Below are 144,179 nucleotides of genomic sequence, written 5' to 3'. Positions count from 1 at the left end.
TTTGCGCATTAAATGCAAGATGGTAGTCAGCGATTGCGCAGACCAACTGGCTGGGGCTGAACGATTGGGCGCACATACAATCACACATACCCATGTACGCATGTATGCATTTGGCACACTGGGCGTCGCGACGTGAGTCACTTGTGCGCGTCGAAGGCAATGCGACGCTATCACAGCCGAGTGGCGGTGGGTGATATTTAAAAGTAAAATCATGTTTGCCAAAGTGTCATCAAAATGGCTGTTTGAATGGCGGCAAGAACAATTGCAGCGAGTATGCGCGTGAGAAGAGCGCGGCGCTTGGGTAGTGGCAGCAGTGCGGCGTTAGCAGTGTTGAACGCTTGTGACAGACATTACTCACACTGCTGCAGGCAATCGTTGTTGACAATGGCAGCGATAGCGATAATGAAGCTACACAACGAGAAAAAAGCAATAACAAAAAACAACAGCCCATAATTACGGTGACAATAGCGACAGAAAAATGGCTGCGGAAAATCATTGCTAAAGCATACGTGCGCACATACGACTGGTGTGTGGTGTATGCGCGTGTGTGGGTGTGGGTCTAGTAGATACATATGTATGTGTGACTGGCGAAAAAAGATTTACATAAAAACTGTCATTTCAGTGGGAACACAATTACTGCAGCGAAAATGTGGAAATTAAAAGCCTCTACTATTAACGGTAATGACATGTTTTGCTGACCAGTTTTTTCATATGCTTGTTATTGCTGTTGTTGTTGCTTTAATTTGCCTGCAGTTATATTTTTGCTTTAATTTGCAGTGGGTGTTGCCTGCGCTTGCAATTTTTGTTAATTTTCCTTTTTTAATGATTTTTTTTGGAAAAATAAAATAGCGGCGTTTTTTGTTTGCGTTATTGTTTTTCATTCGTAATTTAAGCTATTTAGGTGCTAATGCAAATATTTGTACCTAATGTTGCATGTCACAAACTGTGATCATTTTCGAGCAATTAAAATATGAAACAAACGTAATTTTTAATGTTTTCGCCGATAATATGCTTGCATACATATTTACATCTATCGTATATATTTATAGACATATATACATACATATGTATATAACGGTTTTTATGTAAAATACATAGGATATATTTCTGTTCACATTAGTCCTCTGTAATAAAAGAAAGGTTACTAATTCTTGATCTTGATAACGGAGCAAACATCTGTCATATACTATGCTTTAGCTGTCATACAAACTGAACGATCAAATACCATCCCTTTTTTAGAAAACTATTTTACACGGCAGGATATCTTCACGAAACTTGACACTGATAGTTGTTCAAGACAAGGATTGTTCAGATCAGATTAAGCCATGGACATCAAATGGAAAAAAAAATGGGAAAGCTTCATTCCGATGTTCAGCTAAAGTAGTTCGAGAGGTTAGGTCGTACGATTGATCCAAAACTGATGGATCTCTCTTCGAGAGATATTTGTTCTTTGTGTTACTCATAAACTCTTGAAAGTGAATCAACACATCCTCATAGTACGACGAGCTTAGCACAAATTTATTACAGCGGTTAATATCAAACATGGCCTCTTCGCTCGGTGCGTCAGAGGTGTGCCTACCGAGATATTTTAATCATAGTCTGGCAAAAGCCGGGCAATAGAGAAGGAAGTGACAAGATGAGTGCACCTCGTCTTCCTCCTTACTTCCTTCAAAGCCAGAACGCCAGACGACATCGGAAAATCAATTCGCCTCCAATCGGATGGAATTGGAGAAATGGTGCCTTCCTTAGCAAGCTCACAGGCTTTGTAGTTTCGGGCGATTCCGCTGTGTCCGGATGCTTCTAATATGGAAGGAGCTCATGCACTCCTGGACTAGGTTTGAGCGCACAGGCAGTGGGCGCGTGTGCACACCTCTCTGAAGAAAACTGCGCTGGGGAGCAGTACATCTACTGCTACTTTCGCTTGAATGACGCTACAGTGGTCTGTTGAAATGAGAGTTGATGGAGAGCTCCCGATAGAAGATTCCATCACCTGCTCTCCCTTTTAACTTCGATCCATTCGTGAAAAAGCTCTCCACCCTTAAGTCCCATAAGGTGTGTGAGCTGAGAAAGAACCGCCAGGAGAAGATTGTGCGATGAAGTGATCTATACTGTAAGGTATGCAATCGAAGCAGTGAAGAATGTCAGTGTATCCCTACCTGCGGCCTCTCATATACCCAGCTTCCCTAAGTCTAATAGCAGCTTTCGTTACCAAACACCTTCCAGCTATTATCTGCAGGTGCAGGAACAAGTAAAATGGCAAAGAGTGCCATTGTTGGAGTTGGCTTTAGTGAACCACAGATATCGATGACGCAGCGCCTTCTACCAGGCAACGACCCCATAAAAGATTATTGGCTTAACTATGGTTTTCAACAGCAACTATATAGACCTTAATATTGCAGTCGATGGCGTCAGTATTCCGACTGTCATTAATACTAAAATTTTAGGTGTGTCGTTTGACAGTCTGTGTTCGTTCATTCCTCATTCGACCGCAATTATCGTCAAAGTACAGTGCTGCAACAAAATCCTCAAGTCGCTAGCCGGCCGTACATCGGGAAAGGACAAAGAAATGTGGTTGACAACTTACGAGGCAATCGGCCGGCTGGTCCTTAACTACGCCGTACTAATATGGTCGCTTGGATCCAGTGAAACGCAGATAAGGAAACTCCAGACTTGTCAAAACACTGCAATTCGAACTACGATAGGATGCCTCCTGATGTCCCCTATCGAACACCTGCAGAGTGAGGCCCGTATGCTCCCAGTTAAGGAGTGTAATGACCTCCCCTCCTTCTTGCTGGGGTGCTTGCGCAGATATCATCGCGGCTGTCACCTGCATGGAGCGGAACCGCCTACTAGGAGCTTCAAGAGGTCATTAGGTCATTAGACTCCGACATATCTACTTTATGTCTTGCGTGCAATGAGTCTCCGCATGTTACTGGCCACCTCTTTGCATGCCCCACTAACCCAACTCATCTGACACCCCTTTCTTTTTGGTCCGACTCCGTCGAAACAGCCCTTTTCTTGGGGCTACCGTTGCATGACGTCAACGACAACTTATCTAATCCTTACCATTCTAACGGAGTTTAGGTACTCGTTGCAACAACAACAGAGGCGACCGATGCTTTCTTCAGTCTCTCTTCGATGTTGAGAAATCTTGAGGAAGTTTGCCAACTGTTCTACAATTGGGATTCAGAAAATTAAATTGTTTTTTATATTTCACTTAACCTCCACCTACTTTTACTTGTTATTCTATTTATTTCTTCGAAATTATTTAATTTTAATAGTCTTAAGTAATTCTGAGCTTGAGTATGTAGAAATGGAAAGCAAAATTAAGAAATTGTCGCATCAACTAATTTATATTCAAATATTAAAAATTTGAAATACATTTTTTGCACATCTCTTTTTGCATTCAATTCCCGCTTTATATCTTATTTTCCGCATTATTTTATTTTCGCTGACCTGCTGTGAAATTTGTCAGACAGCGTGTAGCTGGTGCGTTGCTGCGCATGAATTATGTACAGCAGACAGCAGCGTTCCTGTCGCGCCAACTGCGCCTCAGCCGCAGCCACAGCTCCTCTTTACGCCAAAGCAGACGAGTGTAAGCTTTAGGATGTAGTTCCCTACTACGAAAATGAAATTCTTTGTACGCGAACATGACACTAAATAAGCCGTAGGATACAAGCTCACAATCTTATATATGTATGTATGTATGTATGTCGTTCATGTTTGCTGTCTCCAGCGTTGTCCTGTAAATTAAATGACAACAACAAGCGGTACAAAAAAAAAACATTTACTTGAATAAAAAATATAAAAATTATAAAAAATTTAACGAGAAAAAAATAAAAAAAATTTTGAAACAACTTCTTTGGCGCCACTTGCAACAAGTCTAAAAGCGCTGAGTTCTGTATAAGTATATACTATACATACATACATATATACATACACGAAATTTTGATATTTATTCGAATCATTGATAAGAGAGCAATTGGAGGCACTATTCTTAATCGTTACTTACATTTTTTGTGGCTAATTTGTTTTTCAGATCCAATGCCTTAGAAGTATTTGTTTGTTTTTTTTTTACTGAAAACATAATAAGAATGATTATCTAATATTTTGATCTTCTTAACAGATTGCTCAAATTGCTCTCTTATGCAAAATCTTAATTAAACTATACAAGAATGGTGGCTGCTGAAACTAAGAAATTTAATCAAAAAGTAGAGAAAGCATTTCTTAAGCCAGTTTCGATTACAATGGCTGTCCTTCAAAGAGAAATACGGGGTTTTCCATACAAATTAGCTCATCTTGAAGCCCACAAGTTCTTTGGTGAATGATGATAGAACTGCTGATGTAGCAACTTGAATTTATTATAAGTTAGGCTTATAGCTAAAGACTTAATTGTCTAGAAAATAGAAAGAAATAGAAAAGTATAGTTTAGGTGGTTTATGATTGTAGATCATGAGGTTGTTGGAACAAATTTTTCATGTTTGATGCTGGTAGGAACAAATGCGGAACCCTGCTTAATTGTAGTGATTGGAACCGCCTTCAATCTCTACATTTCGGAGCAGTGGGGAATCCAGAATTTCTTTCTAGCGGGGGTGTTTCTTTCGAACATATTTTATCCCCGAAGGATTCGTCAATACTTCAGAGACTTTTCGGCGGATGGGAGTGCGTACCAGTCTGTTCAAAAGAAACCCTTAATTGAGGAAGACCCAAATCTGTCTCTCACACGTCGTTCTCAAGCATTGGGCATCTCTGTGACGTCGTTGTGACGAATTTTGCGAAAAGATCTTTGCCTACATCCTTATAAGATCAAATTAATGCAAGAACTGAAGCCGCTTGACCACCAGAATCGTCGTATATTCGTGAATTGGGCTGAGCAACAACTTGAAAATGATTCAGATTTTCATCGAAAAATCATCTTCAGCGATGAGGGTCATTTCTCACTGAATGGCTTCGTCAATAAGCAAAATCTGCGTTATTGGGCAGGCAGCAATCCACACTCCATGGCCCACATGTACAATTGGCCCGAATTGAATGATATGTACTCCGACAATAAGTTTTTCCAACAGGACGGCGCCACAAGTCATTCAGCGAATGTCACAATCGATTTATTGTAAGCCAAGTTTGGTGAACGTGTTATCTCACGAAATGGCCCAGTCAATTGGCTGCCTCGGTCGTACAATTTGACGTTGTTGGACTATTTACTGTGGGGCCTCATCAAGTCTATGGTCTATGCCAAAAAGCCAGCGAAGATTGATGAACTTCGTACGAATATCGAACGTGAAATTGCGGCAGTATCGGCCGATTTATGGTTGAAAACCGTCGAAAATTGGATGCAGCGTCCGTACTTCTGCATGCGTGCCCGTGGTGGGCATGCAAAAAAATCGCTCTTATTGAAAAACCCGTTATAACCTAAATTAAATCTTTGGGAGAAAATTCTTTTTTGAGATTTTTTATTCAACAAAAATGCTTCGCCAATATGAATGGTAACTGATTACAATGGTTGATGCTCCAAATTCCCTTATAATTATTCTCAATACGTTGCAACTTCAAAAGTGCGGAAAAGAACAAACAACTGGCATAAATTAAGCAGACTGGCATAATCAGCTAGATACATATGTATATAAAAGAAGGACAGATAGTATGCTATAGATTTTCACATACTCGCTTGAATTGGATTCAAGTGTATAGCTTTGTTGTTGGCTTCGTATGCACATTTTTATACCCTGAACAGGGTATATTAAGTTGGTAACGAAGTTTGTAACACCCAGAAGGAAGCGTCGGAGACTCTATAAAGTATATATATAAATGATCAGTATGTTGAGCTGAGTCGATTTAGCCATGTCCGTCTGTCTGTCTGTCCGTCCGTCCGTCTGTCTGTATATATACAAACTAGTCCCTCAGTTTTTAAGATATCGCTTTGAAATTTTGTAGACCTCATTTTCTCTTCACGAAGCTGCTCATTTGTCGAAACTGCCGATATCGGACCACTATAACACATAGCTGCCATACAAACATAACGATCGGAATCAAGTTCTTGTATGGAAAACTTTCACATTTCACAATGTATTTTCACAAAAGTTGCCTCAGGTTATTTTCTAAGATAATAATATAATCTCCGACAAAATCGGTTAGATCGGATTACTATAACATATAGCTTCCATACAAACTGAACACATAATTACTAAAAGAAATGCATCTGTGAAGGGTATATTAGCTTCGGTGCAGCCGAAGTTAACGTTTTTTTTTTGTTTGACAACATTTTTACGAGGCGAAACGAAGAGGCGCTGCCGAATTGTGCTGCATGATAGTAGTTATTTATAAACTTTGACTAGATTCGCCTATACACTAGCAGGCAAAAATAGTATCTTTATACATATGTATGTATGTATGTGTGCCCATATGCCCATACATGTATATGTATGTGCATGTGTACTCACTTATGCATATATGTATTTCTTCGGCTAACTTTTCCATTCAGAAATACATACGTACCTACCATGTATACATATGTATGTATATAAATATATTTATGCATATAGCATACACATGTGATTGTAGTAATTTCTGTTTTTCTTAATAAATAAACATTTTCGCTGTGAGGGAAACCGATGGCGGCTTTTAAGATAATCATGCAATTAAATTGCTTATTAATTATAATTGCCAATGGTTGTTGAATGGCTGCAACGCCGTCGTGTCCATGGCTAGGACGGTCTAATGCCATTTGCGGCGCTGCTGTTGCTGTTGCTATTGTTGTTGCGGTTGTGGCTGCCGCTGCTGATGGCCGCCTACAGCCTGCGGTCGATCGGCTACCGACTTTTCGGTGTGGCATGTGGCGTGACGCGGTGTGTTGTGGTCCGGGGCCGCGACGCAGTCAGTTGGTGTTAATGCTGCTGCCGCCTTCGCCGCCAACCACTGCCGGATATATGGTATTTCATTTGGGCGGCTTTGTATGCTGCTTGTTGTTGTTATTGGTTACTATATTTGTTGGTTTCTTAATGTTGTTGCTAATGCTCGCCCAAGTCGCTGCACAAAGCTTTGATTAGCTATAATGGTGTTGTTATTGCTTGTTTTGTTTACCGCATTTCTTCATTTTTTTTTGCTTTTTGAGTTTGTTGCTGTGCCAGTTTGCTGTTGTTCATTTTAATGCGATTTCCCATTATAGTTGCAGGTGAAAATAATACAAAATATCCAAGCGAAAACAACAGCAACAACGTGCATGTATGTATATGCAATGCAGGCAGTTCTTGCAACTCCCCATATTTCAGCGAAATATTTAACTGCAAATTGGCCAAGTAAAAAGTAAGAAGGTGCAGGAAAACATGTTTCATTTGCATTTTACATTGTTCTATGCATTTACTCAGATTGCATTTGCTGCTTTGTTATTGTATGATTATTGCTTTTGCTGCTGTAGTTGTTGTTGTTTATTGCAATTACAGTTGCAGTTCTTGCATTATTGCGAAGGGATAAAATATTATGAATTATCGTTGGTGCAGCCCATCGGCGAGCTTTGTTGCTTAGTTGGGGTTTGTCATGACAAATGAGCGAAATTTACAACGCTGTCTACTAAAGCCATACTCACCATCCATAAAGAATAAGAAAAATTGTAATGGTGGGCATGTTTTGAAGGTCATGGATATTATTTTTTATAATAGTGTTACATTTTTATTATTTACAAGAAAAGAAGAACTGCTGTGTTCCTAAAACTAGGAATAGACTAGCCTTACTGAGAGCAAAGGGCGCTGGCAAAGCTCCCGCGGCGCCCAGCTATGACAAAAGGATACGGGAGCACTGTCTCGCTCCCATTCTACTGATAGCGGTTCTAGGGTGCCTTTCCTTGCTGGCTTATCCGCTCTACAATTTCAAAGAGTTTGAGGAGTTCCGAGTTTTCAGAAACGTGTTATTTTAGGAACCCAGATTCTCTGAGTCTGATAGAAACTTTCGCAGCCATATATGCAAGATGGTGTTAAGTGCCATGGCTAGAGTGGATCTTAGTGCACCTCACATGCTGATGAACGCCGCTTGTTGAACGCTCTTGAGTTTCTTTGCAAGTGTAGTCTTTTCTAGAGCCCTCCTACGCACTAAGACCCCATAGAACATAATTGGCTTGATCATGGTGTCTTAGAGCCACCACTTCTGGTGAGAGACCCCACATTTTGCCAATGGCTCTTCTACAGCAGTATAAGGCGATCGATCCCTTTATTGCTCTCTCTTCGATATTCGGATTCCATGAACGCTTTCCATACAGTATGAGCCTTAGATATTTCACTGTATCCACCGGTTGCAGACGGATGTCTCACATTTGTGGCAGCGGTGCCAACCAGGGTAGCTTTGATCAATTTATATCTCTGATGTCTATATATATTTTTTCTCATTTCAATTTCAGTCACCAAGTTATTTTTTACCACCGGCACAATCAACAGTTAATTTGAAAAAATCAAAAAAAAAACCTTTAACTTCGTCAACACCAGTTATACTATATGTTGTTTGCGTTCTCTAAAAGAATCTTTGTATAATATGTTTCGTTATAAAAACAATTAGGCTCCCAGGATTACAAGTTTGTTCTCTATTAATTATAACAAAGCTTCAACTTCGGTTGCATCGAAGCTATACTACTCTCTACAAATGAAATTTTTTACCAGGAACTTGTTTTAGATCAGTCAGCTTGGCAGCCTTTGGAGGGGAAAATTGTGCAAAATTTGAGATTGATATCGCAAAAATTGATGGACTAGTTCGCGAATATACAAGCGAACATGGATAAATCGACTCAGCTTGTCACGCTCAGAACGACATGCCTTTATACTACATATAGTATAGTATATTATATAGAGTCTCTGACGTTGGCTTCCGAGTGTCACAAATTTCGTGGCAAACTTAAGGTGGTATTCTGGTTTAGAAATTCGAAAAAATCGATTTTTTTTTGCATAGTTTCATAGTATAACCCTTCAAGAAAATGTCCCTAAGAGGATTTTCGAAATTCAAATTATTTGCCGAGTTACAGCTCATTTTGTGACTCCGATTCCGACTGCGCGCGACTAGTTCTCAAACTTTAGCCCGTTTTTCTCATAACTACTTTTCTAGAAACGGTGTGCATGATATCTCAAGTTCTACTCAACATGAAATTTTACACAGAGCTTTCTTATACATTATAGTATCGCACTACGAAGAGCTTTCGAAAGAATTTGTTTTTTTTTATTTTTAAAAAATTCCGAACCACAAAAAAACAGGAAAAATACGAAACTTTTTTTCAAACCTCCACCATTTTGTAAAAATTTTTTTTTTCAAAAACGTTTCGTAGTGCGATAACTACACTTTTACTCTTCATGGATTTCGCATAAATTTTTATTTTAGGTCCCGGAAAGGATTTATATCCTGCACACCAGGATAAGCTATTGTTTCATCAGTCTCTATTTCGCCGACCTGCAGTTCTTTAAATTAATTTTTTTTTATATTATTTATGTTTTGTATTCTTAGAATATCAATAAAAAGCATGTAAAAAAATGGATAGTCAAAATAATTTTTGATTTTTTTTTTGTCGGGTCAAAAAAAATACCTATAATTCGGGCTTCTAAACCAGAATACCCCCTTAATATACAATTTTTGTTTTGGGGTTTCGTTGTATTCGCTTGAAGCCTGATATCTTTACCCAGTAAAAGGCGGAGAGAAATAGATAAAATCTTGGTATTATCACTTTTCCTCAGCTGTGAGACTTTAAGTGTTTTCGATTACTTTTTTTGATGAAGTCCAAGGTTCATGTCCTGTACTATGTTTGCCGCACTTTTTTCCTGTTTGAGAAGAAGCGTTGCTGTAAGCACGTTGAGGCCTTTTGTGGTGTAACTTGGGGATTTTAGCGATTTTGGTAAGGTATAATACCGTTATTAGCTTTGATCCTAATGAAAATTTAGCTGAATAAGTGCCGTTTTCCAATGTCTGGTTAGCAGCCATCTGTCAGTTAAGTTTTGGTTAACTTAGCCAAGACTTCTTCTTTCGGCAAAGAACCTAATAAGTGCAAATTAAAGATCAAATTAATATAAACATGGCAATATGCTTTTAAAAGGTTAGCATATATGTATGTTGTCGTTTAGGTTTTAGTATTTTCAGAATTCCATAATTGACAAAATCAACTTTTAGGTTAAGTCGATTCACGTGGACTTTTTTAACATGTTTTAAATATTATCTTAATGTTGCCTTCAAAACTTCAGAAATTCTTAAAGTGTCATTCAATAATTACAATTTCTTCTTAACAACACGAACTATAAAAGTTTCCCGTTAAAAGCACATCAATCGCACAAAACCACCATCAACTTTTCAAAGCCTTCGGGTCGCGGGCAACACGAAAGATAAAATAATAGTATTTTATTGCATATCATACAATATTTGTTATTTTTATTATTATTATTTTTATCATTATTATTATTATTATTATTATTATGTCTAATACTAAATTATATGCAATTAAAATTTTATGTTTTATTTGTTTTCAAATTCTTCTAAAATTTTTCAAATATTTCCCAACCCCCGTTATTGTCGCGCGTGTTCTACGGCGTATTCCATGGGCAAAAGCGCTTAATTTCTGCACTTCACACTGCCCGAGTGTGCGTGCACTGATATGCTAATCGCTGTGTCGCTCTCCTCCACCAACACCTCTTCGTCATTATGCGAGCGTCTGGTGTAAAGTGCTCTTTGAGATTTGCCAACCAGTTGAGTTGTTAAGAAAAATCATATTAAAGTAAATAAACATGTAGGGAAGCACTTAAGATCGTTTGCTGCCAAATTTGCGGTACGAGAAGTCAACGATTGCAAAATCGACTTTTTATTATCTTATTAAATTTTACAGCACCTCTAGAACTTTGTCCTAAATTTTCAAGTTGATCCGAGTAATAGTTTCGGCGATACAGCGTTGAGAACTTGTGCGCTCTAGGCTAGAGCCGTCTTAAAGCATGTTTTTCTCGAAATTGTGTTTTTGAAGTCAGTTGGCAAGATTTCTCGAGAACTACTCAACCGATCTTCATGAAATTTTACACAGTTCTATTAGGTACAATTCTTAAAGACTTGGACAAGGAATTTTTTTCGATTATTTGAAAAAGAAAATGTCGCCAAGTTTTCATTGAAATTTTAATTTTTCTGTCTTTTACCCGAGGAAACTCAAATAACCCCTTAATATAAAATGCAACTTTGGGTCCAAACTATGATGTTCGAAATAATGAAAGTTCTCTTCTTAAGCTAAGTAGACGTTTCCCTCCTTTGAAGCATCCTTATAAAATATATAGTACATTAAGGCACAAGGCTTTTTTACCTTAGTGCTTAGTGCTTGGTGCTTGCGTTAGGTTCCAGATATATAAAAACTTGCAGTCGACTTACAAAAGTAAAACATTCTAACTGCATTTATTAAGGTAAAATGCAACAATAACAACGTGGATTAAGGCACAACAACAACAAACAAAACACAACACCCAATGTGTTGCAAAAATTTGACCGGGTGGCAAATAAACAAACGAAGCGATAACCTGACGCAGTCTGTCTGCATGCCACTACCAATACACACACAAACACACACATACATTCATACATATATATATATAGGTATGTAAGCCTGTGTGCTTACGGTTTGTTGTTGTTTGCGCTTGCCTGTAGGTTTTCGCGGAACTTGGAACTTTTCTCCCATTCAATAAATCATTTATGAAATATGACTTTATTCATTATTTGATTTAATTTCTTCCCTTTTTCATAAGTTTTTGTACTCTTAATTGTTGTTGCTTCTTTTATGCATTTAGAAATGGAAAAAAATATACTTGTTGCCTTGCATATTTTTAAGCTGCATGTAGCTTGTGCTGCATGCATCAACTAGACCGCTGTGCGCGCCACTTTGTGCAGCGACTGTTTGGCGGCTTGGCTCGCTCCAGTTGCTGTGAACGCTCATTACATTTGATTTCTTTCGCTTTTAAGTAATGCGAACAGTTGCTGTTGTTGTTGTATTACTTATATTTTGTATGAAATACACTTGGTTGTTGCTGCTTTTTGCGCCTACTTAAAGCTTAGTTTAATTAACTAAGCCAGAAATTAATGGAAGCGCTTGTGTAGCGAAGATGCATGCAACAACAACAATGAACAATTTTTTTGTCAAACATGTATAGAACACTTTGCGTTGAAAGTATGCGCCGCTTTGCTAGTCCAGTATTTTAGGTAGCCCCCTGCATTCTTACATAAGTCCCGCGGTACCGTACATGTGTCTCCAATTTAGTTATGGAAGCTGGACGGTCAAAGTTGTCAAATGTAACTAATAATAAGGATCCCTTACTAGAGTTTCCTTTTATATTTCGGAATTTTGCAAGCCTATTGCAACTCACAACTTTATCGTAAACTTTCGAAGTGGCTTAACTCAGCAACAGTGCATCGATGAACTTAATTAAATTTTTGGCGATGAAGCGTCATTAAGGACCAGTGTTTAGCGATGGTATGACAAATCAATAAGAGGTCGTGGATTACGCCAAGCTGAATGTATTGAAAATCGTCCAAATCAGTTGATGTTCTGGAAACTATTGATGCTGTGCCCATTATGATATGGCAAGATCGTCATGTGATCTATCGTGAGATTGCAACAACTATAGGCATTAGTGGAACCAGCATATAGACAATATTGCATGTCATTTGATCGTAGAAAAGTTCTTTTCACCTTGGATCCCACCAATATTTAGATCGTAAAAACAGGCACGTGTTGATGAGTTACATGAAACCCGTCATTGTAACGGGTGATGAATCCTAAATTTACGCGGATCAGCCCGAAAGTCAACAACAGTCGATTGTATGGGTGTCAAGATGAGCCGAAACTAACAAATGATGTTCGCGTACGAAACACTGCCAACAAAATGGGAGTCTGTTTTCTTGGAAAAAGTGAACATGTCGCAACCATACCACTAAAAGAAAGAATATTCTGAGTGGTACAAAACCAAACTGAGGTTTTGAGCACTCAAAACATTGATTTAATGAGTCATGTTCCTCATAGTCCTGACTTGGCTCCGAATGACTTCTTTTTATTGCCGTACGCAAAAAATAAACTGAGAGATTAACGTTTTTCGACATCTGAGGAGGCGATTGATGGGGTCAGAATATATGCTTCGGAGAAATCTCAATCAGAGTGCCAAAAGTGCTTCGACAATTGGTTCAAAAGCAAGCAAAAGTGTATAAATCTTAATGGAGAATATTTTGAAAAGCCATAAAGCGATTTTCGATGGTTAAAACTTGTTCTCGAATCCCGAAGTATGTTACAAAAGGCAACCTATGTATTGAAGTTGAACCAAATACTGATATGAGCAACGCTTGTGGTTTCTGCCGTTTCAAAAAGATTTAGACTGAAGTCTTCCAACTATTTTCTAATATGCATCGCAAAAGACCTCAAGAGAGGAAAAGGTGCGGTCAATGATTTTTTTCGTGAGTATTTTATACTCATTTACGAGCGCTGCCTCTAATTACCTGACAACTTTTACGTCAGCGGGTACCGAGCTTCACAAATTGTTATCTTTAGACTTCTTCATTCTAGGATTCATCAAGCCAGCAAGCTAGGCTCCCTCTCCGAGGACAATGTTCAGCAAATCTATATAAATAGTCTTCCAACAAGATTCCTACATGGAAGGGAGCAGAGTGCATTCCAACATGTGGCACAAAAATGGTGAAAGCGAGAAAGAGAGAGAGAAAGAGATGAAGAAGGAGCTTCTCCGTAGGAATTATGGCTATATGACCTATGAAGAAGATAGTAATTTTATATAACCTTTTGCAAACCCAAAAATTTTCAGTTCTCTCAAAATCACAAAATTACTGTAATATATTAAAAATAAGAAATTTTTCAAAGCACTTTGTGTTTGATAATTTAAAAATAAATGCCACATAATTAAGTAGACGAATACTTTTGCTCTCGAGTGTATACATTTCCTGACTTAAACAGAAATGCATGCTCAAGCACTTAAGTTTAGTCTCTTAGACACTTACAATTGGCATAAATTTGCCGTAAATTAAACTGTTAAATTCTAAATGTTTGCGCACTTTCAGCATTTTATGATTACAGTGATAAGTGAACCGATCGTTGCAAAGAAGCTATTTTGGCAGATTTATTGTTTGCTCTACACAAATGCTACTCTTCCTACTTATGAGAAATCCAAACGACTCAAATGGCTCAGATTATAGGTTATATCGTTCTCAAATGAAATGCTTTAGTTAATGGAAAAGAAGAATTAGAAAACTGCGCAATGTGAAAGCTCAAAAAAGTGACATGAAAGTTCGTGCAGCTTTATGAAATCTTTGTGGAAAGTTGTTGAAAGAGTTCGAACTATTTAAGTTCACGGGAAAAGACTGATTTAGATGTAGCTGCATTACCATGCTAACGAAATCAGGAATAAAATGGAAATATTAGACTGTTTTTGTGGAGGTATGGTACGTCTAGTTATTTGAAGTCTTCAATTTAGGCATAACTGCTTGTTAGATCGACTGATCGCATTTTTTAAGTGGTGAACTTACGTTGTCATAGCTCCAATATCTTGAAGAGAAAATACAGAGGTGAAGGTAAGGTGAATAAATGTTTGTGTTAATTTTAATTAAGAGTCAAACTATACATATTTACACTAAAGTAACTGTTAAATTGTAATATTGGGTAGTCGAAAAAGTATTTTCGTATTTTGTCAATAGATGTCGCTGCAGTCGTATATCTCCAGTGCTACCAATCACACTGTATCATACTTAATAGTGTTGGAAAGGTGGGATTTTAAACTTCATGTAACCAAAAATTATATTCGGGGAAGTTGAAAAAAAGTTACAACTGTTAGAAAATGAATGCAAATAATAGAAATTCGCTATATTTTGAAATTTTTGAAAAAAGGGAAGAATGCCATGCGAGCCACCAATGAAATTTGTGAAGTTTACGAAGACGACGCTGTATTAGTTCGTGTAGCACAACAATGGTTCGCTCGCTTCCGTTCTGGAAATTTCGAAATTTCGATTTACACTGATGGAATAATGTCTCTAGCGAAAAAATGACAAAAAGTGGTCGACCAAAATGGTACATACTTTTATTTGCTTATTTATTTATTATTATACATATAAAAAAATAAGTTAAAGTTTGATTAGAAATACGAAAATACTTTTTCGACTACCCAACATAACATAAAGACAAACAAATTTGTTTAGACTTGAGAAAAATTCACGTCCAGTGACTGGCTAAGTAGCTACACCCACAAACAAACCTAACCGCATTGCTTCATGACGCGCTAAGATCACCCGATCACTGGCTAAACTACAGCCCATAAGTGCCAACTATGAGCGCAGCGTGAATATTGCCATTACATGGTCATTACAGAAATGTTATTACGATTATTGGCATTATTATTATTACTATTTGTTTTAGCCTGCGGCAGGTTGACTACGCGATCACTTGATCGCTGCGATCGTTCACAGTCATAACTTCAAATGCGCTTCAAGCTCAAACAGCAACTGCACAACGAATTGTTGTTATATGTTGTTGGTTTTCGAGCGTTAGCGGGAAATGCGGAAATATGTTGCTGCTACAATTGTAGGCATAGAGAATAACACAAACTAAAATGTATATTAAAGACACAGTCTGACATTAAATGCGGCTAAGCGCCAAGTACGTGAGACCGACATACGGACCGATAGACGCAGCCAAACACTATTGTGGCGATCACCGATCGTGGCTAAGAGATCGCAACGCATTCTGAACGCTCTTCTATACAAGTAAACGGCTCTTACTGTGGCGGAGTGGTACAACTGCTCTGGTTGTCCAGCAAAGGGTGCGATGGTAGGCTGTGAATGGATTGAATTCTTCGCCACAAATTCATCAATATATCGCGTGGCGGCTGTGGAAGTGCTGTGGCGTTGGAGGTGTTGTTGGCTGCGGTGGTTGTAGCGCCTAGACAACTACCTCAAAAGCGTCTCTACCATATTCCAATTCAAATATGTAGATACTTCATCTCCGCCTACATTGTGGCGCAAAAAGAAACGAATGAGAAACGAAAAAGAGCAAATACATCCTGCAAGCATTTTTTCTTCGCTTCGTTGCTTGCCGTAGACTACATTGTCTAGCCGCAGCGACTGGTTGCTGGAGCGCAGCATACATCATCATAACCATACTGATCGACAGACAGACAGTGTACAGCTACATATTGCATTGTTTCTTACCGGAGCAGCGTTTTCTCGTTGCGATTAGCCAACTGCTTTCATTGTTTGTTATTGTTTGCTCAAATATTGAGGTTATGCTTTGATTTTTCTTGTTCAATGTTGTTTTCTAGCTGTTGCTGTTGTAATTGTAATGTTAAGTATTTGCTAGTTATTGCAATACTTTTTTGTTTTATTTATTTTATGCTTTCTTTCGTTGTGTTTTTGTTGTGCTCTTTTGGTTTCCACCCACTAAATACAGTTCATAAATCATCGCGATAACAAATTACCGCTTCCAATGGCGCGTTCGCGGTATTGAGGTGCTGGTAACTAACTACCCGATATCCAGTGGTTAAACTCTTCCAGTTAGTGCGCAAAATAGGCGCTATGTCGATTAGCTGCACGACGCGACGCCATGGCGGCTACGGTGGGTCTTACGTGTATATTTGAGTGAGTATAATTAAGAAATCCGAGGCTTGTTGTTTCCTTTTCATTGGTAGGATTTCTTACGTGGCGTGGCGGATCCCAAGAATGTTTCGCCTTCTCACTTTAGCTCGTCTTCAAACGGATGTTTTTTGGCTACCCAGAGGATACTTGGTCTAAGACCGAAAGTGGTGACCTACTTGGGTCATATTTAAAAGAATCGTTTGTGGCCACTTCCAAGTGAATAGCGGTCAGAGAACTTTCCTCACGTGCGTGAACTCCTACACATGGCTCCATCCTCTGGTGTTTGGTAACGAACGAGGGTCATCAAACTGTCATCAAACGAAAAGTCGTCGCACTCGCGTCCTGGCTCTGACGTCACTATTGACAGTCATAACTTCGATGCCGTAGATAATTTCGTCTTTCTTGGAACCAGTCTTAACACCAACAACAATGTCAGCCTTGAAATCCAACGTAGAATAACTCTTGCTAATAGGTGCTACTGCGGACTGAGTAGGCAATTGAGAAGTAAAGTCATCTCTCAACGAACAAAGGCCAAACTCTATAAGTCACTTATAGGTATTGTCGTCCGTATGGATGAAAACACCTCAGCGCTGAAAGTATTCGACACAGTACCCGCCGGGGGAAGCAGAGGAAGAAGAAAACCTCCACTCCGTTAAAGAGATAAGGTGCAGAAGGACCTGGCTGCACTTGGTATCTCGAACTGGTTAGTTCGCTACACTTCCGGTATGTGTCATGTATGCCGTGACCTGTCACTAGCCCTACAACCTTTCGAGAACGAGTGGGCAAAAAGCGTGCGTAGTTTCTTCGGTGTCGTTGCACATGATCTTGACGATCCTGCATGTCTTTAAGGCATTCCATCTCTTCCTCATAAGTCTGTCACTCTTTTCGGGAATTTCATTTATAGCGATTAAGTATTTGTTATATATATTTGTACTAGTGCGACAGCCAGAAGTATGGTACATTGGAATGTCATCAGCTATTTCGTCTACCGGAATGCACTTGTGGCCTGGAACCCACTAACTCAGAAGAATATTCTGTGACTCAATACGATGTGACAATAATGCCTTAATTGCCGTTTGGCTATCGAAGCTTGCTGTCTTGTTAGCTATCGCAGTAATTAACCTAACCTCAAAAACTTCCACCTGGATGATACTGAAGTATTCCGGAAGCTTGAAGGGTCCATCTTGAAGGGCTCCATCAGCCTGTTTTAACCGTCTGTTGTTTGCTCCGCTTGTGCCCAATCCAACCTTTTCTTTCCCAGATGAAGAAAATTTATCTCACGTCGCTAGTCTCGAATCTGATCTAGCTGGTGAGTTTTCCACTGCAATGTTAGAGATTCCTTTTCTTTATTCCAACGGTTTTCTGTATAAGATTTTGCTGACTACGGTTCAGCATACCAAAGCACTGCCTTAACTACCACCCCAACTAGCCTTTCACTTCATCATCCTTTCTTCCACATTGAGTTTCCACTTGAGGTTTTCATTCAAAATTATTCTCAGGTACAGAGTTTGATTATTAATTGTGAACTTAACTCCGTTGATCCTGGGGGTTTCCATGGTTGGGATCATGTACCTCTTTGAAAAGAGTACAATATCCGTCTTACCGCCATTTACCTCTAGGTTAGCCAATGTCGCTCAAAAACGTATTTTAGAACACATTACTAATTGTGTTACATGACCATTCCGGATAAATCTTCCGGTAGCTCAGTGGAGCTTTTATCCATGCTAAGTAGGCGGATACAATCCGGACTGCTTCCAGTCAATTAAAGATTGCGTCTTTGAAGACATTATTGAAAGAAGTGATTTATGCAAGAACTATTCTTAAATGGGCCACTGTGTCTCGCTGCTCTTCTTCGTATAGACTAAAGTTAAATATTTAGAATTGGAAGTTGTGATAGATCAATCTCATTTGTGCCAAACAGACACACAAGCTGAGTGAAAACAATGTTTTAGGAGGCAGTTAGAAGCAAAAGAGGTTACAGAGAAAGCAACGCAAAGTATGACGAAGCAAATTGGGCTATGCAGCTCCAAATATAATATAAACTACTAAGCCTAGAATATATCAATACAAATTGCAGCGAAGTATGGGGAAACTCGATACTCTTTAAGTTTCGACTGGCGCGCGATTGACGTCTATCGCTTGACCGCTTGGCTTCGGACGCACGATCAGTTCCTCTATTAAATTCGCAGTCAGTTGGTCAAAGAGTGTATCCGCTTATAGAATCTACACTGCGTACGCGGCAGACATACTCAGCCTCAGACTGGCCGGGCAACACGGCGAGGCGTGAGCCTCTAATGCCAGCAATGCCAATTCGTAGCCAGTTAGACGACTGGTCCGCGATTAATTTACTGATCAGCTAACGCTTAGAAGGCACCAGCTGAGATGCGGCGATGTCCGCACAACTTTTGGGTAGAAGTGAGCGCCAGCGCTAAGACAACACCGCAATATCATACATACACACCTTGCAGTTGAAGTAAGTGTGCCTGCTGTCCGGTAAACAAACTCACAATTTGGATTGAATTTATTTGTGCACAAACAAGACTGGCCCCCGCTAACGCATGTAGGACCCCAAAGCTAACGGCTGCACATTGATGCATTGTTGTTGTGTGCGGCGTGTCGGTGCACGCTTCTACATTGAGATCTTCATTTCGCGATCTCTATGAGAACATCTTCCCGGTGTCGGCTTGTAAGTAGGGAGCGCGCCGAGGCGGTCAATCGATTGTTTGACCCCGAAGGCCATATTGTGCGGTGTAGACGATGCTGCTGCTGCCGTTGCTTCGTCCGATATGCGCTCATTTGGACCAGGCTTAAATGCAGAGTCAATGCGCTTAAGAACTGATTGATTTTACATTGGTTATTTTGTTATTGTTTTGTTGCTTTTGTGTATATGCACTTTGTGTTTATCGCTTGATTATATTTGTGAACTTTTCGCTGGTTCAAGTTTCTCATACCACTTCTGCTTTTAGTTTTTGTGCATCATTTCTTTCTATTCCGCTATTCTAAAGCTAACGTTATTAATTCCATTTGTGATGATCCAGTCAAACGGTGAGGGCATCGGCAGCGACATCAATCCTCGTTGCAGGGGAATCCACAAAATCCTATGGCATTCCTTTCTCCCGAGTTCGCATCTCTCATTAGCTGCTGCATTTATCTTTTAATAAAGTTCAAAGTCAATAAATTTTGGCTAAATCAATATTTGATTTATAATTTGGTGTAGTCAAAGGTCCACGGTGTCAAGTTACCATTTGTTTGGATGTGTAGAAATTGGGAAGATATTTGATATTATTTTTGTGTATGAAAAGCGTACAAAAATCTTCAAGAGAGTTAAATTCGGGAGAAGCAAAATAAAAATCTCAGACGTTAATAGAACCGGGAAAGTACAGTTCGAATAGCTTCTGGAAGCTAGCATACTTTGAAAACACAACCGATATTACTTCTTTAAGCTTTTGAAAACACAGCCGATATTACTTCTTTAAGCTTTTGAAACTCTTCCCGAGGTAATTATGGCCTAGTTTTTCGAAAAGAGTTTAGCTTTCTTTGTATTTATATTACATCAATCAATAGTTTTGATTCCTTTTTATTCGTGAAGTATTGAGTTGATAATGCCGCTTCCAAATACTTCAATACTTTTCAGCTGGGATCCTTCACTGCTTCTGGGACTATTCCTTGCAATTCCGGTATTATTTCAGTCATGGGCCTGCAAAAATAATAAAACTATTTTACCCGTATTCTTTCGATGACATAACTCTCATCCCCGAGGTTTCAAAATTGGTTTCCAAACTAGGAAATTATGTGGAATGTAATACTGTGCTTTTAGTTTCGAAGCCATTTTGTTTGACCTGGGATTCTTAATAGTCGCTTCGAATTCCATTATTAATGCAACGTTTTCAGTAATTATTAAGTAATTAATTCTATTAAAGCCCTTATTTTTCGGCATTCGTGGCTACTGTTCATCCTCATTCTATTTTCCTTCTATACAGAAGCCACAACTTCGTGGCCTTGCATTAGAAACTATGTAGAACTGTTTAGTCAACTACAATACAATCTTTAACCATCGGTATCTAGATAGGAGCTCCCTGACGTCTCTCACAAAACGGTTTTGATTAGCGAGTGGTGGGTTAAGCAATGGATTTTCTCTAGAGAAAAAGGGAGCATGTAGGTTTGGTTAGATGGCTGATAAAAGATCGTAGGATGCCTTTTCCTGCTGGCTCATCAGCTTTACAGTTTCCTTCGATTCCGCTGTGGCCTGGCATCCATACCAGTCTTATAACAAAGACACTCGATGCTATTTATAGTGACCAGCCCTCAAGACAGTATTAATGAGTTCAAGGCTAGTTTCGCCGCTCTGCTATCTGAGTGGATGGTGACTTCTCTGAAGGAGGCTGCACTCCGGAGCAGTAAATCTGCTACCTTAATGACTGCAACACATGTGAAGTACACTTAAAAAAGGTAGTCACTTTTTACACGAGATAGGGGATCTAAATTCATAGTCCAAACATTTCGAAAAGTATTTGAGAAGAATACTCTTTAAGTATCTTTACATATTTCCTATAAAACGTTTGAAATGAGTGAATGCAGCAGAACTGAGTTCAGCTCTTGAACAAGTTATCAGTGGATTACTGGCACTTTAAATTAAGTCACTTGTCCACACTGCGTAATGAAGAATTGTAAAGCAACAATTCCTTTTTTACTGTTTACCTTCTCCAATAAACTTGTTTCTCTTATGGCGATGCATTAAAAATTTGCATAATAACAGATTTTTAAATTTATCAACGGCTTTTAAGTGTACAAGAAGACAAACATATATGAATGCATATAAACAGCTTGAATATATGAAGCTCAAAGCAACAGCTGCCGCGGTGACTCCAGTTATTGCCTGTGAGTGTTCGCTTTCAAGCTGTTGGATCCATAATAAAAAGAGGTAAACGCGGAAGCTGCGAGACTAATGACCGCAAATAACGATTATTAAACTGACGGCTGCATAAAGGGCGACATTGAGAAGAACGTGAAAGTGCCAATGATGCATAAAAAAGAGACACTATTTTTTGGTAGATTATATGAAATGGCAGAAGATGAAAAAGTACCAAGATAAGCATTAACAAGGTCGTAAGATGTGACAAATGAGAAAGCTTTCTCCTAAAACGGACTGCTGGAGTTTAGAACTAAGACATTACATCAAATTTCTACTTTTGCACAGAAAAATGCCAAGAGTTGTGATAACAGAATCTTCGAATCTTCAATTAACATAAAACAAATAGAACAGCCTAAACTAATAGAGATATAACGGAAGCGATTATAATACTCTAAGGAGGGATAATATTTACATACTCTCTCACTCTATCTCTATATCTATATCGCTAATATTCAAGTCGTAAAATGGTAAAAGGGGGGATAACCAGAATCAAATTTTGCATGTTGCGGAAGAGTTCTCAGAAGAGCCGAGAAAGCATGCTCGTCGCATTTTTTTCGGAACTTTAATAGCTAATACTATTTATGGAAGAATGAGCAGGGCGCGATACCGGATCAGAGAACATGTTGTTGTTGTCGTAGCGAGTACCTAATCCCGGTTAGGATGGTAAGGATTTGATAAGTTGTCATTGAGGTCATCCAACGGTAGGTCCAGGAAACGTGCTATTTCGACGGGGTCGGACTAAAGGGAGAAGAGTCTCAGATGAGTAGGGTTAGCAGGGCATGCAAAGAGGTGGCTAGTGTCATGCGGGGGCTCAATGCACGCTGGACATCTATTTGATATGTCAGGGTTTATACTTGATAAGTAGGAGCTTAACCTGCTACAGTATCCAGAACGAAGCTGCGCGAGGGTCACTCTTGTTTCTCGCGGCAACTCGATCTGTAAACCTCGTATTCAGTCGTTCGAGTGTAGTGGTAGGGTGAACTTCTCAGATGTTCCCTCTGTTAAGAATATAACGGTATAAAGATTTTAGATATCGATAGGATTAGAAACGGATTGGAGTTTTAAAATCTCCTTCGAACGCCTTATTCTATTTCGATACTCAGTTATTTTAGGTACGTTTGTAAGGTTGCACTCGGAACAACCTGCTACAAATATTCTCTAGTAAAGCTTTCACTAAGTTATTACTTGAACACTGGGTGTTGAAAAACGGTACGAAGGTTATGTTAATTAGAATTGGGTAAGATTACAAGGTCTTTCTCGTCAATGATCATAAGAAAAGAGCGTCAAGGCAGCTTTTAAGGCTTATGCGTCCGTAGATATGTATCTACATTTCTGAAGTAAACTCACAGCAATTTCTTTATTGGAACTCTTCATGTAGGCTTTTGAAGCAGTGTGGAAGCCAACTATACTAGTATTTGCGAGCACTATGCGATAGATTTTTGGAACTATCGCCTTTTCTGCATGTAAAATATCTACGAATTCGAGTTGAGTTCAGGGGTCATGGTCTCACCGAAAATACCTTTGAATTTTTTGAATGTAAAATTTATCAAATAAACATTATATACATATACATATGTGTAAGTTCAGTTATTCCTCACTATTCCTAAAAGTCTGCAAGTCTGCTGAAGAAAAGTAGTATAATGAGATAATGAGCGAACCTTCATGAAACTGATACGTGAAATGATTTCGCAAAAAAAAAAAATCAATTCAAGTCACATTTAAAGACAATCCACTTTCAAAACATTGTACGAATAACCTGTTGACATTGATCCTCTTCTGCATGGCACACGTTTAACTTGCCGCCAGTTTATATGTCACTCAGCATTAATGTCAGCAACAAGCAGCGGAGTTGCACCCACACAAGAAGCGCCTGCGTTGCGAGGGAGTTGCGGTTTTCATATACTGTTGTTGTGAAATATGATCTGGATATGGTTGAGGTGCCTGTTGTTTTGTCATTTGACGCACCGCACACGCGCCGCCGACAAACAGACAAGTGGCGAGGCTATAAAAAAGCGACGTAGTGAGGGAATGATGCGCGTGCACGGAGCTTTGGGTTTTATACGTATGCTTACGCTTAATTTAACCGATTAAAGGAGCAAAAAATGCAAGCAGAAGAACAAGAAGAAGAAGAAGAGCATGTGATCTTCACATATGAATATTAATGCAATGATAAAACCAACAACAGCACATTGCAAAGCGCTTATAAGCGGCAAATGCTTTTGGTTTCATATAGTCGCATGCAGTTTTCTGCTTCTTCTTGTTCTACTCCTTCTATTACCATCAGGCTGCGGTTAGCGCTTCGCCCTATCTGCAAGTGCCAACATTCACTTTGCGCGCCGATGCGTGTGTGGGCGATAATAGCGCCTGGCGCTCAGTTAACTGCCGCTGCCTTCAGAGTTAAGGATTTCTTCGAATTCCTCGTGCGGTTTTCCACGCCGCTGCAAGTGGCGCGCGAAATTGATATTCATGGCTTCCATTTGTCGGCCGCCCACACACGTCGCTGCTGAGAGCATTATTCCTATGTTGTTGTTGTCGCTGGTGTGGTTTGGCATGCCGGGCAAGTAGCCATTGTCTGCTGTTGCTGTTGACAAGCTTTTGCGCCTTCCATTTGATCGGCTGTCAATCATTGCGTGCCATGTGATTGACCTGATTACTGGTCGATACTTGAATTATTTAAAGTGACTTTTACGGCGTTTCAAGGTTGGCGAAGCAACAGTTTCTTGTGTGTGATCGAATTTCGTGGTCATTGTAAATTGTTGATTGAAACGGAAGCGGAAGTGGAACTGTGTGGTTTGTGGTGGCGTTTTTGGTGAATGTGTGAGGTAATCACATCAAAAGAAAAGTAGTTTTTTTAGAGAAAAATATAAGTAGTATTTCTTAGTGAATGGGCGCAAAATTAATAAAATATTGAGGTAGCATTATCTATATGTGAGATGGTATCTCGGTTTAGCGGGCAAAATGCTAAAGAAATAGAAGACAAAAATTTATATTGACATCATGTACCAGAGTCTATTAGGAAAATTCGCTTGCTTTTTACTCACACGTTCTCGAAAGGACTGCCGTACGGCTGTAGGCCTCTTGACACATCACAACCTACTAGCAACACATACGAGCCGGATGGGCATAAGTGATTACGAGACATGTTGAAAGTGCAGTGAAGTTGGCATGAGAGAGACGCTGGTAAACCAACATTTGCCTGTGTTCAGCATTTTCTAAATCTCGTCTTAGGTATCCAGGAGCTTCGGAGTTCAAGGGACTAGATGAATTATCAAACGTTGATATCAAGTCTCTCTTAAACTTCGCAAAACGCGTTGATAACCTGTATTACGAATACTTAAACTCAAACTAAATTGAACCTCCATATGGCATTACTAAGGGCCAGTATGGTATTAGTGTCCGGTCATTGGAACGTGCAGAATATGTAACTATATACATATGTACATATATCACGTCATATCTCATTTTGTTTAGTTTGGCTCCCAACAACGTTAAGTGACTTCGTTTGGCTCCGATTAAGAAGTCTAGAACTTGCTATTTCTAGAGTCTTTAATTAACTAAAATTTTCCTGAAATCATATTTTTTGGCTTTTATATAAAGAATTACTAGACTGGCCAGTATAGTCTTGAATCCCTGCACCGAAAAGTGCGGGTTATGGTCTCAATAACCTCACGAAGTATTTTTCGAAGCAAGTTTTTTTAGGAGCAAAAGAGTTGAGATCGGAAATCTGACAATTTATGACGTTGATTGTTATAATGATTCTATGCTAAAATTATGTTACAAGTAGGGTATAAGTGGTAACGTAATATTATGGTACAAAAACACAAATTTTAGACTTCGTTTGAAGTAGATCGCTCTCCCACGGAAACGATACAAATTATTTTTGTTATTGGGCTAAAATTAAAAAAGAAATTTTTAAACAAATAGAAATAAATAGGTAAGCCTCGTAAATATTTTACGTTCATATACATACACATGTACATATATAGGACTTATATTTGCTTATACAACGCGCTAGTAACGAAAACCTGTACAGCGAACCTTCTTATTGCCAATGCCCGAGCGCTTGGACGGTAAGAAATAACCATATGTACTTATGTATAATCCTTGCTGCAAGTATTAAATGTAAATAGCTCAATGCCGCAAGCAGTATATGTTGCACTTACACACACATACACACACACACGAAGGCAATGCATCAGCAGCAGCGGCAATTGTTGCAACGCCATAAGTGTTGCGTGCAAAAATGTATTGACAAACACCACAACCGACAACAACAACAAGCAATATTATGAAAAACAAGTAGTAAAAACGTTTATCTGGCAATGCAACAAGGGCACAAAGAAAATTACGATAATGCCGGAAAGTGGAAGGAGGAGTGAATAACAAAAAAATAATAATAAAAATAAACAAAAAACTAGGCTCAAATGAATATTTAAGGGAAAATCGAAAAAACGTTCTGTTCAATACCTAAGTCATATGTTGATGCCACATCGATGTGGCAACAATTTTGAAAGCACTTTAGCATTGCAGCTGCATACATGTGTATGTATATAAGGTGCATACATATAAACACAGGCTTCATGAATCTAATATATATATGTACATATGTATGTACATTGTGCCACAACTGCCAGCAGGAGTAACAACAACGGATGCGCCATGCTGTTGACGCTGTTTCTGAGCGCATAATTCAAAAATAACTCGGACATTTAATGTTTAGTGTCGAATACGATTGGCGGAGAGAAGCTGTGCACAGCCATATAGTACATAATTCACTTGGAAGCAAGAAATGGTGGAGCATTTTATTAACATACATACATATATACACATATAATCATACAAATATGTATATGCGATTTGTTGTTGTTGTTAAAATAGTGGGAAGGGTCTTTATACCCTGTCGATGGAACGAAGAGCTGTATGAGATGTACAATGGCATTGCCATAGTTCAGCGAGTTAAGGGACAACGGCTTCTACTGGTCATGTTGTCCGAATGGATGAAAACACTCCAGTTCTGAGAGTATTGGACGCAGTACCCAGCGGGGAGGCATAGGAAGAGGAAGACCACCACTACTTTGCAAAGACCAGGTGTAGAAGAACCTGGTTACACGTGGAAACTCCTATTCTGTTAAACTCGGTTATAACAGCGTAAGGGTTGTCTTCGGCAATAAAGAAAAAGAAGTCTGTATACTCTGAAGAGGGTGTACCTATTAAGTTTACCTGGAAATTTGTAACTCCTAGCAGGAATCTCAGAGACCTTCTAAAACATATACATATGTATATCCATATATTTAATTTATCAGCATGCCGAGTCGAGTCATGTCCGTCCGTCTGTCTGCATATCGGACAGTCTCTCTGTATATACGTGTATTAGTCGCTCAGGTTTTGATAATTTAGATATCAATCTTTAAATTTTCGTACGCCTTTTTCTCTCTAAGGTGCCGCTCATGGAAAACTTTGTCTAATTAAATTTGCTTATATTATTTAAAAAAAATCTTTTTTTTTTTTCTCTCTATATTAACATGTATCCGTATAATGTAATCTCTTTATGTTACTTACAATTAATTGGAACGTTGTTGCCGCAAACAGAAATCTACTTAATTATGCATAATATAAGCGTCAGCGGCATATCATCAGCGCTGGATCAGTTTCAAATTAAGCAAATAGCTTCCTTTATACTTATGTAATCAGATGCATTAATGTTTATCGTTAATAGAAATCTTGGTGTGAACAAGACAAATCGACACTTTCAGTTAATGTAAAACAACAACAACAATTGCACACACGCATTTTGATCCAGAATACCGTTTACAAGAACAGGCAACATGGCATGGTTAAATGTTTCATTATAATTTCTGCCAACACCCTAGCAGCTACATACTCCAAGCCGAATGTTGCCCACAAAACGCTTTCAAGCGAAAAATCAGATGATAAAACGCTTAGACTGGGGGGAAAGGATTGGAACCACATAAAAATGGACCTACCTAAGGTATGCAGGTGTAGTGAAGTGAAGTGAAGTGAATACACTAAAATGCACTGAATGGAAAACATAATAATTATGCTTAAGAAGCTTGAGGTAAAGAATACAATTTTTAAAGCAAAGAAAGAACAGTGCAGATCGTAGCAGAAAAGGCTTAAACAGAGCTACATCAAATGATATCGTTAGAGGTAAATATTTAGATATAATTCTCCTAAAATGACAAAGAAAATCTAGTAACAAACTTTCAGAGCATACTTAATTTAATGGGGGCAGTAGGCTTTTCTCTAAAGTGATTCACAGAGATAACTGTGAAATATATGTAATTAATACTATACTACTCAATTATAAAAAAATTTTGAATAAACATAACGGTGCATAAAATTTTTTTAGGAGAGAACACTTCAAGCACTAAATAGTATTATTGAATGGAACCGATGGAAATGGAAGTATAATCCAGCCAATCCATATGAATGAGAGTCTCCTGAACATCGCCTATTTTTGCACTGTTTTTTTGAAATGTTTCGATATTTGTGCAGAGGTTAGATCTAAAGGTATAAAACTCATTGCAATGCTCGGTTGGAGGTCACGCTTGAAGCAATGAAAGTATTTCTGTAATAGATTACATAATAATCTAATTTATTCCACTATTAACTCAATCCGGAGACTGTCATGCGGTTTGTGTTATCTTCCTACGTTGAAAATTTCAGATTTATGCATTTCAGGCCTCCATTCGTTGTCAAAAAATATGACGTAGCTTCTTAATTTTCCGATATTTGGACCAAAGTAAGCCTCCTCGTCGGCCGCGGACGTTAAAATAACTGATTTTGATTCGGATAGCGCTCAAAGATGCTTTCCAAGTAGATGTTCTTCGTCTTTATTGGCGAAGGCACCGCTCACGCTTCCTATTTGGTGTTTGGCACCTGTCTCTTCCTCTCCTTCCCCCGCGAGTACTGCGTCAAATACTCTCAGTGTGTGTTTTCATCTATACGGACGACATGACCTAGTCAGCGCAACCGCTGTCTCTTAATTTTCTGAGTAGCTACTCACAGCAATAATCTTGGATATATTTGTATTCTCTTCATACCTTAACCGTCCATTATATTGCTTGAATCTATGATACGCCTCAGTTTGCTTGCGAAGGTGGTTCTAAAAAATATGCGATTTTTGGTTGCCAAACCCAGCACTACACCGCAAGAACTCAAATTTTATGGAGAACCGTTTGCTTCAAGAAATATATGCGCTTACAACCGCCGACTTCAGCAGCACTTCAATGAGATCCCTGAACCCTAATTGAAGATTTTCACTTGGATTAGTTAGCGGGCCTCGCATAAGAACATCACGACCTGCGCAAACTTGGAAGTGAAATGAAAGTTTCATAATCGCTCTTCTCTTTTGCAAAACATTTAAGCGGCTTGTAAATGGTTCTATCTGAACTTTGCTACATGTAAAACCAGCAAATGGTTGACGAGGTGAGGCATGTCGCAGGAGCTGAGTTACATTAAATGTGCTATAAATCGCATACTTTATCAAAGGGAAACATGGAAAAAGTGAAAAACATCAAAACAAATGCACATACATATGTATAAACATGAAGTCATGTCAAAACGGCAAGACAGACGAAAAAATAACACGAAAATCCAATATTTACTTTTCAACCGTTGGTTGTCGTCAGCGCGTCGCTGTCTCCGGCCGTGGTGCATGCCGCCATTACCACCACCACCACCACCATGAACACCAATACCATTAACACTAACAACAATTGCAGCCGAACTACTGAAGCGTGATTTATTGCGAGCGAGATGCAAATGCCGAGATAAACTAATAAAAGTTAAGCTTGAAAAATTTTTAATTACACCGTAATTAATTAGTAGACCGGCGGGGGCATAAGCTGGCGGTGCGGCAAATGCATAAAAAACTAGCGAAAGAAACAAAAATATTGCAAGTAGCGGCCATACATGAAAAACAGATTACAACAATATGAACAAACCGATTTTTGTTGTTGTCAAAGTTTTTGCTGTTACTTCCGCAGCCTTTCATTACAGCCAGCAGCAAAGCGGAAGCCACGCCCACGCTCCGTTTGTGGCGAACGTGTCAGAGTACCTTGAAAAATAGTTAGTGCGACAGAGATAGCTGCATAGCGGTGCTGTTTTCAAAAACCACATGCTGAGCGCGTTTTGTAACCTGCTGAGCGCGAGCGTAAACTTGCAAGAGAATACACTTGTGTATGCGTCGCTAGAATAGCATCCATAATTGGTGGAATGCTTCAGCGCGGCTACAATGCTCCGCGCGGAACGGAATGAGCAACGGAACAGTGTTGTATTTGCCATTGACGCCTCCTCCAATACGCTGCAACGCATTGCCATCTCACTTGCGCACACGTTGGTTGCTATTCGCCAGTCAGTTGCACTCTAGCAGCCATTTGCACTCAAACGCTTCCAAGGCGTTCCAACGCAGTGAGAATGCCGCTCGTGGCAGATCCATTGCAAATGCAGCAAAGTGACTCAGCCAGGCTGTGGAGTCCTGTCTGTAGCAGCGCATTGCCTTGCAGACGCGCTCGCGCACACCCACTCAAGCCGCGCTGCCACTGGAACTTCCAATGCTTCCAATACTCAATTGTGTTAGTGTTGTTGTTATTGTTAGCCACTAGTTTTGACTCGCGGTTTTTCGGTTACGTTGGTGTTTTTTTTTTGGCCAACACACAGGACTGGTTTTTCCAATTTCTCAGTTCTTGTTGGATTCTTGAAGAGTTCGTATTGTGCGCCTGTTTAGCCAGCACACCAGGTCGTTTGTTTGTTTGCTGGCGTCACGCCAACGAGTCCGTGTGTTGTTTATGCGGTGAGTGCGCGCATCGAAACGGCAGCCAGCACACATTTGTGCCGCTTTACAGTTTGTAGAAATCGTGCGTCTCAATGCCAGCGGCTCATCGGCCGTCGATTAGCCGTAGTTTGTTGCAAATTGAAAAAATAAAAACACAAAAAGGAAGCTTGCCGGTTGCATATGTCGCTGCCGCTGCAGTCACTGAGGCCGCTGCCGTTCAGTGGTCGCTTTCTTGTTTTGTTCGAGGCGGCGGTTGTCGTTCGCGTTCAGCAACGCGTTGTTGCGTGTTGTTACATATTATTGCATTGTCATATGTTTCGACGGTTTTCGTGCCTTTTTTTGTAATTTTTTCCACTTGCGGTCAATGCTATGGCACGCAATGTGTTAGACGGCAAATAGTAATGCAAAAAACGTGTGATAAGGATAAATTAAAAAAATAAATATAAAGTAATTTAATTGAGTACAAAATGATAACACGTAAACACGGAGTGCAATCAAGTGAAAATATAAACAAATCTAATAATTAAAGATAACAATGCGTAAATGTGCATAAAAAGCTTCAATAAATACGACAATGAATTATGCAAAAAGAAAAACACGCAACATTTTGATTGCATTGGTGACCAGACATATAATTCAACAGATAAATATGTAACAAGTGCAATCAAATAACCCATGCAATTGCATAAAATTAATTTAATTAAGAAAATATGCAAAATATAATGTAGATTTCCATCGAGAACACATAAAATAAATTTGGGAATCTAATTAAATTATAAACTGAAATAATTAAGTAAATTATGTAAATTCATACATCGATTGTAAGAGCGAGGCAAGCGAGTTACAAATTGAAAAATATAATAATAATAATTTGTTTGGAAAACATACTTTTTTTTTATAAAAAATACGAAAAAATTCAACATATTTCTCAGCGGAAAGCTGAGAAAAAATCCTAAACTTTAGGCTTGCAATTCATTCTTATAATGAGATACAAACTTTAACAAATGTTTAAAGGTATTTCCTTCGAGCGTTGAAGTTTAACTCCAAAATTTTTGCATATTTAGCCGATATAAAAAATACCTGACCAACATTTTGCCTCAAAGGATTAAAAAAGATAAATATTTTGCAGGAACAAAAATCTTTTCAATATCTTGCATCAGAGAATTAAAAAAAAGATAAATATTTTGCAGGAACAACATTTTTGAATGTAAGTTTTGAATGGATTGACCCATATACAGTGAAATTTCTCATACACACACGGATACACACTGTCGCAGCTTGTGTGTTTTTAAGGGAACTGCCCATATATGAGGGCGTAGCAAAAATGAGCTTTGCTTTAAAAGTATTCTTATAGTCAGAACCTATAACTCAGAACTACTTATATTTCTGCTGAACTAATAACTGCTAGCCAATGTCAGCTAGGAATGAATGAATGATAATTAACATACTATATCACTAGTTTCCCTTGAGCCACCGCGAGCCAAACGGCGCTGGCGCAATTTGTTTGCTGCGATAATTTTGCGTATTGTTCTTAAAAACAACTATCTCAAAACACCACAAATTAATAAGAATTAAAAAGGAAAAAGGGAACTATAAATTGCTCTTAATTATAACGAAAAATTTTATGAAATCTTGTCCGTTTATCAAAGAAGATTATGAAGAAATATTATGAAAATAGTATCCGTGTCCGGTCACTGGAACGTTCTCACCTCCGGTTGGTTATACGGTTTGGTTTGTATGAAAATATTAATGAAAACGTTGTGTTCGTGAAATTTGTACTATCCTGGGCGCTGTCCGGTTATGAGAACTGTCCGTATTGGGGAATCTCACTGTAAAATGTATGAATGTATGTATATATAGGATTTTCGATTACGTTAACGCGCAATGTTCTTCACATTTATATCTAAATAAAAAAATAACTCATAAATAACACTTTACAAATAAAAAACGGACTTTAAATTGATCATACACTTTATACGGCAACTACTATATGCTATAATAGTCGGGTCTATACAATTTGTTTCCAGATTGTACCTTTGCCTTACAGTATACTATTGTAGTCCGATCTGAGCGATTTATTTCCACGTTGTACCTTTATCGTCGGCAATAATTCTCGCCAAATTTCTTGAAGATAGTTCGTCAAATGGAAAAGCTTTCCATACAAGCACTTGATTCCGATTGTTCAGTTTGTATGACAGCTTTATGCTATAGCGTTACGATATCGGCAGTTTTGACTAATAAGCAACTTCTTGTGCAAAGTTTTAGATCGACATCTCAGAAACTGAGGGACTCGTTTGCTTATACAGGCAAGCAGACCTGGCTAAATCGACTCAGATCTGATTATTCATATGTATACGTACATATATTATTTAAAGCGTTTTTCTTCTTATCATTCCTTGAGTTGCTACGAACTTCGTATCAAACTTTATATATCCTGTTCAGACTATAAAAATCTAACTCAGATATGACAAAGCTTTGACAAAAGTTTGATTCCATTTTCGTTTCTACAAAAAACTATATTCAATTTAGACAGCAGAAGATATTAACAATAAAAAATCAAATGTTGCAAATAATAAAAAATAATAAAAAAATGCAATAAAGAAAATAAAATAAAAATAAAAAAATTAAATAAAGAAAAAAAGTATATACATAAAAATATATAAAAAAATAATATAAAATATTAAGAAAAATAAAATAAAATAAAGAATAAAAATCTACACTTAAACTGAGCAATGATAAGTGCAAAACTTTTTGCAAAGGCGAGTGTCAAAACCTGATAAGTGTACATGATTATAATACTAATAGATTGAGGCTTTCATGGCATAACTTGAATTTATGAAAATCGAAAAGGTCACTTCTATCATCATAAAACTTCTCTAGCATTTAGGGACAAGGATTTTGTTGTTAAAAAAATTTCCCAAAATTACTTATGCATGACATCTGTTTGCAATTGATAAAACAAAAAACATTAAAGCGTTATTGTAAAGCTTATTTATCCAATAATTCAATTTACGAACAGAAAGTCCACATATACATTTGTATATACATTTATATTTTTAAATAAATATGTAATATAAGTTTGTAGATATATTAAAAGATTAGAAAAAAGCTGTGCTGTTTCTTGATATTTGATAGGTTTTAAGCGTAAGTTCTTCCGCTTTAATTGTAATTAGCCGTCGGCAGCCTTGGCTACGGCTGCTTGAATCGGATATAATAATTTGTTGTTAGTATGATAAAATTTTAGTTCTCTTATTCCTTTTATATGCATATATCTATTAAACTGTATCTTAGTGTAGAAATGAGATATGTATGTATGTGGGTCATACTTCGTATTAAGGGACGACTGACGCCATTTGTCTCTAAAAAAGTCAATTAGCGATTTATTAAGTTTAAATTTAAAATAAAGTATACTAACGACAAAAGAGTAACACCTTATAAATTTTCAAAATCAATTTTTTATTTACATACTTACATATCTACTTACCAAAGAAATTTCAACAATATCTTGCTTAACAGGAAAATCATGTTTGGTGTTAATTGCGTTCTCTCTTTTCTTAAGGAAACCCATATGTGTCCTCGGATAAAATTCTTCAAAAGAATGTTTTAAACTCGGCCATTGCTACGCCATTTCCGGTGACCCCTCGCTAAAAAAATGCGCTCGCGTTGACATGATAACTTCTTACAGCATAATCTAGAGTGAAAAAATACGTGTTTTAGTTAAAACTTTTACTTAGAACTTGACAGGTATATAAACATTTATTTTAATTCAATTTTACAGTTGTTAAACAATTAACAACTTCCTCTTTTATAAATAGATATTATGAATAGAAAATATTAATAAACAATAATAAATGAAATTAGACGAGCGAAAATTACAAAAATATGTACGATTCAAGGATGTACAAGGTGTGTTCCAAAGTAAACAGGACTTAAAAAAAAAACAGAACAAATGTTTTTTTCGGCAAAATCAATTTATTTTATTCAAAATAGTCTCCTTCTGCTTCAATATAGCTTTTTGCACGGTCCAAAAGCATGTCGAACGAGTGTTTTAGCTCGTTGGCCGGTATGGCCGCCAGTATGACGGTGCAAGGTCTATGCACGTCTGCAGAACCCTTTCCTTTCATGGGTAAATGCATTTTTCTGAAAAGGAAGAAGTCGCAAGGTGCCATATCAAGTGAATACGGGAGTGGTTAATAGTTGAAATGTGATTTTTGGTCAAATAATCGGTCATAAGCGTCGATCGATGAGAGCAATTTTCGGTCGTCAGTCAAAATGTGCGGAACAAATCGTGCACACATCTTTCGTAAGCCCAAAATTTCGGTCAAAATGCGATAAATCGATGTTTTGGAGATGTTCAATTCCATTTCCATGAATTTCAATGATGATTTCGGCTGAATTTTGATGAATTCACGCACAGTTTCGATGAAATTGCCGGTGATCACGGATTTTGATTGGCCCACATGTTGAACATCATTTATGTCCTCACGACCACTTTGAAAACGTTGAAGCCACTCATGCACTCTGCTACGGGATAGGCAATCATCGCCATAAACTTGTTTCATCAATTGAAACGTTTCGGTAAAAGTTCTACCAATTTTTATATAAATTTAATGTTGGCTCTTTGTTCGAAGCTCATTTTCGCACCGAAAACACAGACTTTACTTCCAATGAATGACTTGTCATGGAGATTATAACGCACCAGTCGACATATAGATGGCACCACCATGGGGCGCTAGATTCAAAAATATTCCTGTTTACTTTGGAACGCACTTTGTAAATGTTTCCTTCTTTGTCACACAAATTTTTAAATTAAATATGTACATACATATGTACATAAAAAATTTAGTATTTAAAAAAAGTATCTCTGAATTTCACCTTAATTCGCGCCGTCGGCGTTGCTAATTGCAGTTAAAGTGAAGTAAAATAGATTTTCAATTGTACTAGCTATCAAAACCACCCACATACACAGTTATAGCAGCGGTAGTGGCATAAGTAAGAGTTGTTATCGTGCGCTTTAATCACCCCCCTCACCAAGCACCCTCGCTAGAATTTAAACAAAAACGACGAGAATGTATTCCAATGGCGTAGGCGAATTCACTCGTTTCATTCACTCAAATCTGCGCGGCGCTTAGTCACTCAATTTTTGCTTTTACTGCTGTTTATTGGTGGCGCGCATGCCACCTACCAGCTAACGGTTTGCAACACACGCACACAGCAGCGAAACAATCAAACACACTGGCAATCGTGCAAATCGCGCATTTTTCGCGTTTCTTTCTCGTTTCAATTGTGTTTGTTGTTGTTGCGCGCTGGAGTCGCGAAACGATTTCGATTCGATTCGATTCGACGACTGCTGTGTGCAGCCGCGGCCGCGGCCGCTGCCGCACGGTCGGGCCAGACCGCTTTTGTGTATTCGTTTCACACGCGTCAGACAGACCGCAAGTGCTGCGTGTCACGGCTGCCACACGCAAGAAAAATCAAAAGGAATTGCTACCAAACAAAAGCAACAATAACAAAAAAGTAAATAAGCGAAAATGAGAAAAACGAAAAAAACTGAATGGAAATGAAAAATAAAATTGGAAAATACAACACCACAATCAATGGCTACAATAACAATTCGTACAAAAACAACAACTGCTCCAGTTGTAAAGTTAGAAAATAAAATGAAAACGCGAGCGCACAAAAATATAACTGCAAATTTGTCGTGAAAAGAAATTGGTGCGAAAAAGTGCGAGCACGCAATAGCAACAACAACAACAGCCACAACAACAATATTGACAATAAATTTGTATCTAAATGTGCAGCAAAAACGCAATCGCTAATTGTGGCGCTCCATGTGCGCTTGCAAGAGCCTGTGTGCGTGCGTGTGTGTGCGTCTGTGATTTATTTACAATTTCGGAGCGAGAAAACGCGCAAAACAATAAGAAATAAATTAAAATGCTGCAATATAGTTTATGAATATTTATTAGCGCAGCGCAAAAACGCGCTAAATTTTGAAATTATTTGTGTGACAGCGAAATCAAAATATTTTTATGGCATTTTAAATTAAATGTATTTATTTCAACAATTTATTTTTGCTCACTTGTCGCTTTAGCCGTCGGTTGGTTAGTGTTAAAAAATGTTTTTTCTTTAAAGACAGCGAGTTCTTCTAATGTTGAAGCCATGTTTTGTCTAGTTATGGAGCTAGACTCTGTAAATTTAGCAAATGTACTGATTTTCTCTTATTTGTTTGTCCTGCTTTTTTGAGTAATTTTTAAACGAGAATAATGTTACCACTTAGCGGTGTCTACGCCACTGAAGAAAAGAAGAATGTGTGCTTCACTTGCAGTTCGAGAAATTTGCGCTCCTTTACTGTCAAACATTAGGCGAAAACGAGAAAGAGTTTACGTCGACTCCACCAAAGCTTTAATAACATTCATAGGTGTCTTTTTTGTAGCTTGAAAGGGTATAAATCGGCCGATTTGTATGGCTGCTTTATCTTAAAGTTGTCCGATTTGAGCAATATATTTGGAGATTGTAGCGTTGCCTTGAACAACAGTCTGTCAATATTATTTGTCAAGATAATTTGTTAAATAAAAAAGTTTTCCATACTTGGACTTGATTTTGATCGGTCAGTTTGTATGGCAGCTATATGCTGCAGTGGTCCGATCTAAACGAATTCTTCGGAGAATGTAACGTTGCCTTGGACAATATTTCATACTAAATTTCGTGCAGATATCTGGTAAAGTAATACATTTTTCAATAGAAAGAAAACACTGCTCGGGGTATAAATGTAATTAGTATCTTAGAAATATTTTTTATACAGTCAAAAATTCATATTTTAATATCAGAAATGCATTTTTTTATATTTAATATTTTCTTTCATTACTTAAATCATTTGTTGTAAATTAAACTGGAATTAAAAATAATTTTGAGGACAGTGTCTCTGTTCCATGAAAGTTGTGATGAAAAATTGTCAGAATGCCTTGATTATTGCTTTCAAAGCGGCAGTGCGCTGTCAGCCAGCCTTTACGAGGAAGTTTCTTTATTGAATTCTGCTTGTCACTTAATTTTTTAGTAACTTAATAAAATTTAGACCGATGGAGTTATGTTTTCTTATTATTAACCCAAGAAGTTGCCAAAAAATAATAATATTGAAACCACAAAAAAAATAAAGTAACAAAAAAACATTTTTTTTTTTGCGAAAAATTACAAATTTAAAGTTTTTACTTTATTTGCAATTAAATTTTTTTTTACTGAAAATTAAAAAAAAATTGGAAATAATAATAATTTCGAGCTAATTTTTATACAGAAAAACTAAAAATGCCAGTAAATTCAAACAATTCATAATGACTAAGTAATTAAACGCGCAGCAACAACAAGTCGAAAATCTAAAATCGACAGCATATAAAAAAGACTGCAAACAAAGTACATAAAATCAATGAATACCAATCAATAAATCGTAGCCAATAAATAAAAGTGCAAAGCAGCAAAATAAATACTGCTACATACTAAAATAACAACAACAACAACGACGAATGAAATATGCTTGTATCGATGCCCAAAAAGTAGTGAAAAATCACTTGCTAAGCGAATGTAGCTAAAAGCAGATTGCAACTGTAGATATATCAATAAAAAGGCGTCGCAGCAATAACAACAATAAGCGCTAACAATACTAAGGCAACTGCTGAAAAAAGGCAGCCTTAGAAGCTGCAAAGTGTATTGGGTCGCGAGCTTATCTCTCAATAAGCAAAATAAAGTGCAAAAAACAAAGAAAACACGCACATAAATTGCCCAAAGACATAAGAAACAACAAAACAGTGAATTTGACGTGTGTGGAAGCAGAGCTTGCGGGAAGGTGCCACTTTGCAATTGCACCTTTGGCCGCCGTTGAAGCACCAACAGCAGCAGTGGTAGCAGACGCCGCCGCGCCCTTTTAAGAGGCGCTTGGGATCAGCAGCTACGCAGCGCGAACGCAGTCAAAACGGCGACCATAACGAATTCCTCGGCGTTAGCGATGAGCCAACTGGGCACCGTCTACGCGACAAAGCGTAGGCGACGCAATGGCAAAAGGTGAGTGGAGGAGCAGAACTGCTTACATATGTACATTTACGTACTTGTGTGTGAATGACACTTAGAAAGAATGAAAATGTTAGAGAAAAAATTCATTCAGATTTTCGTAAGGACTTTAATGTCTTAAAACTGAAATATCTGCAGCAGTTTTGAAATGCGTAATATATCAAAATTAATTTTTTTTTTTCAAATGTGTTTTTTCTTTAAATTTTTTCCTTCATATATTTTTTATCGTATTTATAACTTATTATTTTTTGAAATACTTAACGCATTTTCAAAATAAATTTAAAAATTACAAAAAATTAATATGCAGTTCACAACTATTTTTTTAAACGTTATATGAAACAAAAAAAAAATATTTAAAATTATGAAAAATAAAATTTTAGTTCACAATTTTTTCAATAGTTTTCTATTAGTTTACTTCAAATTTAAAAAATAAAATAAAAATAAAAATTGTTACATTACCAAAATTATGAACTGAAATTTAAATTTTGTAAGTTTTATTTTTATTTTATTTTTTAAATTTTGAAGAAAACTATTAGAAAACTATTGAAAAAATTGTGAGCTAAAAATTTATATTTTATAATATTAAATATTTTTTTTGTTTTAATTTGAAGGAAACTATTAGAAAACTATTGAGCAAAACAAAAAAAAAATGAACATTTCAAATATTAATTTGCAGTTTTAAATTTTTTTGAAAACTTTAAATTGAGAAAATAAAAGTTTAAATTACAAAACTAAAATATCAGTTCACAATTTTTTTTTAACATTAAATAAAACAAAAAAAAAAATTAAAAATTATAAAAAATTAATTTTTAGTTAACAATATTTTTAAAATCATTAAATAAAAAAACTAAAATAAAAGATATAAAAAACTAATTTAAATATTTTTAAACCTTCTTTTATTTTTTTTTTTTTATTTCTTGGTTTTCCTTAATTTTCATTTAGACATTTATCTATAGTTATTTTCATAAAATTACATGAAATATTTTTAAAAAGTTTTCATTAAATATATATAATTTTTTCAATTTTGTATGAATAGAATAACAAAATGTGAGCAGTAGAGTATATTTTTTTCGAACGTTTTATTTATTTTTCATACTTTGAAATTTTTTCTCAAAATTATTTATTATAAAAATTTGCAACAAAATTTATAATTTTTCATTGTTATTTTACATGAATGCTAGAAGTGTTTTTATTCATTATTATTTTTTGTTGATTTTTAAATATTTCTTTTTAATTAAAAACGATCAAGTGTGAAAGTTATTCAGAATATTGAAAATAAAAAATAAAAAAAAATTTTTTTTTTGTAATATGAGTTGTTTTTATGGTAAATTGGATTTTCCCGATAAATAAAATTTAATTTTGAAATTTGCTGATTTAATAATTGTCATAAACACTTTATAAAAACTGTCTTAGTTTCACATTTTGTTATCATTTCAAAGACATTTCATTAAAAAAATTCTATTTTTATATAAAAATATTTTTTATATGTAGATTATTATTTTAATATAAAAATATTTTATATATTATTATTTTAATAAAAAATATTTTTATATATTTTTATATTTTAATAAAAATAATAATTAAAAACAAAATTATGTGTCATTTAAAAAACTTAATGTACTTCAATAATCGTTCGTCGACTTAATCGTTTCCTTGAAAAAATTTGGATTCCCTTGATTTTGAAATCGAACCACCAAAAAAATGTGTCTGGCGATGAGGCAGATTTTACTACTTAAAATTATCTCAAATCGAAAAAAACAAAAAAATGTTATTATAATAAATGCATATAGATATAATGATCGAAAGTCTTGACAAAAATGCGACTTCCCCAAAAAAGTAGTTTTTTGTGCAAAAATTTACACCTCAAAGTGACTTAAAATATCGAATTTATTTTCAAAAGTCAATTCGTGTGAAATTTGTTCTTAAATAAAAAGAAAAATTTAAATTTTGAGAAAATTTCAAGCTGATTGGTCCAGCTATTTGGCGAACAATTTTCTTCTGCGGCTCTAAAAGTAATGTTTCGAGAAAAAACGCATTTTAAGTTTTGGCTGTCTATTACAGTAAGTTACAAGATTCTTACATGCTATATTCTCATATCGCCGAAACTACATGTTTGTCGCAACAACTTCAAATTCTTGGAGAATATTTTCATATACATACATATGTATATGCACGTACAATATAGAAACCAAATAAACTTTTTTTTTAATTTTTATTTTTTTTTTTAATTCACAAGTGTTTGTAATCGCTTAAGCCTCCCTTAGTGTAAGCTGCAATATCATAAATCCGATCAGCTTCGCATACAAGCTCCTTAAAATCAGCAACAGTCAAGCAACAGATCGCAAACATTCAATCAAGATCAATTCTGCACTACGAGTACAAGCACTTGCTTGATTTCACGCCTCTGATTGCTGCGAAGTGCGTGTGCGATGCTGCCGCTGGTGCTGGTGCTGTAGATAGACTCCGCCTTTATCTTACATTGATTACGAACCGCGAGCAATTTTCATTTGTGGTCTTTCCCGTTGCTGCTGCGTGCTTCCGGCGCTAAGTGGCATGCCACCCGCTGCTTGCAACACCAACTATCAATCTACAACGCCTTCGTAATTGCAAGCGATTGCAAAAAATCAAAAAACAAAAAAAACGCAAATGCATGAAAGTGTTGTTGCTTGCAGCGAGGCACAGCAGCCGTTGCTGCCAGCAAATTCTCACGTGGCGTGGCGACGCTTTGACTGATTGCTGTATTTATTGGCAAACGTTTTGCGCGCTGTTATTGCTATTGTTGTTGCATGGATTGTATGGTGTTTGTTTTTTTGTTGTTGGCGCTCTGTCATTATTGGCGCGTAATGAGCGTTTAATAAATGGTGGCCATTTTCACGCTGCCCACACACTCGCTGGCGCTGCGCAGGAGCTGTTTTTTGTAAAAGCCCGCAATGTCAGTGTGTGTGTGTGTATGGGTTCGCGCGTGTGTGTGATTCAATCAACCTTCTCCACTTGCTGACAACGGCATTTGCACCCGCTTAAGCGTATGCAAGGCAAAAAACAGTAAGCGTAAAAGCCTCTTGGCGTTGCTGTTAGCGCAACAACAAGCACAACAAAAAAGCATCAACGAAAACAATAACAGCGCTTATTTTATCGTTTTTTTTATAAAAAACAGAAACTTTATTCCATTTGTTGCTTTTCTCATTGTTGTTGTTGTCATTGCCCATATGTTTAATGATGCACGATTGTTTTTGTGACAGTATTCATTTGTTTGATTTGCTGACTGCCTGACGGATGGCTCGCTCGCCAAATTGCCTGACAAATAGCCGCTACTGTGCGCGCTGCGTTGTTCATACTCTCTTGTCTTGGTTGTTGTTGTGCCATATACCGTCGGCGGTGCCCAATGGGAGATTTTGTTCCCTGTCACTTGACGCCGCTTGAGATTTGTTTTGACTTTGCTGTTTGATAGCTCATAAGTACTGATTATTTAATATATAAAGGCTTTATTCATATTTTCGTAGAATTGAGTTACGAATTGAAATTAATTATTTTTCGTGTTTTGTGTTGACTGCAGCTTGGTTGGCAGCAAATGTGGTTCATTTGCCCCCTTAATAATTTCATCAGTAGTCTGACCGCTCTCAGTGCGACCCGCTGACTTTTTCCGTTGTTAATATTTGCGGAATAATAGAAATAACTCCATTTCTTGCAATTCTGGGAAACATTTTTTATTAATGCTACTTTTTTTACAATCCGTATGATTATTTAATGGAAAAAAATTTCAGTTCAAGTGTATAATCAAAAATTAAAAAAAAATAATATTTTTAAATTCCATATTTTCTCGTATTTCGTGTGCTGCCACTTTGAGATAGAGTTCGCAAAACTAGAACTCGAAGTTAGCATAAAACTTACTATGAGCCTTGAACGTATGGGTAGAATTTTTTCTAGTTTGTCGGAAAATATTTGCCTTTCGTTTTGAAAGCGGACACTTTCCACCACTACGTGATCTGCCGTTTCGATACAATATTCACAGTGCATGCAGAAAGGAGATTCAACATGGTTGAATTCATACTGATAGCTTCTGAAGCAGCCGTGGCCAGATAAAATTGGAGTAAGGTAGTAGGTTGGGCATTAGAGAGTGGGTCCACTTTCCCTTCGTTGAGGAATTCCATTTTCCTTGCCATTGCTAGTGGCACTTTTCATAAATTTTTGCCAGTTCTTGTCTGTATGAGCTACGTGTTTAGTTAGTCCTCATATCGCGGATTGATGAGCAAAGCTCTGCTGCTATGTCTATGGGGAGTCTTCTGATTTAACATTGATTGTATCATCCGATACTCTTCTGAGTGCGCAACAGGTTCGTAATGACGCCAGTCTGTGTACTGAAGCAACTCCTCTCATGTACGAGCTATGTCTAGTAGCAGATAACCAAATTGGCGCCGCGTATAGAATAATCGAGCTACTGATACTTGTCAGCAACTTTCTCACTAGTTGTCTGGAGCCCAGCATTGGGCATTATTCTAGGAATTGCTGACACAGACAGCTGTATAGCAACTTTGGTACTTATGTGTGGTTATTAGGTGCTGCTTGAATGAAAGTCTGTGATCCAGGATTACGACCAGATATTAGAGATATGAGCTCTGTTTTATGGTATTCCTATCAATGCAAATCTCAATTGTTTCAACTTTTTTGCGACCACTCAATAATACCGTTCCATGAGTCAGCAGTCTTGAGCCATTTTTTAGCATTGTTAATGCTTTCATTAAACTTGTTCCTCGCCTCGTCATGTGTTGATACTACCACTAAGACCGCAATGTCGTTCGCATATCCTACTATCTTTACCACATCCGGCATCGCGACTCTCAGAATACCATTGTACACTACGTTCCAGAGTACTGGGCCGAGAACTGACCGATGCGGAACGCCGCCTGTAAGTTTGTATTTTTGAGGTCCAAATTTTGTTGCGTCTAGTACTCTGCTTTCAAACTAGCTTGCCACAATTCGAATAAGGTAGTCAAGAAGCTTTAACTCTGTCAGAGCTCTAATATATAGAGTCCAGTTCGCTGAGTTGAAGGCGTTTTTAATATCCAGGGTAATGACTACACAGTATTGTTTGTCACCCCATCACCACCAATGCTTTTACAGCTATTTTAGTAACAGTATTTATAGCATCCACTATGCTTCGTACTTTCCAAAAACCGAATTTCGTTGGATGTGAATCTGAATCTCCTTCCGTATATTTTTCAAGCCGCTTACAAATAATTGTTTCGAATATTTTTCCTGCCGTATCATGCATGCTTAAGGGCCGATATGACGAGGGTTCTTCCAAAGGTTTATCACCTTTGGGGAGAAGAACGAGGCGTTGACGTTTCCATCGCTTGGGAAATATCCCTTCCTTCAGGTTGTGTATGCGTTTTGAAATAAAGATGGCTTTCCTTGAATGATGCGCTTAGTAACGAAATTGTGTATTCCGTGCAGACCGTCTGCTTTACCAATCTTAATTCTTTTCATCACATATTGTATTTTTTCATGAGATTATTCAGTGATTTCATCCAAGTTAGTTTGAGGAATTGAAACTTGCATAGTTCGCATCTTGGAAACAAACTATGAACTATCTTGCGTAAAATGGTGAGAGATATAGGTGTTACCATTCGGTAGGCTTTTCCCCTCGGTTTATTTTTTACCTCTGTAATAAGCAGCTGTTGACTATGTTCTCTTCTTTCTTCCGAAAGTTTAAAAGGAGTTCCGCGAAGTCAGCTCTTCCTCCAGCTCGTTGTTATCTACGTGGAAACTTGAGACATTTAATTCTCAGTTGAGCGATTTTTTCAGACCATGAGGATAGCGGAGATTTGTTTTCTCCGTCTATTCTTCGTGGTATCGCGGTATCGGCTATCGGTGCTAGTGATTTTGTGATATGTTTTATTTGAGCGCGTGTTTTACTCATAGCAGTGTATCCTTATGCCAAAAATAAATAAAATTGGGCGAAAACTTGACCTACCCCCTATATAAGTATTATCAGAATTTTCGAACATTCGGCTGACTGTACCTCCATATGGTTGGTAATTGTATGTGAGGTACCTCAATGAAACCTCGGGAAAAATTTTTTAGTATGTGTACTGGCAAAAATAGATAAAATCGGGACAATAGTCCCATATTTTCCTGAATGAATTTCTCGGTCTTTGATTCTTGCAAGTTGCAAGTATATAAAATGTTCGGTTAAGCCCGAAAATGTTCGGTTAAACCCGAACTTTGTCCTTTTTTACTTGTGTTCTTAAGACACATCTTCGGAGAAGGTCTCCTCTGCAGCAGCCGAGCACTTTTCAGCACCGTATCAGATCGCATGCAACTCGAGAATTTTTTTATTTATAAACAAAAGTTATAAGAATATAAAAAATTATGAAATTTATAAAAAAATAATGCTCAAATTGCCTTTGTTCAAGTTATCAATTAAAATTTACTTTGTCAATGACTTCAACTACCGACAAAGTCACAAAGTAAGCCTAAAATTATGAAATAATTGATTGCTCTGCATTTAAGTTCGAGCTTGCATATCTAAATAACCTCAAATATGCAACTAAACTGAAGCTTAAAAATATTCATCGCATTCCTTACACGTCCCAAAGCATTAAATATTATAATTTTACAATATATTAGCTCTCTTCTGTACGCTTCTGTAAGTTATACACACGTGAGTGTTTTTGTATAATTTACCAGACAATTTAGACTTATCAGCAGCTTGGCATCTGCCTTAAAGAACCCTCTCCTTTCAATTGTATGTATGTATTGACTCAATGTATCAAGCAGTCGAGCAGCCAACTTCTTCAGTTAACCAGTAACCCTACTTTTGCTACTTGAGAGGCGACGATTTATGACTAAAATATGATATTAACGTTACAGCGCCTCTAAATATGCAATGCACTCGCATTTAATCGATGTTCTTTCTTCCTCTTCGCGCTCCTGCTTAACTATGCAACTGAAGCGCGTAATTGCGCGGCGAACAATCAACAAAAAAATTGTTGTAACAACAACTACAGTCCGAGAGATTAAAATAAACAAATAACAGCAACAACAACAATAAGTTACAACAAAAATAAAAAACGAAGAGTTGCATATTTAATTAGCGCAAATGCACAGCAACACAGTGTCTTTCTGCGACAGCAGCAGGTGCGCGGATTGGCGGAAAACTCCGCGGCATATATACAAACGGTTGGCAAAAACAATGCCACGATGCACTTGCCTGCCGCCGCTCGCCACTCAACTTGCAATTATGTCAATAATCATTCTGGAGTGATCTACAAGCGTCTGAAATGCAGCGGTGGGTAAAAAAGCTAATTTCTCGTAGCTCTTGTTGTTGCATACTTTGTTGCATACAACGCGCGCGACAAGCGTAGCGGTGCAGCGGCGCGTATTTGTGTTTGTGCGCATGCATCATTTGCCCCAACAACCAGAACAAGCTTTGTGGTGCCACCTAAACGCTGCATTTTAATAAAGCGCATTTGTTGTTTTTGCTTTTGATCGCAACGCATGCGCAATTAGCTGCCACTGCGGCGGTGTGGGGACGCGTCCCGCCGATGTGTGTGTGCTTTTTTTTGTGCGCAGAAATGCGCGCGCACACATTTTCGCGAAAATTATGGTCATTGAGCCCCGCTGTCTTCTTAATATTGCGACGCTGCATAATTTTTATGGACAATTTTTCACCTTTGTGTCTGCAGTGCGTTTGCTGTTTTCAGCGGGAGGGTGGAGGTATAAAAGTATTACAAGGGATAAACATATTTTTAAGGTTCTAACTAAAAATTATATTTTTTTAATTTTCTTCAAAATAATTAATTTTTTAAAATTTGTTATTATTTTTAATTTTATTTTAAAAAGTTTTCTTAAAATTATTAAAATATATTTTTTTTATAGAACTTAAAAAAAAAATAGATATTTTGCGGCAGTCGCTAAAAAATACCTAAAAGAGAATCTATTTCACCTTTCTGTTTATAAATAGCTTCACTAATAATGTTAATTTATGAGATTTTGGAATTTCTTCACCCGAACAAGGCAATTAGCGGATATAATCAGATTCGTAAGGGTCCACTGTTGGATCAAAGGGTAAAACAGTAACAGGAGCGGGTAGAAATTACCAGAGAAATCTACAGAAATTCATACATACATAGAAGGCAGCTTCAAATTTGGGCTAACAGAAGATGCCAAGTGAGCTTCTGCTCTAACCAGCGTGACCACAAACAGTCTAGTAAATAGTCAAGCAGCAATTAAGGCTATCCGTAGCGCCAATGCTAAGACTCGTTGTGTTAGTTTATGTAATCAGGCAATAACTAGACTTTTAGTAGGTAACTTGGTTAATATCATCTGTGTATGAATGAGAATAGAAGGAAATGAAAATGAAGCTGGATCGAAGGCAGCTGGAGACATACTTAGTCAAAGGCCATACAGCACCTTCATGGGTTATTTGAAGCAATGGAGGAACATCTCAGATCTTGGAACTCAAGGAAAACAGGGATATTGATGATATACGGACCAAAAAGCTCTTACTTCTAGGCAAAAAGGAGTTTAGTCACACAGTCATCATCGGGCACCTACCCTTAAGAAAGATCCAACTTCAGAAAAATGGGAAAAATGGATACAGCGGAATGCAGAGCATGTGCGGAAGATGATGAGACGCTGCACCATTATCTATTCAACTATTCAGCCTACAGCCGGAGAAGAGGGACATATCTTACGGCTTTTAGTATCCCAACTTGAGGAGACTTTAGGCAGCCCGGGTGGAAAAGAACCAATTTTTTTACCGAATCCACTAAGTTTCTGGATGAGGCTTATATTGGTTACCACCCGGGAGCACGATGGGCCTAAAGATGGTCTAAGTATGGACGCCTGCGGTTCGGCGCACATGCGTCTCCTTTTCAAACTGTCTATACCAACCATCTATCTTCATATTTTTAATTGAAAGTCATTGAAATATACATATTTTTATTTTCTTTTATAGAAAGCTATATACATTCACGGACAAAACTTCAATATTTATATTAAAGGCCTTGATGAGGTTCCACGTACGCAATTATCTACATGATCTTCATACATGTACTTGCCTTGCGTCTGTGTGTTAGTCATTTGCAAGTTCGCCATGCTTGAGTGACGCAAAATTAGCCCAAACATAACGTACATATACATACATACATGCATACAACAGCGCACAGCACACGACACACATACAGCGCACGAGCGAACTTGCAGTGTCACCAACACCGGCTGCCTGCAACACTACACCATAATTAAATGTTGCACACACCAGCCGGGCAGCGCATTCCCTTGCAATGCCATACATTTATATATACACACATACATATGTATATGTGGGACTATACGTGCATACTACCTATTTTCTGCCTAACCTCCAGCTGTTGGGTATCACTCTTCATATCAATATCATTCAGCTGACCGCCAGCGCTTTTGTTCGCTGCTTGTTCCTATTGTTGTTGTGTGTGGTTTTTGCCACCATTAGCGTCAGCATTGATGTGTGGCATTCACAATGACAATTCTATTCAAAATTTATGATAACAACAAAAAAAATCGAAACAACAACGAATAATACAGAAATAAATTGCAAAGCGAAAACACAAACAAAAAATCGTTGAGCTTCGTGTTCGCCTTTGAAGTGCGTCCATTTGATAAGATCGTTTGTTGTTGCGCCTGGTTATTGAAGGGGTCGAGAGTGCGCTGTACTGTTGTGAATATGCAAACATTTGTAGGTGCTTTTAATAAATGCAAGATGACAGATATTTTCAATTTGGCTGCATTTGATTGTGTTTATCGCACAAAAACCACAGAGTGATTGGCGCTGGGTCACAAACCTTTTGGCGACTTGACATACATATACATATGCCATTATTATTATATTTTTTCGTAATTATAAGTAAGCGCAGCCGATTAATATGCGCCTTTTTATTTTTGAGTTATATAATTTTTAAATTTAAGTGAGCGGCTTTAAAATATTTTTTATGATATAAAAGTTACAGTCAAAGCTTCAAAAATATTTTTACATTAAAAATAGTTTCGAATCGGTAAAATTTGGAAATTGGTGAATCGAACAAACAACTTGCATAACTCTCATAAACTCGCATAATGCATTGAAGGTGTCTGAAACAGTTGTTTATAGCTTGATAATTTTGTTGTTGCTTTTATATGAATTTTTTTTGGCGAGAAAGCAGATACAAGTGCAGAATCCGAGACTGTCATTGAGTAATTGAAATTAACTTTAAGGGACTACATAGGTTTCCATGGGTAAAAAACAGCCTTTTTACAACAATTTTTTTTCATATAAAAAATGAAATATTTTATTGGAATTTTTTATTGTTACAAACATACACTATTAACAAAGAAACTCGGAAATTTTCGGAAAAAAATATTTTAAGCTCGACCATTGCGACGCCATTTCCGGTGGCCCCTCGGAAAAAAGATGCACTCCCCTTGGCAGGATAACTCCTTACAGGATCATCTCAAGTGAAAAAATACTTGTTTTAGTTAAAACCTCAACTTAGAACTTGAATGAAGGAAAAAAACTGAAAATTGGATTTTTGGCAGACATTTTTACAAAAAAAAACAATGAAAATTTCAGTGAAAATTTTGCATCATTTTTGTTCTTCAAATAGTTGTAATCCTTCGTCCAAATCTTTAAGAATTATATCTCAAACATCTGTGTAAAATTTCATGAAGATTGGTTGAGCTGTTCTCGAGAAATCTTGCCAACCGACTTTAGATTTAGTTTCAAGAAAAACGCGTTTAAAAACGGTGCACTTAGCCTAGCTAGCCTCGACGGCACAAGTTTTCGAGGCTGTATCTCCGAAACCATTACTCAGATCAACTTGAAAATTTAAGACAATATTCTAAAGGTGTTGTAGAATTGAATAAGATAAATAAAGTTAAAAAGATAAAAATCGATTTTTTTAAACCCATAAAATGTCCTTTATTCATGGCGAAGTCAAATTTCACGTCTTTAAACTTTTCTTTACTTTTCTTCATCCAATCATAACTGAAAGTAGTTCGATATTATTGAGTTTTCATGTCTGAAACTGTCGTTTAGTGTTAACTGGATTGAAGAAGTACTTCCAATCCTCTCAATAAACCTGCAGCTATGCGTTTTCTTTGGTTCCGTGAATAGGTGGGGATCTCAAAGTCTTTTCTAAATGTTCAGCAGTTTTCAAATGTTTTCAAAATCCATATTGCATATACTAATTTTTAATACCTACATATGTATGTATATTGTGCCGGTAATAGATATTTTTTTAAACACTTAACTTTCTGCTAAAGTTTTCTAACGCTTTTCACATCGGTCTGTCTCTCAAAAATTCTGACTTCACGTATTTCGGTCTCCAACTTATTTTTCGTTGTTCTTTCTGTTGTATTGAACGGCATTCCACGTCGTCCAAATATTGCTTCGCACCTATCGAAATCTAAGAAGGAAGTAGGACATTTGATTTCTAGCTGCTGTGTTTTGTACATCGGGTTATTGTACATTCTCAGAGAGCAGTTGGGAAAGCCCATATTGCTTATGGTTGATACATGATTTCGGTACGTTTCTAACCGTAAATTGTGAGAACTTCGGTTAAAGTCCATACACATACTTTTTAATTCTTAAAAAATAATAGATACTTAGTCTTGTTTCACCTTTCTGAAATTTAGAGAATCTGTTCTGTGCAACATAGCTTTGAAATTATCCAGCTATGTTCGATTATTAATAGAAAATTTTTTTACCAATTATCCATAAAAATATCTTAATTAACCATGTTTCATCTCTATGAAATCTAGAAAATCTGTTCTATGCAACATAAATTTGAAATTATCCGCCTGGGTTCGATTATCGATAGAAAAAATCATTACCTATTATTGATAGAAAAAATTAATATCGATTATCGATAAAAAAATATCTGCAAATAATCAAACTATTTCATTAAAAATAAATCATTCTAAAAATCTAGTTTCCATTTGCTATTTTTAACATTTAATATTACATGTCTATAATTTCGTAATAATTTCCCGCTCACATACATATTCTACATACATAGGACCATATGGGCATACATATGTATGTGTCTGCTGAGAAACACTTATGCTCACCGAGAGTGTACGCTTCTGAAATTGAAATTTCAACAACTTAAAAAAAAAATTCAAGTTCTAATAAAATATTTGCACGCAAACGCATCGTGCGAGGTGTTCAGCGGGGGAGAGCTGTGAGGACGGCAGCGCATTAAGCGGCAGGTACTATTTAAAATAGTTTGTAGCAATAAAACTGAACGCTGTTAAGCTGACAAGCAAAGCAGTAAGAAACGACAACAAGAAAAACAGCAAAATTGTGGGAGGAATAAGCTACACTAACAGTATCTCACCTTGCCTTGGCCGCAAAGGTTACGCGCAACCACTTTCCAAGGAGCTGAAGCACACATCTATTCGAGAGAGTGTGCGTGTTGCGCTGAAACATTAAGAAATTTAAGCGCATTTGTATGTATGCGTATATAGATGAGTCTTTAGCGCTTTGTTGCATGTGCGTGCTGCTTCCCGGTGGTGTGCAACACTTGCTTGCAACAATTTCCATTCGATTTTATTGCTTTCCTCCGCTGTGCGACTGAGGCGAAAGACAGTGTCTAAACATACATACCAAGTTATTATAACTCGTACATATAAGTACATATGTGCAGTTTTGTATATGGAATATGTGTATATGGTATAGCGGATTTTTCGCCCTCTTTCAACAAGTAGACACTTAATTTGGCTTTATTTTTGTTCTTGTTTTTGCTTTTTCCAGCGTCACTCTCTGCCGTTTCGCTCTGCTGTCTTTAATGCTTTTCGCCGTTTAGCAAATTTGTTCGCAATTTTCATTGGTTTTTATTGCCAGCGCACTTTTTGAAGTGGGGTACCTTATTTTCGGGAATTTATGGTGCTTTAAAAGTAAAATTATTACGACCATGCAAGCTATAAAGTTCTGCTCGACTATGTATTTAATTGTGGGAAGTATTTTTTTGCAAGAAAATCACATTTTTTCTCGGTCTGGGAAAATTTCCAGCGCAGCTGTTTGAGAAAATGATGAAGACTTGAAGAAAAGCAAGTAGATTCAGTGAGATTTTGGGATTTTAGTGCATAATAAATAATTGAAATCGCATTAGTATTAGTGACCTCGAACAATCACATAGTCCATAAGGACTGACAAGCTATAATCGATGTTTATTCTAGTCAAAGTTAACGATATTTTTCTACATTGAGCTTCATTTAAGTGTTATTAAGAATTTAAGTATTTGGAGCTGTTTTGAAATCTTTATTTGGAGTAATATCGATTTTTTATGATATAAGTAATCGGTAATTAATCGATATATATGTAATTGATGTTTTTCTCGCATTTCATTTATTTATGAAAAAAACCTAATTAACCCCAGGCTATCATTGTTTCCAATAAAAAAAATTTTTTTGAACTAGTTTTCTAAGAAAAATTGTCGATAATTATGAACAGTGTTCAAAAGAATTTATACAACATACATACATACATACATATGTCAATGTAGGACTGTGAAAGGTATTAATTCTTTCTATATTATCGATATTTTTACTATCGATATTTTCATTTAATATTCCCATTTATGTCTATCGAAAAACATTTTTAAATCTATATTTTGAAATAGAATTCCAAATTATTTCCTGACTATATGTAGATCGAAAAATAGTTTTTTAAACTGTAGTGGATCGCAAGTTTTCTAAATTTAATCGACATATTTTATATGTCTTCAAAACATGTTTTCATAGAGAAATAATAAATTTTTGCAGCGTTTTATATTATTGATTTTTTTTTATATATTAGAATTGAATATTCTAAGGGAGAAAGAGAGAAAAATTTTTTGAAGAAAATATCTACCAAATCTTCTTCTAGAGCACTGGGCTCCGTAGAACCGTATTTTTGACCAATTTTCTCAGAGAGAAAGAGAGAAAACCTATCACTGATTTCCTTTCCTCTCTTCTTCACTTAATATTCTATTTACTTGACAGCACAATTCTAAATTTTTTTTACTTCTTTTTGACTTACAGAAAACAAACCATTTTATTATTCGAGCAATGCCTTAAAGATTAGGAGAAAAATCGATACATTTTCGAAAATTGTTTCTTTAAAAAATAATTAAAAGGCCTTTAAAAGTGAGAAAGTTCGTCTTTATAGAATAATATTACGGTTATCCCACTATTTTTGAAAAGAAACTCAACCAAAAGCTTAACAACGCTAGAGTTTCTGTATTAAATATTTGCCTGGGTATGTGGTGTTCTAATCCGTTACGTTACGCGAGGTCACCCAGTCAACTTTGGAATACTAAACCAAGTAAACTAAGCAAAATAAATCGTAAATCGCTCATTTGCTAAACGGAAAATAAAGAAAGCTGAGAAGCATTAACACAAAACGGAGATAAATACAGAAAATAGACGTAAAGTTCCCCAACCTAACTAAAGCACAAACAATAGCATTGATAGCTTACGGTTAGGCACACATACAGTTAAGCATACTCCACCCACCGAAAGCTGCCCGAATGGAATGCAGTTTGCATGAATGCATTGCAGTTTTGTGGCAAATTGTTGGTGGTGCGGAAGTGGCGCCTCAACGGCATTGGAAGTTTATATAGCAGACCACCATATATGGGTTGCAGTGGCTGGTGGCGAGGCAGTTGGTGGGAAGGCGACTGGTGCAGGCATCAGACACTAGACAGGCTTCGATACGCCGCATTACGCAACGGTGTTAATTACCAACCGAACTAACTAACAACTGCCACTAAGCTGAAATAGCCAACTTAAAGTGAAGGCAAACAACAAAAGCAAACACAAAAAAAAAGATAATAAAAAAGTAATGAAATCAGAAAAATTGTAGGAAAGCATAAGTAGATAGCGGTTGAAGGCGGCAGCAACGGACCGACAGTTGCTATTAAACGCTGGCGCATTTTCATAGCAAACAAGCTTACAAAGGCATATATTGATATGTATAGAAGGTATATGGCTTACAAGCTCAGGCGAAATCTACTCTTTAGCTAAAACAAAAATTACATATTTACATGCTAATATACTTAGGTATGTCTACAAGTGTGTACGAACCCTCCGCCTTCAAGCCGGCGCTGTCGTCATTGTTTGTGCGCTCCCGCTCTCCTGCATTTAACACCTGTTTATTGTGGGTGGCTTAGTTGCTATTGTTGTCAGCCATTGTGAAAGCAGGACAGCCCGTCAAGCCGTCAAGCTGGCAGACCTTCGTTGGGGTCTAAACGCTGTGTGCCGTCAGTCAAATGTAGTGAAGTGACTTTGGATTAATGAACCATTTTGTTTACAACGGATTAGCGCCAGGTGTGGTTTGACGGTTCGGTGGTGTGAGGTGAATCGTTTTGGGTCGATCCGCGGGTGGGTCAGTGATTGAGACAAACCGTGCCACACAATAGGGGTGAAAGTGAAAGGATATGCAACTCATAAAAAAGTGCTGAGTGCTGGAGTGGTGTCTTATACGAGTAGTGTATTCAGGGCTTAGGTGAGAGTGGTGAAAAACCCTTTAAAGAAATTGAAAAGTTTGGAAATTGTAGCATTAAAATTTACTGCCCGAAGTTTTCAATGTTTCATTTAGTTCGTTGTAGAAAATAAAATTACTAACGACGCACCGAAACACGAAGGCGGTCGGATAAAAAAAAACGAAACTTTTTATTTTAATTTCGTTATAATGCTTAATACAGTCTTCACTTAGTTCGAATAAAAACAGATCGTGAGGAGGGTTACAGAGCAGGTCTCGTTACTCGACTCAAATTTATGCCTGAGAATGATTTTTTTAAGCATCAAATAACCTGTGCGAGCATGAAACGAGAGAATACGACGAATGGGATAGGAATGCGTGGCGTGGTGGTGGCGAAGGTGTGGGAAGGTTCGTTGCCATGGCGGAATAATACCCATAAGAACTAAGGCCCAGTTGAGCCAGTTTTTTTCCCAATTCGACATCAAACCGATTGAGTTATTCGGAGTAGCAGAATCATCTTACCGTTTTTTGGCTGAAGTCCACTGTTTTGACTGTTAATTGGCGGTTGTTCTTACTTTTGTTGTTGTTGTAGTGGCAGAAACAATTCCTGAAGTAATTTCGAGGCATGGTGCCGGGTTCTCAATCCTTGGCCGGATAAAAATCCGGGTCTGTTCCGGTTACTTAAACCCCACTGCAGTGGGAACGGGCTAATTCGCGGCTGTTATGTAACAGTGGATCTCATTTCGCCAAAGTTATGAACCGTTGAAGAAACTCCTTCAGTGTGCGCTTTAAAAGCGTCAGCACTATGGGTTGTGGTTGCAGTTGTGCTTGTTGAGCAAACACAGAACTCTTCACCCCGACAGTTTTCTCAAGCCCATATTTTTTGCATAATATGACCTACAAATATGACCCACTTTTAAAACGTCCACTGTCTCAGCTAACTTCTCTCGCACTATCTGTACTCTTGAGTCACATTATCTTCTGTGGTTGCATTGGTTTCAGTGCTACTTTCATCGAAGGGAAAGAGTCATTGTTCATCAGTAAAACTGTAAAGTAAGTAAACGCTCTTTGATTTCGCTGAAAAGTTTAACATTTTCCTAGAAGGTGGGAAAAATCTAGGATTAAAGCACTCAAATTCAATATTCGAAAAACTGTTTCTACCTATATTTCAGTTCAAAGTTTGCAATATTGTTAAATATATGTATGTGTCTGAATCTATTCTTTATATACTGAGCATTCAATTCCAAGTTTATGAAGGTTTTAATACAAGTCAATGCTCTTTATATCAAAAAAAAAGGTTTTAAAAATATAAAAAGTGAACATAAACACTTTACAAAAATAAAATTTATGACTAAAAGAGAACACTGGTAGAACATAGGAGAATCAGAACTGGTTTATTGCTACCAAAATGTCATAAAATAAGTCGAACTTCACTTGAAAAACAATAAAAAATAATAATAACTAAAATAAGTAGAAAGGTACCTTATCATAAAATACTTAAGATAAAAGATATTTTTATTGCGCATATAAAACAGCTGACGTTTGACGTTTGATTGTCACTTAATTAACGGCAGAAAGCACAAATGCGCTATAATAGCTGAGAATGAGATAGAAAGTGAGTGCTTTGTTGGCTCTAGGGTAGGCACAACTGACGCGCAGACCATAAAGCACACACACATACATATGTATACATATATAAGGCTATTAAACTGTATTTATAACTAAATGGTCAGTATCATTAGTCAAATATCTCACGAGCCACTATAATTAACTAAAATTCCATATGACCCCAGTCAATGGGTGCAAATTTTTAATAAACCATTTTTAACCCTCCAGCACTAAAATGCAGCGGTGAAGGCTTTTGTGGAAAATTAAAATTGAATTGCTTGTATAATGGACTCAAGAATATGACAGAGTATCCTGCGCGTTGTTGGGAAAATAAATTGCAGCGCAACTAATGAACTTAGGCTTGTACTTACATATGTATGTATGTATGTATGTGTTATGTATGTGTACTCACGTTTAACTGCAGCCGAAAGGACTTGACGAAAATTCCACCACCAAGCAGCCTCACCCGCCCTCTGCCGAAGGGGTATTGCCTACGCTCGATTACTCGTACTTCAAATTGTTTTTAGGTGTGTTGCAAGTAACGTTGGCCCTTTTCTCATTGTTGCTGGTCATTTTTTTGGTTAGCAATAAAGAAACGTAACAAAACGAAAAGTGAAATTCATGGCACAAATATAACAGCTTTAGCACATACATACATACAAGTACATACATATTTCTTTTTTCTTATTTCGTTATTTTTCTTTTTTCTCCGCACTGACCTTACTGGCATTGTTTTGCTGTTGGGAAAATTTATTACAACACTTCGAGTGCAATATGACATCTGGCAGCCCGACAGCACTTAGTCGCATGCAGCAATCTGCAGCACACCTATCCATATATGCACCCATACATACATATACACCTATCTACATAAGTATATGTATGTACACATACTGAGCACCTAATTAGCCATCGCGTCCAGCTCACTCTTACATACCCAACCATCCATCTGTTGTCCTGCAGTTTGCGGTTTATCGACCACTGATCCTTTCCTGCCTACCAATCGACTGTCGGTCGGTCTGTTTTTCACTGTGCCGTTATTTGCCGTTAGGCATACATACATACGTATATATGTATGTACATACTTCCACAATCTGTTATTTTGCTGATGAATTGATTAGGCAAATTATTTACGTTCGCCAAGTGAGACTAATTATTTTTTCATATGCTTGTATGCGTGTGAGTGATGTAGTTGAATTTTAATTATGGGTATTTCTAATGAAATCGACTGTCTAATTTACTTATATTATATTTATTATAATTGCTATTAAAAATCGTTGAAATTCAACTGCAATAAAATAATTTTTTTTATCGAAGATTGATATATTATCAATTATTTCATAACAAAAAAAATCGATTATTTCCTATCGAAAAATATCGATTATTTCATATCGAAAAATATCGATTTTAATTTTTTTAACGCGTAACTATATTTACTTATTAATATAATATGATTTTTATTTCGAACATATTTATTTTAACTTAGCTATCATTAGTTAACGATTTATACCGAAAAACTTGATAAAATTATACCACAAAACAACCCTAAAATAATTTAATACCAACACAGTTATTTTTACTCTTCAAAATCTACTTCATACCTCTCTAATATTTTCGAAAAATGCTTACGTATTATAAAAAAATAACACGATTTTTATTTTTAAAACATTTTTGTTTAAAAATAAGTTACTAAAAACTTTTTTTGACCTTATTTTGTAGTTATTTAACAAATTATTTCAAAAAAAATTTTCTTTTTCTTTATTGGCGTAGACAAAGTACTCGTATGAGAAAAATTCCAAAAAATTTTCAACTGAAAAATCGCTGAAATTTTACTGCAATAAAGAACGCTTTTGATCGAGAAATTATTGAATATTTATCAATTATTTCATATCGAAAAAATATCGTTTTTCACCTCTAAAAATTCAACTATGTCATACTTCACTAATAGTGCCAAAAAATGTTTACGTAATAAATTTAACATAATTTTTATATCGAAAATGTTTATTTTAAAATAATTTTCTATTTTTTTATAATATTTCGTCGTTATGTAGCAAATTATAGCAAAAAAGGGCAATTAAACTATCGATACAATTTTATCGCAATAAAAACAATTTTTATCGATAAATTTAAAAATACATTTTCAATTATTTTATATCGAAAAATAACGATTTTAACAAAAGTGTATCATGCCGCTTTTACGACCAATGTTTAGTTATATACATATTTAGCACGATATTTATTTCGATAATATTCATTTCTAATTTCAAATAAGTTGACTATATTTATTTTTTAGTCATGTTTTGTTGTTATTTAATGAGTTATACTGAAAAAATTGCAACCTAATGAAAAATTTCGCCACATTAAAAACAAATTTTATCAATAAATTTACTTGATATAAGTATTATCGATTATTTTATATCGAAAAAAATTACATAATTTTTAAAAACAAAAATTTAAAATCAACCATCTGATTTAATGGGAAAGTTACAATTAATTTAATTATACCAAATAAATCGTCAGAATTTTTTATGCAAATTATAACCGTCAGGTACGCTATAAAACCCAATCCACAATAATTCTCTTGGAAAATAAATGAAATTTTCGGAAAAAATCGTGAGGAGATCAGAATATTTGCAAAAAACTGCCTTCCTGCTACAAAGTAGTTATTAAAAAAGCATTGCTGCCAATTAAACTTTTTACTAATACATACATATGTACTTACATACATACATTTATTTGTACTTTGTTTATTTGTATGGCGAATGAGAAAAGTTGGGCCTTAATGAACTCCCGACAAAGAAAGCCCTTATTTTTTGGCAATAAAAACTTGGCAAATTTCACAAATATTTCAGTGACAATTTTGCCAAATGCGCCGTTAAATAAGACAGTTAAAAAGAGAATAAAAAGTAAATGATTGGCTTTGGTAATAAATCATGGCGAAATACTAAAATGTCAAATTCAAGTTTCAATGGAATTTTAGTATTTAATTGCCTACAAAGTAAGTTACGCTGTAAATAAGGCAAGTATATGGATAAGGCATATATGTATGTAATACCGTTAAATCTACTGCCTTCAGAATAGGAACTTACATATGTATATTGATATTTTGGCGTTGGCGCTGATGGGCAGCAGTTCATAATTTTTGATACTGTCATTGAGGGCAGTACCTCAAGTTCGTCTGTTTGTCAACAAGTACGACTAGTATGCTCATACATAAGTTTGTATACATATATATATTTGTATATATGTATGTATATACACACAACTAAATAGTTATTTCTTTAACATTCTTGGCATAATTTACCATCTAAATTGTTGTTGTTGCTGTTGCTGTTGTTAATATTGTGTTCATTACAGTTTATTATGAGTTATATATAAGCATTTGTTGTTGTTGTTTTTGTATTTATAGGCCGCTGCTTTTGAAAAGTTACCGCCAACAATATTTTTTTGCTGTTGTCATTGTTATTGTAGTATTTGATTTGTCATTGTCTAGCAAAACTTTATGAAAAGTGAAGGCAAACGCACACACACACACATACACAAGCAGACATATAAAAGTTATGAAATAACTACGTCAACTATGCCAAACTCTAGTACATAAATATGTAAATATATATATCTGTTATAAATAACAAAAACAAAAAACACAATAAAAAATATCGTCGTAACGACTCGCTGCTTTGCCCAAATACGAAGCAAACATATGTATGTATATACATTTACCATATTTATTTACTTATATACATACATATGTACATATGCTAATAAGTTGTATATATGTATGTCAGTTATGAGCGATAACAACAACCAATAACCACGTGTGTATTGTCAACAACAATAATTCAAACATACATACCTACACACATAGATACATACATAAGAACACTGCTGAGAGTAGTAAATGCCAGCGCGACTCATTTATTTTATCGATTAAACATTCGCGGATTTTGCGTTGTATCCGTCGTCATTGCTGACTTTTTCGTCGCTGGCGACACACACACCCACACACGCTCACAAACACATATCCGAGCACTAACATGCAGATAGTCGTCACCCACCAATGGTTTGGCGCGCCGCCTGCTCTCTGCTCTATTCGATTCCTGCTGGCATTCGCCATAGCACGCTCTCAGTCGGGCGGGGCGTTAACGGTATATTAGCTGAACGTACATTTTTTGTCGTTTATATCTCGGTTATAAATCGAAAAAATATGAAAACAAAAACAACCGTTAATTTCGGTTGGTCCAATGCTATAATACCCTTCACAAATACAAAAGGTTCTTTGCAAGAACTTCTAATCGTTCAGCCTGCATGTTGTTAAAGTGATCCCATCTGAAAAATTTCTTCGGATATAACATTATTGCCATAGGCAACAATTCACGCCAAATTTCTTGAAGATATCACGTCAATCGAAAAGGTTTTCCATGAAAGCACTTTTTACCATTCGTCCAGTTTGTTTGGCAGCTACATACTAAAGTATGCCGATATAGGTCGTTTCGACAAATACGCAGCTTCTTGGCGAGAAAAGGATAGGTGCAAAATTTCAGATCGATATCTCAAAAATGTATGCCCGTCAGGGGGCATAGCTAAATCGACTAAGCTCATAATGCTGATCATATAGTGTATGTACATATATACTATATGTATATATTTTATTGGGTCTCCGACGTTTCCTTCGAGGTGTTACAAATTTCGTTGCAAACTTAGGGTATAAATATAGTAGTAGGGTATGGCGAAAATAACATCTATTCTTTAGATACATGAAAATGAGTAATGCATGTATTTAGCATAAAAATATCAAAAACTCGAGATTTTTTGCAAGGTTTCTGAAAGTTCGAGATCTATTGCTACATATCGAACTAGATTGTTTTAAGCCTTCCAAAACGTTATTTGACCCGACAACCAGAAGTGCGACTTCTAGTCCAGAGTAAAGCGTGAGAGGTACTCCGAACCATTGGCTCTTAGCAAAGCAATCTCATCAGAGTTCGCACGCGCTGCGGCTAAACAATTTGGCGAGCGCTTTTGCTAAACCAGTATGGAGGAGGCCAGATGTATTTATCCTGTCACTTCCACTTCTATTGCCCGGCTATTGTCAGCCTGAGCTTGAAAACTAGGGCTTGAGATATGCAAGATAGCTCCGGATTGCGAGAAAATTTATGTATGTATATGAAAAACTTTCATTCCCGAATTGCACTTGGGAATCTGAGGTTGTTTTCTAACAGGAATCATAAGTTAAAAAAGCTATTTTTCACAGTGGATCCATCACAGTGCGATTAAGCCACCCTCCGTCTTTATTTGACATAGATAATATCTATAGTACATTACCTAGAGAATGTTTATTATATATGCTGATTCTTACTACTTGATCCTTTTAGGTGTTTTTCAAGAGTTTGTTACCATATCTAATTTTTTTATTTACCTAAGTCTATATAACTGATTTTCTTAACACTTTTCAACTAGATATGGGTTTTTGGTCTGCGAATTCGAAAGATAATCCATAATTCAGCTCACCTAGTATCCGAACACATACCTTTGCTGATGAAACCTTAAACTTTTATAAGTCTTTTCAACGTCCTCTACCTAATGAGCAAACTCAGTATCTCTAAACTGATATTTGAATTATCTAACAACTCTACCGCCAGCTGAATACTCATTTTAAAACAATAGGTTAGGGGGAGAATGTAGGGATCTCTACAACTACAAAAAATGCTGACCCAACACGTCATTAGTCAGTCAGTCGGCAACGTTTTGTGGTCAAAAGAACACACCGCATACTCAGGCAACGTTGAAACGAATGGTTGATAAAGTAGACAACCAAGTACAAGGCGCAAGCGTGGAGCGCAACACCGACTTAAGTCAAAGCACAACAAGTCAGAACCTTTTCAATGAAGTCAAGTTAAAAGCTAAGCGCCATTTAAGCGGCTGTCAGCCGCGGACAAACAATTAACAGCTACCGTTGCGTCGTGGCGCGGTTTCGCCCAAAGCCAGTTGTGCTGCAGCGTGTCCCTTCGCGATATTTGTTTTTATTGTAGGTGCACAGCTATGCATGTATGTATGTATGTATGTATGCCTTGGTTTTGACTTGTTTCGATAACTGACATTTCGTTTCCTTCGCCGTGGGCTTGAGAATGTTTCGGCTGTGATTTAGTGGCTCGAAAGTTTGGTCGATTTCGTTGTTGACACGTTGTTATTGTTGTTGGCTTTTTTGCGTTGCTGTTCCACTTTCGTGAAATTTCGTATCCCAAATGCACTTGAGCTGCACTTTAATCACAAAATGAACTTAATGCGTTCACGCATACGCTCCGTGCCGCGGCATAGTATATAAAACGTACAAGTAAATTACAATAACAAAAACAAAACTCATAGTTGATATCGATATTTATTGGAGTGAATACGTACAAGCTGAAGGCATTTAAGAGCGTCAAGCTGTTAAAATTAACGACTTAGCTGCTGCCAATATCTTCACTCACTCGCCGGCGAAAAGTGTGGTTATGTTAATCGAATGCGAGGCAAAGTTGACGGTTTTGCGCAGTGTTTTAGTTCGGGAATTATGCGAAATGATCTCAAGGTATTTTAAAAGGAATAAACGACCTCTTTTTTATTAATATGAACTTCCTTGCTTTCTTTGTCTCTTCTCCATCGGTGCCGAAATCAAAGATAGAGAGCGCAGTTAAAGGCCAAATTAAATCGTTCATCTTTTTTAAAGGCATTTTTCTCGGTGGGGGGTTTAAAGTCCCTTAGCATATAGTGAATGCTTTCATTGAGTTCTGTGGTTTTTCTGCTCCGATGATAGTTTATGTAGATGACCCTTCCTTAACGGTAATTTCTGTAAGAAGTGAAGTCAATTTCTATGTTCAGAAAACATTTCAGCTATTTAAAGAAATAGGGATAATTTGAAGGTAGTTGAGGCCATGAACACAATCCGCTCCACATATTTTGAAGGAATATTTATTTACATTTCGCCGCCTAAAGTTAATGGAAGCGTTAGGCTCCTCCTTCGATCTTTGGAATCAATTAGCACTAAAAAGATCCTTACACAGAAAGGATTCTACGTCAGCATTCGACCAAACTAATTGTGGAGAGGCATAAAACCTCTACAACAACAAAAATTTACCATTTCCGAGTTCTAATGTTTCCGAAGGATTTACTGTTTTCAACTTCAGACATTGTAGAACCTCATAGATAAAAAACTTATTAAATTTTCCACTTTTGACAGAGCTCGAGAAGGAAACAAGCACTAGTACATTTCTTAACATCAAGTCTCCGTCATCAAGTTTACGAACTTCTTGAAAATATATAAAAATTGAAAACAGTGAACTTCGGAACTCAATTTTTGCCCAGTTTTAGACATTATTTTTTAAACAACTCTATTAACCGAATATTTTCATGAATTGATTCTAAAGGCATCATTTTGAAACACTGTGCCGCATGTCGCTTGTCGCTTCCGAGACGCGCTAAATGCAAATGCAGTAAAATTGTCAACTCAATCTGGTAGACAGTGGATGGCTCTGCACTAGAACATTGGAAGCCATCCAGCAGCTTAAACTACCTATACATACATACATATGTATGTACATGACGAGGTTCGTGTGTAAGTTTCGAGCATTCTCCATAAGAGCCTAAAGTCTGATACGAGTGTGTAGAAATGAGTGTGTAGAAGATCATGGGAAGCATTTTCGTGGTGAACTGAAGCGCCGCGGCTGCGAGGGGTGTTGCTTGCGCATGCGCTTCGCTAAACTCAAGTAGATACACCGCCTTTAGTTGTTGTTGTAAGATTGGCGACTTTTGCTTGCATTGTCATTGTTGCATGCATTAAAAATGCGAATGTGGCGAGAATGTGCGTCGCTATCACAAACAGTAGCGACCTTTTCGATTAAACTGCAAAATACCATTTATTGTACGACATTTTATTGCTGTTGTTGTGATTGTTATGGTTATTGTTACTGTGACTTAATTCATTGTTGTTGGTCATAGTGCAACTGTTTATTGTTAGTGTTGCTGTTGTTGTTGTTGCTATAGCGATTTAAAAAGTCACCTTCGTGCCAAAAGTGTCAGCGATAACAAAACGGCTGCTGATAGGAGTCATCGTCGCGCGGCTAAAGGTTCAGCGATTGGCGCAGCGATTGAGTTGGCGGCGTGACTTAGGTGCGGCGACTTAAGCGCACGCACACACAAACGCACACGCCAATTGCATGCACTTTTGCATGTGTCGCCAGTGTTTTATATGTGTGTGTGTGTGTGCATGCAAATGTGACAGCGTCAAGCCAGATTGGCTGCTTGCTGGGCTGGCGTTGGTTGGCCGCTCGCAGCTCATACCTTGATACATACAAATATATGTATGTATGCTGTGGCGGATGCGGATGCGGATGATGCTTGGCCGCAAATTGAGTTGTCAATGTCGCATTTGCATTTTGTTAATGACACGAAAACAACAAGAACAACAGCAGCTAGTGCAGGCACTAAAAGTGGTGGCCTTAATGTTCCAACAACAATGCGTTAAGAGCTGAGATTTGTATTTGTTGGCAAGGGATTGTGTGTAAAGAGAAGAAAAACTGCTTGAAAATAAAATAACGTGAAAATTGAAGGTTTTTTTGAAACCCGATTTTTAATTTTCTGGCATATTGAAGTTTATATTCGACGCATTTCGGGGCTTCAAAATTTTTACACTAAAATTTCTATAATATTTTTAACATTTTGTGGTCTTGGGAGAAGCGCTACTTTATCCGATTATTATCAAAAGTACATGGAGCGATGTTACCAAGTTCAGCTGTATTATAAATACCATAACGGTATATTTTTAATTACGAATTTGGTCGGGAAGACTTTAAATGAAATTTTCTATGGACATTTCAACCCGCTACCAACATGGATTTATTATTTGTAATTTTATTTGGGTCAAAATTACCAAACATATATGAAGTAGAGGGTTAATATTGTACATATGTATGTATGTACCAAACAATATGGCTCAACAAATTTTTCTAAGATCACTTATATATAGTATAAAACAGTCAAAACTAGCGTTATAGGAGATTTTTACATTTTTGTTCCACTTGAGACAAAGTGACAACATCTTGGAACAAAATGTCGTGTTCTCCAATATTTTGGGTTTTTTATTTTCCTTCCTATTTTTAGCTGTCACACTGTACCGGGGTTGTAATTAGGGACGTTACAAAAGCAGACCAATGTGGACTGTAAACGACATCCATTTTTTCCGCTCTTTTGACATTTCTTTTCAATAAAATTTGCCATTTCATCATGGGAAGACATACGATCCAACAACCAGTCGCAATTATTAAAATTTACTACCGAGCTCTACGCCCAATTTATGGTCGTCATAATCGTCCTGTCAGATCAAAAATTGAGCGTCTTGTAAAAAAATTTGAATCTACAGGCACAGTACAAAATGTTTTCGTGCCAGTTAGACAAAGAAGTGCCCGTTGTGTGGAGAATATTGCTGCCGCTAGTGCATCAATTCAGGAAGACCCGAATCAGTCTCTCACACATTGCTTTCAAGCGTTGGGCATCTCTGTGACGTCGTTGTGGCGAATTTTGCGAAAATATCTTGGTCAAATTGTCGCAAGAACTGAAGCCGTTTGACCACCAGAATTGTCGTATGTTGGTGAATTGGATTGAGCATCAACAAAATTATCCTGATTTTCAGTGAAAAATCATCTTCAGCAATGAGACTTGTTTCTGATTGAATAGCTTTGTCAATAAGCAAAATCAACAAGTACTCCATGAGTCACCATTGCATCCCGAAAAAATCAGGGTTTGGTGCGTTTTATGGGACGCCGGCGTCATTGGGCCTTACTTCTTCCATGATGATCAAGACCGGCACGTTAATGTGTGGCAATCGCTACCGATCAATGATAACCGAATATTGTTGGCCCGAATTGGATAATATGGACTTGGAAAATATGTAGTTCCAAGAGGACGGCCCACAAGCCAATGTCACAATCGATTATTTGAAAACCAAGTTTGGCGTCGGCCGTGCGATTTGACGCCGTTAGACTATTTCCTGTGAAATTTCATTTCACTTTGAAATTCTTGTTTATTCACATACATTGAACGCAATTATTTTGGATAAAACAATATTAATAATAAGTGAGAAGATGACTTTTAATTTATTATTAATTCTCTAATCAAAAGAGAAATTTTATGAAACGTTGCCTACATTTTGGCGCAAAGCGCAATATTTACGGGGGCTTAAAAGCTAACATTAAATAAAAAATGTCTAAAACAACAATGAGATATAATATTGTATATTCTTTCTTAGAAAAAGTCGAGAGCGTTCAACGGGCGGCGCTCATCAGCATGTGTGGTGCACTAAGGTCTACTTCAACCGTGGCACTTAATGCCATCCTGCACATATTGCGTGTGGACATGGCCGGGAGGTGTATGGCTGCTAAAGCCCCATCATACCCAGAAAGTCAGGGTTATTAAAATAACACGAGTCTGAACACTCGGAAATCTTCACTCACTTTGACTTCTTCACTTTGATCATGAAGTTGCCAAGCCAAACTCTGGCGGCTGTTATCTACCTCCATACCGGTGAGGGAGTTGTGGGTGGGACGAAGCCGTTAGAGGAGAGGGGCAGTGAATTTCTTCACGGATGGTTCAAAGCTTGGGAGGAAGGTTTATGGAGGGGTCTTTTATCGGGAGTTCTCTATCACCTCCGGTTTCAGACTTCCTGACTATTGCAGTATCTTCCAGGCCGAGGTTGCAGCCATTAAGGTATCAGCAGATCTGCTGCTTCGAAGTGCAGCCTCTTTCAGAGTAGTGACCATTCACTCAGATAGCAGAGCGGCGAGACTAGCCTTGAACTCATTTACTGTGCGTTCAGGGCTGGTCGAAGAGTGTCTAAGCTCGATATCAATAGCATCGAGTGTCTTTGTGATAAGACTAGTATGGGTCGCAGGAAACTGTAAAATTGATGAGCTGGAAAGAAAAGACTATAGCCGCTATGGGTGAATGGGAGCGGATCGGTGCTCCCGTATCTACTTGTGCTTTACTACTAAATAGCTGGACTTCGCGGAAGTTTGGTCAGCGCTGGGAGACAAACCGTACATGAGCTATTGCTTTTTGGCAAAAGATCTGATGATCTTTTTACCCTCAGTAAGGCTAGCCTCTTCTTAGTTGTGGGGCTTTTGAGGGGTCATTGGTCTATTGGCGTCCACGCAGTAAGGGTAAGAATCCTACCAGATGCCATCTGCAGAAGCTGTATGGAAGAAGATGAAGTGGAAGCAATTCAACACTTTCTTCTTGACCACTCCATCCATTATTGTTGGCCTTGGTATGTGATAGTAGCCAAGTGACGAAGGCTCAAAATTGTGTTGCAACAAAACCAACAAAACATTTGCATATTAATTGCTCGGCAAAGCGACGTGACCGCTCCCATTGCTTGCGTATGGATTTTGCTTTGATAATTTTAAATAATAGAATTTTCAATTCATTTTAATATAGTGAATCAAGCAATGTTAAGTGTTAATGACGATAAGAAAAATCCGCAAAGTTGCTAAATTGAGGAGCGGCATAAACCAATCGAATGCATGAAGCTGAGAAACCAACAACATTAGAAACAACAATTCTACTGTAAATGTGGCAATTGTTGCGAAATGCTGGCCGTGTGGCATGCAACATTTGAATACACACAAAAAAATAACACTAAGGAAATATGCATTTAAACACACGCGTATTTGTGTTTGTGTGCCTGTCTGTGAGGGCGTTAGAAATACGTCAAAAAGTAACGCCGTTTCACATGTCCATATCCACAACTGTAAATATGCACATATGTGCATATGTATGTGTGCAGCTCCGCATGAGTAGCCAAATGCTCATTGCTTGAATGGCTGAGCAAATGGTCATATGCATGAATGAAATGCCGCCGCACTATTTAACGCCCATTTGCCTCAAGGAGCGCTGTCGGTATCTAATAGTCCGTTTCGTCACTTGCACTCTCAAGTTATGTGCGCCTGTGTGTATGCGTGTGCTTTATGCGCCATTTTTTTTTATAAACAAATGACACGCAATTCCACTTTGAGTCACTTGTTGTGTTGTTGTTTTCAATGGCGTCACTGAATGTCATTGTTATGGTCGAAATGTTTGATTGCTTGCATGCCAAACAGTTCAGTTCGTAAGTTCCGACGTCAGAGCGGCGTTGGGCTCTCACTTGGTGTGTGTGACTTTGTGGTTGTGTGAGTGAGTCAAGCATTTCTGTGGTCAAACATTTGTCTGGTGCGGTTTCCTGAGCTTTGATTGACTGTCAAAAATTATTATGTACTTCCTCTATATGGCTGCTACACACATAAAGCGCCGGATTTGTGGGCAGAAGAAAACTCGAAACAAGTATTTTTGTTTTTGTGGAAATATGTGATTTTTTTTTTGGGTAAAACAGTTAAATTTTGTTGCTTGAAAATGATAGTATTTTTTACCAAAGACACTCCCGAAAGTCGCCTTGTCTGAAACCTCGTATCGAACTCTTCGGAGAAGTCCTTTCCGATCTTTTTGGAATTGCTCCACGTCAGCTTACACAGCCGTATTAGTTTTGCGGGGATACCAAATTCAGACATTGCGGCAAAAAGGCAGCTCCTTTTCGTGCTGTCGAAAGCAGCTTTGAAATCGACGAAGAGGTGGTACATGTCGATTCACTTTTCACGGGACTTTTCCAAGATTTGGCGCATGGTGAAAATCTGGTCGACTGTTGATTTGCCAGGTCTAAAGCCACACTGATAAGGTGCAATCAGTTTGTTAACGGTGAGCTTTCATCTTTCACACAATACGCTCGATAGAAACTTATACGCGATGTTGAGGAGGCTTATCCCACGGTAGTTGGCGCAGATTGTGGGGTTTCCGCATTGACAAGGAAACGTTTCAAGCATTTTGGGTCTCCACGGAATGAGACACTGAAAGAGGTATCATTAGTAAGGCTACAGAGCCTGTTGATATTCGCGTCAATCACAGGTTTTATAAATGATGACTACTCTTCTTGGTCTACCTATCAAAACTCCATCTGATATCGCTAAGGACCAAAACTGGTCCAAGCGTAGGCCAGTAGAATACCAGGCTAAACTAACTTAACTTTTTACTGAAGTGGAAAAGGCTGTAAAGGACATGAAGTTTATGAAGATCCTAGTGTAGGTTTAAAAATTTTCGAATTAAACTTCATATTCTACACAGCTGATTTAATACGTCTAATTGTTGTAAACCTGACCTAATTGTTAGAATATAGTTATACACATACATATGTATATACATATATTTATGTACGTGTATTCTCTTGCTTAGTATTTGGCATGATATTAACGCCCGCGGTAGTTTAATGATAATACGCACGCGCGCCCAACAACAAACATGCAATGCAAAAATAAACGTCATTTATGTTGTGTGCATTTAGGCACGCACTAGTGCATAAACAGTTATTTATATAAACATATTAATAAATACATTATAGACACACATTAGGGTCAAAAATAGGTTATTGGACACCTACGAAAATGTCTCCAAGTACGAGCTCTTAATTGTGACGGGAAGGCCCTTCGCCTTACACTTTACGGGTCTTTTCTTGGTATTAGATAGAGAAATTCATAGTACCAAGCTTAAAGAAACACTCGTGATCCGCCCCAATGTACTTACATATACATATGTACACATATCAATCCACAAGCTAAAATACCAAAATGCACGCACACAAGCCAAACACGCAAATTGATACTACAAAAAAAAATCAACACGAAGTGGTGTACTACAGTGTATATATGTATGTATGTATGTATACATTCCTACAAATGCGACATGCAAATGGCAGAAAAATATTGCACTTGAAAAATTTGCGGTCGAACAAAATCACAGGTTAAGTAGAAACATACATACATATGTATCTACATATGTGTGTAGATATACCTACATTTATTTACGCATGTACATATATTTACGCATATATATAAACTTAATATGACATGACAGTCAGAGTAATTAATTGCAAATTCAACGTGTCCAATTGCATTATAAAACAACAACAAAAGTGAAGAGTATTGAAAAGGTAGTAGATAAAGGAAGTCGAAACAGTACTATATACATACTGACTGTGTGAAATTGCAATAAAAACAAGCAACAACACCGAAAACAATTTAGTAAAAAAGTAGTAGATAATAGGAGTAGAAAAAGTAGTATATGCATATCTATAAAAGCCGCAAAAAATTTTAGTAGAGACCAAAATAAAAACAAAGAGGCACAAATAAAGCTAAATAAACATATAGTATGTATGTATGTATATGTCGAAGCGCTTGCCTAACTGCGCCTGCGTGCGTGCTTCAACGCATTCTGTGTTTACCTGCGTGAGTGTGAGTGCGTAGCGCTTTTTTTTCAAACACTAGACTTAGTACATTAAAAAAAAAACACAACAAAAATGGCAGGCACTGTGATTTTGCATTACTGTTTTTTTTTACTTTTGCTTTTTTGCCAACTTCAGTTACACTGGTTTTTTCGGACACGCTACTTTGCGTTTCGACCGTAAAAAGCCCATTGACTGTCGTTGTCTAGGCCAGGTTGGCTACAACAAGCTGCCGGTCGAACAGACAGACAGTCAGGCGGTACGCACACACACACACACACAACGTGAATATCACCAGTCATGCAATTTACAATGCTATGTAGCGGCCATTAAAGTCATTGCACGCACGTGCTTGCTGGCAGACGCGCCTCCGCATGCGTGCGCACCTACACATACATATAAAATTAAGTATATATGCATGTGTATGTATGTATATATGTATGTATGTATATGTACATAAGGCTTTATGTATTGGTGAGCTAGCGTGCAGACACCTTGACGTGCATTCGTATTCATATGCATGTATGCGTGTGTGTTCGTGTTTGTGCGTGTCCACCTGCATGAAAGCGAAACTGCAACCTAACCTTAAAAAAAATCACTCACGACTGCATGCAAAATGCAGAAACACGCTCAGCTGTATATGTGCATGTATGTGTTGCGAAGTGGCAAAAATGAGTAACGGAAGTGCCTAAACTGCAATCGAATTACTGTTATTGAAAACAAATGTGGTCACGGACACGAGCTTAACCGAGGCACACTTAACAGTAAACAGCTGTTGAGAAACGCACAAATATACAATTGACATTGTTGTTGTTTCTTCTTAATCTCATTACTAAAGTTACTTCTCGATTAAATGTGACCTTTAGATTTGATTTAGGTAAGCTTCAAGTGCATTAAGAATTGCTTCTTCAAATGATTGTATTATAGGTCATGAATGTGAGTTTATTTCAGTCTCGACAAGGTCACAAGGTGGCGCTGCTGGCAGAAAACTGTTGCAGTATTCATATTTACTGAGAACTGTTAAAAAAAATCAGAGAATTTATACTTAGGGGGTCTAAAAGTGGCCGAAATACCCAGAATTTGCAGTGTCGGTAGTTTAATTTTTTCTGCTGCTCTCTTCTCTTTGAGTAACACAGAGGGTTGGCATGCTATGAAGAATAGTAAAAATAGAGCTCATGACAGTTTTGCTTCATTATATTAGCACCTATAGCGACGTGACTTAAGGGGATATTATGGTTCTACGTTACCGGAATTGACCCGGATTTTGTCCGGACAAGAGCTGTATTTTCGGAGATCTAACCTCGTTTGAATCGGTAAATTTCTAGGGGATGATTTTGTTTACAATTACTAGAAAATTAAATAGCTCTTCCGGTTGTGACGTCACACTTAAAATCTTAGCTTTTAACTATGGGTTCTAAGAAAGGATTCTAATAAGGTTCGAAACGTGATAATTGTCAGTTGAAAGCCTCAAATCGCTATTTTCAATTTCTTAGTCAAGGAGAGCACTATCAGGGATTTCGAAAAATGGTAATTACCGGATGAAAGCCACCATTTTTAACCCCAGAGTCAAGGAGCTGCTATTTAGAAAACTTCAAAAATGTTAATTGTCGGATTAGAGATTGTTTATTTCAGATATCGTCGGATCTCCAGAGTTCCTACTCATAAAATAATAACAAAAGTAAGTCAAGTTGCGTCGAAACGCAGGACCTTAGTGTTCGATGCCAGTTCCTTCAATGCAAATTGATCAGAATAGCCATTTGTGTATTTTGCTTTTGCCAGCGTAGTCTCTCTTTTTGTGTCATCAAAACTGTACTTCAAACTGAGGTTTAGTATCGGCGCTCCGAAGAAGTATTGGGTTTCTCGATCGGTTTGTTTTACACATTTTTTTTACATTAAAATTTTTGAGAAAAAATTTCATTCTTGACTCTTCCAGTGATAGTGATGCAAAAGCCGAATTGAGACCTCTGTACAAACACTTGTGAGTTTCAGACTTCTTGTATTTTATTTACCCAAATATCTTGAGCATTTTGATTATTCTTTATTCCAAAAAGTCAAAATTCGTCTTAAGACAATATAACAGTACAATTACAATAAAACTGCCGATTCCTCTGCCGTTTTCGTTATTTTATAGTATTTCACTCTGCATAAATTACAGCGCATAAAATCATCAAAAATGTGTGGCTTTTTGGTAAAAAAAATTCCGCGAATCGCTTTCAAGCGCCGAATTTTATTGTGCGTGCCATAAAATCTGCCGAAAAAATTATAAAGCAATTTGAGTGCTAATATTCGTTAGCACACAAACACATACACATATACGTACATAAATATGCATATGTATATATGTATATGCATAAATGTATGTTTTCAACAGCTAGTCCGCTATAAAGCACCCAAACCACTTTGCTTCAATTATATGCCATAAACACTATAATAACGTCTAACTGCATTAGACTCAAATTGTTCAACTTAACTTTAAATTAAATGCTAAGATTTTTATAAACACACACATAAGCGCATAATAAATGCGAAATGTGAGTATGAAAGTAGTGGTCATAGATGCATTTTGAGCAGGAGGGGAATTGAGTACCACTGCGGACTGACGCTAATGGTGCAATATATAATAATAATAAAATAATAAAAATAAATAGTGGTAATAATAATTGAGACTAATCTAAAATATTATTTTAAAACATTGTTAAGTAAAATAGAGAACTATATTAATTAGTTCTAGAGCCATAGAGAAAAAAGCGGCGCATGGAGATGATTGTATTGAATTGTTGAAAAAAAATCTACTAAAAATTGTTGCACAGCTACGGATCTCTCTGAGAACTCTAGACCCTGGAAGAACTGCTCCCGATCTAACTGGCTCGTTCTTTAACAGATTAAGCCTCTGTACTATAGGTTAAAATTAAAAATAAATCCAAACAAATCTCGTATATCTCCTCAGCTAGAATAGTTTTTCGAAAAACATTTTTTTTTTTGTAATTTTCTGAATTTACATACTGACATGCCATGTTATCGTTTTGGGATACTTTTTTTTCTTAAATCTGTCTCGATGTTCTGAAATTGACGAACGTTCTTCTAAAATGATGGAAAAAGCTCTAAAACTGATGGGTTGCTTGGAACGTGATCAAATAGTCAGAATATTGAATTTCGTTTAAGTTTTGTAGTCGGGTCGGGCGACCTCATCTTGACAATTGCCCTTGTTGCCTTTGTGATGTTAAAATTCTAATGGATGGAATATGACTTCATAGATGGATATGGATAACATCTGATAGAACGATTAATTTCGATATCAGATAGTTTCCTGAATGAATGTACGTTCACATGCTTTATACTTTGCCTCGAAAAAACGGAAGAGGCGAGATGGAAGATGATTTGATCGCTGACGATTTTACCACTTTGACACACATCAGTAACATTCTGTCATGTCAAAAAGATCCATTACAATTAGATATACTTGCTTTATTGCTCCTATGAATCTGCATCACTCGAACTTTACGAAATTGTTATGTGTGGACTTCGGGAATACCATTAGTGACTTCTTATCATCAAATGGAAAAGGTGATTTTGATACTAGATTAAGAGGAAACAATTTTCCTTATTCAATAGAAGTAAAAACTAACCTCTACTTTTTATGTAGGCTACCACATAAATGGTTAGGTAAATAAGAACCAACGAAACTGGAAAGTTTATATTTTCAGTAGTGAAATGCTCTTCGTTTTGACAATTTCCAAGTATACTAGTAGAATCAACGTATATTTCGACTTTTCCAAAACACTGTAATCCCAGCAGATTCAACCTCCAACTTCACTGTTTTAGTACAATTATAATGGTGCCAGAACTGTTGCCTGAACAACTTTTGCCTAGTTAATACATGCTTAATTAATAATTTTCGTTTTTGTATTGATCAGATTGAAGTTCTTATAGATAAGCATATATTGAGGCAAATTAAAAGTTCGCTTCAAATTTCCAAAAGATTACTTCTTCAAAGATCTGGACCGTCTAGAGATAATCTCTATGCAAAGATATACCAGATTCTAGAAAAATTAAATTGTTTTTCTAAGAAGCAAAATAGAAATTCTCAACGAAGTATAGGTTCCGAATAATCTAATAGTAATGACTTTAATTCAAGTTATTATAACTTTTTCTCTTTGAAAATCGTTATTTTTTATTTTTCTCATTTGAATAAGTATGGACTAATTCCTCCTCGACCTTTTTTGGGTATTCAGTCGATTATTTCTTCTTGCTCGCTCAGTTCTTTAGTCGTTTTTAGGAGTGTCTTGCTTTCCTAATACACCATTTAAATGTTAGTGTATGTTTGTGTGTTCGTTTTGAAGTTAAAATGATATCATTACAATCAGACAAAAGCGCTACAACCTGAAACATTATACAATATTAATATCTCTATACACATACACATACAAACTCACACACATACATACAAATTTGTGCGCTCGCTCGTCTATTTTTAGTCACTTCGCCAAGTAATTTCTCTAAAAGCAAATCATTTTATTATGGTCAGCAAAAAGAAGCGAAACAAAATGAAGAAAATAAAACCAACAACACACAAAAGCAGCAACTCACAGTGGTTGTTGTTGTAGATAGTTAACAGAAATGTAGGAAAAAGCGCACAGTCGGGTATATCACTTGGTCCACAAAATGAAAGCAAAGAATTTAAGAAATTCGCTACTTTGTAGCACAAATGGAGAATGCAGAAAAATAACCTGCAAAAAGCAAAAAAAAAACAACAACACAAAAAAGAAATGGCAGAGAAATAATATTATTTTACTTCATTGCCCCCGCCAGCTACTTGGCTGCGCCATGCTAAGGCGCCGCAAGGCGGACGCGCTCCAAATGGCAAATGGATTGGCTGCCTCGCCGGCGGTGTGTTGCGGTGAGCAGACAAGCAGTTTACCGTTTACCAGCAGAAACACATACATACATATATGCTTATTTGTGTATGAGTGTTCCATGTGGCGCAGAACCACGCTGGCAATATCCTTGCAAGTTATTTCTGCCTCAATTCCAATTTTTCATTCAACTAATTCGGCTTTTTTCTTTTAAACCACAGTTATGTTTAGTAGAAAGTTGTTGCTACATATACATACATACATACACAATACAGTTACTACAGCTGCTTCTTCAAATTATTTTGTGACTGCAACTTGTACTAAGTAATGTGCAGCTCCTCCCACAGAGCTCTCTGGCTGACATTCTTGGTGAAATTCGCTCACCTCTTCTTCATTATTCTGCTCAGAGTCTTCATTGTCAGACAGACTGCGTTGTCCAAAATGTATCACTATATAATGAGTGATCCAAGTAGAGGCAAATTTTGTTCAGCGATGAGACTCATTTCAGCCTCAATAGCTATGTAAACAAGCAAAATTGTCGCACTTGGAGCGAAGAGCAATCTGAAGTGATTCAAGAGCTGCTATTTCATCCAGAAAAAACAACGGTTTGCTATGGTTTGTGGGCCGGTGGAATCATCGATCCATATTTCTTCAAAACTTATGCCGGTGAGAACGTAACTGTCAATGGAGACCGTTATCGTCCCATGAGAACCGACTATTCGATGCTTGAAATTGAAGCTCATGGTCTGGGGGACATTTAGTTTCAACAAGAAGGCGCCACTTCCCACACATCACATCAATCAATGCATTTATTGAGAGAGCAGACAATTTCACGTTTTGGGCTGGCTGGTGTGATATCAAACCGTTAGACTTTTTCTTGTGGAGATATGTAAAGTCTAGAGTCTATGCGGACAATCCCACTTCGATTCAAGCCTTGGAGCAAAACATCCCGCGTGTTATTTGTCAGTTATCAGTCGAAATGCTTGAACGAGTCATCGAAAGTTAGACTCAACGGATGGGTCATCTCAGACATCACCGCAGACCACATTCGAAAGAGATAATCTTCGAAAAGTAAATGTCAAAGTACGTTTGTTCGAATGGTACCAAATATTCCCCCTTAAAGTTGAAGTTTCTGTGCTTTTTCTTTAAAAAAAGTAATTTGGATAAACATTTGGACGAGGCAAATGGGTCTGGTGGTGAACGAGGGCTAGACGAAATATCTCCCGTCATCAAACAGACAGTCGTCGCACTCGCAACTAGGCTCCCACGCCACTGTTGACAGTCATAACTTCGAAGTCGTAGATAATTTCGTTCATCTTGGAACCAGCATCAACACAAACAACAACGTCAGCCTCGAAATCCAACGTAGAATATCTCTTACCAAGCGGTGCTACTTCGGACTGAGTCAGCAATTGAGAAGTAAAGTACTCTTTCAATGAACCAAACTCTATTAGTCACTCATTATTCCCGTCCTGCTATATGGTGCATAGGCATGGACGATGACAACAACTGATGAGTCGACGTTGCGAGTTTTCGAGAGAATCTGTGAAAGATTTATGGTCCTTTGCGCGTTTGCCACGGCGAATACCTTTTAGACTGGCCTAATTATATAGAAGTAGACTAGCAAGCAGTTTTTTAATGATATCTCCACTAATTCAGTTATAAAACTTTATTGTAATTTTTTTATTAATTTTTTTTTTTTATTATTATTTTTTAATTATTTATTAATATTTTTTTATTTAATAAAATAACCGTTCGAAGACAAATTAACTACAACCAGTAACTTTCTATGTAGCATTCATACTTCTAAGCCTTGGTAGTTCCAAACAGATGTAGTGCAATTACTTTACCTTCCACTATAAAAATAGTTCCGTTATAGCATATTTTTCTCAAATATATAACATTGAATATATGTATGTACATATGTATCTTTATGAGCGTTCATACTCATATTACTCGTATAAGAGTATTTTGTATGTAAGTGTGTAATATCTAGAGAACGAATTACAGCTTTTTGTGTCCTTCAATTTCAACATTCTTGTACGATTCCTTTGTTTGGCTCTTACAAGCAATTCCACATTGTATTTTTCGTACTTCTTTTTTACATTCATTTTTAGTGCAGTTTTCGGTTGTTATTTCTTATTATCCTTTCTTAGTTGCTGCATACGTCGTTGTTCTGTTGTTGTCGTTGTCGTCGAGGTTTTATAGATAATAAGAAAATTATACATTTTATACAACCCCCGAAATAAAAATGAGCCGCAATATTCTCAACTTGCTTTTGTTGTTGTTTTTGGGGTTTTTCTTTATTTTCTGCCATCATTGTTGTTTTTGTAAAGCAAACCTTAATTTAGTAGTAAATTATTTATGCCGCAGACTGCAGTAACGGTGCCACACAACGTTGTCGGCTGAGCGAATTGTGGCGAGTAGGAGCGAGAATTAGGGTGTGAGCCGCGACTCAGTTGCGGAGTAGCGTTTCGGTTTCGAAATGCAGTAGAAATTATTAACGGCAATATTTTTGAGGAGTGCCTGGCAGTTTGTGGAGATAAATAAATGATTATTGGAAATGTGTTAGGATATTAGGGAAGAAGTCTAAATATTATTGAATGTAAAAAAATATTCAAATTCTTACTAATATTCAGTTTCTACTATTGGAGTAGAAAGCTTGGGACGTACATATTTATGCTTTACTGTTATCCCCTGTGCCGCATTTTGTACTAAATTTGAAAGATTTACTATTCTTCGTGCTTCAGGTGTAATATTTCATACATTTTCGAAAATTATCGTTAAAAGGGTGGAGGTTTATTTATGGTTTTGAACTACTCTACATAGGACCAAAGTTGTTCCTCTTCTTCCCCCGACGGGTACTGCATCACAGCTGGAGTGTTTTCAACCATTCGGACGACATAACCTAGCCAGTGCAGTTCGCTGAACTATGGCAAGGTGAGGTCGTATAACTCGTATATCGTTCCACCGAATGCGATCATCGTCGTGGCTAATGCGTAAAGGATCATAAATCTTTGGCAGAACCTTTCTCTCGAAAACTCGTAACGTTGACTCATCAGATGTTGTTATCGTCCAAGCCTCTACACCATATAGCAGGGTGGGGATGACGAGTCTTCGTTCGTCGAGAGAGGACTTTACTTCTCAATTGCCTACTCCGTTCGAAATAGCACCTATTGGCAAGAGTTATTTTGCATTGGATTTGGTAACGAACGGCCCAGAGATCCGGACGGTTCTTGACGGAGCTTTTGATATTGCGCAACGTCAGTTTACACAGCCGTATTAGTTTTCCGGGGTACCAAATTCAGACATAAAGGCAGCTCATTTTCGTGCTGTCAAAAGCAGCTTTGAAATCGACAACGACGGGTCTTTTCCATAATTTATGTATGGAATCTTTGAAAATAAGTCTCTAAGGCGATCTAACCTTTTTTAAGTGTTTTCCATTGTTGTCTCAATAATAGAGCAATAAGAAACCGCTTTTCAAATTATGAAACGTAAAGTAAAATTCTCAAGCACAGTGAAGCTCATCACATCAACCGGCTTCATCTGGCATACATTGAGTTCTCTCAATTAGCTAACGGTTTCAATACCGACGCTCCAACAGCTGATGACCTACAATTACCATTTAACTTCGCTTTTACTCCGCTATAATTCGTTCTTATTATTATTGCTTTCATACAAGTGTTTGTATGTGTGTGTGTGTTTTAGCATTCCCAGCTATTCTGCCTTTCTTCTGCACTGAAATTATCTAATCTCGTCTTTCGCCCATTCATTTGCCAATTATTGTCTTTTACCTCACTTTAGTGGCAACAAAGTATCAATTTTGCATTTGTTTTAACCTTTATGACTTTGTGGCGCAAATACGGTAATTCTACGAATCTGTTTCTTTCCCAACTGTAAAATTATTGTCGATCTTGCTTTAGTGCTATTAATTTTCATTTGATCACGTTTTTTCATTTAATTAAATAAATTGCATTGATTTGCTACTTTCTTCAATACAATTCTCTGCAGATATGGATATACATATGTATGTATTATATATGTTACCTATGTATGTATGTATATAACATTCGCATTCCAATGCGCAGCATTTTTGTGGTTATCCTCTGCATACCGTCCTAATTGTAAGGTAATTATTGCTTAAGAACAGTTTTGGAGTAAATATTTTAGTTGAATAACTCGATGAATTATGTGCATATCCTTTTAGTAAAATATATAAATTTCGAGTCTACATAGGCATATAGCCATTTAAGAAGTAACGTGTGATCTAAGTAGAGGTACTTTTTTTCAATATCCCTTTTTTTGATAGATCACACGTGAGTTGTGTCAAGCTGCCATGTTATCTTTGTTCAGGATTGTTTGGCATTTCATCATTGAAAGACTTTTACAAATCTTTCAACTTTATTACAGATATCCACGTTCTGTAAATAATGTGTTTCGTGTTTTTAAGCTCAACATAGTTCGCCTACAGAGCGTAGTATTCCCGACACCATCACCCATCTTGCGATCAAGCATTAATTATTGGATAATATTCGTCCGAATATACCACATCCAGCACGCAGTGAGGAAAATATAGCAGCCGTAGCTGAGAGTGTACACGAAGACTGTGGTGAGTCCATTCGGCGCGGTTCGCAGCAACTCGGACTAGCGTATGGCGAGATCTTAAATTGAAAACGTACAAAAAACAGCATGTGAAAGAATTGAAGCCGCTCGACCTTCCTAAACGACATCGCTTCGCTCTAAGAGCTTTTGAAAAGTTTCGAGTGTTCCAAGTAACGATTTCGAGCCAAATTTTATTCAGCGATGAGGCCCATTTCTGGCTCTATGTGTATGTAAACAACCAAAATTGTCTCATTAGGGACGAAGAGCAAACTGAAGAGATTCAATAGCGGTTTTCATCTAGAAAAACAACGGTTTGGTGTTTGTGGTGGGCCGGTAGAATTATCGGTCCATATTTTTTCAAAACTGATATACGATGAGAGCTTAACCGTCATTGGCGACCGCCAATCGCGCCATCATAACCCACTATGGGTGGCCTGAAATTGAAGCTCGTAGTCTCGGCGACATTTGGTTTCAACAAGACGACGCTACTTCCCACACATCACATCAATCAATAGATTTAGTGAGAGTACACTTTGTTGAGCAGATAATTTCACGTTTTGGGCCGGTCGATTAGTCACATAGATCATGTGATATCACAACGTTAGACTCTTGTAATAAATGTTAATAGATATGTAAAGTCTTAAATCTATGCAGACAACCCCCCGTTCGATTTAAGCCCTGAAGCAATTATCATTCCCTAGTTTCCAGTCGAAATGCTCGAACGAGTCATCGAAAATTTAGCTCAACGAATGGGCCATCTGAGAGGTAGCCGCAGTCAACTTTTGAAAGAGATAATATTCGAAAAATAAATGCCAAAGAATGTTCTTTCAAATGTTAATAAACCTTCCCATTTAAATTTAAAGTATCTGCGTGTTTTTTTTAAAGTCTCTTAGAATTGCTTCGAATCGTGTGATTCAAGAAGCCAAGAGATTTTATACTTTATACCAGTTTATGAGATTTATACCATTTTGTACGCATTTGTTCGATGCGGCATTATACATTACACAATAAGGAATGACTCAACAAATGTTTTTTTAATCTTATTTTATTTATTGCACAGTCCATCTCACAGTAGCAAGGCAGAGATGACAAAACTTTCAAATTTGCATTACATTTCTTTCATCTTCTTTATCCAGTCTGCGGCACTGAATTCAGAACTCTACATTTTCAAAAAAAGAATTGAAGCGGTAATTTTTCAATTACAATTGTTAACTCCTACCTTGCTGCTACTAAATAATACCCGCAATTACCGTTAGCATAAAATATTTATAAGCTACCTTACTTACTTACGAATTTACAAAAACATTCACAGCGGTATATACTCGTTGTTATACATATATGTATGTATTTATTTACATATATAAATATATAAGTAAATAAGTAAATAAGTCGTACAACCGTTTTACTTCACCGAAATTACTGTTTCTCACATTTTGCCTCATTAAAGTTTTTTTTCGTTTCCTTTCTGCGCTTTCGGTTTTGGCATTGTACCAGAGCTGACTTCCACGTTGCCTATCTGTCTATTGATTTCACTCAGTGAGCATTGTTTTTCTGCAAAACTCATTGCAAATGGTCGGATAGCAGCGCCAGCTCACCGTTGTCTCATAAAACTCCCGATTTTTTGAAATTTTTTCATTTTTGTTATCTAACTCTCTTATTTACCCTGCTCATTTTCTTGGCGAATTTCTCCCACCAGTTCATGTGTCTACTCCTTGGGTAGCGTCGTCTTCTTATTATTTTGTTATTTTGCTTTCGCTTGCTCATGCCACAGGCTGCACCCCACCTCACCCACCAACATTTGTAATTATGGGATCAAGTGGGCATGGCTAATCGATTCTAACCCCTGACTTATGTGTCTGCATTTCGTTTCGACGGGTATATCATTTGTAAGCGTTGTTACTGTTTTTATGTTTGCTAAGCTCTGTACGCATTGAGAAATTTGTAGCGTAGCTATGCCCTACCAAGGGTGGTTCAGTCAATACCTGCGATTTACAGAAATTAAAATCCTCTTATCCCTGCTTTACAAGCTGCTCCACAAGTAGCGAACCAATCAGCCAACCACAAGCTCTTGGCAGCACTCTTGACACGCTCGGCACCAGCTATGTGCCGTCTGCGTCATGCGTCAAGCCGGACTGACCTTTTTTCCCGCTGGCGCGTAATCGATGACGGTAATAAATGCTATTATTAATTATATATGCTACTCATCCTTGGTGTAACCGTCCTCCCCACCGCACTGCTGTTGATCCGCTTGACCATATTGTCCGCGTCATCTGCAAGCAGCCCAATTTTCTATTCTATTCTCATCACAGCGTTTAATCGAGGGCAATGACGCAAAGGAAGTGGAATCAAATACATCCGTGTGTGTGTTTTCCCGTTGAAAATTTTGAATTTTAATTTTGGTTGCTTACTACTTACTTTGCCATATTTGTTGGTAAAACAGCTGTTAGCTGCCTAATTCTTCCTTAAGCATATTTATAACTAAATGCCCAAAAAAATGTTTATCACGAAATGCTTTAATTTTCTTGTTCGCTTTTGAAAGTTTTTAAAACATTTTCGAATTTTCGCACATACATTATTTACGATTTCAATCATCAATAGGCAGCATTGTCGAGGAAGAGAAATGAAAATAGAAAGTTCAAAGCTCCACTTTCCTCCACATGCATTTAATTTGTGTATTTTTACTTTGATTCTTTTTCGAATAACTGATTATGTAATCGATTTAATTTTCTTTTCAATAAAAAATTTATACCCACTCTTTCTCTCTCTCTCTATTTTGCTTACAGTTTAAAGCCACCGCCCAAGGATGGCGTCACAAAAAGTAATCCATCGAAACGCCATCGCGAACGTCTCAACGCCGAATTGGATTTGCTGGCCTCGCTGCTGCCATTCGAACAGAATATTCTCAGCAAATTGGATCGACTGAGCATTTTAAGGCTGTCTGTTAGTTATTTAAGAACAAAAAGTTACTTTCAAGGTAAGAAAACAATATTCTTAATTAAATTATTTTGAAAGCTTTGGTCGGCGATTGCATGAAACGTTTCTGGTATTTTTTGTTCACCATGCAAGTCTCCATTTTGATTAGTTTATTGTTTAACTAAACTTTTAAATTTAGCGTATATTTTTCTGCTGCTCGCTTACAAGGGAATGCGCTCTACTTTTTCAAAATCCAAATTTTGCCACATTTCATCCGTTTTAGCTTTCATAGTCTTCAGAAGTGAAGTAAAAAAAATCCAGTTATAGAAAGTATTAGTTTAGGTTAGATCGTGGGGTTGATTCGAAATCGATAAATCTCGCTTGGACAGATATTCGCCTTTGTGTCTTTTGTGTTACTTATAAACTTTGTCAAAGAGCGTCCGACAAAATATTTAGAGGCAGCGCGTGTTAACCTATTGGACAATGTCAGTCGGAACACCTATAATTGTGTCGAAATTGACTGTGCTAAATGCCAATAGTTTGAATGATTTTTTACGGTTCACTCTGAAGGATTTTGAAGTCGCACAAGTTCTGGTCGTTGACAAGAGCCTGATGAGCTCAGTGAAAGTTCAAAGGTTAAACACAAGCAGACATCGGAGAACCGAAGAATGAAGGGTGTCCTTCCTCGTCAGCTCATCGGCTTTGCAGTTCCCAGTGATTCCGCTGTGACCGGGCATCCACTCGTATCTGATATGAAAGAAACTTAAAGCTATTGCTAAGGAGGTCATGCGCTCCTTGACTAGTAGTAAACGCACAGTTAACGAGCTCGAATTCAGTATAGCCGCCCGGCTGTCGAAGAGCATGCATAGCTTTCTGAAAAACACTGCACTTCGAAGGGTTATATGTACTGCTGCCTTGATGACAGCGACCTTCGCTTGAAAGGCGCTAAAGTAGTCTGGTAATCTGAAACTATTGTTAATGGAGAACCAGCAAAAGATGACTCCATTACCTCCTCTCCTCATTAACCTCGAACCATCAGGTGAGGGTTCTGGGGTATAGTGATCTCTTTATTCATTAAGTTAGAAATTGGAAAACGATACGCCTTTCGAAAATCGAATTAAAACTGAGAGTTTTTGAGAAGCTTTGTTTAGTTACCAAATTTCGAATGTAAAATTAAATTATTATTATTATCGGAATTAAAATAATTAACTAAAATTTATTTTGATTCAAAATTTAGAAACTGGACTCTCATTAAGCCTTTTATGTGCTCTACTGACTAGCTGATTTGCGAAAATTCGAAATTCAATTTTCGAACCTTGAAAGTGATCATAAATATTTGTCAATTTCAAAATATTTAAATGTCAGTATGTCAACTTTTAAGCGAACTTTGTTAAAAATATACTTTAGCAGTTCGGCATTACAAGTTTAGAAAACGATTTTTAGAAAGTCAACTTCACATATGTATTCTCGCTAGACGTTCTTGCATTTTTAAGTCCTTTGTAATCTCATTAACCTTATTCTCAACAACTTAAAATATGTTTATATTAAACCCAATAGAGTCTACAATGTGTTTATACAGATTAGCCGAACAATAGGCATAAAACCACTGACCTCTGACCAGCTGGTCACCAGAGGTCATTCACTTACACGTTCTGGACCATTAACTCTTTCCCAGAGTGGACAACAACGACAAGGAATAAATGTTCAAAAAACACAAAGCAAATAAACAAACAAATAGAAAGTAACAAACGACCCGAAGCAAAAGGGGAAAATGGAGGGAAAAGTATGTTTTTCCAGGATAATACACATGACACAGGAACACTTAGCGACCGAACAACACACGTCTCGACACAAGCAAACAAACACAGGACACAGAACAACTGACAAAGCAAGAACAATGCGGGTGCGAAGTGAAAACAGGGGCAAGGCGCGTGGCGAACACATTAAAATCGTATCAGAATTGTAAATATTTAGGCTATTGTCGGTCTATCTACCGGTCGGCCGTCAGCATAATATGCTTAGTGCATAGGTTAGGGTTGCAGGTTAGCATGCGTGGGTGCGAATTCCAAAGGATCGCTTCAAAGTATATGGAAAATGTGCTGCAATGAATTCCGGTTTAAAGTTAATGAAGTTCTGTAGTAAATTAAGGAAACATTAAGCGGCCAAGATCAAAAAGGGCGCAAGTTCTGTAGTGCTGAAGTGAAACGAAAGAAGCGCTAAGAATGTGAAATGTTTGACGACACTTTTTTTTGTGTGTTTAAAAATGTTTTTCCCAAAATTTTTATTGACTTTGAAAATTAAGCGGCACGCAGGCGCCACGTGCCGTAGATTTGCCGGACAGTAAGCGTAAGTGCAGCGGGGTATAGCGACAGGATGTGCGACAGCAATTACCGAGAAAGGACAAACCTGTGCAAAAACAAAAGCAAAAACAAAAATTATGCTCGCTATGTGTACGATAGCGTAGACTTCAACGAGCGCACGCACGATTGACCGCTAATTGTCAAAATATTTATTCGACAAGGCACAAATGCCCTCGACGGTGGTCGGGGGGATACAGCGCTACAATTGCAAATAAAATGCCATTCGTGTCATCAATAAGTTGTTTTTTTTTTTTACATACATATTTTTTTCCTTATTGTTTGTATTTGCAAAGCCGCCACACGGCACGTGATCGCGTAATTTATTAAAGCGGCTTCGGCAGCACCATTGGCAGCGTCATTATTCTCTCAACTCGCAAGCACTTCATTTACTTAGTTGACATTCAATTTGTTGCAGCTCGCGCTGCTCGAGCGAAACTTTTCGAGACTCACACTAAATAAAACACATCGCTGTAATCTTTCAACGCCCCCGTCTGCCATCTTCCAGCCGTTGTCCGTCATTGTAGCGCTATTGAGCTATTAAGTTGTCAATAAGGATTTGTTTCGGCCTCCAAGATGTGTGTGTGTGTGTGTGTGTGGCGCAGCGAAAGGGTTGAGCTGAAATATTGAAATGAATACCAGTAAAGCTGCTTTGACCGACCCTGTGACTCTTTGACTGGTCATTAGCCATTTATCGTGTCTTTATGTTGGCAATTTGAGTTTCTTATTACTTCTACAATTTGATTATTTATTTGCTCGAATGTAATTAATCTGAAAAGCAATGTAATTAATTGAATTACTGTCTGCTATCAATTGATTAAATGTTTATATTGTGATATATATATACATATATACATATGTATATACTGGTACATGGAAGAGCGTGCCATCACAGGGTAAGAAGCAGAGCTTCTATAAGACTTAAATTGAAACTTCATACAATATCTCAATCTGGAGCACATATACCTGTATAAAGAAAGTCTTTTCGGTTAGTTTGTGAATAATGAAATCTATGATTTTTCAATCCATTCTTATAAGAAAGCTTAAAACAAAATTGCTGGACAATCCAGAATCAGATATCCTGTTGTTTCCTGTTCCATGTCGCGGAATCAGCAGTTTGCGCAAGAGACTATACCCATGTTGGACAAGTGTTTCTTGAGACGGTAGTACCTTATATAGGGTCCTTAAATCTTGCAACGTTGTACTCTCTCAGAAGTAGCTTGGCGTGGCGTATTTCTGTTGCCTGCTGCCAATGCTGTTCTCCTCTGCTGTTATTAGAAACATGGTTTTTCATCACTAGATGCAGCGTTGTGACTTCAAGTGATGCGGTTGGGTAAGTATTCACTGTCCCTGAAGTAGTTGAAGGCCTACCAATAGACGGTGCGTTGCCTTAGATGCCCAAGCAACCGAAACATATCAGGAGATCTATTGATTCGCTTTGCAGCCTTCGGAAGGGAGAGCATTCAGGTTGAGCCTCGAGAGAACTTGTTCAGCGCTACTCAGTTCGCAGTATTTTTGTTCTTTTAGTGCACAATAACAAGAAATCTAGTGAGCACCTTGCCTTCAAGCGAATTTACTGTGTCTTTGGTTGTAGAAGATTATACCAAATAGTCTGAAATTCGTGTCAAATACTAGTAATCGATGTTTTTTGGAAGAAAATGAGGTGGAATCATCGCAATAGTTCCTAATATGCCGCTTAGCATTAGTGATAAAACAGTTGACACTCTTGATATCTTATTGTTTTAGATATCCAGACGAACTGCTTTGAGTTGAGAGCAATCAGTGAAACAGATTTGTGATGGGTTGAAAGTACTTTGTCAACATATGAGGGTTTAAATTCATCTTCAAGAATATTTTCGATGTGATGGACCCGTATTCTTCTTCTTCTTAATTGGCGTAGACACCGCTTACGCGATTATAGCCGAGTTAACAACAGCGCGCCAGTCGTTTCTTCTTTTCGCTACGAGGCGCCAATTGGATATACATATAACTGTATAAAGAGCCGTATTACCCAAGCTTTATAAATAGTTGAAAGCAGCTATTCATTTCTCAGATGGTGAAGAAATGTGCGAATCGAACAAGCAAATGGTATAAGTTACACAATGAGTGGAGTTCGAACATAGCGACCGATAGAGCATAGAACTGGTATATCGAAGACGACCCTGAGTTTGTTATATAGAATATGTACATATTTGTGAATTATTGAATAATTATTATAATTTAATTAAAATAATTTCCAATTACTAGTATATCTACACCCTATACTTGGAATACTCAGACAATAAGTAAGCGTGAGTCATTTCATTGAAGACAACAATAAAACATTTAAACACAGATAAATTATTCAAACGAACTTTCATTGAGTTCCACACGTGGCATAAAGTTCACGGATTAACATAAACCCGAATCACTCTACCAGCGAATTGCGGAGAATTGACAAGGGAGAGACAGGGAGTAAGAAAAGTGGAAAATGTTAGAATAAACGGCAAAGTTGGACGAAAACAAAGGTGTGCGACAGTTATCCTTGTTCCTTTGTGGGCAGTCATTTGTTGTTGTGTGTGTGGCTATGTATGTATGTATGTTTGGTAACAACTTTCTATAGAAATAAAGAAAAAAAGTGAACTTCGGCTGTACCGAAGCTATAATACCTTTCATATATAAAAAATGTTTTCCAAACAAGAACTTTTTTTATGGGAAAAGACGTGTGCAAAAATTTTGCCCGATATCTTAAAAGCTTAGAGACCTTAGAGTGGGAAGTACGAAAAAGTCTTTTCGTATTTTGTCAATAGTTTGGAAAGTAATCATCCACTTTGAGTTGCTCCAGCCTGTTCGAACAATATATTTTACATTTTGCTGTCAACAACTGATGAGATGGAAGCAAGCGATTTGAAAAAACGGCCAGAACTGATCAACAGAAAAGGCTTCGTCCTCCATCAGGACAACGATAGACCACACACATCTTTGATGACTCGGCGAAAACTGGGAGAGCTTGACTGGGAAGTTTTGATGCATCCATCATATAGCCCTGACCTTGCACCACCGGACTATCATTTGTTTTGATCAATGCAGAACTCCCTTAATGGAGTAAAGTTGGCTTCAAGAGAAGCCTGTGAAAATTACTTGTCAGAGTTTTTCGCCGAGAAACCACTGATGGAATAATGTCTCTAGCGGAAAAATAGCGAAAAGTGGTCAACCAAAATGTCATACATATATTTGGTTCAGTAAAGTTCATTATAAATAAAAAAAAATAAGTTGAAGTTTGATTAGAAATACAAAAATACTTTTTCGACTACTCAATATATTTGCAGGGTCTTCGACGTTTCCTGCTGTCTCTTACAATTTTCGTGGCAAATTTAATATAATCATGTTTAGCTTATAAATATTCAAAGTGAAATCGTAACAAATTCGGGGAAAAGGTGAAAGAAACGAAAATAAGTGTGCGACAGCAGTGTAGTAAATCAACGAAAAGACAAGAATAAAAACACAATAGAAAATTAAATATGTAGATCCAAGTCGAATTGGGAAAAATTAAAAAGCGTTCACACATATATACATGCATACATACACAAATACATATGTGCATGTGTGTGTGCCGTTGAATCCGGCGAATGGGGGTAAAACATATGTTTTCTCAAGAGAACCCAGAACCTTATTGACTCGACGCGACTGTGCTGGTGTTGTTTGTAGCTGTTTATCACTATTCTAGCTACACAAATACTAACACATGAGTATCCTTTTATAAATATATACAAACATACACAGGCCGCTACAAAGCTAGTACGTGCAACATGAATTAAAAGGTTAGGCCAAACGCAAAGGTTGAGTTGCTTCATACATACACACTCCCACATAAGTATGTACATATATACACATATCTACATATGTTCGTGTGTCTGCATGTGTGTGTATGTAGTGTTGTGAGTCCGTTTTGTTAGCCAGCTGCTTGATTAGCCGCCCGTGGGTTGGGCGCTTGGTTGAATGACTGACTGAAAATTTAGTAAATATGTATATATTATGTACATATGTATGTATGTATGGTATGTACACATGTGTGCTTAGCTTAGCACATATGTATGTATGCATGGCTGGCAAACGTTGTTGTTTGCGCGAAAAGTCGCTCTTTAACGTTAGACGACACAAAAGACGAAGTTTGCAAGCGCCAATACATATGTACATACATAGATACGGTACATATTTATTTAGCTATAAATATATACATATATGTATAACTGTTTATCTATATGCATTTATATTAGTATGTAAGCATATATTTTTATTGCACACTAGTTCAACACACCGAGGGCAATGACTTGCGGCGCTTGGCCACACTGCAGCGACCGGCTCATTCAATATTTCCATGTGTTGCCAACAACTTTTGCTTTTAAATTAACCATGGTATTAAATGTTCAGCTTTGTGCTTCATTTGCGCACTTTAATATGCATAAGTAGTGCTGTAATTTATATTGGTTGGCAAAATAAGAAAACGTTTTGGTTAAATATAATTTACAAAAGCTTTATGCGGTTTAAGGCTTTCTGCTCAAAACAACAATAAAAAAATGAAAATGGTGTTAATGATTTCTGCTTAAACTTGAGGAAGCAACGCAGTTTTTTTTAAATTTTATTCAAAATAGTCGATATTAAAACAACTTTCTAAAAATAAACAGGACAATTTTTGTAAAATCAAGAAATGATCTGCTGAAATTAAAAAAAGAAAGAAGAAAAGACCTTAACTTCGGTACAAAGTTCTTGGCAAGAACTTGATTCCGATCGTACAGCTTGTATGGTAGCTATATGCTATAGTAATGCAATCTGAACAATTTCTTTGTAGATTGCCTTATTGCCTTAGATAATGATCCTCTCCAAATTTCGTCGAGATGTCTTGTCGAATAAAAAGTTTTCCGTACAAGAACTATATTGCGATCGTCTGTATTCATTTTGTATGACAGCTAAATATTATAGTGCTCTAATATAAAAAACTTGTTCCGAAATTGTACCGTAACTCCGTTAAAAACTTAAAATATCCTCTGGAGGGTATACATTTTGTCGATGGGATGTCCATAATAGCTTAACTCAAATTTTATAAACTCACTATTAACTTACGAGTAAGACTTTTGTGTGTAAAATCATGGACATACAGATTTTTGTAGCTGAATTTTAAAGCTGTGGAAAAAACGGTAAATCATCTATTTAGTTTACAAAGCTATATTAGCTAGATTTACATAAGGATGTGGTTACACTATGCAATTATACAAATATCTTCATGTATGTAAATTGTTGCATTGCCTAAATTTATGCTTCAATTTTTGAGTTCCGGAATATATAATAACTGCATATGCTTTGCTAACTGTAAACTTCGGTAGGTCAAATGAAATAGCTTCATTATTATTACACTATGAAATTATTAATTTTTTACGAGGAGCAGACAACAAGACAAAGTGGTTACCCACCGCAAGCATAATTGTTAGAGAGTTCAAGGTCTCCAGGGATGTGCAGAACTTCCAGCCATTATAATGCTATTTGGCTTGTAATTTTAATCAGAGAAGATTGCGGAAGTAATTTGTGCTGAGCGACAATGTCAACGAAAAACCAGTGTTGCCAAGCGCCGCAATGAATGCTTCGTAATTACGGTGATGGCGGTTGTTATGCGGCATTTGCTTGTTGTTGGGAGAACTTTAAAAATACATCTTGTCAAGCAGATACGTTTGCAAATTATGTTATTAAAAATATGTATATAAAGGGAAAAGGAAGAAAAAATTATGGAGAAATAATGAAATTATAGTATGAGACAAAAGAGAGAAGAAGAGGAGAGAAGATGACAGATGAAGCGAGAGGTGACAGAGCCAGTAGAAAAGAACCAACTCAGCCGGTTTCTTGCAAATAGTGCTAATACGAGTATTAAAAGCGCGCTAACTCTATTCTTTGCAAGTTCATGTCACGTATTTTCTATAAAATGCTGCCACACTTCTGCACAAAGTGCCGTTAATTTTTTCTGCACTTTTATGTCAAATATTAGTAAATACTCATTTCATTAAGAGCTAAATAGTATGACAGTGAAGAATTTTAACATGCAACAAAATGTGGCATGCAACATAATGTGGCAAGAGTGTAAAATCAATGCATAACCGCGGAAATTAATTTTGCTTTCATGTGCAACAAATGCACACATACAAAGAAATTATAATTACGAGCAAAAACAACAACAAAACGTGTTCGTGTATTTTACGAAATTCGCACAAGGTCATGTCTGGTCAGGTATGGCGGCAGGTTTGAGCCTAAATTTAGATCGCGCACACAGACATTTGCGGTTAAAGCGTTAACGATTTCGTGAAGAAATGGAGACCAGCAATGAATGAGTGACTTGCTTAGCCGAGGAATAACGAAACACCGCACAGACGTCTGCGTGTTTTCAGTTATTATTGCGGCGTTGTGTTGCTATTTCACTCTCAGCGCGCGGCAATTTGCCATTATTGGTGTTTATGTTGTTGCAACAATATGCAACTCCTATATTATATGCATATATGTATGTATATGTATGTGTGTATGCATGCATACATCTAACCTATAAACACGTCAGAGTTTTCGCAAAACCGCGCAAGCTTTCGTGCGTTAGTTAAATTAACCGCTAACAGGCGACGCGACGTGCCACACCGCCTGATTTGTAGTACCGTTATCTTCGGTACGCTACCCCGTTACTCTACAATTCCTATACCCAATTCTATGCGCGCTTCAGTAGGTCTGTTGTTATAATTTGTGTTGTTGTTGTTGTTTTCCTTTTGTAGGTTAGGGCTACCGGAGCGGCCTATATGCATGTCAGTTGGTCGCGCTGCCTGCAACTCCAACACTTTCCATTTTACCGCCAACCGCCGCATGCAGCACTACTCAAGCAGCGCTCGTCAGCTGTTTATGGCTTGCATTGGCACACACACACACACACACTACTGACACATATGTAAATACATATGTATGTATATACCATTACTGCATATGTGTATGCAATTGTGGCTCCCCTCTCCATCGAGTGTATTTGTGTGTGCCGAGCGCCCCCAAAAAGTGAGCGCATCATTAACGAAAGCATGGCGTAGCTATCAATCTGCTGTTGGATTGCGTTTGTGTGCGAGCGCGTTTGAAGACAATGTCCGTCCGTTACGGCGGCAATTGTTGTTTGGGTCACGCTATAGCGCGTGGCTTGCGTGACTTACGTGTGACGTATGACGTACGTACGTATATGCAATAATGCTGCAATGCAACAATGCGATTACAACAACAATAACAACAATGCAGGGTCAAAAAAGGCCGCGGTTCGGCAACAAATGCCAATAATAATGGCGATAATGATAGTGACATGCAAACTTGCCGCATTCACGATTATGTAGTTGTGCCGTCATAGTTGCGTATGTATAAGTGTGCAACTGTAAAGATGTGAAAAACATATATATTTTCAATTACAGCATTTATATCAACGAAAATTTTTGAAAAACTTGAAAAAACCTGCTGCACCGAAACTGCAATACCCTTCATGTATATAAAAATTAATTACAAGAACTTTGATCGTCTGGTTTGCATGACAGCTACATATATGCTATAGTAATACGATCTGAAAATTTTTTTCGCGGATTACACCGTTATCTTGGACCCAATAACCCATACCAAATTTGATGAAGATATCTCGCCAAATAAAAAAGTTTACATACAGGAACTTGATTCCGATCGTTCAGTTTGTATGACAGCTATGAGCTATAGTGACTCAACAGCGGCGATTCCGACAGATGAGCAACTAATTTATGTGAAAAATATGTTCCAAAAATGAGGGATGAATTCGTATATACTATATATACATATATACAGACAAATAGACGGACAAGGCTTAATCGACTCAGCTCGTCACGCTAATCATTTATATATGTACATACTTTATGGGGTCTTCGACGTTTCCTTCTGGGTGTTACCAACGTCGTGGCATACTTAATATACCCTATGCATTCTGATGCCAGAGCTCACGATTGTTGATTACAACATAATATTTAGTTGCAGTATACTATAAACCCACTTTAAAGGAAACTACGAAATATGCAATGTTTTGGAATACTTTTCAAATTCTTTCAAAATTTGGAACCTTTTTTGACCTATGAAGCTCATAAAGGCACAGGTTCCACAAACCATAAGAAGAAAAAAAAAACAGGCTACTAGAGTAAACTGAAAAGCAAAATTATTAAATATTTTTGGTACTTAAATATAAGCTTGGTCTATACTATCTAGTATATTAACTATTTTTGTAGTTGTTTTGTCGGAAAACATACCCGTTATAGTATTGAGGAATGCTGCTTAGTAAGCATATTTTGGTCATTCAAAATTCTAGATCCGTTTCGGTTACGTAGGCCTGACTGTTGGGGAAGGCTATAGCGTTCTCGATATTCGGCTCTTGAAACATGAAATTTTGCTTTATCATGATTTTGACTTTATGTTCCAAATTTTCGTTTTAAAACCGCTAAGTGGTGCTGTAAGCGTAGCCTCTGTCTTTTAATTCGTTGAACTACAAGTATGTCAATGTCGTCGTACAACTCGTACAGCTCGCCGTTCCATCGACTGCGGTATTCTCGGAACGTCGACTCATCAGATGTTGTCATCGTCCATGCTTCTTCAACACATAGCAGGTCGAGAATAATGACTGACTTATATAGTTTGGCCCTTGTTCGTCGAGACAGGACTTTACTTCTCAATTGCCTACTCAGTCCGAAGTAGGACCTGTTGGCGAGAGTTATTCTGCGTTGGACTTTGAGGCTGACATTGTTGTTGGTGTTAATATTGGTTCCAATATAGACGATATTATTTACGACTTCGAAATTATGACTGTCAACAGTGAGGTGGTAAGGCATGCCTGTCGTAAGAGGCGACTAAGATCCTGGCCACCAGTCCAGGGCTGTATGGAAGCTCAACTGGTCGTAGCTTCGGCTACAAGGTCAATACCAAAGACTTTAACCTGGTACCACGGGGAGGAGTAGCCCCTGGAGTTCGCTCCAGTCTGCTCATTGGGTTTGGCCCTTTGTGGAGATTCGTGGTGGCTGTGGTTAAAACCCACATCGCGGGAAGAACTGACATTGTCAGTCGAATGTGGAGTTGCATTGCAACCGGGTGCCGGACCCAAAGTACGGCAGAGGTTTTAGATGGGCCTCGAGCCCTACCAAGGTGGTTAGTGTGTCCATGCCACACTGCCGATTGGTACTGAAAATCGTTACCTTATTTTCAGGGCACTCATCGACGCATTGTATTGATCCGTTGTGCTTTTGAGCACCGTGGAGTTAAGCTGTCGCCAGTAGGATCCCACGTTAAACACTTTCACATTGTCAACAGTGACCTGAAAGCCAAGTCGCGAGTGCGACGACTGTTTGTTTGATGAGAGGTGATATGTCGTCTTGCTCTCGTTCACTACCAGACCCAGTTGCTTTGCTTCCGCATCCAGTCTAGAGTAAGCTAAACTAACGGTGCGGTTGTTGAGGCCAGTGATATCAATATCATCGACGTACGCCAGTAGCTATACACTCTTATAGAAGATCATGTCTTCTCGATTAAGCTCTGCAGCTCGAATAATTTTCTCTAGCAGTGGAAATTGTGCGATCGGAGGGGTCCTTCCTGATACTGGCGGAGCTTTTGGCTCTTCAACGTCAGTTTAAAATGTCTAACTAGTTATCACAAATATAGCGAGAGAGTTAATCGGCCTTCGGCCACTTTTCATACAACAAGATTTGTGGCACAATCCAATTTTTTGATTTCATGAAATATTCTTTCGAAACCATTAGTGGATGAGTTCTTTTACTACTTTTACCTAATATTTTGGGATCGTGTTAAATTACGAGCACCGAGAGATGCTGGAAAAGAACAAGTCTATAATGGCACATAAATTTGGATTCAAAATATAGGCACAGGGTTGATATTGTTGCACTTTGATTCCAGTTTTTATTTTTCTAGTTATTATAACTTCCCCTCAATTATTATACATTTAGTTTTTATATTTATTATCGTCATCAAATCAAACTAAAATTGCCTTGCACCCCATTTTCTATGCTTCAAGATTGTGTTTCTTTTCTCTCATCCCCTCGGCGGAAGCGTGCGATCGAATGAAAGCTCTTCGAACTCATTTTCTCAAATAACGCTGCAGATGGACTAGATGAAAACACCCTTAGCTGCGGCCGCCGTACCAACTCATTGCTTAAAAGGTTTTTATCGCTTTCTTTTGCAATGGATTTTCTTGTAGCCATCTTCTTCTTTCATATCTGCCAATGCCATTAAGCTGAGAGCAACGTATCTGTATACATAAGAGCATAAATGAGGTATATAACGGATTCGCTAATGGCTGCGTTTATGCTGCAGGCGAAAGTAAGCGAGTTGGAGGTTATTTCGTGCTCGTAGAAATGTATATACATATGTATATAAATATGAGCAAATATATAATCCAATATATAAGACATTTTTAACACAAATTATGATTGCGGTACACAAAATATGACAGTTAGGTTCCAACTCGTCAGTGACAAAAATAATCAGAGTTGCTTTGTTGATTTTTAAGAATAAAAAACAAGGTTATAATGGATACTCATGATTTTTAGGTATATTTTTTAAAACTTCTTTGAAAACCCCCCTGTGCTAGGAACTAGAAGTTCAAATAATAAAATAGATTAAATATAAAGTCACAAAATAACATAATAACAACAAAAGATACAAGACAATAATTACTTTTACTACTCTTCATAGTTCATAAGTAGCAACAAAATGGCAATTTGTCACTCTCCAACCAACTATCAGTGGCATATACCCACATATAGCCCAGTGGATAAGTTGCGCTAAGCGTTTGGGTGGGAGTGAAGTAAAATTGCCCGTGTGGGAATAAGTAAGAACCGCTAAGGGATGGTGCTGTACAAGACAAAAGAGAGTAGCAGAGAAAATAAGTTTAATGACAGAGCAAATTTATTTGGCAAAGCGAATGCAATAAATATTCGATTTTGTGTATCTTTGTACACTTTAAGATATTCAATTTTAAATGCAATAATGCTTAAGTTTTTCTTGTAATATCTTAAAAGTTGATTGGCTGTGGGCTTATAAATATTAAACTTATTTCAATGAAGATAATAATTGCATTAGTCCCAATCGCAGGAATAGGATATTAGAAAGCGAAATGTGGACCTTAATTGATAAGGGTTAGAAGGACGAAAGAAGCGAATTTTCCAGTACTTTTTTTTCTGAGAAAACTTTTAAATTTTTTGATCCAAAAATTCGTACAGATACTATGATATCTTTTAACTGTATTTTAAGACTTAGTACTAGTAAAAATATTTATTTAGGAAGGAGCTACAGCTGATCTCCTGGAGCTCCTCTCAAAAAAACGTTTCTATATCGCTGAACTGGATCCTCTGAAATTGAAAAACCAAACAGATTTTGTTAAAGTAATCTTAAATCTAGTAAACCAAATCGATGAAATAAGCAAAATAAATTTTTTTGACAAAATGGCGATTTCGATTTTTGACAATAATTTCGGTTTCGGTTGTTTTATAAAAAATATTTGTCGGTGAGAAAAAATCTTCGTTTAATTACTAAAAAATACATTTAAGAAGCTCGTGTTAAAATTTGAGACTAATCGGCTTAGTCATTTTCGAGTAATGTTGGTCACCGACTTTGAAAACACAATTTTGAGAAAAACGCATTTAAGGTTTGGCCTTGTACTTCCAAGCACTCTGAAACGCCTTTTCAAGTTTGCGTGTAACTTCGAAAATATTCACCGGAACGATATGGAATTATGCATCTGTGTTTAATCTAAAATATATTTACATTAAGAAAATAAAATAAATTTTTTTTTTGAAAATTCTAGCTGTATATTAAGGCAATTACCTTATAAATTATAATTATAGTTTCCTGTATCTTCTTATATAATTATTACGGTGGAAGAGTGGCGAAATCAGTTGATAAATAAAGAACAAATAATAATAATGTTCGAAAGGTGAACATCGTATCATGTTTTCATATAGACAATTCTACAATTTAACTAAGAGCTAGGCACTGCCGACTTTTAGCCTACACATTCTACTCAATCGGCATAAATAAAATTTGGCATTAATGGTTTTCAAGACATTCTTTTAGTCTAGTGTGAAAAAGTAGTAGCAAATTTCGATCCATTTCTTACTTATGTCTCTATATATAGATGTACCCAATACTTCTCACACAAATAAAATCCTACATTTTGTTGTCTCTGCACGTTTTGTTGTTTCTGCCATTCTTTTTTTTATTATTTCCATTTTTTTGTGCTGTTATTGTTTTTGCTTTTGACCCTGACTTGCGCAGTTTTTCGTTTAGCTGCGAAAATACATAGATAAAGTGGCGGAAATTTTCTCTATACGCGAGCAAATTCGGATTTCCCAGCAACTGCCGCTGCTGCATATACAATTTGGACATAAAAGTATATTACATTATGTATATAAGTATATATATGCACTTACTGTAAAGTATATAGATATTCATTGCAGGGTACACTATTTATTTTTATTGCAGAGCTGTAGTTTCACTAATCCATTCACATTTTAATGCTGCTTACGATTTCGCCCTCGTAAATATTCGAATTCAGCTACATACATATAAACATATGTATATATATATATATATGTATGTGCATACCCTTAGCAGAGATAACGATTGAATGTATGTTCAGTTCCTCAGCAGTAAAACAAAGCAACTGCGACAATTTCTTTAACAATTTCACCGTTACCAGCAGTTTTTGGTTAAGCAGAGAAATTTAGCAATCGATTAGGGAAAGAGAGTTAAAAACTCCCAAAACATTAGTTCTGCTATTTTCTTTAATGAAAGTTCAGTCTTTCTTGAATTTTAAAGGTCTAAATGTTTTTTTTTTAAGAATTAGCAAATAGTCACATGGTATTAGAACAGATGAATATGAAGGTTGGTTGATGAGAAAAATTCCGTTTTTTCATCAAAAACTCGTTCTCTTGTTTTTCTCTCTCATATGAAATTTTTATCTCATGTGGAAAGCGCGCAAAAACATTTCATTTGCCCAAATATTCAGTTAAAATTCTGCAAAAAGTATTTTTACTCGCAAATAGGCACTCAGCCAACATGCTCGTAGTAAAATTTGTGTCGATAACAATAAGTTCACAGACTTTTCCATCAATTCAGCATGATTACTAGCTTCTGGACGACTTACACTTTATCCCTCATTTTCACTTATGTATTTTGGGATCACGAACTTACAATAGTTCGAACAGCAATTCGAAGTTCCTTGCTGTTGTTTATTTTTGTTGTAATGGCAGCATTCTGCCGAGTTCCTTACAGAAATTCCAACTCCCTCTTCTGCACTTTCTTTGGCTTTCAGTGTAACGAATCAGTCTTAGTCAAAGACTCTGGTTGATCAAGGGCCGAGACACTTCCGCAGTTTCTGTGTAACATTTTTCTATTAGCCATGTAACTCAAATTTTCTAGATCTTCCAAGAATCAAAGAAATTAAAGTATAAGAAACTCTTCTAAGCATTATTTAATTATTAAGAAACTTCACTCTAATTGAGTAATTTAAAAAAGCATTAATTGTCTTCGCACAAAACAAAGCTGCCACCTGCCTATTATATACATAAGTATCTAGTTTATTATTCCTTTGCGCACATCAACGCACCCCTCTCCCACACCACTTCTACGCGCACACGCAACTGCCCATCAATAACGCCCTTAGACATTCATAATTGAGTATTATTCGCAATCGAACTCAATTTAATTGATGAGTTTCGCAATTAAGTGCAAAATATTTGCTTTTAACCGCAATTTAACCTGTGACCTCAACGCTAGCCAACTGGTCATTATCTATGTACATCCATTTGTATGTATTCGCGCTCGCATGTATGTATATGTATATGTTTGTGTGTATATGTATATATGTATTTATATAATATATACCTGTATATATGTATGAAAGTGTGTATATTATCAGCACTAGCAAGTATATTTCATTTCGAAACACTTATATAATTGTAATTGTTGTTGTATTGCAGTAGCAGTTTTAGTGTTTTGTGTACAACGGAAGATAGCATTTACAAATAGTTGCTTCAATAATTTATTTCGACACGCAATTGCATTTAAAATGTTATTATTCATGTTATTCATAGCCTACTTGTATCTAAATGACGAACTTCAATGTACAAAAGTGACACATTAAAGGTGATTTATTAAAAAGAAAATGGGGTTTTTACCGCTTGAAAGAGTTATTCTTTTTCAAGTATATAAATTGTACTAGAGTTAATAATTTTGAAATATTGGGTAATCGAAAAACTCTTTTCGCATTTCTAATCAAATTTTAACTTATTTTTTTATATTTATATTAATAAAAAAATTAAGAAATATGTACAATTTTGGTCGACCACTTTTTTCCACTTTTCCGCTAGAGACATAATTCTATCAGTGTAAAACTTCCATCGGTATAAATCGAAATTTCGAAATTTCTAGAACGGAAGCGAGCGAACCATTGTTGTGCTAGTCAAACTGATACAAATTTCACTGGTGGCTTACGTTGCATTCTTCCCTTTTTTATACAAAAATTTCAAAATATAGCTAATTTCTTTATTATTTTCACTAATTTTTCAACAGCTGTAACTTTTTTTCAACTTTCCTGAATTTAATTTTGGTTAAATGAATCTTAAAATCTCACCTTTCCATCGTGATGGACACAATGTGACTGGTAGTACTGGAGATATACGACAGCATCGACATCTATTGACGAAATACGAAAAGACTTTTTCGACTACCCAATATATCAATCCAGTTATGGTCAATTTGAAAATATTATATATAATGTGTTTTTTTTAATTTTTGGGTATAGATATAAAAATTCTCATTTTTCTGGCAAATCATATTTTTTCCATGCCATCACAAAGAATCATTCAAAGAACTTTTGAATCATGTTTAGTTGCTAATTTTTATAGTTCACAAATGCAATTTTTTGCATTAAAATATTTGAACTGATCGAATTTAACCCGAACTGATACATATAAATTACGCCGACGGAATCGATAAGATTTTTCTCGGTTTGGTACAACCTTTTCTATATTCAGTGTGAAGTTTAATCCCCATTTGTCAATTAGTGTGTGTTTGGTAGCTGTTTTTTGCGACGAGAAAAGTTCGTCTGGCGATTTTTGACATTAAAACATGAACAACGAGTTTTCTTGAATTACGGGATACGGAATCATTGAAAATCTGGTGTTTTGAAGTGTTTTGGGGAGTCTATTTATCACGCATACAAGAGTTTGAGTTTCACAAAGCTATCACAAAGCTTTCGTTAAAGTTAAAGTTCGCGAAAACTTGACTTGTGTGAGTCGTTCAACTACCTCATCGCGTTGGCAAAGAGAGATATCAAACAAGCTCAACATCTCCTATGAGACGGTTCAACACATGTTTGGTTAACGGTTTGGGTATGAAGCGTGTCAATACTAGACTCATACTAAATGATCACAAAAAAGATGATGACAACGTCACTAAAGCGTCATTATTGGTGGCAAGACGCGAATCAACGTCGCAACTTTTGCAACAATCTAGCGAATGGCGCTCCAAAAAGAAGCCGGAACCGAGAAAATCAAAACTCACTGAATGCTGAATGCACTAAAGATCATCCCAGCCGAGGCTTATAGCAAGTGAATGAAAATTAGATTAAACGTTGGCATGATTGTATAGGCTCTGGAGCCAATTTTGAAAGCAATAATAAAGATCTGTACTAAAATACGTGAAAATGTAGGTTTGGTTTTCTGTCAAAACAAATTAATATAAATTTATAGGATTTGGCAATTGTAGACATCTTGTAACTCACAACTTTATCGTAAAGTTTGACAGTTCTTATATTTTACATACCCAGAACGTTTTGACATAGGAACGCTATTTGTGTTGTTTACAGTAATTTAAAATATTCAACTCAGCGTAAAAATAAATATTTCACAACTTTTGTCGTCGATTTTTGGCGATGAAGCGCGTCAAGCGCCGGTGTTAATCGATGGTATCGCGAATGTCGTGAAAGCCGTTGAAAATCATGTGGTTGTTCCGGCAACTATTGGTGCTGTGCGCAATTTACTGCACAACATTTTTTTCACGTTGCAGCCCATATAATTTGTTAATCGTTTAAAAGAAAGCTCTTGTCTTGACTAGTAAATTATCAGTGCTACACAACCATTTGTTTGCCAGCTGTCTTTGAATAAATCAGGAAAACCAGCCACCGAAGACGCTTCACTCTTCAACACCACAATGCGAGCTTTCACAAAACGCCTAAAACAATTGAGTACTCAAAACATCGATTTGATGAGTCATCCACTGCAGAGTCCTGACTTGGCACCGAATGACTTTTTTACATTCCCGTAAGTAAAAAATAAACTGAGAGGTCAACGTTTTTAGACACCTGACGACGGAGTTTAGAACGCATGCTTTGGAGATACCTCAATCAGAGCAAAAAGTACATCAGAAATGTATTCAAACGCATGGTAAAGTGTATAAATCTTAATGGAGTATATTTCAAAAACCTTAAAGCGATTTTGGTGATTAATATTTCTTTTCGTGCTCTAATCTCGAAATATAAAAGGCCACCGTTGCATTATATGTAATAAATTAGAAGGACGCAGCACATTGCTTTAAAATCTCTAGTCTTCCTGGCAAATGTTAATTAGCTAATTAAATGGGTAGTTAAAAGTGTAAGAGCTCATTAAAATTATAATATTTATGAAAAAATTAAAAGTAAGAAATGCAAAAGGTTCACATATACATATGTATGTATGTTTTCATATGTGTGTATTAGAGCGGGTCATTTTACAGTCAAAAATGAAAAAACGAAAAAAATTCGTATGTAGGAAATGTTCTATGGATCATTTTGAATTTTTTTAAGTTACTTTGAGCCTAAAACCGGCTTAGAGTCAGCGATTTTTAAGGTTAAGTTTATTAAGGATTATAACAATTTTTTCGTCAGTTTTTGAGTTATCACAATGAAATTTAATAAGCAGGTGGATTTCTTATATATTCTGTTGATCATTTGTCGGAATCGGCAAGATCGCACAACTATATCACATATCTCCCATACAACCGATTTTTCAAATTTTTAAAATTCACCTTAAATCGCCGACTTGGAATAGATTTTAGACCCGTAGACTCTTAGGCAAAATTTTTCAAAATGAACCGTAACATGTTTTCTGCATACGTGATTTTATAGTAAACAGATTGACCCGATCTAATGTTTATAAAATACTAAACTCATAGTCTTCAAGCTTAACAAATGGAAAACGAAAGTCCTTGCAGCTAAAATGGTGAAATAACATTGCTACATGTAAAAATATGAAATTTTGTATACACAAACACACATGCAAATATACATATGTCTGTGTGCGTAAACATATACAATACAATTGCATTCAGCATTGCCACTAAAAGCTCAGCTGTAAATCTCCGAGCATGGCCAAGGGCTAAGCATGAATTACGCACAGATTTGCTGTGCCTTTTAGCTTATTAAATACATACATACATTCACACTTAAATACATACATGCAAAAGTGCCGCGTTGACGGCGAATAAAGTGCGGTATACTTAAGTCAAAATTATTTTAATGAGTTTGTGCACGTGAAATTACAAAAAAGCTGCGCGGCGACGGAAGACAGTGCGAATGTGTTTGTTTGTTTGTGCGGGTGAAATAAGTACTAAAAATATGAGAGTATAATAAAACCGAAAACAAAAAATCAGAAACTGGCTTGTGCTGAATGCAGCGGCAATAAAAAGTGAAATGGCGGCGAAGATTTTTCGGAAATTAAATTTAATGTCGCGCTAATTAAATTATGAATAATTACAAATGTACACAGGTATATATGTATGTTTATAAGTATAATTTTATAGTTTACTGCGGAAACACGCACATTTTTTAAGTAATGCAATTTATAAATTTATAAATTACTAAATTACTGAGAGATATAGCGAAAAAAAATTATCTGTTTGTACATTTTTAGTCATAAATACGTTATATATTCTGTATATTTTTTTAAGATACGATATATTGTGTTATAATAACTTGAATTTGTGTAGAACACCATTACATGATAATTTTATTATTTATAGTGTTCTTAGATTGAATCATTATTAGAAGTAAAACAATGATCTTCATATTAAGATTTATATTCATACTAGAGGACCCGTCCACGCTTCACTATCGCTGATACATAGGTAATACTACTACTACCATCTATATGATTTCTATTAGGTGACTTATAACTATTAGTTAATGAGATATAGCATTTTTGTGAAGCAACTTGTGTTAGTTTACAAAAAAATGGATCATAAAGCATTTCAATTGTTAATAAAGCATTGTTTTTTGGGGGAAAATACAATTGAATTTGGGCTCAGGGAAATCCACCGTTGAAAAGATATTTGCTAAGCTGGAAACAGGCGAAATGAGCACCGAGGACAATGATGCTCTAAAGATTCATCATCTCTGTGCAAAATGGGTGCCTCGAAAGTTCATAATTCGACAAAAACAACGAATAACTGATTTTGAGAAGTGTTTGAGTGCTCTTTAATCGTAATAAAATCGAATTTTTGCGTCGGTGTGTGGCAATAGAAACATAGCTCCATAGTGGAAAGTCGAAAAAGTCGGCTATAAAGGTTATGACATCAGTCTTTTGGGATACACGTGATATAATACATACTCAACGACTGATTACTGAGCCAGTTATAGTCTATTTCACTGCGTATTTGCTTGAACTTCTATTATTACAAATACTTAGCAATTGTATCATTTTTGAGGAAGAATCTGTTTAAAATTGTACGCATATATTCAAATGATTCCTACAAATATGAATTTTGACCAAATGCTTATTATTTGAAATATAATTTTTGTATTTATGAGTTGTATTAAATTTTGACATAAGGAGACAAAAGGTATTATATGTCCTTACCCTGGTTCTAGACTACCTCACCACCAATTTTCAGCCAAATCGATTCAGCCGTTCTTGAGTTATAAATGGTGTAACTAACACAACTTTCTTTTATATATATAGATTAATACTCATATATATTTTTATAGAGAGTTTTATATAAAATGAGGAGCTATGAGTTGATTTAGCCATGTCCGTCTGCTTGTATATACGCGAAATACTCCCTCAGTTTTAGAGATATCGGTTTAAAATTTTGTACGCGTCCATTTCTCGCTTATTTGACGGAACCCATATCGGACCGCTATAGCATATAGCTGTCATACAAATCGGACTATCGGATTCAAGATCTTGTACCGAAAACTTTTTCATTTGACAAGGTATTTTGACGAAATTTGGCATGGATCATTATCTAAGGAACCGATAATGCAACCACTGAAGAAATTGCTCAGATTGGATCATTATAGCATATAGCTGTCATACAAACTGTCCGATCGAAATCAAGTTCTTGTATGGAAATTTTTTTTATTTGTAAAGTGTATTTTTTGGTTCTTTTCTATTTTCTTTTTTAAATATGTTCTCGTATGGTATCTAAATTCATAATCATAATTACTATGTTAAATATACTCATATTCGTATAAAAAGTTCTTATGTTTACATACATTTCTATGATTTCGTAAGCTTAGCCATATATATGCATATACATATGTACATATATATATGAATATAGATTTTAATACTCACTTTTCAATGTATTTTCATAATTTATACATAAAAATTCTCTTTTCTAATCAGATTCTTACACTTAATTATGTTCATATATAAACGTATAAACAAATACAATAGTGTGCCATACAAATATATGTATGTACATACCCTCACATACATACATGCATACTCACATACGCATTTTAATAAAATGGCATTCCCATTCCAACACTTAATTTTCACTTCCCCACGCTTTGCCATGGCGTATGAGTGCTCTTAATGAGTTTGAAAAATTATGAAATTACGTATACGCACCGTCGAGCCGCGCCGAACTTAACGGCATAAATTCATTTGCGTTTATGAGGCACAAATGCATGTGTATGTGTGTTTAGTGTGTGTGAGGGCGGCGCCTTGGCATGACCGCTATTTGTTTTATCGCACTTTCGCTAAAATGAACCACAACAACAGCAAACAAATTTTCATAACGAAAACAACACTATGCAGGTGCTACATATTAAAAATACACCCCATCACGGGCCGTTGCTTGCGTTGCGCACATTTTGTTAATTTGATAAAAACCAACAACACCTGAGATTAGAAAAACGCCACCTAAATCAGCCAAGCAACTAACTTCAAAACTAATGTTATAATAACAACAAAAGCAGTTTTTCCACTTTTTCACTCGCTAATTGAAATTAAAGCCCGACAATGGCGTCGCCAGCGTGTGCCTGAAAATATTATTCTTTTTTTTTGTAATTTTTGGGTTGTTTGTGGTAAAATGTATATTTTGTGTTTGGCGCGTATTAAAATTCGTTTGTGGTTGCTGAACCCATTGTGATTTCAAGTGTAAATCATTTAAATTTTATGAATAATGCTTTTTCAAGGAGTGCTAAAGCAGGGCTCAGGGCTTATGCTTGTACTTTCCGTTGGGAAAGTGGAAATTTTGCATATTTTTTGTTGATTATCCGCTTGTAATTTACTCCCGTTGGCAGCCATTTGTAATTTGAGCACTAAATTCTTTATCGGAAAACAAGGTGAAGCCATTGCTGCATAGCAACAAGGAAAATAATCCAAAATCTGCGGTTAACTAGTTTTCTGGTATAAGCAGTAGCTAGATCTTGAAATTATATCTATAGAGTAAATATATTATTTTTGAGTATGGAATTATATTTGAGTGGTTTTTAAAAGGAAAAGGACATACTCGCGTCTCTACTAAGTGAAACCTGATTATAAATATTTTGTGAAAAAATGGGTTGGATAGCACATAGACAATTTTTTAAGTCATTTTTGAGGTTATGCAGACTCATTTAAAACTAAAAAATTTTGCGATTCGTTTTTCTTTTTTTTTGGTTTTTGAAAGAATGCATAGTGACTTAACGCCTCTAGCATACATTTCATCGGTACAGTTCCCAAACACTTTAATTAAAAATAAACTGCACCCTGTATTTAATCGGCCACTCCATTCGAATTATTAATTAAATAATTTTCTAAAACTTTTGAACTCTCCGACTTCAAGCTCGTTTCCTGTAAGTACCTGCAATCGCTCATGCTAGAACCGTTAGAACTTTTCATATTTCTACAACTGCTTGCAGCTTGGAGTGAATTATTTCATAGAGTTGTGACATTTTCTCTGCGTTTTTGGTTGAATTACTGATAGTGATCATAATTTATGACAAACAACCCTCGAAATGTGAGCCGATAAGAAGTGTGCGAATATGAAAGTAGTGGGAAACAGAACGAACGTGTAACGCGTAATAAATGAGTTATGAGAATAGCAATAACAAAAAAATATTAATTACAACAACAATAAATATTTAGTTGACTATAGTGTATTAGGGTGGGTCAAAAAAAATTCAAATTTTTTTTTCGCTTGCTTCTCCGAAAAATAGTTATTAGTCCTTCTATGAAAGTTTCTACAAGTATGAACTCCTAATTGTAAATAGAAAAATTCAGTTATTGCCGTATTGTTTTTAATTTTCTCGTATTATCGAATAGAAAACTTCGTGTATCACTCGCAACTACTTAAAAAATATATCTCGTTTCATACATTTTGTAGGAAATAGAATACTTCACAAAATAGTCTCATTCAATTCTTTCGGAAAACTAGCCATTTTAAAGTTGTTAACGGTTGAAGTTTGATTATTTTAAAGCAAATTTTTTTCTTATGAATTTTGTAGCTCAAAACAAAGATTTTTTAATTGCAAAATTCATAGTTTTGTGGGAAATTTATTTTTCTGAGCACCAAGCGAAGCAAAGAAAAAAAATTTTTACTTTTACCCACCCTAATGTTTATTCATTTGTTAGAACGCAGTTAAACATTATTTAGGAAATTTAGTTTCCAGAACACCAAGCGATAAAAACATCGTTTTTTTACCCACCCTAATGAATATTTATTTGTAAGTCCGCAATATAGCACTAGTACTAAAAAAACGAAGAAAACTGCCAAGTGCTAACATTAAATGTACTTCAAAGCAAATACACCAAAAACAAAGTATTCTACAATTATATTGCAACAACAAGCATGCTAACAGAATTTACTCTGGAATTTTCAACATAACAATCTGCCACCTGATAGCAACTTAACTTGTGGATCTGCTCCAAATTTTTACTTAACAAAACTAGTTTATTTATTTGCCGACATTTTATGCTTCTTTTTTATTTTTTGTAGGTTAGTCTTATTTATTTTTATTTTTTACGATTCATTTTGCTTTACACACCCTTCTCCCTCGCCCTTTTCAGCCTTTCCACCTTGCAACATGCCAAGTCCTTGCTCCGCATTCATTTCTGTTCATTTGCTTTTCATATCCACCCCTCACCTGAATTTTCGCTCTTCCTTTGCGACTTCATTTTTATTTGTTTTATCGCTCGATCGGCATATAAATCAATTTCTATGACAAATTTATTATAAACGTCGCAAGTAAATGTATTTTATAACTCTCACACCCACCACCATCACCTGGAGAAATATTTAGTTGTTGCCGCTTGCTCTTACCAATTTGGCCGAAAAAGTTTGCCGCCAACGATTCCGTTATTTCCTTGTTTTATGTTTTTTTCCTACGAAAAAGAATTTGTCGCAGCAATTTAATCAAATGTCGTAATGCAGTGAAAATATTTATGGTATCGTGTTAAATACAAAAACAATAAAGTATTATGTGCCAAGCTCACCCTCCAACCCCGGTGTAGCCTATAACAGAAATGAATTATTAAATAAAAAATATTTGGTTCAATTGACACTATAAAAATTTCGCCTTTTATGGCAAGCATAAATTTTCCTTTTGCTCTTCCGTTTGAGGGTCTTGACTCATAATTTCAGTTATATATTTATATGTATATATAATAATATACATATATTTGCATACATACTTCACTCTTGTACGTGTGCTTTTTTTCTACCAAATTGTGAATAATACCCTTTTTGGTTTGATTGTTTTTCTTTGTTGTTGCCATAGCATAGTTGTTACACTGTCGCCTATAGTTCCATATGGTCACACTTGGCGGCACATTATTATTGTTGTTCGATAACAAATAATTAATACCTAAATCGTTTGAAATAATATTTCTTTCTTTGTCTCATATTTCTTTTATTGTTCAAAACTATTTTCGACTTTCAGTATTGTCTAAAACCATAATGATCCTTAAAAAGTTCAAGAAAAGATATTTTAATCTAAAAACATCTAATCAATTTTGCAAACATTTGTGTGGAGTAAGTTAAGTCAGTGTTTTTTCAGTTCTTCCAGTTAAATTTTCATCAAAGCTCTAGAAAAGCTTGAAGGAATAAGAGTTAATGGATTGATTTCATCGAGTCTTCATTCTACTGAGACAAAAGTTTACCAAACACCATTTAATTTGTTTTGTTTCACTTAAGTTTTCATCAAAGCTCAAGAAAAGCTTGAAGGAATAAGAATAAATATATTGATTTGCTGGAGTCTCCATTCAAGTGAGACAAAAGTTGACAAAACCACATTTAATCGTTTTGCTTTCACTTAAGCTTTCATCAAAGCTCATGAAAGTCTTGAAGGAATAAGAACTACATAGTAGTTTAATGGACTTCATTTCAGAAAGGCAAAAGTTGACAAAAAAATAAATTTTTTTCTCCTGCTTTGAATTCTAACTGAATTGTCTGTATGTATAACTTTCAAAAACTAATATATACATACATATGTATTTACATTTACTCTACTTAAAATAAAGCTGATTAATTGTTTTCTTAAAAAAAAAGTTTTTTTGGCTTCATATTTTAACGAATCTACTTTAACAAATATTCTTACGGCATCCATTAACTACTTTTCTCTACTAAAAAATAACTCGATCAATAAATTTCTTTCTCATATATTCATTTATTACTATTCTGTAATTACAGTTGTTATGCATAAGGATAAAGAGGAGAATGGCATGTTGCCACACATACACACACACGCACATGATGGCTATCGAACGCGCGAATTGGGCGCCTTTGAGCATGGCCTACTCGACGGTGATATGTTCCTGCAGGTGAGTAACAAAAAACTACCAAATTCCTTTATATACCACAAGTACATATGCATGTGTGTGCATATACATATGTATATATCGATTGTGCTGTTAATTACTCATTCATATATTCAATTATCCTATATTACGGTAATTTGTAATCATTAAATAATCAGAAGTAATTGTGCATATCGTTCTTCGAATATCATATACACTCAATCATAATAGCGCCTATTATCGATATTTATGAAGACAACTTAATATAAGACTTATCACTTCTTTTAATATCTGTGACTGTGATATATTTGTGGTTAATGGTTTCTTAAAGATATTGGATTATTTAATTTGGCTTGTGAAGAATATGATAATGATACTGATATCATTTCTTGCCGATTACCACCCAACTGAGTAACAACAACTGAATGCACTATAACCTAGAATGATCTTAATGTAAATAACGGAACAAATTTACCCTTATATGTACATATATCGTTAGCTTAAGCAATCTAGAGCCGCTCTATCGTGTGTCATACCTAGATACTTCCGCATGTCCTTATAAAAGCAGTACTCACTTTCAAATAAAAAGCAGAGAGATTTTATGGAAGTTCTTCAGCTTGTTTAAGAACTTTATTCGTATTTCTTCTGCAAAATACGTTACAAATCTGCTAATGTTTGTCATTAGACGTGTAGCAAGCAAAAGTGTCATTGTGCTACGGTAAATGCCTGACAAGAGCTTTAACCCAACCTTAAAGCTTTCATATAATTCCAAAAGCTTACATAATTAATTATAAAACTCCACAATGTCATCTTTCAAATTAATATTTCTACTATTGCAAAACTTGAAGGACTCAAAATACATAAGCTGTTTAACACTGAAGCTTTTGAAGGCTGTGAAAAGCTCTTTGGTGTAAAATATCTTCGAACGTTACTATTCAGTTTTGAACAAACAGTAAAATGTCAAGAAGACTACGCCTCCAATCGATATAAATAAACAGTGCATCCAAGATGAGGCAAAAACCGCGCTGATTGTTCTTCTGCTTCGAGACATAAACAAAATTTCTTTTACCAAAAAGCTCTAGAGTTGAACACTAAGCTTCCCGCAAACTCAATGCTTCCTTTTTTTTCTACTAAATATACATATTTATGTACACATTTAGGTCAATTTCCATAAAGAAGGCTATAAACAACTTCGACTACTAACAAAGCTTTGAAGCTCTCTACATTCATCATCTACATCACTTCTGCATACACACGCATTACGAATATCTATCGGCAAATCGTTGCACTTCAACACATTGCCATTGCACACTTTAATATTTACAAATAATTCAATTTCTCCAGTGCATAATTCATTCGCAAAATATTTTCGCAAGTGCGGCTAAGAAGGACTTGCGTGTTTGCGAATAATTGCGCGAGCAATTTTCAATTTCAATTCAGCTGTGCAAGCACTCAAAGTGCAAGTACTTATGTACCGCTATAACCGTTAAATACATGACTAACCAAATTGCACAACGCCATAGCGCAGCAACAGCGCTACAACAAATACTTTGCTGTGGCATGAAAGGAAAAACCGCCAAAGTTGAGTTTGCAGTTAATCGCGATTTTTGTTAAGAATTCGCATTTGTTGTGCAAAAACAACGTGCTTTGAAATTTTTTTTGTAAATTTAATTTTTAGGTACTCTAATATAGACTTCTATCTAATTTTAGCCACAAATATTACCCCTTAAAGCGCAGTATTTTAAAACTTCATGAAACCCACTTGTGCTATTTTTGCGTCTCAGAGCACTTATAAAAATAAATGCGAGTGCAATGCATTTGCAGCGTTTGTCACAGCGAGCTTGGCCACTTGTCAAATACACGCGTTTGTCCGTCCGGTCGGCGATCGCGAAACGCGCACGAAGTTTTCGCGCACTCCCTGCTAATGCGGTTGTAGTTGTTGTTTCAGTTTTTGCATGCAACTCTTTTTGAGCTTTATTTTTTTATTTTTTTTTTGGCTACCCTCTGCAGGCTGTAGGCTTGTTAGGTGGCTGCATTTCAATGTCAAGACCTAGGCTTTTCCTTTGGTGAGAGGGTGGCTCACAAGATTTTCTACAAACTGGCAGTTGTTGTTGCAAAAAACAAGTAAAAAACAACGCGGCGTGTTTGTTGACCCACAACACATTTGATTTTGCTTTTGTTGTTGTAGAAATTATGCAGGTGCGTTACTGTTAGACGAAGCAAGCAAAGGCAACGCAGCTGTCCTTGCAGCGCTATGCACATTAGGGTTGTTAGAAATGTTTTGAAATAAGCGAATTAAAAATTTTAAGCAACATTTTTTATTAAATGCGCAAATTTGTAAATGAATGAGTTAAGTATGAAAGTTTATTAATAGCATATAGAAGAGACGGCGTTGCCACCTATCAGAAAATAATACATATCAAAAGAAAACAGGCATATCAAGTGTAATGCCTTTGAGCAAAATATTGAAAAGCATCTCTAAAAAAATTAGTGCAGCTAGTGCTGCCACCTGGTTTAATATTAAAAATATTGCATACTAATACATATGTGGTTACTAATCAGCAAACAATTTCAGCAAAACTTTAACGAATCGGTAAAATGCTGATTTTTTAGTTTGGAATTTTTGAAAAGAGTTGCCAACCGTTTGTAAATTAAAATAAATATCAGTGTGTCGATAAGGAATGTTTAAGAAATGGAAGGCCTTAAAGAATGCTATAGGCAAATAATCTTAAATAAAAAAAATAATAATAAAGTGCTGCCACCCTTTTAAAGCGAAATTACCAAATCTGTAATATGTGTAATAAACAGAAAATATTTTCAGCATAGATTTATGGAATCAAAAGATTATTGCTTTAAAGTTAGGATAAACCAAATTTTTAACAGAGTTACCAACTGAACTGAAAATGAAATGTATAAATAATGAAATTAAGAAGATATGGAAGCTATTTTCGAAGTTTTTGCAAGAGCTTCTAAATTAAAAAAGAATATAAAAATAAAAAAAACATAAACTGAGTTGGCAACTTCTTAAAAACGGTACATATGTAAATTAGCCAATAAATCATTTTTTATAAAAAAATTCATAAAATTCGTACCAGCCAGCGGGCAAATGAAAAAACTATAGCACAAAGAATCGAAATGCCATAAACGGGGTTGTCAGCTGTTAGTGCTAATAAAAAATATTTTTCAACTCCAAAATTTTATTATGATAAATCAACGAGTATTTGGTTTTTCCAAAAGTATTCAATTTTATAAAACAAAAATTCTTTATTTACCGTTATCTGTAGATGATACATTCAACCCTTGCTGTCATTTACTTTTAACTTTTTGCAACCACCCTAATATTGTATAGATGCATTTTAATAGCACAACTCCTTAACATTCCCAAACAATTAGTCCTTAACCCACACCTGCCTACATTGCCACCTGCTCACTTCGCGACTCTTGCTACACTTCACCCTCGACGCGGCCGCGAATTCGCTTGCATTTCCAAGTACAATTTGACCAATGTTGCATTTCCAATGCATTTCGCACCTAATTTTTCTTCAACACTACAAGTTGCAATTTGCTCGTACATAAGCTTTATGTGTGTGTACATACATACACGTGCGTATGTGTGTGTGTGCATTGCTGTGCTGGCAGTGCGGCAGATAATAACGGCTTTTTGGCACACAATTTCTGAATTATTAGTGCGCGGCAGTAAACAAACTAGCTCGCTTAGACTGCACTTGCATTTCACACACACACACACAAGCACGTGTGTGTGTGTACCCATACGTATTCACATTTGTATATGTGTTGCATTTGTTTGCGCATATGTGCGTTTGTGTAAAGCACTTTCGTTGTGAAAATGCGAATCTTTTACATTTAGTTCGTGTTTTTTTGTTGTTCTTAGAACAACAACAACAGCCAAACTGACGGTTTGCTGCTCTAGTTCTGTATATAAGTAATTTGGCGGCGATATTTGCTCAAGTGCCAACATTGACTGACAAGTCTCTATGCGCGCAATGTGTACAACAAATAAAATACAACAACAAAAACAATGCGCCTGCATGCTTTTATCTGCAATTGAAAAGCGGCAATACTTGAATGAATGACACGTGCTTAGATATTATTACTTGCGCTACTCTATAATTAATAGGATTTGGGTCCCAGTGGAAAATGTGGAGATATGGGTTTTAAAATTGTTGTTGGTTTTATTATTAATTACTACGATGTAGCAGATTTATTATAATTTTTGTGTATTTTGGTTATTTTTTTTATTTATGAAATATTTAGTGTGGTCAAAGTGTAGCTTTCAGAGGGGAGCCTGCTTTAGAAGCTTGAGTTTGCTTAAATCTCTTTAGAAATTATCTAAGAATATGTCCTCAAAGTTATAGATGTGAATGAACATATTGTCGAAGCTAGAGGAGAAATAGTCGCCCACCGTACAGCAGGTATATGAACGCTTTGGCAAAAAGCGTAAACTTTGACGAGCGTTTTCTCGGTTTTTAATTTTAACGATTTTTCTTAATTGGCTAGCAGGATAAAAAAAACAAAACGTCGTATGAATTAGAGCAAAGTTTATTATCTTTGGCATTAAATTATCTTCTATTTAAACTAACCAAAGTCAAGTTTGAACGTATTTTTAAACAACATAAAGTAAAATTTGTTTTGTCGAAAACCAATTTTTTCCAATTTGTAAAAAAATGTAGAATTTTACACTATTTTTTGGAATTTTCTTAGTTTAACTTATTTGTTTCAGATAGAAATTGCGACCTGCATCCTGCCCGCCGTCTGCCAAATGCATAGCGAGATGCATAGGGCAATTGCTTCCCAAAGACAGAATAACAAAGATTTCGTGCCCAAAAAATTTGTGGACGATGTCTAAATATAAAACTATAAAATCGAGAAATTTCGTCTTAATCAATTCTTTCTTTCCCTCCCAAAAAAATGCTCAAAAAATCGTTTTTTTGAAGCCTCTAAAACAGGCTCACACCTTAAATATTATGGAATTGCGGAGAGTAATTTCTACAACACTTTGAATTTATCGTTCTATGAACAGAAAAATATGTATACTGGAGATTAGTTCTTGATAACTTTTTTCGAATAAACAGATTAATAAAATTTTTGGGCTTGGGTTGAGACTATGTTCTGGCCCTTCCAGTGGATTTTTAATAACTTAGTGGTCAATAAAATCCGTTATTCATTTGTTCAGTAATTCTTCTGATCAACCTATAATAATAATTTATTTTTTCAAAACAATGGCTAAGATCTTAAATCGGACACTTTTTATTCAAAGATCCGCAATTTCCTAGACACCTTCTCAAAGACCAGTTCGCATGCCACAATATTTACTAGTTGTCAATGGCTTACTGACAGACATTGAGTGACTTCCTTGAGCACAAGAAAATATAAACTCGCCACGACAATGCACGTGATGGAAATGTGCCAAAATTGCATGCACCGCTAAAATGTCAGCATACTTCAAACATCACCCTCTAGCCTATCACTCCCCCCTCAATCATGCTGTAACTGCCGTTGCAACGCATGCTAAGCACGTGAGTGTGCCACAAGTCCATTACTTTCAACTATCGCGTTGCAAGTGCAATATTTTTGTGACTGCCCTTTTGTCACACACACACACACACACACTTACACACATTCAGAAATACACATTCAACAAAAGCCTGCTTTATTGTTAGTTGTGCATTCGTTGAAGTTCGTGTGTGCGCACTGTCGCTATTGCTAATTGCCGAGTTGCACAATTGTGCACTTCCGTCGGAGCATACATTTCACCAGGCGTTCGTGTTTCCCGTTCCCCGTTCCCCCACACCCCACATTCGACACTTTTTACCGACATTTCGGTGGCTTGCATTGCATTTTGCTACGGTCAAGTGCATTCTTCATGGTGGCGCCTGCTTAGCATAGGTGCTGACGGTTTTTGTTTTGTGTGTGCACCAATTCACCAGCACCGAATGCATTTCGTGGTTATGGACCCTTAAAACTTTCGAATGCACTTGTTATGCGCATTTCTAGCGATTTTGCAGCTCTTCACCTGTTGCTTTTGAACAGTTCTTTTGTTATTGTTGTTGTAATATTTTGGTTTTATTTTTATCCTCTTTATTCTAGCTTAGAAACAGTTTCATTGAAATGAGTGGTATTTTAAATTCATCAAAGAAATCTTCCAAAGCAAAGATTTTCGATCAACATAACTTCCCAAAAGCTTTTCAATGGTCCGACTTTTTTCAAAGAATTGTTTTGATAACAATTCCTTCAGTTTTTACTGAGCATAATATTGAAGATCTAGGTTTCAAGGAAGAAAGATGTGATATGACGTGTTGGTAGATGCGATTATTTGGGTAGATCATAAATCTCGAGTTACAGAAAAAAATATGGTATACATGCACCGCAAAATCCTTAAGGGGTCAGTAGGGTAATCTTTTTTCAAAATATTTTTTTTTTTTTGCATTTTCTGTTCCCTTATATCCTTAGAATTAATGTAGAAACCTAGAAACCAACTTTAACATTGGAAGGTTTCGAAAAAGGCCCAACGCTCGACGTTCGGAGCGCTCTAAGTGCACACCTCAAAACACACGTTCTTAAACTGGCGGACATGATTCCGGTCGAACTACTCAACCGATTTGCTTAATTTTTTTTTTAAATGTTCCCAAAACGCCTGATTATTGTCCCTACTAGATTCATAATTTTTTATAATTTACTGACAATGGTATGACAAAATTTATGTAAAAAAAACATGGGAAAAAATTAAAAAAAAAAAAACGTTAATTATTTTTTATTTATCAACATTTTTTCATTATTATAGTAGGGACGATAACCATTCACGTACTTTTTAAGAATAAATTGGGTTTTTGTGTTTCAAATGATCCAAACATGAGAAATCGTGTCCGCCAGTGGAAAAACGCAACTCATTCACCCAGCCATTTCTCCGACAGATATAATCAAAAAATTCCGAAAAAAATTTGTTTATACACTAATCGATATACCTCATGATATGTGAAAAAAGCTCTATTGTAGAATAAAAATTTCGATGAAAAAATATTAAAAAAAAACAGACCAGATTACCCTACTGACTCCTTAAAGACAGATTTTTGAAAACCCGCTTTCTCTTTCAGAAATGATTTTTATAGTTTGGTACCTTGAACATAATAATTTTGAGGTTATTTTTATATGCCAAAACCGCTTATAATACCTATGTATTTACCAATGTGCCACTTTAAGTGAAAAAAGAAGCTCTCAAATAAGCTTCAAAATAACGTGTAAAGCATAAGCGACATGAGTGTGAAAATGGAAATGTCAATGGAAAAATCAGAGGGTTGAGAAAATCTACCTTTATACAAAATTTGTTATAACTAATTTAGGGGATTTATTAATGCGAATTTCAGTTGTGTAGTCAAAAGGAACCAATGCTTGTAGGCTTTAGGCTATACGAGTTATGCCCGCACTTAATTATGTATATCTTTCTACTGAGATATAAAAATTTTCAAGCCATGTTCTTTAGCACTCAATTCTATTTTACTTCCATGTTGCAAGAGCGTTTTTCGTTTGTTATGCAGCTTTCAGCTATACATGCGCAGTGCTGAAGTCAAGTGTGTTCTATTCTTTGCTAGGGAAAATATCGTTTAACAAAGGCAAGTAGTAATGCAGAGATGTTGATGATACAGTTGAGCGTTTTTTGTTGTATAAATGGCTGTTATAAGTGTAAGAATCATAAAATATTTGTACATAAAAAAAGTTTATTATTGGGCCCAACATAGATCAATTTCTTCTAAAAGTCTTTCTTCATAGCACCATTTTTAACTATTTTAACTTATGTGTCAAGTCTTATCCGGGTATCATTGTGAATGTCAATCAGTACATTTAAACATCATTTCATTAAAAAATTATTGTCTAAGGTGGACGATTTTGTTCATAATTTTAATATTCTTAATTTCTTTTTCAAAATCTATGTGTCCCACACAAATTAATCCCCCTTGGCTTCAATAAACGTGTGTCAAAGTTTTCTTTCCGATCCTCGAAACAGTTGTTAAAGTCAATTTCCGGAATAGCCTTCAATGTGTGTAGAGATTCACGTTGAATGTCTTCAATTGACACAAAGCGATATCCCCGGAAGGGTCGTTTGAATTTGCTGAATAGTCACGCGGAGCTTAATCAGATGAATACGGTGGTTGCGGCACGATATTAGCTGAACATTTGGCAAAAAACTCACGAAGAATCAATGCAGTATGCGACGGTTTATTTTCAAAAACTAAGAGTTTTCGGCCCATAATTCCGGCCCCTCTTTACAAGTAGCTACGCGCAAACGAAGCATTCCTTGTTGACAGCTTGATCGTTCTGAAGGAATTCGGAGTGCGCCATACCTCGATAATCGAAGAAAACTGTCAACATAATAATATTCTGTCGATTGATCGTCTGTTTCCGGGTCGTAAGCATAGATCCAAGACTCATCGCCAGTAATAATAGGTTTCATAACATCCTGGTACGGAAAGTTTTGTTTCACAGACGTTAGCGTGACGCTTTTTTCTTAAGAACTTAGTGATTTTGAAGGCAATCACTTTTCTTAGGCTCAAGTGTTCTTTCAAAATAGTTTTCACTGATCGCTCCGATATTCCAACGATGCCAGTAAAATCTCTGACTGTTGATTATCGATTCCTAAACACCAATTCCTTTATTTTATTGACGTATTAATCGTCAGTTGATGTTGATGGCCATTAGCACCGAAGGGCTTTTTCAACATTCTGGACATTTCGGCAGCAGAAATTGGATTCCGTACTCAAAACGGAATGGGTTTTCGACGAATGGGTTTTCGCGCGAATAAATTAAATTAAAATTTTTTGCTCACAATAGTATATATGAACTCATGTGAAGCTTACTCGCTATAGGTATGGTTTTGCATAAGCATAGATTATTGTGACTTATAAGAACAGATATAACACTGCTTGCTGTCTGAAACATCTGTTTAACCAAAAATAACTTCAGTTCCTCCAATTCGGTTAACTTCTTGATATGATTACCCAATGAAATATTTTTAGTGAAGTTTTTTTTAATAGTATACATATATATATATATATTTAAGTCATACATATAACTCTTTTCTATTTCTTCTCTTCAAAAGTATTAATTTCTACTCAAAATTTAACAACAAAAAAAAAAAATTAAAAAAAGCGGCGTTTCAAAGTGTCAAAAGCCGCTGTAATCTGCAATGTAACTGCGACGTGAATGATCGCCGCAATCAGCTTAAAGGATCCGCCGAGGATCCATCAAAAAAATTAAAGATAAATTTAATGAATTTTAATTGCCATATGAGAGTAATTTGTAAAAAACTGCAAGTAGTTGTAATTAATCTGGGTGTATTTAAATATCACTTTGCCCATAGCGCCCATGAGCACAAGCAAATGGACATTACACACACATATGTATGTATGTATATACAAAAGCTGGCAAATTTATAACGGCAAACATTACGGCGATCTTCAAACACTCGCAAAAGTCAGCGAAAACACCTTCAGCTGGCTTTACGAGTGCAGTGCCGAGCACATGCAATGCAGGAGACAATTAGCAACGACCCCCCGAAGCAAAGTGTCCACAAGAGGCACACAGACAGGCATGGCGGAGATGGATGAGTAGGGCTGCGTGAGAGGTGGCGTGTAAGCAGCCATAAATGCAACTAAATGCCACACGCAACGCAAGAGGAAGATGACGGAGCACTGAAGGACGGAGTGGAGGGTGCAACGCAGTCGACTTGAACTGCTGCTTTTGCGTCATTAACGCAGCGGCGGAGAGACCAGCGGCAACACCGCAATAATGATGGCAATCAAAAGCGGAGTGAGATTGAAGAAAGCGCTTGCAAGTGCTAAAGAAGCGCTGGGTCGAGCAGAGGAAGCAGAGGCTGCTGCCAGGCGGTAGTGTGAAACAATGATGCCAACGCATTTATATAAATACACACACACACACATAACCACATGTAGGCACATAAAATACTAAGTGGCGTCATATTTTGAAATGCAACAGCGGAGCAATACTACAACAACAACTAAATAGATGTCATAATAACAACAGACTCGCATGTCTGGATGTACATATGTGAGCATGTATGTATGTATGTATGTATATTACACCCATGTTTAATGATGAGCCATACTGCCTAGAAGATTACACTGGCTTGTGTGTACGAGTATAAGAAGTCGCTTCAACACAAAAACATTAACTCAATAAAAATCCAAGCCACCCAACAATAACAACAAATAATTCACAGTTTTCACAACGCCAACAATCTGGTTCGTCATAAAATCCGTCTTGTTGTTGCTGTTTGTGTTTTATTACCGAGTCACCGCCAGTCTAAACACATACAAACATACACACACACATACACATATACGGAAATATTTCATTCGCTGGGCAATTCGGCTGCTCTGGGGCGGACGCAGCTCATCAATAATCATCACAAGGATCGCTGTCAGCCAGTCGCTCAATGCTCTCTTCCGTTACTCCGCCCTCTTACTCGCCGCGCTGCCACATTTGCCGTCGGCTGCCCTTCCATCATTCACCAATATGCCATTCGTTTCGACTTGGGAGTGATCGTCGTTGCCGACGCTACTCGCTGCATCTTATGTGGCGCTGCCTCTGAGCCCCGTTAATTGTTTTTCTCGGCACTGTGTGCGCCTTGGCTGTAGCAACTGCGGCTGCAGACAGCATTCGCGCCCAATGTATTAACTCTTTACTCACATGTTTCTTAACTTTTTTATTATTATTTATTTTTTTGGAAAAGTCGAATGCTCGTCAACATCCGCCAACTTCGTCGCCAAGCACTTCGTTGCAACAACAAATACAAATGTTGAGCTAATTAAAATTGCTTCAACTGTTATTTTTGTTCTGTGTGTTGTTGTTGTTGTGCTCGTTGCCGCTTTGATAGCGCATTCTAATGCGATTTTAATAATACACGCCTGTGAGGTACAAAAACAACGGCAAAATACAAATATGATGCGCAATCAACGATGTGGTATAAGATGCTGTCGCGCATAGATTGTTCATGCTGTAAAGGGTGGTCCTAATACAAATTTATGCTTTTAGATGAATACAGTAGAGGCCCGCTAATCCGAATCAATTAAAAACGGCTCCTATCCGGAATATAAGGAAATCCGGATTACCAAAGGCATATCAAAACTATGTATTATGAAAAAATATTTATAAATTTCTGTTTGTTTATTATAACAAATAATACACATGTTACAAAAACACAAAAAAAACTTAAACCAATAAAGCATAAAAGCGAATGTAGTGAATAATAAACATGTGATCCGGATTAGAGAATACGGATAGAGAATGTCGGTTCGGATTACAGGGGACATAATAGAAATTTTGACTTTTTTAACCCTGTCCGGATTACAGTGAAAATAGTGGGTAGTCGAAAAAGTATTTTCGTATTTTGTCAATAGATGTCCTTGCACATTGTGTCATATCATATATGTAGTGTTGGAAAGGTAAGATTTTAAGCTTCATTTAACCAAAATTAAATTCGGGGAAGTTGAAAAAATTACAGCTGTTCAAAAATGAGTGAAAATAATGATGAAATTCGCTATATTTTGAAATTTTTGTATAAAATAGTGAAGATCGACACACAGGCCTCCAATGAAATTTGTGAAATTTACGGAGATGATGCTTCATCAGTTCGTGTAGCACAACAATGGTTCGCTCGCTTCTGTTCTGGAAATTTCGAAATTTCGATTTACACTGCTGGAATAATGTCTTTAGCGGAAAATGGCTAATAGTGGTCGACCAAAACGGCGCGTATTTGTTTATTTATTTATTATTACAAATATAAAAAAAAAAGTTAAAATTTGTTTAGATATACGGAAAGACTTTTTCGACTACCAATATTATCGAGAAAAAAATAAAGTTCACCACACCATTCACACTACTCACACAGTGGATAAAAATTCATTTATTTTTCAAACATATTCTGACACTAACATTTTTTAACGACGCTTTGAGAGTCCTGCAACAATCCGAGCAACTTTTTGTTTGTGAACGTCTTACAACATTGGAACAATAACAACAACAAGAGTTTGAAATGTTTTTCGTTGAATTTTCTTGTGGAAACGAATCTTAATTTTAATAGAGATATCAGGATCACGGCGAAAAAAGTATGCTGAGCGTTAATGAATTGCCTTCAGAAGTATTTACTTTTAATACCTCTTTTTTGGATATAGTTTTATTGAGAAATTCGGTGTAGTAATCACAAAGGCTCATTGAAATTTTGCCGCAACCTGCTGAAATTATGAGATCAGTGTTGAGAATTTTTGAAATTCTGAAGTTTTCAGCCAAAAAACATTGCTGTTGAACGTTGTTATCCATTTGAACGGAGGTCAGCTCAGTCTACTTTTTTCCCATTCTGTTATAGTAGTGAAAAATAAGTAACCTATTCTTATTTAGAAAAGAGCTGTGTAGCGAAATGAAATTCAGCATTGTTAAATTGTAGTTTGAATGACTTTAGATTTGAGGTTTCTTCCTCTAAGTGAAAAGAAAGACAATTTATATAACTGAGAAAAAATATTAGGTGGGCAAAAGAGAGTAAGGCTTTTTAATTTCGAAAGTCTAAATATGTTTTTTCTTGGTTGGTATGCCTGCCGAGACATCTGCACCAAAAGTCACAAAAATATAATCATTAAAGCTTAATATACATTTGTCTTTCTGAAGTACATTAAGTGCATTCGACGACTTTTTCGATGAGTGAAATTATTCAACAAAGACGTTCCATTCCGTTTTGAGTGCGGAATTCAATTTCTGCTGCCAAAACGTTTAGAATATTGGAAAAGCCCTTCGGTAATAATTGTTTGACGCGAGCAAGTCTTTTTGATTGGTACAAATTATTCAAAGAGAGTCGAGAACGCGTTGACGACGAACCACGTCCAGAACGGTCATCAACATCAACTGATGATCAACACGTCAATAAAAAAATAAAATAAAAGAATTTGTGCTTGAGAATCGTCGATTATTTGAAAGAGATCTTACTGGCATCATTAAAATACGGAAAGGCGCAGTGAAAACAACTTTGAAAGATCATTTGGGCTAAAAAAAGTAAAAAGACGATTGGTTCTAAAATCACTCATGTTTTTCGAAAAGCAGTAAAGTCTGCAAAACAATGCTTTCCGACTACCAGGATATCATGAAACGTATTATTACAGGCGATGAGTCTTAAAGCTATACTGCCGACCTGGAAACGGACTACCAATCGGCTGAATATCGTGGCAAAGGTAAGCCGAAACCGAAAAAACAGGTCAAAACAGATTGAAAATGAAGGTTATGTTGAAAGTTTTCTTCGATTATCGTAGTGTGGTGCACTCCGAATTCCTGCCGACCGGCCAAACTGTCAACAAGGAATGTTATTTGAGTGTTATGCGTCGTTTGCGCGAAGCTATTCGTAAAAAGAGACCGGATTTATGCTAATCTAATTCATTTATACCGAATGGGTGTTCGATTCACCACTCACCAAGTTGTAGTGAAACCAAGTCAACTAATATTTCAATGATTTTTTATTATAGACAATAGCTTGCTTAAGATTAGTACTTGTTAGAAATCTAGCGCTCGAGATTTATAGCCTTTGCAAGAGCAGTCTCCAAAAATCATAATCATAGATGTATATATTGATCAGTATTAATTAAGAAACTTTGACATTTCTTACAAAAAAAAAACGAAAGAATGGTTCCAAGAATCCAAGAACTAACAGACCGCAGCGGCAATCAAATCTATTGAAATATATAAAATGCGTTCTAGGCATGCGTGTCATTGCACACAATATATTCACAATTTCTTGGAAATGCAAAATTGCGCATGCGCAATGCGCACAATTAAAATGAACATCATAATTTAGGAGTGCAATAAGAAGAGTCACACGAGCAGTCTGCAAGTGGGCCGCCCACTTTTAACGCCTCACATAGCAGGGACATTGTAAATATGAGAGCATATACATTTATATGCATATATGTACATACTTATATGCTGATTTGCTTGACTGGATTTCAGCGCAACCAGTCATCAACAATAACTGCAACAAACAACGTTATGAATTTGTTGTTGCTTTGCGCCATTTTTGGCATTCTTTTGCAATTTTTAGTGCAACAAGGCTATAAATATTTATACTCAGGTGTAAGTGTGTGTGTGTGTAGTCTTATTATTGAAGACATCAATTGTTGCTGCGTATAAATATTTATGAAAATTATCAAAGCGCAAAATGAGAAATAGAAAATAAGTACACGCCAGCTATGAGCACAGCGAAGATGAGGAGGAAATCTCGACGAAAAGCGGCAGACAAGCTGCGGCAGGTGCGCCGGCGCGGAAGCGAAAATATGGAGCAATAGAAAATCATCGCTTGAACGCCTGTAAATACAGCGAGCATAAATTGGTTTTTATTGCGAATTTTGTTTGTTGTTATTGCTAGTCATGTTGCATGCCTAGCTGTTCGTTTGTCGGTTGTCGGTTGTTGGTTGGCAGCGGTGCGGTTCGCATGCGCCAAACCAATTAACAGCTACTTAAAGATTGCGCGCTGTCCGCAAATGCTGAAAGGCGAAAAACGCTTAGCGCAAAAACGCACACACGCACACACGCACGCGCATATAAGGCGAAAAAGCCAGGAGGTAAAACACAAAAAACATCAAATGGCAAAAAAGCATTGCGAAAATGTGCCGAAAAGCTAAGCGCTTTGCGCAGCAGCCCAACTTCTGAGCAAGTAACAACAAATATGCAATGGAAATGAGGCGAAAAAGTATAGTGGCAGGCAAGCGCATGCACTTGCTGGCGGAAAATTAAATCACTTACACATAATGTATGCATTAAATTGCAAATTTACAAGCGCGCCATGGCGCAGCGCGTCCAACTTACATACAAACATATACCTGTATATAACTGCTCATAGTGGACGCAACGGTGTTTGTGTTGCAAGCTTACAAGCTGCGCATAATGAAAATAGGCGAAAAAGTCGTGTTAATTTTTGCGATTCCCCACGCATTTGGTGCGTGTGACGTGCGCGCGCTGGAGCTATTGCGCCTGCGCTTACACTCTCTATACGCCTTTATTTGATTGTGTTGATTGGCAGTGCGTGGTTGCGCATGTGAGATAAGCAAAACAAGAAACAAGTCAGCGCGACACGGTTTTCCTTATTGAATGAAAATGTTATGAGGAATTTCCACACTCTTTTTTCACATAACGCTGCCCAACGAGACTCATCGTTTGTCTAAATTCGGTATATACATACATATGTAGGCATCGCATTTCGTTTAAACTAACTGAAATAATGTAAGCAGGAATATGGATAGTTTGAAATTTCACAGAACAATCCATACTACAGTAGATATAGAGCATTATGTACGTAAGAAGCCTTCAATATACCATAATTTCTTCGAGCAATTCTCTCGATAGCACCGGCTACATTGTGGCAAGCTATTACATACAAACAACGTCTATAAATCGGTCAGCTTTATTAAGAAAATTCACGTTCTTTAAAAAAAGTGTTTCCCGATTTTCGCTCAACCTATAGTCAACATAAATGGCCTACTGAGCGTACTATTCGCAACACGATTTTCCGTCTTCAAAACCAGCATTTATTATTGGATAACATTCGACCGAATAGACCACGTCCAGCAAAGACGTGAAGAGTCGATTCGGTGCCATTCACAGCAACTCGGACTGACCCAAGAGGGTTTCATGAGGATCCGACATTTTCGAGCCAAAATTAATGTGTAAATAAGCAAAATTGCCGCAGTTGGGATGAAGAGCAACCTGAAGAGATTCAAAAGCTGCCATTCCATTATGAAAAACAACAGTTTGGTGTGGAACGATGGGATCATCGGTCTATAAATCTTCAAAAATGATGTCGGGGTGATATCGACCGTTGATAACCGACTATTTGATGCCTGCAATTGAAGCTCGTGATCTCGGCGTCCATCTGTATATACCCTCAGTATTCGAGTTTAGTTTTGTACACGTTCTTTTCTTACCAAGGAGCTGCTTATTTATCGGAACCGCCGATATTGGACCACCGCAGCTTATAGCCGCCAAACGTACCGATCGCTAAAACTCAATTTCTTTCCTGGAAAAATTTTTATTTGACAAAGTAATCTTCACGAAACTTGGCATAGATTATAACCCAAGGAATTGCTACAATCTCCGAAGAAATTATTCAGATCGGACAACTATAGCATATAGCTGTCATACGAATTGATCGATTAAAATTTAGTTCTTATATGGACAATTTTTTTTTATGATTTATCGTTACGAAAATTTTCATAGAGGTGGAGGTGTGGACCGGTGGCATCATCGGTCTATATATCTTCAAAAATGATGCCGGGGAGAGCATAACCGTCATTGGCGACCGTTGATTATCTCAGGTATCTCTATAATCTACGAAAATATTTTTCAGCACTTAGCTGCCATACAAATTGATCGATCAAAATCATGTAAATGTCTTGTTAAACCCTTTTACGCTGTGAAAAATACACCTGTGAAGGATATTATAGCTTCGGTGCAGTCGTGTTCAACATTCTTTCTTGTTTTTTTCTCAATTATTTATAACCACAAGGCGAATGGAGGTACTTTTCAAGGAGATATCTTCCAAAAAATCGCATTTTTCAAGTGAAGAAAAAAGTTATGCGCAAACACTTATGTATATCACTAATACGGACCCATTTCCTCAAAAATAAATTCGCTGCACTATTTTCGGTTCACTTTCATTTTACTCCATATTTCACAGTTCACAGGAAATGGCCAGATTTCCCTACCTCTAACATGCAACCCAGCTTCGGCCGATCGCAAACAATTACTTAATGTTGAAAGCAGCGAAAATGCGAAACACTTTCGGGCCTTCAGCCAACAAAATTACGAATGAATGCGCACGGGACAATTTTAATAATGAAACAGATGCTTAATCAAGCGTCGGAAATATATAAAAGCGGTGATTTTGGTTAAAAATTGTGTTTTTGTTTCAAAGTGTATACGTATACAAATGTGTGTAAGTGCCAAAGTGCCGCCAAGCTTGTATGTATAAACCGCATAAATAGAAAATGATCAGAATTGGTATGACAAGTGCAGAGGTAAAAATTTGGTCAGTCTACATAACAGCAACAAGCACAGCCACAACTACATGCAGTCACAAAGACTTTGCCTTCATCAAAGTCAATACAAAATAGCAGTTGTTTCGACCGCAGCTTCCACTCCGACATGTGTATGTAGTGGAGCTCATTGCTTTAATTGCTTGCCATTTCCTGGTTTCCCCGTTTGATGTAGACCTCTGCAGGTTGTCTCTGCTAATAAATATATACACATATGTATATATAAGTATATAAATATAATATATGTATGTATGTAGTTGAGAAGTATATTGTCTGTAGACGCATGGCTTTTCACCGTCGATCTTGATGAGCCTTGTGGCGCTTAAGCCTCTCTTTCATTCATTCAACATTTCTTTACTCACTTCTTTTGTTTTTTTCTTTTGCTTTACATATGAACAAATGACGGATTAATCTTTTTATTACAACAGTCAATGGCGGCAATGACAACGTTAACAAATACTCGTATCTCGACTAAGAGTATGGATGTTGTGATACGCCGCACCGCTTGCCGGTAGCGCTCGGCTCGGCGGCGATCGCTTTGACGCTGTGGTTTCTTGAATTTCTATGCGGCAATTATTCTGTCTTTTGTGCGTCAAAAAGTGAGATTTTGTTGTTGTTTTTTGTTTGGGTGGTTCTACCTGTTTGTCGTTTTATGATTTATTTTTGTTGTAATAAGTTTTATTGTAATTAAATATGGCGATTTTTCTCTGCTCTGAAGCAAAATCAATAAGAATAGTTGCGAGAAATATTAAGCTTAAGACAAAGCTATTCGAAGAGTTAAGAAACCACAATTCATCAAAGTTTAATACATTCTAGGAAGATGGGTTTCTTCGAATATGAAATCGCACTAGGTATATATCTTAAGAGAGGAAAATTTTGATATCCCATAAAATATTCTATAATAAAATATGTGCTAGTTTTACATGAGTTGTTTTGCTTCCTTTCTTCGACCTTTAACTACTATAAAAAATCACCGCCGAATGGTTTGTAGGTTGATCCGCTTGGTATCAAATGAAACTTCCTTTGCTATTTCTTAAGTTCACTTCGGTGGATCAGAACCAATGTTTTATAAATTTCTCATCGTGACCTAAGCTTAAAAAAGTCACGTTTTGTACTGCAAACTTATAAAGTACATAATAGCGATAAGGCGGATTTGTGTCTCAGGTTGAACTCAAAAAAGCATATTCACCGGACTTAGAGTTCGAATCGTGTCAATCACCTTGAAGAGACTACGCTGGCTCTCTTTTATTTCTAACAGATACGTGAAACAAGCCATCCCTTGGTGCATGCACAGTTTATGCCTCGGTTGGGACAAACTTTTGGTAAATAAATCATGCTAGGAAATGAAATTCATGAAATTTGTCTGAAAATTCTTGGACTCTTCTAAAACTATAAACAATTATGAAGACAACTTGTTCATTGCTGATAAACTGACCATACATCACGATCAGTGTCTATTATAACTAATGATATTTCTTCAATCGATATTTTACTTTATGCCTTATTATTGGGGAACTGAAGGATTGTATCTTTTGTCTTGCGAAATAATTCTAAGTTTTCTGTTACCAAAATGAGTATTCAATGAGATGCTTAAGGAACATTTCCATACTGAAAATATTTGTTATATCTGTCTATGTATATACATATATTTGTTTAATATTAATAACCCAAATAATACAGAAGCAGCTATCAGTCTACTCTTGCCACATCAGCACTCCAACTTCGCACACAATGTCATAACGTCGAGCTCCAAAAATCTATAAAAATCAAAATTTTAATTAATTTAGCGATTAACTCCATGAAAGTTATAAAAAAATTCTTCTGCTATCACTTGTATTACAATTAAAACTTATTACACACATACACACGTATATGTATTTCACATTTATTCTAAATTCTTGCTTTCTCTTGCAGGCCTTAAATGGATTTCTAATGATTCTGACATGCGAAGGCGAGGTCTTCTTTGCCACGCACAGCATCGAGAGCTATTTGGGTTTTCATCAGGTAAGCGAGACCAACAACAAAAGTACACACATTTACCTGATGATGAAATCGACCTTTTTGACAAGAAAAAACTTGAAATTAAAAAATATTTAGAAATACTATAAAACAATAACCAAACCGCTGACCACTTTTCATATCCACAAGTGAAAGATTTCAATATTTACTTTTTTCTCAAATCGATTAAAGAGATATTTGGTATTTCTTTCTTATTGCCTTGATTGACTCGTTTTTTATTTCCATTACTATTATTTTTTTTGGTTTTTATTTAATGTATTGTGGCATTTTTGTGAATGAAATCCATGGTGTGTTGCAACAACCTGACACTACTTCGCACGCACTTGTAACGCAGCTACCTCACGTCCGTCCATATAATTAACATTTTTCCTCTTTTCAAAATCTCTAATTGCTGGTGATTATCAAATGCGCTACCGTCTTTGATTTGTGGTTAATTACACTTTGAATGCCAACAATTTCGGTTTGGTGTTTTTGGTGGATTTTGGTTTTTGAATGGAAACACGATAAGAATTCGATGTTATGTATGTATGTGTCTATAATGAATATATAGATACCACTCCTTTAAAAAAAATATATACGTATATTTATTTGTGTGTGTCTATACATATATGCATGTGTGCTAATTAATCCCCCAACACGTGTTGAGGAAGTCATTTCGCTTGCGGCTTTTGAATGTCTGAATGGAGAATCAGGTTAGGTACGGTTGAAAAGACAAATCACTGCTTGAAAAGTAATATCCCAGTTTTCTAAGTTTGAATTACAAAGCTTTTTCGATAATACGATAGCCAATATAGTCTCAACTCTGTAAATCGCTATTACAAATCGCTTATTTGTTGATATAGTCGAAGTATGGAAAAAATTCTGTTGTTGCGAAAACCAGTGAATATACATACATATGTATGTACATACATACATATATATATTTTCACAAAAAAAGTTGCAAAAACGTTTTCGATACAAAATTTCAAAAGAAAATTCTAAAAAACTGGCAAAAAAAAATTTTTTTAAATATATTTTTTCAAAAAGAAATATATATATTTTCACAAAAAAAATCAAAAATTATTCGAAATAAAATATTATAAAAAATATATATATATATAAAAGAAAGCATTTCAAACTTTAAAGAAAGTTTAAGATCTTTTTTTTACAAAGTTTCAGTTTTTAAACAAAGTTTTCAAAAATATTTCTTAAACTTTTTTTCAAAACGTACATAAAAATTTGAATTTTTTTCTTTTTTTTAATTTCTTAGCATTTTTTATTTCGTAAATTTTTTTGAAACTTTTTTGAAAATTTGTTTAAAAAAAATTCGAAAACATTTAAAAGTATATTTCAAAATTTTTTTCCAATATTTAATTTCTTCATGCAACAATAAAGTTCAATTTTTTATATTGTGATTGCACTCCGATCCATCTAGTGCTAATACAACAAAAAAAAACCGAAAATCAGGGTTTCGGCTGCAGCATATGCAGTCGAAGTTTTAATTTTTAATTGAGATGCCAAAATGGGCGGAGCAAGTGTCGATTTACACATTTACAACTAAATTAAAAATTGCGCAAACACTCAACCACACTGAGGTGCGCGCATATGCGCCGTGTTTGTTGTTGTACGTGCGGGCACAATACAAATATTGTTTTAACAATTGAATTGCAACGAGATATTGTTGTCAGAAAGTGGCAGTGCGGGCAGCTTAGTAAATGTGTTGCAACCCAAATCATGTAGCAAAATTTTTTTGTTTTTGTTTTTGCACATTTTTTTACAACTTTTTTGCCACAACAGTTAAACAAACAAGCAAACAAATGTATTTGCAATAAAAAAGTACAACAGAAAAAATCACAGCCGCCACAAAGTGTGGCAAAAGTGCTGAGCTTGCTCATACTAGCAGCTCTTGGCAACAACGCCGAGGCAAAGCACTTGCGTTCTTATGTTTGTATGTAAGAATATGAATTTTTGCCTCCGCTTTCATGTACTTATTTATATGTGGCATTAGCGCAGAGCAAACAAACACAGCCCACCTGCCACAAGCTGCTCCCGCAAAGAACAACAGCGCCAGGCGCATGGGCAACGCCGTTAAGCCAACATTAGCACAGCTTACAGGGCGAACGGCAGCAAGTGGCTGCATTTGCCGGAATCCCCTTCACACACATGCGAACATCACTATTGCCACATACAATTCAATTTGATTCCGCAGTTCGATTCAATTTGATCGCTGCTAGCAACAGGAATCCGCAAATGCGTTCGTTTTAACGCCATTCAAAGGCAATAATAACAAACAAGCAGTAGTATATATATATACATATATATAGCACAAATCATGCACACACTGGAGTATAACCGCTGAGCCGGCAATCGATTGCATCTGCCCGGTGTTGTGTTGTTGCTGTGTTTTTGTTACTTTTGCCTTTCGCATTTCTCGTTTCCTTGTTGTGTTTCCATTTGGTTCTGGTTTTTGTTGTTCTCGCTGCACAATGCGATTGCGCAATCCACCCGCTGATCTGATTTTTATTTATAGTCGTTCGATCGGGTTGGTGCTGTCGATCTGTCTGACCATGCCTTATTGTTGTTGTTTGTTTTGGTTTCAAGCAGCCGTTATTTGCAAAAACAAGTCATGGCGCTGTTGCGCTGCCAAACCTCACATTGCTTCAAAAGTCAGTTCGACGGCGTACAGTGTGTGCACGTTTTCGGATCTTCCATTGACTCTGCTTAGACGACAAAACTCTCCGACAATGGATAGAATGGATGGAGTGCAGCTCGTTCAATATTGTGACGACTCTGCACAAACAATCTCAGTGCTTAAGACGGCTTTTAGAGAATTCAATAATGGTTGCACCTGAAAAATTTACGCCTATTGATCAGGTCTCCCAAAAAGGTCTTGAGAACTGAATGAATTGATAAAGTTCATGAAAGATGGCCAAAGGCTGAAAACCCGTGAAGTAACTTATGTAATATATATCGCTACATCTGATACTGGATTTTAACTGATCCCTTTTTATCATCCATGTTCAAAAGAATCGTATGAACTTGCAACGAACTCGACTAAAATCAGCAGCTTTCTTCAAAACAATTTTCAACTTGTTTGTGAATCCACAACAAACACAATAACAATATTTATACTTGTTATGGGGGCGGAATGTACTTTACATGAGTAGTAATATACTACTGTATGTCCTTCTTGTCTGTATCTACAATCATAGCATGACTTGCATAAAAAATGTAGCTAAGCGAGCATGAGCTGGCTCCTTAGCACAATCGCTAAGAGAGGTTGGCTTAAGATAACCCATAAGTAACCTAAACCTAATGTTTTGACTCTTCGACCTTAACTTCTACTCAAGTTCTCTTCACATATGATGCCTATTTAAGTCTTTCGTGGAGACAGAGTTGTTTTTTAGAACCTCCATGTATACAATGCTTCCAAAGCCTATTAAACCTAACTCATAAAGGTGAAAAGTTCTGAAAAAATAAATCTTCGTACAAATATACAACGAATATTGAGCTAAGCACCGAACATTTTTGAACCTGAGAACTTGTGAAAGAAAAATATCTTTGGATTTTCTTTTAACTATCCAAAAAGTCTTTATTTTAGAAACGAGAACCGATCTCAATATCTGGCAGTAAAAAAATGATTCTAGTTTTCCTTGATCAATAATTTTCCGCCGTGTGTTGTATCCAGACCAATCGTCGAAGGAGCTCTACCTCAAAAGACATGTCACAGAGAGCACCTAAAGATGTGTGGAAAACAAAATCATGCTTATAGATATATCTCAATTTGCCGCTTTCTTACCTGCATCAAAACAAAATAACAAAATAACTGCATGAATTGCCAACACAGACTAGCGCATGCGCGACTAAGTTTTCAATTTGTCTGTTTTATGATTTATTAACCGTTGCGAAAATAAAGAAATCAATAAGCAAAACAAAGAGCCAAAGCGAAGTAAATAATTAACAGTAAAACCTAAAAACGGCGCCGAATTAAGACACACGGCTAGTTACCCCTGATGTATTAACACATGACTTGCTTTATTGATTGCCATTTGTCTTCTTCTCCCCCTGTCACACTACTTCCAGTCAGACATCGTGCATCAGTCCGTCTACGAGCTAGTCCATTCAGAGGATCGTGAGGAGCTGCAGCGACAGCTGTTATGGAACTCATTTCTTCCCGCCGACATGTCCACCATACAACTGGCCGACACGTTGGCGCCCGACAAGGCGCTCTACTTGGAGCGTAGCTTCACGGTGCGTTTTCGCTGCCTGCTCGATAATACTTCCGGCTTCCTGCGACTGGACATACGTGGACGCATCAAGATACTGCATGGCCAAAATCGCAAAACCGAAGAGCCACCACTGGCGTTATTCGCCTATTGCACACCCTTCGGACCGCCCAGTCTGCTAGAGATACCGCACAAGGAGAATATGTTCAAGTCGAAGCACAAGTTGGACTTCTCACTTGTCTCCATGGACCAGCGGTGAGTAAGGTGTGGGGAAATTTCGAGTTTTTTACGAAACTAATGTTGTATTGTTGTTTTTTGTTGTAATTACAGTGGCAAACATGTTTTGGGTTACTCCGATGCGGAACTAGTCAATATGGGCGGCTATGATTTGGTGCACTACGACGACTTGGCCTACGTGGCCAGTGCGCACCAGGAATGTGAGTAACACATTGTTTGAAATGCCGACATTTTGCTTAAAAAATAAATTTTTGCAATTTTTAGTACTAAAAACTGGTGCTTCGGGTATGATCGCTTATCGGTATCAGAAGAAGAATGGCGAATGGCAGTGGCTGCAGACGAGGTTAGTGTTCATTATAATTTTTTTTTTATATTTTCCTCTTAGGTGTCTTATTATGGAGTGGCTTGTGTTATTCTTCTTAAAATTTGAAAGCATACGCTCTTTCTTTAACAAAAATGTAGAGACTTGTCGGAATTATCAGTGTAACGAGTTTTCAAAAAGGTTCCATAAAAAAGGATCTGCGTCTAAAGCTTTTTTTTAATTTTTACGAATACAGTTGAGTACCGTGAGAGACAGAGATAGCAAGAGATAGCGAGATATATAGGTAGAGAGAGAAAAAACTAAGAGTCCTCATACGGCTCTTCAATGATGTCGCATGAAAAACTAATGAATTTCTTATAAAACCAAATAGATCAAAAAATCTTAACTCTTCTGCTTTAATTTCAAAGTCAAATAATTAAAAAAAAGTCATTATCGAGCTTCAAATACTCCTTTGCAGCTCGCGATTGGTATACAAAAACTCCAAACCGGACTTTGTGATCTGCACACATCGCCAGCTGATGGATGAGGAGGGGCACGACCTGCTTGGCAAGCGTACAATGGACTTTAAAGTGAGCTACTTGGACACCGGTCTCGCGTCCACTTATTTCTCGGAGGCCGATCAGTTGGTGGTGCCACCAAGCACCTCACCGAATGCGCTGCCACCACCAGTGACACCGACGCGGCCAAATCGACGCTATAAAACGCAATTGCGTGACTTCCTATCCACTTGTCGCACCAAACGTAAGATGCAACAACAACAACCGCAACAGACGTCTTCACTGGGACAGGTAAGTCCACTGCGTTTCAAATAAAGTCGATGTGATTGTTTCGAAAGTTGCTTTTGCAGGTCACCTCACCCGCACCGGTGGTTGAGTATCTGCCAGATCCCGCTGTGGCTGTCGCCGCCGCCTATTCAAATCTCAATCCCATGTATACCACCTCGCCCTATGCAACCGCTGCGGATAACATTTACATGGGCACCTCAGTGCATTCGACCAATTTCTATCCGGTGACCGAGAATCTCTTCCATCAATATCGGCTGCAGGGCGTTAGCAGCTACTACACGGACTATCATCACACGGGTGCGCCTGCTTCTGCCTATGTGAACGGTTTTCTGCCCTATGATGGCTATACGATTGCGCCCAAAGATGACAAGTGGCAGGAAACGGGGAAATACTATAGCGGTTATAGTAGCGGGTACGGCAGTCCCACATCGACGCCACAGGTGAGTCCGTGCTACTTTGGCGGCCATTTTCACGCTCACAACAACAATGTGTTGCACGATTCGTTGTAGCAAGTTCCGCTGAAGACGCCGAAATCCTCGCCGCACATCATGGAGGTAGTGTCGTGCTCATCGGACGGACCGTCGCCGATAGATGGGAGCGCTGCCGCCGCCGCTGCTGCTGCTGCTGCTGCGCATGCGGCCAGAGTGGGCAGCAACACAAATATAACGGTGAATGGCGGCAGCGGTAGCGGTGGCAGCGCTACGCCAAAACTGGAACTGAGCGCGACGCAGCACGATCCATATGAGCGACAAACTGTGCTGATGTGGGGATCACAATCGAGCGGCATTCCCATTAATAGCATTGGCGGCGGCAGCAGTAGACGTCATCACAGCAATGCTGAACGTTCGCCGCAAGCTACCCCACTGACCAATGGACTTAGTTACGCTAACAATAACAACAATAATGAAAATGAAGTGGTGAGCGCCAAATGGAATGGCAGCGCCACCGTGAAGGATGTCAAGAACGCTGCTACACCGGACAGTTATCAGCTGCAGCACGACGATTCGGGGCTGTATTCCTCTTCCTCCCACACCACATCACCTCAACAGCAGCAACAACAACAGGTAGCGCCCGCAACGCAACAGCAATTGACGCAACGCTCCAGCGGCAATTCGGTGGCTGACCAACAACTCTCCAATACCACTGCCACACATTTGACACACCCACATACGCAACAGCAGCAGCAGCACTTGCACACACACATGCAACATACAAGCGCCAGTGATATGAGCACCCCTACCACTGCTTCCGCCAACAATCTGCCATTGCACTCAACGCGCTTAGCGCCGTCAGACATCGGTGCGACACCAACAACAGCAGCCGCAGTAGCAGCGGCGGCGGCAGCTGCCTCAGCTGCACATCAACATGCACAGTCACAGCACGCAGCGGCGGCGGCAGCACATCACCATGCTCATCACCATTCTCACGCACACGCGCACACGCATTCCCATGCACATGTGGCGCACGCGCATGCGCACACTCATCCCCATCACCATGCTCATCATCATGCGCACGCGCATGCCCACGCTGCTCATGTAGCGGCGAACGGTAGCGAGGTATGGAGTCCTGCGTACCCACAATACTCGCATTCGTATTTCACTTATCACCATCACCACCATCACCATGCCACCAACAACAACACAATCAGCACTGCAAATTCTGCTTCTTCTTCTTCTTCTCCTTCCAGCACTACACATAATGGCTCACATATTGTGACGGCTGCAGCTGCCACGCAGCATGTAGGAGGCGCTCTGTGAGCCAAGTTAATAGAAAATACACAAATTATGTAATATGTTTTTTGTAAATGTAGTTTGAAGACAAAGAGGCGAGGTCAAGCAACATAATTTTGTCACTTTGTTGTGGTGCAATATTTGTTAATTTGTATCGGTAATTTGCATTGTTCTGATTGCGTTTTGATAAAAACTGTTTTACTGCGCTGATTTTTCTCTTTATGATGTGAACTTAAAAATGTTGCAGAATCATGTTGCTAAAAATTAAAAAAAAAAAAAATGTCGGAATATTATTTCTTTTACACAAATAAAATAGCTTGTTGCTAAGAGTAAAAATGTTGCCAGCAACATGTTGCTGAATAATATTTAATATGGGAAGAATTGAACCATTTATGATAACAACAAGCAATACATTTTTCTTTCTGAATATGAAATCCAGTGTTGATGAAAAATGTTGCTGGCAACATGTTGTTGACTATTCTATGGGTGATAGAAAAAATGCATTTGTGATATATTTTGATTTTTGTTGCTTGTGAGATTTCCCTTCTGACATAATCAGCAATGTTGCAAATTTGTTCTGTCGGCAAGATACGCAAAATATTTCGTACACATTGTTGCTACACAACAAGGGCTGGCGTATCTTGCATATTAAAAGTTCATAGATATAGTTTATTAGTATAATAATAATGCTATCAATAGTTTATACCAGAAATAGCATTGTCAATTATTTTATGGAACATTGTATGGATTGCTTCAAAATGTTGCTAGCAAGATGTTGCCAAAAATGTTTCCAAAAATTTTACAATTTTACTCACCCACCAAAATACACGCAATAAATATGTTTTTGCAAGTATATGTGCTTGTCCCATATATTCTATAAAAATGTTGCAGCAACACCCGTTGTCTACAATTAACACAGACAACATTTAAGAACAAATAAAACAGTTGTTGCCGGAAAAATTGTATACTCTAGCTCTGCATAATTTACAGTTGTTCAATTTTATGTTGCTTTCGCTTAGCTTCATTTTGTTGTAGTATATATGCAAATTAGATCAAGCACTCAAATCACTTTTATAAAAAAACAAAAACAAAAACAAATAAATTTTCTACTTTTCAACTATATTCACTTAGCCATGAAAAGAAAAACAAATTTGTAGGTTTTTGTTGTATATCGTTATTGTTGTTGTTGTTGTTGTTACACAAAACTTATTGTAAACTTTTGTTGTAAAATAGGTGCCAACGCACACTATCACTAGTATTATTTGCTTACAACTTTACTGTGCCACTTGAAACACTGTTTAGTCAGATATACATATGTTTGTACCGTATATATACTACATATGTATGTATGTATGTATGTATTACTTATGTACCACAAACTACCGAACTCAGCTACTAACCATGCTACTTTCTTACCTCCTCCATTTTACATCACAAAACAAAAACACAAAATAATTTGCAACAAAAAAACAACAAATATAGGTATTGCTCAACAACCACCAACAACAACAACAGCAGCAATTGGAACAATTGGAACTGCAACAACTGAGCTACACCAACCATTTACAAACACTACCCGGTTGCAATTCCACAGCTTCGTCCAGCTCATCCCCGACGTGCCACTCCCCCAGCGCCGGCAGCGGCGCAACAGCGTTAACTAATTCTGCTGCCGCCAACGGTCACATTGCGCTCCTGAATGGCGGCGGCAGTAATGGCAGCGACACAGATATACCAAGCTCGAGCTCAGCTGCAACCGCTACAGTGTCCTCTGCCGCCGCCGCCGCTGCTGCTGCTGCTGCCTACCATCACCATCACCAGTTGACAATCATAGCGCCGATAGTTATTACACCAGCATCGATGATGAATGGCGATGGCGCGCTGCCGCTGAGCACCGCCCTGCAGCCCATACATGCCAGCGAAGCTATCACAACAACGGCAGCAACAACAGCATTAAACGGGCTGGACCACAATTTAACGCAGCGCGCCGTCACTTCGTCCCAACATCACGCCGCGCATCTGCTGTCGCACAGCGCACTGGCCTACACGCCCAACGCTGCCACAGCGACGTACTTGATCAGCGGCAGCGGCGGACCGACCGTGCTCGGCGGCGGCGGCAACACTCAAAGCAGCATTATCAGCAACGGCATTAGTGATCACATTATGGCCAACGGCAATCCGCTGTGCTCCTTCTCGGAGGTGACCAACACGTTGCTGAATCAGTAGGCGGTTTGTCTGCGTGTTTGACCTAGTAATGTTGAGGTTGAAGAAAGGTAATTGGTGAATTGTTGAGGTTAATGCATATTATAGCAAGGGTACAGTGTTGTGCAAAGCTTAATATATACTAAAACTATCAAACTTTTAGGAAATTGTCTGCACTAAAGAAGTTTTATAAAGAAGAATATTCATATTTGAGTTATAACAATGAAAATAGAGTACATTCAGCATATACCATACAGATGTAGTAACAGTAATCTTAAAACTCTTTTAATTATATGAGTACTTTGCTCTTCAAACCTCCGAAAAATCTTTTTTTTTTTTAATTTCCTATGTTATCTCATATGTTTTTTTTTGCAAACTGCACTTTAATATCAACCTAACCTACAAATTTGTTTGTTAGATGCCGTTTTTCTATCACAAAAAACTTGCTTAACAGCCTTTTTGCTATAAAATAAATTTTAATTGCAGTTTTGAAACAAAAAAATGAAATAAATTTCAAAAATCCAGAATTTCTCATTTTCCAATTTAACTCATAATTCCATATGTCAGAGCAAAAATTCGGAAAAGTTTTATAAATAAATGCATAGATGATATAACAAAATTGTAACTTCTCCCTCAATTTTGCACCATTTCTTTAAAAATATAATTTTCCTAAACTAAAATTACGCAAAATGTATGAAATATAAATCCAAGTGTAGGGCAAATAAATATAATATTTAGCGGGCGATTCAACAACCAACCAAGTTAAGAATATATAAATAAATGCATTGGAATTATAAAAAAGTGAAATAAAACCGTTTGCCAAAGTATATACTATCTAAATCTTCCACCAACATATTATTGCACAATAAAATTAATGTATGCATTGTAATAAGCGACAGAGGAAACAAAAATAATTTTTGACTGCATTCCACTATATTTTAACAAAAGACTTAAGACACGAACTTCCTGAGTCTCATAAAATTTTCGGGTAAATCGGTATAGTAGAACCTGAGAAAGCATGGATATCGTTTTGAAAAAGACTGTTTCGAGAAAAACGAGTTTAAAGTTTCAGTTCCGACCAAACCAGTTTGGATACCGGTTCAGCAAAATACCTATATTTTGGAAAATAATATGAATTTTGAAAAATACTCTTGATATCTTCAAAAATTTTTAGAAATTTGAAAAATCTTTTTGCAGACAAATTATTGAATAGTTAAATTTTGAAAATAGGAAAGCGTTTTTTTTTCATTTCTGGACTAGCAGTACCCCCTTGGTGTTTTCTTAATCAAAAAAAAAATATTTTCAAAAATTCTTTAGTAGACTTATGCCTGAACAGTTAAATTTTGAAAATGTAAAAAAATAAAGTATTTTTTTCTCAACAAGAATATCCCCTAAATTCGTTTTTTCTTTAACAACAAAATACACACAGTACATACAGTGTATGATGGTTTCAGCAAAAAGTTCGTGTCTTAAGTCTTCACTTCATATGAGATTTACTTTGCAAATACTAGCTGAAAACAGACAAAAGAAAATTTATTTGAAATTTATTTATTAAAAAATAGCAAAATAAAATATATTAAGGAAAATGAAATACCTAAATATGCATATCTATAAACCGAACATGTTTCATATTTAGTTCACTTTTAAAAATACAAAAAATAGAAAAAAAATTCCAAAACTATATACACACATATTTGCTTCACAATTAAAGTACTTCCTTAAAACAAAAAAACTAAACAAATAATTAAAAAAACATAAAATTGTAAAAAAGTCTTTAAATTTTTCAATTATTCAAGCCAGCAGCAACAGAAAATTTAAAAAATGTATGTATAATGTACATACATATATATTTCATTAACAAGAAAAACAACAACAATAACGCTATAACAACAATTACAGCCCATAAACGTTTCTTCAAAAGAAAAACTATTGAAAACTTATAATTATATAAAAAATAAGAAAAATTTTGTAAGACATTTTTTAATAACATTTTTTTTATAATACCGCAACATTTTCCTTTACATTTCTTAAAAATGTACTTTATCTTGATTACATAAAATTTGATATTTAATTTAAAGATATACAAAAAATTCCACAATGTGCACCTTTACATTGCTTAAAAATACAATATTAGAAAACAAGAACAAGACGAAACCAGTAGTTGTAAATACAACCAAAGAACTAAGCTTAAATATGAGTTTAAAATATATAGACAAACATACATATGCATGTAAAAACCTATGAAAAAATGCACGCGTTGACTTTTTCAAAAAAATATTATTATTAATTTTTAAATTGACTTTTTCAAAAAAAAAATTTTATTAAATTTCAAATTTACAAAAATCTTTTACAAAAATAAATATTTGAAAAAAGGCATAAACAGTAAAAAGAAATAAATAAAAAAAATTTTAAAATATTTTGAAAACAAAGCGCCAATTTTCTATTTGAATACTAAACATTTACTAACCTAAGCATTGAAAAAAAAGAAACTTTTGTAAAACTTGAAAATACAAAGCGTCGCAATTTATGAGACGGACTTATGTAATGCAATTATAAATTTTATGCACATAAACACTATGAACATATATAAATACACGACATTAAGCATGCAATATGGTGTACATGCTAACACACACACACACCTACATACATATGTATACAAATATATTTAAATATAAGAAACAAAAAATAATTAAATTAGCAAACAAAAACCAGATACGACTTTGAAAGATAATGTATACTAGCAGAAACAATACTAAATTAAATTAATCTAAATTAAAACTAGCAATTTACTAACTTAACTATATTATTAATTAAATACAATAAATACATATGTACAATGTAATATAAACTTTGGTATGTAAAGAGTACAGTTTCCTATTGCTTTAGCGCTAGTTATTAATAGTTGTTTAGCAAAACACATTACTTTTAAATAATTAATATTAAATAAAAAATTTAATTAAAAAAATAATAATTAAATAAAAAAATTATCATATAAAAAAATAGTATATAAAAAAATTAAATTCAAAATATCAATAGTAAATAAAAAACGGATTTTATTCGCATATCTAGTCGCTAACAATTACAACAGATAATTAATAATGTATATATATTAAATTAAATTTAAAAAGAATATCGTGTTTACAACCAAACGCCAATAACAAAAAATTTAGTAGCAGAAAAAATTGTAATAAAAATATTTTCGCAAATTCCTGCACTTTCATTGTAAATAGCATGAACCTGTGCATATATTAACTATACATATATACACAAATTGCATATAAGTGCATATACGTATGTATAACTGTAAGCTAATTACTGGCTACAAAAACTACAAATTATAGCAATAATATAAGCAAACAAAAGTTATAGCAATTCTCTAGCCCTAACCAGTGACCAAAATTAATTTAATAAAACAACAAAAATATTATGTGGCAAAAAGCACATATTTAATTTAATTTTTATTTTTTATACGCTTGCAACATGTTGCTACAGAGTACAGGTATTATAGTTCTGTTCGCCTAACGGCTGTACGTATCAGCTTGAATTAAGCGAGATAGATACGGAGTTATAAATAGTATGTATAAATGAACAGGATAACGAGAAGAGTTAAAATCCGGGTGACAGTCCATCTGTTCGCCCGTCTGTCCGTCCGTGCAAGCTGTAACTTGAGTAAGAACTGAGATAACTTGATGAATTTGGCACACATATTGCTTGTCAAATAAGTAAGGCTGAGTTCGTAGATGGGCGTAATCGTACCACTGCCACGCCCACAAAACATGTTTAAAAGAAAACCAATAAAGCGCCATAAGCGCACTTAATTAAGTTATATAACTATAATTTGGAACAAAAGATTGAAAAATTGGGTGTGGCTCCGCCCTCTAATAGGTTTAATGCACATATCTCCTAGACCACTGGAGCTACAATAGCCAATTGACTCAGGATAAATCCACTACCGACACTGTAAAAATGGTTGAAATCGGAAGAAAAACTCGTCAACTCCCCATATAACGGTACTGTTTAGAACTACCAAAAGCATAAAAATTAATAACTAAATATGACAGAGACTTAAATTTTACAACCGAGATGGTATGAGAGTGACTTTATCCCCTCCCCTTTATGGGAGCCGGGGTAAGAATTTGACGTTTTTAAGTAAAATCACATATCTGGCGACCCGACCAACCGATTTCAACAAACTTTGGTAAGTGTTGTCTTACTAATATTCCTGTGCCACAAGAATATAAATGAACGAAATCGGACAACAACCACGCCTACTTCCCATATAGCACAATTTCAAATTACAACTGATTCTTTCACTCACTTCAAATCAAAAAGCAATCAATATATCGGGATAAAAGTTTGCAGTAATAATTCCTTTAAAGTATGCCACCTTATGACTAAAAATTTCTCAATTTCAACCAATATGTAGGCTCCAGTGTCCATCGTTGGCTTTTGATCAAAAATATCGCTCAATGTATGGGATATACAGTTGAAATTCAAAGAGAATCCTTTGCTGGCAATATTATCTCTGTGTATCAAAAATGGGTTACATCTGGTCAATACTTACCAGAGCTCCATATACCTAATGTAAAGATTTTCGAACTTCGAGCGTGTTTTACTCATAACAGTATATCTTTAAGCCTAAAATGAATACGATTGGATGAAACTTTGGCCTAGCCCCTATATAACTAAAATCAGCATTTTCGAACACACAGTTGACTTTACTCTATATGATTGGTTTATCAAAAATAGATAAAATCGGGTCGATACTACGTCAACTCCCACATACTTCTTATAATGATTTTCGTTTTACTGACAAATCTTATGCCGAATATATCGGTCAGTGTATGAGTTATATATAGTATATGTATATTTAAAATTGCTTAGATTTCCGCCCTTTGGTTGGAGTAATTCCAAGTAAAAGTATTTCCCTGGTTATGATTCTTGCAAGTTGCAAGAGTGTAAAATGTTCGTTTGCACTCGAACTTAATGTTTTCTTTTCCTTACTTGTTTTAAATTGAAAATTATCTATAAATTTTTAATAGTTTTTTTCATTAAATTTTTCGATTATTAAGCACTTTTTTAATGCTAATGAAGTGGCGTTAGAAATTCTGTAATTAAAATTTGCAAGCATATTTCAATTAAATCTAGACATTAAAATATAACATATCAAAAAAGAAACAAAAAATTATAAAATAAATAAATAATAATAATAATGAAAACAAAGTATGCATTCACGTTTAATTTAATCTTAAAAAACCTTACAAATTAAAATAAAGCATTATGAATTATAAAAATATAATATTTGGATATTTTCTTTGTATTTCTTGGTGAAAGTGGCAGGTAAGTGTGCGACTGAAACTATGAAATGGAAAGAGAGAAATTCGAATATATTTATTACTGCATCGAATGTTTAATATATGGTGAATTTTTAATTTATACTTGTACTTCGCATGTTTTTCGAATCGGTAAGTTGGTAGTACTGTTAGTGACATCTATGCTGAATTTCAGGTCAAAATATTCATTAGTATTTGAGATACGCGTCGTTTGGTGAGGCTCTAAAAGTGAATTCTTCGATTTTTACTATGTATGTATCTATTGAACAAAGAAGTACGATAATGCATCATCTCATACTGCATTGGTTATTCGTGATCATCTCGCTATATTTTCAACTAATATCGTGCCGCAACCGCCGCATTCGCCTGATTTACCTTCGTGTAACTTCTGGCTATTCAGCAAATTCACATGACCACTCCAAGGACACCGTTTTGACTCAATTGAGGATATAAAAGCTGAATCGAAGGAGGCTCTGATGGCCATCACGACGAAGGATTTTCCAAGTGCTATGATGACTAGAAAATCGTTGGCATAGGTGTATTGAAGCGGGAGGGAAACACTTTGAAGGAGATGAAATAGACAAAATTTACCTTTCAATTTGATCACAGTAGTATATTCTTAACTAGTCGGCATTTGAGAAGTAAAGTCCCTTCTCGACGAACAAAAACTAAAATCTACAAGTCACTCACCATCACTCTGCTCTATAATGCAGAAGCATGGACAATGACAACTTCTGACGAGTCAGCGCTACGAGCTTTCGAGAGAAAGGTTCTGCGGTAGATTTATGGTCCTTTGCGTATTGGCAGACGGCGAGTACCGCAGTCGATGGAACGATGAGCTGTACGAGATATATGGCGCCATTGACATAGTTCTGAAAATCAAGAGACAGTGGCTGCGAGGGCTAGGTCACGTTGTACGGATGGAAGAGAACCTTCCAGTTTTGAAGGTTTGCGATTGAATACCTGCCGGTGGAACCAGAAGAAGAGGAAGACTTCCACTCAGTTGGTGGTATAAGCTGGAAAAAGAAGAAACGACTGGCGCGCTGTTGTTAATTCGGCTATAACCACGTAAGCGGTGTCTACGCCAGTAAAAAGAAGAAGAGTTAGTGATCCTGTGAACTGTTTCTAGGATTGGAAAAAATGTTGACACAATTGTATTGGCGCCAATAGGGCTTACTTTAAGGCGTTCAACAAAAATTTTTAAACAAACTCTTACTATTTTCTGCTCATAGTGCTTATCTGCCTCTACTCTGCCCTAATCCAACACTATTTAATCTTCATAGTCATGTTATATGTCTGAAATAAGCCACAAATCGTGTTCCCATGAGTGTAAATAACAGGCGTAAAATATTATTGGCTCAGCACATAATAAATATAGCACCATATAGAATATAAATTTTTTTGTCATTTATCAACAAATAGTAAAAATATTTATTAGAGTGGATCAAAAATATAAATTTTTTTTCACTTGGTAATCGGAAGAATAGGTTCATCTAAGAGAGCCTCTTCAAAATATAACGAGAGTTTTTTCTCAGTTAGAAAAATTCAAATTTCCCATTAAACTACTTTCTTGAAAAAATATCTCGTTACAGAGATTTTATAGTAAATTGAGTGGTCTACAAAATGGTCTGTCATATTTT

General features: G+C 36.5%; 1 protein-coding gene and 1 long non-coding RNA gene across 5 annotated transcripts; one reads left to right on the top strand and one right to left on the bottom strand.

Moving 5' to 3' along the window:
* Positions 1-30,240: 30,240 nt before the first annotated feature.
* LOC120772771 (neuronal PAS domain-containing protein 2) lies at positions 30,241-138,997 on the top strand. Of its 4 annotated transcripts, none has more exons than XM_040101557.1 (12): positions 30,241-30,329; positions 37,600-38,360; positions 82,023-82,213; positions 108,501-108,631; positions 127,621-127,710; positions 131,788-132,185; positions 132,261-132,367; positions 132,432-132,510; positions 132,947-133,277; positions 133,337-133,714; positions 133,784-134,338; positions 136,487-138,997. In XM_040101557.1, the coding sequence occupies exons 2-12, from the start codon at positions 38,305-38,307 to the stop codon at positions 137,225-137,227; spliced, it is 3,057 nt and encodes a 1,018-aa protein (XP_039957491.1). In that variant the 5' UTR covers positions 30,241-30,329; positions 37,600-38,304; the 3' UTR covers positions 137,228-138,997. The 4 variants fall into 4 exon arrangements, with proteins under 4 accessions (XP_039957491.1, XP_039957498.1, XP_039957483.1 ...); XM_040101564.1 differs by having other exon boundaries at positions 30,292-30,393; XM_040101549.1 differs by lacking the exon at positions 30,241-30,329 and adding an exon at positions 35,743-35,828.
* Positions 33,118-35,606, bottom strand: LOC120772797. Its single transcript, XR_005705096.1, has 3 exons — positions 35,187-35,606; positions 33,796-34,002; positions 33,118-33,670 (listed from the first exon to the last, which is right to left on the bottom strand). It is a non-coding gene; the product is annotated as an uncharacterized LOC120772797 (long non-coding RNA).
* Positions 138,998-144,179: the final 5,182 nt, after the last annotated feature.

This window comes from Bactrocera tryoni, chromosome 1, assembly GCF_016617805.1.
Source record: "Bactrocera tryoni isolate S06 chromosome 1, CSIRO_BtryS06_freeze2, whole genome shotgun sequence".
NCBI lineage: Eukaryota > Metazoa > Arthropoda > Insecta > Diptera > Tephritidae > Bactrocera > Bactrocera tryoni.
The sequence above is the reverse complement of the archived record's forward strand: the minus strand, read 5'-3'. Positions and strand labels throughout refer to the sequence as shown.

Bases quoted from the DNA above. Each gene is read 5' to 3' on its own strand.
- LOC120772771 (XM_040101557.1), top strand. From the start codon at position 38,305: ATGAGCCAACTGGGCACCGTCTACGCGACAAAGCGTAGGCGACGCAAT. The intron at 82,214-108,500 runs GTAAGAAAACAA...CTGTAATTACAG, and splicing joins AACAAAAAGTTACTTTCAAG to TTGTTATGCATAAGGATAAA. The intron at 108,632-127,620 runs GTGAGTAACAAA...TTTCTCTTGCAG, and splicing joins ACGGTGATATGTTCCTGCAG to GCCTTAAATGGATTTCTAAT.